Below are 121,896 nucleotides of genomic sequence, written 5' to 3'. Positions count from 1 at the left end.
TGATTGCACTGTGAAAAGTGCTGTTAATCCAATGAGTTCATGGCTTACGCAAACAAATAATTGATCCTGATCCTGCCAATTTTAATCTTGCATCATGTTATGTGATTAATAAAAAAATGGATCAATACAGGACATGAAACAGCAACCAGTTACTGATGTTCTGTTGCAGCATGGTTGCAGATCATTTTAAAAGTACAATTTTAATAAATATTTAAAGGTTTTAATCACCTAATGGTCTTTAATTTACAGAGTTCATCCTGTAGTAAATCATTGAGCTGCTTCACTCCTGATTGTCCAGGATCATTTCCTGTGAGATCCAGCTCTATCAGGTGTGAAGGGTTTGATCTCAGAGCTGAAGCCAGAGCTTTATAACCTTCTTCAGTGATACTGCAGTCTGAAAGTCTAGAACAGAAACAAAAATAAATTACAGTTATTCTAAAAATTACCTGAATAATAGAAATTATATTTAATTCTTTGTACAAATGTATTGAAAGTTAGTTGCAAAAACTGATCAGTGACTACACTGTGTGCAGAATTATTAGAATAATTATTTGAAGAATTTGTCTTCCAGAATCTGGTAGTAAGTTTTAGGAGCTCATTTTTATTCCATATCCTATCCTAAAAAGTCTGTCTTGCAGAGATTGACTAAAATTAGCTCCTAAAAGATTCTGGAAGATAAATTCTTCAAACAGTGGTACAAGAGGATGTGATGCTGGTCCTTCAAGAGTCACTCTCAACTTATCCGTCCATAAAGCCTATACAAAAATCAGTCTTCATGTATTTCACAACACTTCAGCATGTTATTCTTATTAAGTGAGGGTTATTTTTTTAGCATTTTTTACCCAAGCAAGGTCTCTGAGAACCTGACACATTGCACTTCTGGAGAGTCCAGGAAGGTTGCAGTTCTGGAAAATGGTGGCGCTGGAGACTAAATGATTCCTGATGGTTTCACACCTAATTCTTCACCTTAATTCTTTTGCAGTTAACGTGTCTTTTCTTCTCCACCTGTTTTTTCTGACCCTGCTGATCCAATGAGCATTTCGCTGCCCAGTGGTCATGCCTTAACTTTGCTAATTGTATTATTGCATCCTTCTCATGGGCATTTAATTTTTTTTTTTTTTTACTTTTAGTCTGAGTTCAATCTCTTTTTTTTGGCTCATTTTATCTGTAAAAGAAAACCTGCCTAATAATTCAGCACACCTGAGTTTTTGACTTTCAGCCTTCATGGACAATTATATATAACTTAGAAATGATTAAATACAAAATCAATAGTAGTTATTAAGATTGATGTGGTTTGGAATTGGTAAAATGTTCTTGGCAAAAAAATATGACCAGAATATCAACTTGCCTAATAATTCTGCACACAGCGTATAGAAGCATAGACAACTTTAATTTAGACATCAACATCACTTTCAGGGTTTCAATCATCTAAAAGTCTTTGGTCTGTTTAATCTACAGAATACAAACAACATTAATATGGTTTAACATGGTTTAATATGGTTTAAGTTTTGGAACTAAATGGGACAAAACTGAAAAAATAAAATAAAATGAATAAATAAATAAATAATATATATGTGCATTAAATTACTACAAGCGTGAATTAATGGAGACCTTGAACAGCATTTGTTGGAGCCTCACATCTCTCCTTTACGCACTCCACTATTTACCGGATTGTGCTCGCACTCCGTTCGTAGCTCTTTTTAAGCAGCCAATGTGTGATCTCTCCTTAGTACTCGAGGCCAGTACTGCTAGAGTAAAGTAGTTTTACTTTTCTGTAGTTTTTCTGTGGCTCTCGTTAATACCATTGACATTACCCTGAGCAGCTGAAGGCTGCGCATTTATTGCATGGAGGGAGCCAAAACAATGTAAGTGTCTAAAAGCATATACTTCAGGTACACTTTAAATATCTTGCTTTTAACAATTTTTATTATTCAAAGATCATAAAACCCTCTTCATTAGTGACATTAAAACACATTTTAGGCTTAATGTTAAGTAACTCCATATAAAGATTAATTCAAATTTTTTATATCAGCACATCTCAAGCAATGCAGTAAATATGTTAATAGATTAGTTTGAAATAAATGTTGGCAATTGTGAATATATTACTTTTTACTAGAGCGAATTTATTCATATGCCATTTGTCATGCCATAGCATCGTTAAACTAACATCTAACAATGGACAAGTGTTTTTTTTTTTTTTTGGCCCTCGCTCTCTTACTCCATAAAGGCTTCATCATTTGCCCTCTTACTAAGCATTTAAGGAATTTAGGAGAAGCATTTAAATAATCCTGTGAATGCACTTGAAGAATGCAGAATCAAATTGTTAATCGAATCGTAACTAATTTAATTGTGAATCATCTTGTAATCGAATCATTCTGAGTTCTTGAATCAAAACCTTATGAATCGTGAATTGAATAGATTCACTGTTTACCCAAAGATTCACAGCCCTAGTATCAACACTTTGTTATAATTTGTGAGCGTTCTGCGTTTTGAGCGGTGTGTGGAGAATTGTGTTCAAGAAATCAACAGATATGTATGTGATTGGCTACACTGCTCAGTGCTGCAAAAACACGTTGAAAACAGAAACCTTTGACCCTTTCCAGACTGTAAACACAGATAAGCAATGGATCATCTGACAAATCTGTTTCGACCATATGGTATTATCACAGCGTCAGCTGAGGGTGCTCTTGCTTTCATATAAACAAAACATTAGTAACCCTTTTATTCAGAGGTTTAATTTACTTCCCATAGATCATAGGTCCAACCTAAACATCTTCCAGCAACTCTGGTGTATATTATATATTTAATTTATATTTTAAAAGCATGTATTTAGCCCATATATAACAGCTATCATTAGCCCATATAATGGAAAAAAAAAAATTGTCATTGAATGCCACATGACATTCATGACATATTTGTTTTGGCTGGATTTGAAATATCATTATCATCAGTTTCCCAAGGGAAAAACAAACAAACAAAAAACGTGAATATAAATTATATTTATGAGTGTTAAATAAACTCTTTAGAAATTTGACATTCAAACCAACCACAGGCGATCAGCAAAAAATGAGCATTCTTATACATTTTTCCAAAAAAGAACAAGAAAAAACAGTTTTCACAGGAAGTTTGGTAGTTGCACTACAGAGAGCAGGGCGAACAATGAAGTAAAGGGTCCTTGCTAAGAAAACAATACACCGTCTAGTCTTGTAGCATCGGTGTAAATTAGCAGGTAACATCACTACACTGGATGAGAACAGCACGACACTTGGCGTCAAAGCCCATAGAACCCATTATAAACAATGATTCTGTCACTAAACGCGTGCTAAGTCGCCAACAGCAAATACTGTAGATGCCTCATTCTATTTCTGATGCAGCCCATGTTCTTGTGCTACTGACAACTAGGCAAAAACAAATGGAAAGTTCACTTTTATGCATGCAAGATGATTAGTTAAAACATCAAAATGCACATGCAGACTATTTTTGCAGTCATGTATTTCATCATTAAGGTTTTCTCATAAACACTGATCAGATTGGGTTCTCTGAAAAATTTCACTCATTGCCCATTTCATACATGTATCTCTGTTGAAATATTGTATCCATTCAAGATCAAGCCTGTTCTAGTGCCATTCTCAGCATTATACTTCTGATCATTATCCAAGTCAGGTTTGTAATACGTGGCCTGGTTTTAAGACTTTTCAATCATTATTAGTTAGTTGCTGTTAGCTTAAATTTAGAAATTATGCTTTTTAACACCTTGATAATGAAAGTTAGACAATATCAGGCAAATATAGAAGATATAAATCCACAACTTGTACACTGTACATATTTTTGAAAAAGAAGATTATTTTTTATGTGTATTTAGTTACATTCAAATAATACATTTTTAAAGAGTAAAAAATATCTAAATCATTTGTTGCCACACAACTTACAAGTTCTGGTTGAGCTCAATGTCTGTTGTCATACAACTTACCTCAGTATCTCCAATTTACACTGTATGTTCTTCAGTCCAGTGCAGAGCAGCTTCACTCCTGAATCCTGTAGAGTATTATTGTTCAGGTTCAGCTCTTTCAGACTGGTATCTGATTCAAGAACTGCAGCCAGTGCTGAACAGCTTTTGTCTGATAAGGTACAATCATTTAACCTACAGGGGAAATAAATCACATCACAGAATTAGGTGGAACATATACAATATTTTTTATATTATAATTAATATATTTATATTATTTTACATGAACAGGGTGAGCCACACTAACATATCTTTTCAAAAACTAGTAATTTCTGTATATTAGTATTTTTGATTCAATGGAATTTAGATAAAATTAGTGTTTCAGCTACATTCACTCTGCCGTGGCGTGCCGTCACACCAAAAATCATCCCCGCTACGGCTGGAGCTTCTCAGTAACATCATAGTGATGCCGCTCACATCATTCACAGTTGAGGAATTACCGGAGGAGACAGAGCAGGGCTTAAATTGCGGGTTTTGCAGATAATTCTACTCATTCCCGCAGGTGTTGAGTAGATGACAAGGTTATTTTCGTAAACGAAAACTGAAACTAAGACTAAAACTATTGGTCAAAAAACATTTTCGTAAACTGAAATAAAATAAAAAATTTTAAATAAATGAAAAACTAAAACTAAACGAAACTAACAACAGTAACTGAAAAACTAACTAAACTAAAATAATAATTAGCAAAAATAAATAATCGTGTTCATGATTTAATAAGCTGTCATTCTGTGCCAGAAAATCGGACCTGTGGTTGTTTAGGGAAATAGATGGCGCTTCATGCACGTGAGCTGCGTCTTAAGCGGCTATTCACAGAGAATGCGTTTTTGCATTTAAAAAACAATGGGGCTATGAAATGGGAAATAATTATAAAATATGAAATGGGAAATAATAATAATGCACACTTTACAGCGCGTGAACGTTTAAAAGCGTGCTTGACGTGCGAGAACAACATGAGAGTGAGTTAGACACAGAATTAAAAGTTTTGCATGAGCTGACTTTAGTGAATAGTCATTTTGTCACGCTTTGCGATTACTATGGTAAGGTCCGCCTCGAATCCATGACACGAGCACCGTCTTGACTTTATAAAACGCATCCAAAATGAGAGAAAGCGATTGCCGCGCTGTGTTTTCACCGCTGGCCGTGTTGTGTAAAAGAGGCTTTAGTACTGGGATTGATTGCATTGCTCATCTGAAGCTGCGCGCTGGAGCGGCTCGTCAAAGTAAAGTGCAAACATAATTTAAATCACCATCGCATTTATTTTTGAGTAGTATGAGGTTTCAAAGCATTTTAGATTGTTTCTTCTTATTGTGTACGTTCGTTGAGGGAGACGGGACATACAGTGTGCACCGGTGGCTCGTATGTGCAAAAAATCCAACAAATTATTGCATTGAAAACACAGATGGACAAAAATAAAGTTTACAGAGTTTCAATGATAATTGCAAACAACAAGCCTGCGTCCCAATGTGCACACTGTCCATGCTAAAATCTATGTGAAATAAATCATTTTTAATACTATTTAGGGCATGTTTCCTCAAATCCAGCACTGGAGGGCCATTGTCTTGCAGAATTTAGCTTCAACCCTGATAAAAACTCAACTGCCTGATGCTGTCTAGTAACTCTGAAAACCTTGATTAGCTTGTTGTTTGTAAACTATTGGCATATTAAACAAGATTACATCTTTAATATGAATGAATATGAACATGAATATGAATTAATAAATTGTATACATATAAGCTGCATATTTTTGGTTTTTGTTGAATTGTAAAGAATTATTTTATTGTCATTATTAAGAGGTTTGCACAAGAGTTAACTGTAAACTGCAAACATTCAACTTTGCTAAAATTAAATGTCTTGGTTTGGTCTACACTGGAAGTGTTCCATTAACTCTGTTAAACTATAATTACTAAAACTGAAACTAAAATATATAAAAACTAAATAGAAATGTGTTCACAAAATAAAAACTAAACTAAAACTAACAAAACCATTAATGAAACTAACTAAAACTAAACTGAATTATAGGAAATTTGAAAACGATATTAAAATAAAAACTAATTTAAAAATGTAAAACTATAATATCCTTGGTAGATGACAGATGATGGAATGTATCATTTGCACATGGTTTTGAGTCTTGACAATTTAAAGTGAAAAAGAACTTAATACAGTACTGTGCGCTCTCTTATAGACCATTTTCTGTGCGCCCACACCCAAAGTGCGCACACATAAAGCCGCCTCTGAATTTCTTGAATATTATGAAATTCAAGAGGGCCGCCCCCTGATGACATCATAATATGCAAATTAGATGAGTATATTTACACCCCACATAAATTTTAGGTCATGCCCAATATTTTTCTAATTTACAGTAGATTTCCAGTAGACAGCCCTTTCAAGCCACAAGCTTTTGAAATCTTGATGTCAAAATCCAGCATTTTTCCCAAAAAAACCCTGGCGCCTAAAGGGTTAAGTGAATGTAAACATTAGCAGTATATTAAATCCATGCATGAGGTCTTAAAAAGACAACAGCCTAAATAAACCTGCTGCAGTCTGTCATTACTGTTTATTTGTACAGTGAAGACTATCCAGTGTTATTTTACAACTGAATAGATTATTTAGTTTCTGTAGTAATTCTGTACCTACACATTATAGTTAGACCTACCTGAAAAAATTAAAGTACTATTAATTTCATTTGTATCTTGTTATTGTTTTTGTTTGTGATATTGCTTGCCATTTATTTATTTGTTCTTATTTTATTACTTACTAGTTGCTTGTGTTTTTTAGTTAAAATAAATTAAATTCTGAGTTTGAGTACACGTGATTCTTGGGTGGGGAGGGGGCATGGTCCATGGGCCACCTCAGCTGGAAAAAGTCCTAGAGGAAATACTGGAATTACATCATTTTTCTTTAGTTTAGGCATTTGAATAAAACTGATGTGTTTTTTCTTTCTCAAATATGACAATGAGCTAATATGTTATATTATATGGGTCACAGAAGCCTGATATCTCAAAACAAAATACCTTTTTTACACCCCTTTTATATTTTGTCTAAAAGTTAAATGAAATGTTTGAAAACATTTGAAAACAATAATACATTTTTACATAGATGTAAAGATGGCACCACTAAAAAAAATGTATAAATAATTAGCTTTGCACTTTAATTCCCCTTTACTCATAAAAAACAAGCCAAAAAATAGATATAAGAAAAAATATAGCATGAAACATGTTTACATATTTTATGTTTTAAAATAGTATGATCACTAGATGTATGATCACTAAAATATGTAATATATGATCACTAAAGAATCACTATAGAGCAATGTGGATAATTGCATATTCCAAATTAAACCATAACATAAAAAAAAAAACATTTTAAATGACTTACAGAGCTCTTTTGGAAGTTTTGATGACTGCTGATAATCTAATGAGACACTCGTCTGATTTCTTGAATTTCTGAAGCTCAAACTCCTCCAGCTCCTTCTCTGATGTCAACAAAACAAAGGCCAAAGCAGACCACTGGCCAGGTGAAAGGTCACCAGATGAAAGACTTCCTTTGCTAAGGTGGGTCTGAATCTCTTTCACTAGAGTTTGGTCGTTCAGTTCATTCAGACAGTAGAACAGATTGATGGATCTCTCTGGAGATAGATTATCTTAAAATTTCTGCTTGATGTACTCAACTATTTCCTTTTTGCTCTGGTCATTGTCGTTTTGCTGTGTCAACAGACCTCGTAAGAGTCGCCGATTGGATTGGAGTGACAAACCGAGAAGGAAGCGAAGGAAAAGATCCAGGTGTCCATTGTCACTCTCGAGTGCCTTGTCCACTGCAGTCTTGAGCAAATCAATCATGGTTTCATTTTTTTCCTGTTCTATAGAGTCTTGAACAAACACACTTTGCTTTTTGATGTCTAGAAATAAATGTGCATAAAGTGCTGCAATGAACTCTTGAATGCTCAAGTGAACAAAGCAGTATGTGGTACCAAGAATGATCCCTGTTTCCTCCTTAAAGATCTGGGTGCACATGCCTGAATACACTGATGCTTTAGAGACATCAATACCACAGGCTTCCAGGTCTGTGTCATAAAAGATCAGGTTATTTCGTTCTAGCTGATGAAATCCCAGGTTTCCCAGTGAAAAGATGGCTTGTTTATCCCATGAAACATTTGATGTGTATTCTCCATCATATTTTCGACGGCTCTGCTGGACCTGAAAGCGGAGAAAGTGTGTGTACATCTGTGTCAGAGTCTTGGGAGGGTCTTCCATGTTTGATTCCTTCAGTGTTTTAGAGGCATTATCAGATTGATTTCTCACATCATTACTTCTTTTCTCCTCTACAATGTTCTGGAGAACAGTGGCTGAAATCCAGCAGAAGACTGGGATGTGGCACATGATAAAGAGACTCTTTGATTGTTTAACATGATCAATGATTTCTTTGGCCTGATTCTTATCTATGAATCTTTTCATGAAGTATTCTTCCTTTTGTGCATCATTGAATCCTCGTATCTCTGTCACTCGGTCGATACAGTCAGGAGGAATCTTACTGGCAGCTGCTGGTCTGGTGGTGATCCAGATGAGAGCAGAAGGAAGCAGATTTCCCTTGATGAGGTTTGTGAGGAGAACATCCAGAGAGGCTGGTGATGATACATCAGACCATGTCTCATTACCCTCAAAGTTCAAAGGAAGACGACATTCATCCAAACCATCAAGGATGAACAGGATTTTGAAATTATTCCTTCTTGTAAGGTTTAGTCCTTTTGTCTCTGGGAAAAACTGATTTATAAAGTCCATCAAACTTTGTTTTTCATTCTCCTTTAATTTCATCTCTCTGAATGGAAGAGGAAATATGAAGCTGATATCCTGATTTTCTTTTCCTTCAGCCCAATCCAGAACAAACTTTTGCACAGAGACTGATTTTCCAATGCCAGCAACTCCTTTTGTTAGTACAGTTCTGATCTCATTGTCTTGTTCAGGAGCTTGAAACATCTTTGTGCAATCAACTGGTATCTCTTGTGATTCATGACGCCTGGAAGTAACTTCAATCTGTCTTACCTCATGTTCAGTATTGACTTGTTCACTACCACCCTGAGTGATATAGAGATCTGTGTAGATGTTATTCAGAAGTGTAGAGTCACCGTGCTTTGCAATTCCTTCAAACACACATTGATACTTCTTCTTCAGGCTACATTTTAGCTGATGAATGAAGATAAGGTCATCTAAAAACAGAAACAAAAAAAAGAAAACAGTTTCAGTCCACTTACTCTAATACATTCATAAGTCACAGATGGTCATGAGTCTCTTACCTTCTAGAGTATTAGCAGCTTCATTTTGCTTCATCTCTCTCAGGAAGTAGAGTGTGAGATCAAGAGCTGCTTCTTTGATGCTGCATCTGTTCTCATTAAAGTCTTTCACTAAAGACAGCAAGTTCTCCTTTTTTAATATTTTCCTAAACTTTTCGAGCTCATTCTTCAGGAATGTGATTATTTTGCTCTCAAGATCCTACAAAGACAGAAAAAAGAAATTGAAATAATTTTGTGTTCAATAACATTTACATTTACATTTACATTTAGTCATTTAGCAGACGCTTTTATCCAAAGCGACTTACAATTGGGGAATACATCGAGCGATTAATCTTGAAGAGGCAATCAGACATACGAAGTGCTTGCAACACCAAGTCTCAGACATTGTTCAAATAAATACAAACTACCAAAGGAAGGAATAAGTAAAGATAATTTTTTTTTTTTTTAAGTTTAGGATGAAGTCAAGTGCTGTCGAAAGAGATGAGTTTTCAGTTGTTGCTTGAAGATTGACAGGGATCCAGCATTCCGGATAGAGGTGGGAAGATCGTTCCACCAGCCAGGAATGGTGAATGAGAATGATCTAGAGAGTGATTTTGCGCCTCTCTGTGATGGTATCACGAGGCGTCGCTCACTAGCAGATCTCAGATTTCTGGAGGGGATGTAGTTTGTTAATAGAGAGTGCAAGTAAACGGGTGCTGAGCCAGTGGTTGTTCTATATGCAAGCATCAGTGTCTTGAACTTGATGCGAGCCGTGATTGGTAGCCAGTGCAGGAGATAAAGAGAGGTGTAACATGGGCTCTTTTGGGCTCGTTGAAGACCAGTCGTGCCGCTGCATTCTGAATCATTTGTAGAGGTTTGACTGTATTAGACGGAAGTCCAGCCAGAAGAGCATTGCAATAGTCCAGCCTAGAAATGACAAGGGCCTGGACAAGAAGTTGTGCAGCATGCTCTGTCAGAAAGGGCCTGATCTTTCTGATGTTATATAGTGCAAACCTGCAAGATCGAGCAGTTTTGTAATGTGGTCTTTGAAGGTCAGCTGATCATCAAAGATTACACCAAGATTTCTGACCGAAGTTGATGGGGTTATTGTTGATGAACCTAACTGGATCGTGAAGTCATGCTGTAGAGTCGGAGTGGCAGGGAGGACAAGAAGCTCAGTCTTTGCCAGGTTGAGCAGCAGGTGATGTTCTTTCATCCATGCCGAGATGTCCGCCAGGCAACCTGAGATCCTTGCAGTTACCGTTGGATCATCTGGTTGAAAAGAGAGGTAGAGCTGTGTGTCATCAGCGTAGCAATGGTATGAGAATCCATGTGCCTGTATGATGGGACCCAGTGATGTAGTGTATGTGGAGAAGAGGAGGGTCCAAGAACTGATCCCTGAGGAACCCCAGTGACCAGTGTATGTGCTTTGGATACCTCACCTCCCAGGCCACCCTGAAAGACCTACCAGTGAGATAGGATTCAAACCAGCGAAGTGGAATGCCAGAGATGCCCAGTGATGAGAGGGTGGACAGGAGTATCTGATGATTGACAGTGTCAAAAGCGGCAGATAGGTCCAGCAGAATGAGGACTGATGATTTGGAATGGGCTTTTGCAATTCGCAGGGCTTCAGTGACCGAGAGAAGCGCAGTCTCAGTTGAATGGCCCTCCTGAAACCTGACTGTTTAGCATCCAGTTTGTCGTTCTGTGAAAGAAACAGTGAGACTTGGTTGAAGACAACTCGTTCAAGTGTTTTCGCTATGAACGGAAGGAGAGAGACAGGTCTGTAGTTTTCTATAAGAGAAGTGTTTAATGTAGGTTTTTTGAGCAGTGGGGTTACCCGAGCCTGCTTGAACGCAATGGGGAAGTTACCTGTGAGTAGGGATGTGTTGATGATGTGTGAGTGCAGGTAAGAGTGTGGGTGAGATTGCTTGGAGAAGGTGTGAGGGGATTGGGTCAAGAGGACATGTTGTAGGATGGTTGGAGAGGAGAAGCTTGGATACTTCAGCTTCAGTGAGTGGACAGAAAGAAAAGATGGGAGTTTTAGCAGTGGATGTGGTAGGGTGAGGGTCCTGTGTGCGTGGAGGTGAAAATTGACCACTGATTGATCTAGTTTTGTCTGTAAAGAAAGTGGCAAAGTCATCAGCTGTAATAGAGGTGGAGGGAGGAGGTGGAGGGGGACAGAGGAGGGAATTAAATGTTCTGAAGAGATTACGCATGTCTGGAGCGCTGTCGATCTTGTTGCGGAAATGTGAGGATTTGGCAGTGTGGACTTTAGCAGAGAAGGATGTGAGCATAGACTGGTACCTACTGAGGTCCGACAGATCGTTTGATTTGCGCCATTTTCTCTCTGCCGCTCTGAGTGTAGTCCGATGTTCACGAAGAACCTCGGATAACCAGGGGTTGGAAGGAGCAGCCCGTGCGGGCCTAGAGGAGAGAGGACAAATGTCGTCTAGACAAGAGGTTAAGGTAGAGCATAAAGTCTCAGTAGCTGCGTTTACATCCAGAGATGAGAAATGGGTGGGTGAAGGAAGAGAGGAGGATACCACAGAGGAAAGATGGGAAGGAGAAAGGGAGCGCAGGTTTCGTCTAAAAGTAACTGGTAGGGGTTGGTGGCACAGGAGAAGCAAAGTGTAATGTAAATGTAATGAAGAAATGGTCCGAAGTATGTAGCGGTTGTACCAGAATGTTATCTGCAGTACAATTGCGTGTGTAAATTAAGTCAAGTTGGTTGCCTGATTTGTGCGTGCTAGTAGTGGTAAGGCGTTTGAGATCAAACGAAGCTAGGAGTGCATGGAAGTCTGTAGCATAAGGCTTGTCTAGGTGAATGTTGAAATCACCAAAGACTAGGAGTGGAGTGCCATCCTCCACGAAGAGGACAGCAGCCCATCCAGCTCCTCTAGGAAGGTGGCTAGAATTTGGCTAGGGGACGGTAAATGACCACGATCTGGAGTTTTATCGAGCTGATACAGTAATGGCATGAGATTCAAATGAGTTGTAATTGCATAGGGAAGAGCGGGTTGAGTATTTCCAATTGTTAGAAATGAGCAGACCAGTGCCTCCACCCGGCCAACTTGCCGGGGTGTGAGAGAAAGAGAGATTAGTAGAGAGAGCAGCTGGGGTTGCTGAGTCTTCTGGACGAATCCAGGTCTCAGTCAAGCCCAAGATGCTGAGCGTGGATTTTAAAGAAAAGCAGAAATGAAGTCAGCTTTGTTGACAGCTGACTGACAATTCCAGAGACCCACAGAGAAGGAAAGAGGTGTAGTGAAGGAGGTAGAGATAAGGCGCAGGTTAGCAGGATTACGTTGCCGTCTGCGTGGGACGTTAGAGCGTGGTTGAGAGAGAACCGGAATAGTTTGGAAACACATGATAGAGGTGGCAGGAAAGAGGATGGAAACGGAAAGTGTGTAAGAGAAGGGGAAAAAGAAAAGATACTTAAGTGTGTCGCCGGTGTCGTTGCTCGGTTAAAGTCGCGCAGGAAAAGTCGATGGTCTTTACCCTCGCCGGTCTTCACACGAGGAGGCTGAACGCTTCCGCTGATGCTTCCGCGTCAGCGCCGGACCTCTGATAAATACAGCCTTAACACACTACCGTGAAAACAGCTGTGGCCGGCTTCTGATTGGCCCAGCCAATAGCCTTGTGCAAATAACTCAAGACGAAACTAACACTTCGCTTGCAAGGAGCACTGAAAATGATCCAGGTTCCTTCTTAGCCGAGGTGCAAATTATTATAATTAACAGAAAGTGCAATCAAACAACGAAACCTCAACGAAAATGCAGAATAGAAATAGAAGGGAAATGAAAGTATTCCTTCCCAACAGCAAGTAAATAATTTAAACAACAGATCTATGACTAAGTATCGCAACACTTACGAGCTGCTGTCCGTCTCTTCTGGTGAATATTCGGCTTCTCGACGGCTTCTTTATAACATATTTATAAACATTAAACACTTATGTTTTCTTACCTGAAAAATCCCTAGAAGATTGTCTTTGAAATTATCATGGTTCCTATGAGTCTGGAAATCTGAATTTAATGTCTCACATTGAAGCCTGTTAACAAATAAATAAAATAAAATACTGTATTCACAGGCAAAATATTGTAGAAATCTTTAGAAATTAGAAATTATTAGCAATGAGAAAACAAAAGCAATAGCTTTAAAATAGGGATGCACCGAATTTTCCAACCAAAATTATTCGGCCAAAAATAGCAAAAAACAGAAAAACAAAAGCTCTTTCGGTGTTCGGCCGAATAAGCGAAAAGGCAGAATAAATTGTACCGAACAATGACGTGACACGATCAAATAGAGGCACGTGCTAATGCAGCAAACATGTCATCAGTGTGGAAGCATTTAAAACTGTCGGAGAAAGATGCAAAAATCATTACAAGCACCGACAGCGAGAGACTGTTTAGTACTGCACTGCATGTTTTCGATGAGAAGAGGAAGGGTGGTTGATGCTGGATACTGTATGTTGATTAAAATCGTGAAATGGCCTCAAACGATTAGTAAATAAACTCCAGAACATTATGTTTTCTAATACACGCACGGACTGCATGTATTCAAACACCGCTGCACGAGTTCGCGGCATATCTGCTTGTTAGCCAGGGTTCAAAGTCCACGAGGAAACTCTGTGCTGAAACTGTGTTACTCGTTAGCTGCTCAGTAACATTTTTATGCATTTTCAAAATAAATTAAGAAAAAGTAAGGCAATAATAATGATAATAATAATTACAACAGCTCTATTAATACATTTATTATAACACTCACAGTGTTCAAATTGGAATCTGTAATATTTTCTAATGTTTTAAAATAATTATCTTCTGCTCAGCAAGGCTGCATTTCTTTGTACAGTAAAAAATACATAACTGATTCAAGAAGGGGGTCTCAAAAATGGCCAAAAAATATTATTTGACAAACTTATTAATTTTAAGTTAAATTGTGCTTTGTTGGCATAGTGTCTGTTAGAATGTTAAAAAATGTTCAGTGTTAAGTAAATATTTTTAAATTGTTGTTTTGTAATTTATTTTTTTCTTTGAAAAGCTAGACAAAACAGTAAAAAGCACATTTTGACTATTTAATTTATTCAATGCTGAAAAAATTGGAAAAAATATATGGAGGAAAAAATGCGAAAAACCGTGTTCGGTTTCATTTTGGTGCATCCCTACTTTAAAAGATTAGTTCACTTCCAGAATAAAAAAATGTTATTCTGGGCACCATTGAAGTGCACTATATGGATAAAAATCCTGGAATGTTTTCCTCAAAAACCTTAAATTCTTGGCAACTGAAGAAAGAGAGACATGAAACTCTTGCATGACATGGAGGTGCGTAAATTATTGGTAAATGTTTATTCTGGTAGTGAACTAAACCTTTAACGCGTACGATCAGAACCTTTAACGTGTACACCAGTGTGATCAGAATGTTCAGCACATCATGTGATCAACTGCTACATTCAAATATGCTTTCGTGCTTTTCTTGGCGCTGAGCCAGAGACGGACACACTAAGCACTTGGCATATATCAAAACCATTCAGTGTTTTCAACCACATAATGCTTAATTTAAGTTTCAGACATTTAAATTCATATTAAATTCATTAAATTCAAGTATTAGCAAAATATAAATTTCTAGTTTGTAAAATACACACTGACAAATAGGTAAGCGGCAATAACGATCCTTACAAATATAATTTTACGACATGTTTTATTGATATCATATACACACAGTGTAGTTAACAATAATGTTTACTCTATTCTTCTCTCTGTTCACCAGAAACTTTAATGTCGGGAAGAAAGGATGAATTTATGTATTGTAATTCCTACAGCTCGGATTCAGCACAAACTAACTTGGTAGCACCCATCACCCGTTATAGATCAACTAACATGGTACGTTATCATAAAGGTGTTTAAACTACCAAATACATGTACTTACACGTATTTGAGAATTAGAATATCAGATATTTCATAATATAATTAACACGTTTGTGTATATTTTGAATAAAACAGGAAAAATTAAATAAAAGTGATACATCGCTCATTCACAGCTATTGTGGCTGGGCTGCGGTGTGTCACATGACAAGCATGGTGTGTCGCCATGGAAAAATGGTAATGGTAATATTTGGTAATATTTGGACTAACAAAAAATGTTCATATTAGATATTCACTGATAAACCTTCTATCACAGTCTAGGTGTAACCAAAATTAAGAAACATATGAAATACCTTTTGGCAGGTGGTGTTTTTCTCTCACTGAAGTTTGGCATGTTATCTTTTGACCGGTCACTCTTCATGGACACAGAGCTGGACACATGTGACCCTGATCTTACACTAATGACAAAAAGAACAGAAAGACAAAACACTATCACACAAGAGGTATTTCAGTATAATTAAAAATATTAATGCTGCAAATAATAATTAGATACAGTATAGCTGTGCATTTCATGCTACTATGACTATGGATGGATTGATGTATTCATGTTTGGCTGCGTGATCTTTATTTTCCATGCCGAATGTACATGTATGCCTCTTAGTGATTGCCTGTGTAGGTGTTTTACTGAAAGAAGTTCCAGAATAAGCTCAATAAAGGCCATTAATATTGTGGTCAATAATTTATTTCAAGTTTTTTCAGTCAAGTTCTATCACATACCCCTGCAGATTACTAATGCAATAACGCTATAATGTTAAACACATGAAATACCTTTTGGTAGATGACGGTTTTTCTCACTGAAGTTAGGCATGTTATCTTTTGACCGGTCACTCTTTACAGACACAGAGCTGAACACATGTGAACCTGGTCTCACACTAATTACACAGAGGAGACAAAGGCGGAAAAAGAACAACGCTGACTGTGGCATTTGACAACAATTTTCATAAATTTAGCCATTTTATACACTGTAATTTAAAAAGTGTACAATTATAACACTTAATAACACTACTGTTCTATTACCCCAGCCAAAAAAAAAAAAAAAAAAGCTGTGAGAGTGAATAAATTTGTACTTTTGCAAATATGTCAAAAATGATTTTTCTTTTCATATTTTAAATGTTTAGAATCTACTGGAATGTGAATGTTCAAAAATTGCACTGATAAAACTAATTCATACTGTAGTCCCAAAACACCTGCAGTCATGGTAGAAGCTCTGTATGTTAGTTAGTTACCATTAAGTTTGACTTCTCTATAAAGCCCTGTTTGCCATAGTTTAAAAGTATTAGCAAATTAAAAAAAAAAAAAAAAAACAGAAACTTCATTAGTGTTTAAAATGATTCTCTGAACATAGACTCAGTCTTACCTCTGTTTCTGTGAGAGACTCATCTCAGATGGAGAGTCTTTTCCTCGCTCCTCTGACATACTGCAGCTAAACTTCCAGTGCAAGCATCAGTAATGGTTTGTGAAAATAGTCATCTGACCAGAATGACCTGGATATGATAATATTTACTGAGGTCAATAACAAGGAAGTTATTCAAGAAAATAATGAGGGGAAAAAAACTACTATATACACTATATAAACTAAAGTGGTTTACAAACGAATATATTGCCATATGATATAGAATAACCTTTCAGCCTTAATGTTAATGATTTAACATCCACGCACTTCAAAATATTAGTTTACGTAAGTTCAGGCAGCTACATCAGTTTGGAGTAGCCTTAATTCTTCCGGACTAAGAAAGGGTCTCCTGCAACTTCATATTTAAATCAAGCTTACATATACAGTATGAAATAAATGTTTATTTTATTCCACCAATTGAGTGTAATCGGAAAAAAAATCTTACAACTTACTTACAGTCTTGTTCACTAAGTAACGTTAGATATTTAGAAGTAGGCCTATCTGTTATTTAGGCTTCTTGTTTGTTTCGCGGTCAAAGCAAAGTCCAATCTCTGGTAGAAGATTTCTTGTTGTTAGACTGCTGTGTTTGCAGACTTTGGTATCGATTAAGCGATGACTGGCCGTTCTGATGTTCTCATTTGTTATAATACGACCACACATGACCACTGAGGTGAGCGCTGATGGACAGTGGATTAAATATACACTTAAATATAAACTTGTGGCTGTGGTAACTTGAAATATTTAAAAAGGTTTTCCGGGACGGACATCAAATGGATCAAATCCAGCGAGTACCTCGTCCTCTTGCTATCCGTTTATGTGTTTTCGTATTTAGTAGAGTTGTGACCAGTGTTGCCAACTAATTTTCAGAGAAAGTTGCTAAAGGAAGGTCAATTTGTTGCTAGAAGTTGCTAAATGACGTTGTGATGTCATTGCGCGATGACGTCATTGCGTAATCACGGCGCAAAATTGTGTTACAACATTAAATCTCAGCAAAAATATATTTTATATATGTTAATTTAGATTTGTTTGTAAAATAATATGCATAATATAATATTAAAATATAAATAACTGTATTTTAAAAAACGTTGAATTATTGAACACTTATACATTTTTGAATGATTACAATTTAAGGTTTGCTTTTTTTTAATAGCTAGTAAACTAGTAATAAGACATTCTCAACGATTATGATTTAAGCAGTGTATTAGTAGTTAGTATGCTACACTCCAAGAAAAGGTTGTAAAAATAGGGCACAATCTACTATGTTAATATGAAAGAATTTTACGTATTGCTTTTTTACCTGCATTTTAAATTACGCATTGTGTTTTCGGGTTACAGGGTTACAGTGGATAATGGATAACGTCCTGGAAAATTACTAGCAGCCTATATTTTCCATTTTTCTTACAGCATACTAACTGATCAACAATCGCAAGTACAAGCTATAACAAAGTGTAGCCTATCATAAATGAACAATTATTCAGTTGTTATTATTATTATTATTATTATATTGAAGAAATGCAAATAGCAGCTAATTCAATTCACGTGATGTGTGTACTGCTAGGCATCTTTGGTTTTCTTTTTGTGTAATTAGGATGGAAAATGTGTGTCTTTTTATTGCCTGAGTCACTTATCAAAAGTTGCTAAAAGTTGCCAAATAAATTTTAAAAAATTGCTAAATTTGTTGCTAGGTGCTTTTGGAAGAAAAAGTTGCTAGGGTAGTCTGAAAAGTTGCTAAATTTAGCAACAAAATTGCTAAGTTGGCAACACTGGTTGTGACGTTCGCGAACGAACCGATTCTTTTGAACGGCTCATAAACATGAACGATGGGAGCCGAGTCGCGGCTGGGGGGGGAGCCGTTCTTTCTGTCGTTCTTTTTTTCCTATGCGTGTTTCACACAGATGCACACAAATTAGCTCCTCCGCGAGACAGAACAGTTATAGGGGGAGGGGCTACTGCCTAACAGCATGATGATAGTTGTGCACGCATCCTTCACTTGAGTACTCCAGTGGAAAAAAATCCTGCGTGCCTCTGTCATTGGGTAGGGGCGGAGTTTAAAAAATTAAAAAAAAAACACGTGCGAGTGCCTCTCTGTCTCAGTGCCAACGTCAGTAATAGCGGGTCGTTCGAAGGAAGAAGACACACACGTGACACGTCTGAAAATGAGCCAGAGGAAAAGGAGCAGCATTTGGTAAGGCTACATGCAGCATTTGTCAAAAAGTAATTTCATTTAAGTCTGGGTCAACAAATAATTTACACAGGCATTTGAAGACTCAACACCCAACACTGCAGGTCACAGGTTTGAGAGCAGAGCCAGACTCAGACAACAACAGTGACCAGGCCCGGAGTGGCCATCGGGAGAACCGGGAGATTTCCCGGTGGGCCGCTCTGCCCCGCTCATAAATTGGGCCGAGCTTTTTATTTTATTTTATTTTTTTACATACACAGAATAACGTCTATGTGTTTAGGTTACTGTGTGGCTGATAACTAAGCTAATATCACTATATTTGAATTTAACATTAAAATCTCTCTCTCTCTCTTCCTCTACACAAGCGCGTGTCCCAGGTCGTTGCCATGGAGACAAACCGAAACCATTAATGCTGTGGTGTGAGTTAGCGAGAGTGCGCTAATCGCGGGAAGAATAAAATGGATAGTAAAAAAAAAAAGCCAGCTTAAAAAAAAGAAAGGCATTGGAGGATGACGCCGCCAAATGTGCCAAACTGACAAATATTTTTTCAAGAAGACAAACGAGCACACCTGACCTGGCGACTCAAGATACACTAGCAACATTTACAGTTATGCATTTGGCAAACGCTTTTATCCAAACTTGAAGGAATTTTTTTTATTCGGTTTAGTATCAGTTTTATTCAGTTTTTTTCTATTGATTGTCTGTATCAATTAAATGTAAGTGATTTTAGCCTGTTCTTTCTTTCTTTCGAGATGCTTACTGATTTTCCATTTAGTTATTGATGACTGCTTGGCATCTTTCAATTTTGAATTGAACTTTTTTTTTTTTTTTTAATAATGTTACAGTTGTATGTGTTGCAGAAATGTTTCATATAATTTATTTCATTACTTTATTTATTACATTGACGTGTATATAAAAAAACAATAGTGCAAAAAGTATATTTCTTACTGCACTGTTACTTTATTTTCGTTCGAATGCAAACCATTTTTTCATAATGTAACAGTTGGACTACTTGTTGCAGAAAAGTCAGTATGTGATTTGTTATTGATATTTATGGTCATATTTACATTATTCATATTTTTCATTGAAACATGTCAAAAATAAATATAACAGGATAGTAAGAACAGATCTGTCACTTCATTTATCCAGATTCAGGTGGTGGGCTGGTCTTGAGCATTACACTCCCGGGCTGAAAACTGATCCCACTCCGGCCCTGACAGTGACACTGATGTGTCCATTGCCTCCTCTGCCTCCACATCAAGTGCAACTGCAGCCACAGCAGCCTCTGACCCCACTGGGCCCACCACATCGCCAGTAATAGTGGACTGTATGTAGACATTTCCATTTTATTTATTCTAATTTTATCTACAGTATATTTAAAACTTTAAATATTTTTTGTATTCTATCAAAATGTTCTTGTGTGACAACAATGTTCTTGTGTGGAAGTGTTTGTAGTAAAAGCTGTTTTGCTCAGAAATTTATTGCAGCCGGCTTTGTTTTTGATGTTTATTTGTGAATAGGTATTGTATGAATAACATAAGTCAACGTAGCTTTACACATACACACACTTTGTACTAAAGGTAAATCCAAAATAGTGATGTCACTGTCTAAGCAGAGGGATGTTATGCAACCCTATGGAATATAGTCCACACATGACAAATGAGGTAATAATCAATATTTCAGAATAATTCAAACTCAGATATTGGTGTGTGATATCTGAGTTTTAATTATTTGACTACAAATCTCACCTCATCATTCCTCCCAGTGATTATTTCCAGGATAAACTGCGATGCCCCCAAGTTGGCTTCTTAAAACTGACTAAATATTTAAAAAGAGCCGTTCTTTTGAACGGCTCTTTGAAAGGAACGGATCGCCAAGATCCGGATCCCCTCAAAGAGCCATAAATCCCATCACTAGTATTTAGCACTTTTCCTTTCGTTTTCTTCTTCTACTTCTTCGTAGGTTTTGCTGGCGCGTTGTTAACAGATCCATACCGCCACCTACTGAAAAGGAGCGTGGATATTCAGCTATATATTCCAAAACGTTCTTCATATTTCTATATATTTAACCCAATAACATTTCAACTGTGCATTTATTATTTTCCCTGGTTCTGGACTATTATCTAAGATGCTGGATATTGTAAATGCCTGACAAATTGTTTCGGTTCCATATATAGGCTACTATTAATGCATGTTCTACAGGTTCTGCTTCTTGACATTAATCCATGATGCATAAACCCGTTTTATTTTTCTCCATAATGTATAACATAGCATTAATTAGAGTGCTCTCAGATATGTGAAAATCAGTACTTTTATGTTGATGTTGATTGAGGTTAACAGGTCTTGCAGTTCTCCAAATGGAATTATATGCATTGCCTCCCTAACCTAATACACAAATATTCACTGCAAATTTAAACTTCGTATTCATCTGGATGTTTAAACATTTTATCTTTTTGAGGCCCAACACAAATAAATATTTACTAGTTTTTGATTGCCGCTGATGGTTATAAACACACTTCACATGGTGTGATGAACTCTATGGTGATCTTGAGAAACTGCAGATAAAATTTCCATTCCATCAGTAGACCGATGCAGTTTGAGGTGCTGCATTATATCCTAGATCATTAAAACTAATAATTTGACATTTGATTTCCTTATGCTAATGTTTAAGATTATTATGTTGCGTTCTTGCATTTTGCTTTCAGACAGTTGTTAAGGTCTTTAGTGGCAAAAATACACAAAACACAATTTAGTCTTTAGTTCAAACTTGTATTAAAGCTCATAAAACAATACCAAGTACAACTGAACCGAGATCAAATCATTTATCATGTCTCTGTTTACAGCAAACACATCTTTTGTCTCACATTAGAAAATTTAGCTTACATGATTTTGATACATTATGTACAACATATAAAAAATATATTGTGAAAAAATATATATCTGAGTGCTAAATTTGATAATTAGGATTACAATTCAATTATGATTGTAGCTTTATACTGAAGACCCAGAATCCTCTCTGTTCTGACCACTGACTCTATTCCTGTGAATAAAACAAAATCGTAATGTATATCAACACTAAACCAACAATAACCATTCAATATCAAATATCATTACTGCACATGCATGTTCCTAATAATGTAGCATTATTGATTTTGGTGCATGTGTGTATTTCCGTCATTAAATATACTAAGAGCTGCAGTTTTGTGCAAATTTGTGCATATAAGAAAAATATAAATATCCCCATTCTGACACAGTGCTATAAGGCTTTAAAACTGCTACAAGCATTGGTTTCATTTTTTTTTTTGTGATGATATTCTCATCACAAAAAAAAAAAAAAAAAAGAGTTCATGTTTGAATATGTAATGAACATGATAGATTCTGGGTACAGACGTCACATCACACATATTCATTTATCTTCATACAGTACTATAACAAGGCTCTTCTGAGGATCCTCACCTGATAATGACAGTCCTTTTCATTTCACAAGATTTTAAGATTTAGAGCAGGATGTAAACTTCGTACCAGTGTGCTTTGTAGCAGCTCTAAACAAAGTCTGTTCACGGTCTAGTCTGTAAGGAGAAATCAGGAGAGAAATTGCAAAGAATTGCAAATTAGTTATTATATTTCAATTTAAAAAGTAAAATGAAGTGTCACATTAAATTACTATTCTTAAAGTTAGCTGCTTAGTTAGTTGCACACATGTCTAAAACAATATTTGGGTTTTACATATAATCCATATAAACATGAATTATGTTCAAATGTTGTTATGACTGCAGAAGAGCCTGCGACTCCTATTGAGTCACTGTAAAGAGAAACACATGCTGATGACTTTATGGTTTATGTACTTGATGACAAAATGCAAACACAAATGATATTATGAATTAAAATCAAAAACTTTGAGTGAAACTTTCACTAGTTAAAGCTGTTTGTCCTCTAGTTTAAACATTGCTTGTATTGGTCTTAGTAAATAATGTAAAATAATGTAAATAATGTTGCTTGTCCAATGTATAAAATACTAATAAAAATTAAAGTTTTAAATGTCAGATTTGTTCTAATACAAACTCTTTCAATAAAGCTTAATATGCATATTTTTGAAAGCTGTCCCATGTATTAAATCTATATGAAGCTCTCTTTAATACCACAAAGAGATATTTGCTCACCTCAGTTCACAGTTTGAGTCTCGCAGCACATGAATCAGCTGCTGCAGTCTCCAATCATATTGTTTCTCAGATCAAGCTCTTTTATAAACTGCAGTGCGTTTGTGTTTGTCAAAGACTGAGTTAAAGAAGAAACGTCTGTAATGCCACAGAAATTTAGACTAAAAAAGACAAACAGAAAGACACAATCATAAAACAAATCATAATTAATAATTGTAAACAAACATTATATGAACTTATACGAATCTGATTTAAACTGTGATTTTAAGAATTGTGAAGTTCCTCACCTCAATCTCTCCAGTTTACAGTCTGAATCCTTCAGTACGTCACATAAGCTATTCACTCCTGTGTTTTTTATTTGATTCTCGCTGAGGTCCAGCACTCTCAGGTGTGATTTGTTTGATTTCAGAGCTGAAGTCAGGATGAGACCCTGCTCGTCTGTAATACTGCATTCACTCAAACTGAGGAAAGAAAAAGAAAATACAATGATTCAGATCCATGTTAAGCTCTTGTGAGTTAAATGCATCATGTTACATTATTTTAGTTGTGCCATTACTGTCTTCTTTCACAGAAAATTTGTCAGATTTCAGCACAATTTTATAGTATCAAATGCTTCAGAGTTTAATGTGCTTTATACTGACACACATACTAAACAATCAGTAGCTAATAGTAAATTTCAGTCTTTCTTTAGGTGAGGAAATGCCAGAAGATGTAGCTAATGATGTGACATGAGTCTGTTTTCTTAAAATAAAGTAACACCTTTAACTTTAACCACACCGTAACTGTTGTACAGTATAATGATACTAACTCTAGTATTTCCAGCTTGCATTGTGGGTTCATCAGTAGATCACTGAGGTTTTTCACTCCAGATTCTCCTAATTCATTCATACTCAGGTTCAGCTCTCTCAGGTGTGATGGGTTTGATTTCAGAGCTGAAGTCACAGCAGAACAACCTTCATCTGTCATTAAACAGTATTTTAATCTACATTGAGAGAAAGTAGAAAAATCACACTTCATTCTGTTTCATTTAAATAAAAAAATTTTTCTTGTATGTAAATAATCTTCACCTCAATCTCTCCAGTTTACAGTGTGAATCCTTCAGTACATCACATAAGCTATTCACTCCTGTGCTTTTTAGCTCATTCCTACTGAGGTTCAGTTCTCTCAGGTGTGATGGGTTTGATTTCAGAGCTGAAGTCAGGATGAAACACTGTTTCTCTGTAATACTGCATTCACACAAACTAAGGATCAAAAGAGAAAAGGCAATGAAACAAACACATGTTAAGTTCATGTGTGAGCTGAATTCATAACGAGTAAATACACAATGTAAACAGATAAAATCATTTATAATAAGCGCAATATTCCTTTAAAAATAAGGACTGTCTATTTTGATTTCATGATGACTTTAAGAAATCAAACGGTAAACATTAATAACACTGTAACACTGTAGAGTATAATGATACTAACTGTAATTTATCCAGTTTGAATTGTGGGTTCATCAGTAGATCACTGAGGTTTTTAACTCCAGAGTCTCCTAGTTTATTTCCACTCAGGTCCAGCTCTCTCAGGTGTGACGGGTTTGATTTCAGAGCTGAGGTAACAGCAGAACAACCTCCATCTGTCATATCACAGCAGCTTAACCTACATTAGAAAGAGAGCATGAAAAGATAGAAGAAAACTATTTATTTAGTAAAGTCACAAAATAACTAAATAATAAAAAAAAAAAAAAAAAAAAAACAGACAGAGGAAGAAAACAACAGAAAAACAAATAAACCGTTCATTCATCACATATTTTACACTTCTTTCTTCTGTGTAGGTGTTTGTTCTGATCTCATGCATCAAGATCAAAAAAGCTTTTTATCACCCATTAAAAGAAAGCAACGGTAAAACAGGTTCATAACCAGAGCTGCTGCCATCATTCTTGGGGTGGCGTGTCATATTATTAGGCCTGCACTACTTTATTATACAATATTTTTAATTTATCTTTTTCTTTTAGCATACATCACTAAGTGATGCTCCAGGACACATCATCATCAGTAATGTTTCTTGGGGCCATCAGGTGTTTTCGAGTCTTTCAACAACCATACACCCTTTACCAGATGACCCAGCCAGGACTGACTGCCTCCTGATCCACAACCACCATGCAGGAACCTCCGTTGCCTCCGTGGCTGACTTAATGCATCGTTGCCTGCAGGCCCCTCTGATGCCCAGCATGTCATAGACTCTGCAACCAACCTCAATTGGCTTGTACCTTGCAACAAGCCATTGCTCCGGCACTCTTCTACCAGTTCAGTAGACTTGGTTCTCTTCCTCTCATTGGTCTCCTCAATACGGTCCTCCCAGGGAACTGTGAGTTCTGAAAGGATGATCTGCTTGGAGGCTTCTGAGATCGGAACCTTGTCTGGCCTTAGCCATGGCAGCAGTTTCTGGGAACATCAGTTGCTTTCCCAGGTCAACTTTCAGCTCTGAGTCCTGTGCTGTTGAAAGCAGGCCAAAGGAAGTAGTCCTGTAGGTGGTGTTACCTTCTCCCCAGCCTTGACAAAAGTTACAGTCTTCTTCACTGGAGGTAGGCACTTGCAGTGAGTGATCCCACTGGAGATGGTATCTGCAATGGCTTTCTGGCCTTCTAAGTCCCTCTCATCAGGCACAGAGGGAAAGAACAAGTTGGAAGGGCTTGGTAGTACATCGTAGACAGCCTGTATTAGGAATTTTATTCAGTGGGGCTCGGATTTCAAAAGCCCAGCCCAAGTGACTTTGAACAACACCATTTGTTTCCACCTTGTCCAGGCTTCCTGCTGCTGCATCTCAACCATCCTGCTGGCTCTCACTTCCTTGAGCAATGCTCGTACCTAATTTTGGAGCTGCTACCTCCTCCTTGCCTTGCCATAGCAAAATGTCATGTTACTACCCAGGCCTGTTCTTCCTTGAGCCACTGTGCCCACCAACACCCTTTGCTCCAAACTTGATTCAGCAACATGTCCTGACCTCAATCATTGCCTGAGAGATTTTTGGGTCACATGACTCATGGTCCTGCAACTGTAGCACCTCCCCAAACAAATATGTAATGAATGCTTTATTCATTTTTTTTTTTTCATTTTAAAGACAAAATAAAAAAGTGATTTTAAGCATTTTGATTCTTGTGTGAATATTCCTCACCTCAATCTCTCCAGTTTACAGTGTGAATCCTTCAATATGTCACATAAGTGATTCACTCCTGTGTTTTTTATTGGATTTCCACTGAGCTCCAGCTCTCTCAGGTGTGATAGGTTTGATTTCAGAGCTGAAGTCAGGATGTCACACTGTTTCTCTGTAATACTGCAATCCCACAGACTGAGGACAGGAAGAGAAGAAAATGAGTCAGATCTACAATGATCATTTAAGGTTTTGGAGAATTTTTTCATCATGTCTGACAAAAATTTGTCATTGTAAACTGACAACTCAGAAATTACCACTATCTAGCATTAAAAAGATTAAAGGGGTCATAAACTGCCTCCATTTTTATTTTGTACTGTTCTCTACAATCCACTTATAATGTTGTCAAGATTTTTACATTAAAAAAATCATAATTTAGAAGTAATAGGCTACTTTCTGTTCTGTTTTTGACTTCCTCATCAGAACACTCTGTTTGAATAGGCGTGACGGACTGTAGACTCAGAAGTAAACGCCAACTGCTATGATTGGCTAATAGTTATATATGTATCATTCACTCTTTCCTAACGTTGGAATCAGAAGGAAGGCAATGCAAAGACCACAGCTTGGAACTGCACATCATCCTGTTGTCTTCAGAGCATCTTTATTGTTTGATTTTTGCATAGACCTGCATGTTTGCCTCTCTCGTAAACACTTCATGCACAAATCAGTGGGCAGGGCTAAACAGGCAGCGATGTAGAAGCAGGCGTTGATCTTCTTCTGCGGAGGTGGTGTTTGCATCCTAGAGTAGAACATTTCAAAAGCTATCATTTTGGCAGACTGCCTTCGATACAAGCTGTTTTTATAGTAATGACCAAGTTTTGAGTTCTGAAAATTACAGGATGTTTTTATAGTACAACGACCTCTTATGTGAAAATCAAGGAAATTTTCATGACCCCTTTAATGAATGCTCTAAAAAAATATATTGCTCATTGCTAGTTTGTTAGCTAATACATTAATGTTAATGAATGAGTTATGATTATGACTGTGTAGATAAAGCTTCACCAGTGAAGAAAAACAGTGGGCGAAAAGTGAAAGTGAATGACAGTGACCAAACACTACAAAGGATTGTGCCCAAACAACACACAACTACTGCAGCATTGTGAAAGCAAACCTCAAATATAAAATATTCACCTTACAGACCGTTTCCACAAAAAGCAACCACAAAGAACTTTACAAATCCTGCAACTGCCAAAACTTAAATCAGACAGTAGCGCTAAAATGTGAAAGAGATGGAGTCATGATTATAAAACATGGACATTTGGAGCACCAAGATAAACTTCAACACTTTCCCTCACCAGAAAAATCACTTGACCTGAATATTATCAAACCACTGTGGACAGTTTTGGAGTGAAGCATGAGAAACTGATTCCCTCTGTATCTGAAGCAACTGGCAGATGTTTTTATCCACAACCTTCAACTCAATACTATTCAAAAGTTGCATGAATTCATTCTAAGAAAGTCGGTGTCAAACTGGAGAACAGACAACAGCATGAGTGATTCTGAATCTTTATTGAAGTGAAATTCACCAACCGACAACACAGGAATTTAAGGCACTGTAAGGAATTCAGGCAGGGTACTTAGATTATCATGGCACAGAAGAACAGGAGGGTATACAGATAAGCAGTCAAGTACGCAGCAGTATTAGACAAGACCAGATGACAAAATGAGGGTGAGTGCTGTCTTTATAGTAGTCCATGATGTTTGATGATAGGTGCATATGGTTAATATTCTGGTGATGGTGAATGAGGGAGAGGAGTTGCAGGATCTGGGGCCGGTTGCACCAGCTGTACTTAAGTTACAAATTAGCCTAGCTTTGATGTAAATGGGCACTAAGTTACAACTTACGCACTACTAAATATGTGTTCGTTGTACCATTACACTTAGTTGAAGTGTAACTCTACCAGAGGTGGAAAGAGTACGAAAATATTCTACTCAAATAAAAGTAAAAAGAAGCTCATTTAAAATTTACTCAGAGTAAAAATTACTTAGTTACATTTTAACAGTGGGAAGGATGCAAAAATGGGATAGGTCAAGGGTGTCAAACTCAGTTCCTGGAGGGCCACAGCCCTGCACAGTTTAGATATAACCCCAATTAGACACATCTGATCCATCTAATTTAATCATTTAGGCTTATTTGAAAACTACATGGTATGTGTGTTGGAGCAGGGTTGGAACTAAACTTTGCAGGGCTGCGCCCTCCTGGAACTGAGTTTGACACCCGTGGAATAGACCTATAAATCTCAAACTAGTTGTTTTTAATTAAAGGGATCAGTTATTTAGAATAATAAGACATTTGGGCCGTTACCAGGCAAATTAAATCAGTATCAACAAAATTCATCTTTGCAATGCAGAGGAAACATAAGCTTCATCTGAAGTGGCATTTAGATGTATTTACACGCTGTTTAATGCAGAACATGAATGCATTTAGCCTGCAGTCACAAATGCAGAAATAATGTTTTGATAAGACATAAAATGTTGAATACTCGTTTGAAATTATAAAAATAATAATAAAAAAAAAAAAGTGTGGAAGAAAAAGATGCACAACCAACCGAGAGAACCGCAGCCTTATGAGGATTGTCAAGCAAAATCGATTCAAGAATTTGGGTGAACTTCACAAGGAATGGATTGAGGCTGGGGTCAAGGCATCAAGAGCCACCACACACAGATGTGTCAAGGAATTTGGTTACAGTTGTCGTATTCCTCTTGTTAAGCCATAATTCCTCCTGAACCACAGACAACGTCAGAGGCGTCTTACCTGGGCTAAGGAGAAGACGAACTGGACTGTTGCCCAGTGGTCCAAAGTCCTCTTTTCAGAGGAGAGCAAGTTTTGTATTTCATTTGGAAACCAAGGTCCTAGAGTCTGGAGGAAGGGTGGAGAAGCTCATAGCCCAAGTTGCTTGAAGTCCAGTGTTAAGTTTCCACAGTCTGTGATGATTTGGGGTGCAATGTCATCTGCTGGTGTTGGTCCATTGTGTTATTTGAAAACCAAAGTCACTGCACCGGTTTACCAAGAAATTTTGGAGCACTTCATGCTTCCTTCTGCTGACCAGCTTTTTGAAGATGCTGATTTCATTTTCCAGCAGGATTTGGTACCTGCCCACACTGCCAAAAGCACCAAAAGTTGGTTAAATGACCATGGTGTTGGTGTGCTTGACTGGCCAGCAAACTCACCAGACCTGAACCCCATAGAGAATCTATGGGGTATTGTCAAGAGGAAAATGAGAAACAAGAGACCAAAAAATGCAGATGAGATGAAGGCCACTGTCAAAGAAACCTGGGCTTCCATACCACCTCAGCAGTGCCACAAACTGATCACCTCCATGCCATGCCGAATTGAGGCAGTAATTAAAGCAAAAGGAGCCCCAACCAAGTATTGAGTACATATACTGATGAACATACTTTCCAGAAGGCCAACAATTCACTAAAAATGTTTTTTTTAATTTTTTTTTTATTGGTCTTCTAATTTTTTTATTGGTCTTCTAAGTATTCTAATTTTTTGAGATTGGTGGGTTTTTGTTAAATGTGAGCCAAAATCATCACAATTAAAAGAACCAAAGACTTAAACTACTTCAGTCTGTGCGCAATTAATTTATTTAATACACGAGTTTCGCAATTTGAGTTGAATTACTGAAATGAATGAACTTTTACACGACATTCTAATTTATTGAGATGCACCTGTATATACGTTTTCGGCCCCTATATCTTCAAATCTGTGATTCATTCTAAATGCATTTCAACAGACTGAATCAAGCAGTGAAAGAACAAACTCTAAATGCACACATGCACTATAATCTACTAGACTTCACGGCACTCTGTTTGGTTTTTGGCAAAATACTGATAATGTTAAATTGCACATCGTTAAAACAACAATTATGATATTATCGCAGTCAATATATATCGCACACCCTGCACCACTGTCTTTTTGGCTAATTTGTGCTTTTGCTAAACTATCAAAGCTTCATTTTAATCACCAATGCAATGATGCATGTATTTACCTTACCTCTACATGCTTGCGAAGGGTTGATGTCGAAATTTTATAAGCTGCTAGTTTGGTCTCCCTAGGCAAACACAGTTTACACTGCATAATAGAGCATAAATACGGCCAGGGGTTCACTTCATTTCCTTCGAATTCAACTTCAGCCGATTACGATGGGGTTTCGTTTTCAGCTGGGTCTGCGCCATTAACGCTTGTTTGGTTCGTCTGCATCTTTCTTGTGATTTTAGCGCCAGTTTGTTCTCCTGCCCATTATTTACTGCAGTAGTTTCCAGGGAGCGATTTTTTTTTTACTCAGTAATTAATGTGTTTTAAAATGTAGTGAAGTACAATACTTCAAACTATACTTAAGTAAAAGTAAAATTACAGATTTTAAAAATTACTTTAAAAAGTAGAAGTACACAAAAAAGCTACTCAATTACAGTAACACGAGTAAATGTAATTTGTTACTTTCCACCTCTGAATTCTACGTATAAAATAAATATTTACGGAAGCGTCTGATCAGGAGTAACGGTTGCAATAAAATAGAAGACTGAGTGAACTGCATCAATATGCTCTTCTTTTATAATAATAATAATAATAATAATAATAATAATAATAATTCCTTACATTTATATAGCGCTTTTCTAGGCACTCAAAGCGCTTTTTACATTGCGGTGGGGGGTCTCCTCATCCACCACCAGTGTGCAGCAATCACCTGGATGATGCGACGGCAGACATAGTGCGCCAGAACGCCCACCACGCACCAGCTTATTGGTGGAGAGGAGACAGAGTGATGAAGCCAATCAGCAGATATGGGGATTGTTAGGAGGCCATGATGGTCAGAGGCCAATGGGCGAATTTGGCCAGGATGCCGAGGTCACACCTCTACTCTTTTCGAAAGACATCCTGGGATTTTTAATGACCACAGAGAGTCAGGACCTTGGTTTAACGTCTCATCCATCTCATCACCCACACAAGCCACAAGGTGAGCACCCCCTACTGGTCTCACTAGCACCTCTTCCAGCAGCAACCTAGTTTTCCCAGGATGTCTCCCATCCAGGTACTGACCAGGCTCAACCCTGCTTAGCTTCAGTGAGTAACCAGTCTTGGGCTACAGGGTGACATGGCTGCCGACAATGTAATTTTACCTGACAACCTTCAATCCTTTAGGCATATATGATGCTGCTGACATTTACACTCACGTACATATTAATAGAGAGAACAATATGTGAATAAACATGCGCTAAAAAAGAAAAAGTATTTACCCCATCTACAGCGAGCCTCTGTGCGCTTCGGTCCGTGTTGCGCATGTCAGATGAAATAATAAACAAATGGCATTTCTTATGTTTTTTTCTTTCAGTATTTATTGATCCTTATTTATTTCAATTACAGTTTCTGAATGTTATTTACATATAAAATAGCTTACATATAGACTAATGTTATTAAAGGGGTGGTTTACTGTTTTTTTTCTAGGCTTGATTGTGTTTATGGGGTGCAATCTAACATGGGTTCATGCTTGTTTTTTTAAAAAACGCATTATTTTTCATATAATTTACCTTTATTCCACACCGCTCTGTCCCTTCTCTGACAAACGCCTCGATTATTTCCTGTTTTTATGAAGCCCCTCCCTCAGAAATACATGATGGGCTCTGATTGGTTAGCTGGCTCAGTGTGTTGTGATTCGCTAAACCGCCGAGCGTGCATCTAAATGTCCCGCCCCTCAGCTCAGCGGCATGTGCTCCGGTTGTATTGTAAACAAAGGTGTAGTCTATATTGCTTATCAATTTGAGCCCGATTGAGACGCAGAGGATATTAGTGAAGAGGATCGCGCAGAACCTGTGCACGCACGGCTCTTAATGGTATGTTTGTTGTCTCATACTTTTAGATATGCTGTTATTATGCTACTGCTTATGTTAGCTTTTAATATACGGTTTTATTCTGATTAAAGCTTTAATACAGTATGGCAACCACACACGCGTCCATGTATAATGCTTCTCATTGCTATGTGAAAATGTATAATTGGAACAGTTTGTTGGAGCTGATCTGAATGAGAGAGCGAGAGAGAGAGAGAGAGATGCAGAGCAGGGCAACGTGAGGAACAGTATTAAGAAAGGCTGTTTTAGAACATTAATTTTGAAACTTGTGAATCCATTAGAATCGTTAGAAGACAGAATCGCGATTCATATACGAATAGATTTTTACGTGCACCCCTAGTTTTATCTTCCTCTTCTCTAAAGCAGCACAGCATGGCCTCACCCCCTTCCTTACATGTTCCCGAGGGCGGGGTTTATCTGGGTCCGTGACGTATCAGACCTGGGAAGTAGTTCGTTGTAGTCCCTTACCAGGCATTTTTGAAGGAATTAAACTTCCAGAATTTTAAAAGACCCTCTGTTTGCATTGAACTTTCAGCGCTGCAACTTTGCAGATATTGTTTATGCTCAAACAGCAACATTACACACTAACTAACGTTAAAAAAGTGAAATTGCAATCAACCACCCCTTTAATGTATCGTTTTTAATGGAAACTTGTTTTTACCATTAGTATGCACGAGGCAAAATAAGTTAGAACGAACGATAAATTAAAATTCATACCATTTAATCAAGTTCTGCTGGCGTATTTGAAGGTTTCTATTGGATGATTTAGGGTAAACGTCATATGTGACTATGCATTACTTTACGGAGAGCTTACAAACTACGAGCTACGTCCTGCCTTACGAACAACTGGTGCAACCAAATAATGTATTGATTTAGTTACAAACTAGCTAGTAGTTACTAAGCCTCTAGTGTGGACTTAACGTTCTAATTTAAGTAAAAACTTACTAATGGCTGGTGCAACCATACCCAGGTGCTGATAGTACAGCTGAGTCAGTATTAAAGGTAAATGGTGGTAAAACACCTTAATATAATATCGCCTATTTCCTATGTGTCCACAAAGCATTATCAAGGAACACAAAATTAATACCTGAGGCTCCTGACAATATATATGTGACCCTGGACCACAAAACCAGTCTTAAGTTGCTGGGGTATATTTGTAGCAATAGCCAAAAATACATTGTATGGGTCAAAATTATCCATTTTTCTTTTATGCCAAAAATCATTAGGATATTAAGTAAAGATCATGTTCCATGAAGATATTTTGTACATTTATTACCGTAAATGTATAAAAACTTCATTTTTGATTAGTAATATGCATTGCTACTAACTTCATTTGGACAAATTTAAAGGCAATTTACTCAATATTTAGATTTAGACCATACAGCAATGGAAATCTTATTTATTCAGCTTTCAGATGATGTATAAATCTCAATTTTGTAAAATTGACACTTAAGACTGGTTTTGTGGTCCAGGGTCACATATAGGTCTTATAAAGTGAAATGATCAGTCTCTGAAAGACACTCAGGGTTCCCACTCTTTCATGAACACCAGATTCAAGGACTTTTATAAGCACCATTTATTTTATATCAAGCACCTATCAAATTCACACACCAGCATATGTAGTGTCATGAAAGACCTTACAGTACTAAACATTTTACTTACACTTAACATTTACATAAAAAATTTCAGAGTAATAATGTTTTGAATGTGTAGGTTTCATAAATTTGGAATGCAGGTGCTCAAACATGCAGCTGCTCAAAATTTCAATATTTTTTAAAAATATGTCATGAACATTTTAAACCTTGTACATGTGCAAATCTGCAAAAAAATATATAAAGAAAAGAAATAAAAAAATAGCACTTTCTATTTGCTTTTAAACTGTACTAAGCTGCTTTTCTTATTTTTCAAGTTCTACATTTTCTCCTTAGCTCCACGTCGCAGTAAGTTTTGGGACTAAAAATTAGCTCCTAAAACTTACTGCTATTCTGGAAGATAAATTCTTCAAACAGTGGTACACGAGGATGTGGTGCTGATCCTTCAAGAGTCACTCTCAACTTATCCGTCTATAAAAATTAGTCTTCATGTATTTCACAACACTTCAGCAAGTTATTCTTATTAAGTGCATGTTCTCCTTTTTAGGATTTTTTACCCAGCAAAATCTCTGAGAACCTGACACCTTGTAATTCTGGGGACTCCAGGAAGGTTGCAGTTCTGGAAAATGGCACTGGAGACTAAAGTTTTGATGGTTTACACCTAATTCTTGACATTAATTCTTAATTATTTTACCTTTTACCTTAATTAAGTTAACTTGTGTTTTTTCTTCTCCACCTGTTTTTGTCTAACCCCGCTGACCCAATGAGCATGTCGCTGACCAATGGTCATGTCTTAACTTTACAATTTCTGTATTGCATTGGTTTTGAATATTTCTCACTGGGGATTTAATCATTTTTGACTTTTCAGTTAAATCTTTTTTGGCTCATTTTATCTGTAAAAGAAAACGTGCATAATAATTCTGCACATGAATATAAGGAGTTTTTTCACTTCCAGCCTTCATGGACAATTATATATCACTTATAAATGATTAAATACAAAATTAATAGTAGTTAATAAGATCGATGTGGTTTGGAATTGGTCAAATGTTATTGGAAAAAAATATGATCAGAATATCAACGTGCCTAATAATTATTCACGCACTGTAAAGATGTGCTCACTTTACACAGAGTGCGCGTGATCGCGAAATCGAAAGTGAAAGTGAACTGCGAGCGCTCATTCAAATGTGATTTCAATACCCCACATATTAATAGCGCGAAAATTATATACAATATAGAATGTTTGCGGGAGCGGGACACTCGTTGCGGGAGCGGGCGGTAATAGTCAGAAACTCAGCGGGAGCCACTTAAGAAAACTAGGCTGCACATCAACACACGCTAAGATACTTTTTTTGCGCTACCCCATCTTTGACAGCACATATAGGACAATTTTTGAAATAGCGCCATAAACTAAATTTATTTCAAATTTAATTCAAGCACTTTCAAGGACCCATTTTTGTTTTCAAGCACTTTCCAGGCCTTCCATATGTCTGAAATTCAAGTACTTTCAAGAAGTGTGGGAACCCTGGACACTGAACATTATTCACAACATTATGGCTACTGTAATCCATAGCCTCATTCAAACAGGAAGTCTGATTCTTTTCTGCAAACCGGTTCTTTTGTACAGTTCGTTTCTGGTTCAATTAACTGATTCTCCAGTTCGTTTCCATAATTGCGCAATGACATAACATGCATGCAATTACAATATTACAGCTCCTAATAATGATCTAAAACATATATGTTTTACATGTCTAAAGCATTTTTAATTGCCTGTTTAATTGTTCCTTCCATGTGCCTTGTTGATTTTGTGAAGTTGCACCAGGACAACTGCAAAACACCTCTGTTTACATTACTAGTAATCATGTAACATGTTAAATAATGTAAAATACTTACGTCAGTATGTTAAGTTTACAGTGTTTGTCCTTCAGTAGAGCAGTGATCTGATTCACTCGTGTGTCTCCTAGTTCATGTAAACTCAGATTCAGTTCTCTCAGAAGTAATGGGTTTTCACCCTGAACTCCAGTTGCATATATACCGGCTTCATCTGCAGCAGGACCCAAAAACCTGTAGAAGGGAATTTAAAGCAGGATTCAAGTCAATGTGCATTATATTAAAAAAACATGCTAAGATTATCAAACATTGTTTAGTTTTACTTTGAACATTTAATGACACAAATATTGTTTTGAAAAGAAAGTCAAAAAGTCACAATTATTCAAGTGCAAATCAGTTTTACTACAAACATAGGAAGACTGAAACATCCCACAAAGGAAAACTTCACTATCTCAAGATCCTTCTGGCTTTGAAGCAGATAAGAAAAGGTAGCAAAGGGATAATTAGCTTGTGACGACACAATTATATGTGATGTCACATAAAATTTTTCCATGAGAAATTTCTGCAGTAATATTTTTTCACGTCTCACCTCAGTGTCTTCAATTTACAGTTTGGATCCTGTAGTAAATCACTGAGCTGCTTCACTCCTGATTGTCCAGGATCATTTCCTGTGAGATCCAGCTCTATCAGGTGTGAAGGGTTTGATCTCAGAGCTGAAGCCAGAGCTTTATAACCTTTTTCTGTGATACTGCAGTCTGAAAGTCTAGAGAAAAGAAGTTTGAAATGACCAAATCTATTATCTAATAAGATCTATTATCTAAAATTAATATAAGTTAAAGAGTTTTATAATGTGAACCCTCAAATCTACTTCATTTATTTCCCCTTCTTGTAAGAGAAGGTCTATGTAGTTTACTACAGTATCGTTAACTTTGAACAAGAGAAAATAACATTATTAAAACCAAACAAAGGGTTCATTAAACTCACCTGAGTTTCTGCAGTGTGCAGTTTGTATTTTCTAATCCGAGTTTCTTCACTCCTGAATCCTGCAAATTATTGTTGCTCATGTCAAGCTCTTTCAGACTGGAGTTTGATCTCAGGACTGTAGCGAGAGCTGAACAGCTTTCCTCTGTTAGACCACAATCACACAGCCTAAAATGAACGTGAGAGGGACAATTTACAAATACAAAGTACTTGATGCCACAATTAAGTGATTCCTGAAAAGTCATTTTGGTGACCTCATTTAAGATATTTTAAATGTGTAATAAAACTGAAACTAAAAATGCTCACATCAGTGTGTTGAGTGTACAGTGTTTATCCTGCAGTAGAGCAGTGATCTGATTCACTCGTGTGTCTCCTAGTTCATGTTCACTCAGATTCAGCTCTCTCAGGAGTAACGAGTTTTTACCCACAATTCCAGTCACATACTGACAGGCTTCATCTGCAGCAGAACCCAAAAACCTGTAGAAAGAGGAAATATATTGGCATACTGTATATTGACAATATTTTTTTCACAAGCTTGTGAAAGGGCTTTTAATAATTTCCAAGCTTTTATAAACATCTTTTTTTCAATTCTCTTTCAGCTAAATTGGGTTTAAGACATTAATATTGAATGTTAATATTTTAAAATACATTTTGTGAAAGGGCCTTAAGTCAATTAAAGCTTTTATGAATTTCTTTTGAGTTATATTCTCTTTCAGCTACAACGGTTTTAAAACTATTAATTATTTTAATATCACTCACCTCAGTGTCTTCAGTTGACAGTTTGGATCCTGTAGTAAATCATCGAGCTGCTTCACTCCTGATTGTCCAGGATCATTTCCTGTGAGATCCAGCTCTATCAGGTGTGAAGGGTTTGATCTCAGAGCTGAAGCCAGAGCTTTATAACCTTCTTCAGTGATGCTGCAGTCTGAAAGTCTACCAACAATACAAATTAAAATTTGAATTAATATTGTGCTTCAAATTCATGACTGTTTTATATAATATCTTATTTATTTATTTTTTTATGACTTTAGGGCTACAGATTACATATCAACAGATTATGAAATATGTTTCAGGCACTACATTTTTCTTTTCTTTTTTTTTTTCATTCTACAAATTTGTCTATGTAATTGATTTCCTTGTTATTTAGATGTGGATCACTATATACAGCTTAATATTGTATAAAACCTACTTTTGTATCTTTACATTTGTATTGCATTAAACACACTTTTGTATATTCTTCAAAGTTATTTGAGTTTATTTCAGTTATTCAGTTGTGTTTGCTTTAATTTAAGTACAGTTAACAAATTTTTATTTTAGTTTTAGTTAGAAAACTGGTAATCTCTCCTAATTCTGGAGACGAACAGATTAAAAAATATATAATATTTCCATAATCTGCCAATGTGCAATATTGATCTCACTGCTGTGGTGTTGAATGTAGCTGACGGTGAAATGTACTCACTTGAGTATCTTCAGCTCACACACAGGATTCTTCAGTCCCTCACAGATCTCTTTGACTCCTGAGTCCAGCAGACGGCTGTTGTTCAGGTTCATCTCTTTCAGGATGGTTTTGGAGGAGAGAACAATAGCTAGAACTGAACAGCTTTTCTCTGTCAGCTCACAATTATTCAGCCTGAACAGAAAAACAGCAGTATTTATTATTCAACACACATAAGATCAACAGGTATTTATATCTGATCACACATGGTCACTGACAGTCCTTAATAATGATAAACAAAAATGTTATAAATGTATAACACTCACTTACTTGATTTTCTCCAGTTTGCTATGAGAGTCCATCAAAAGAGCAGAGAGCTTCTCCCAGTCCAAATCTCCAATTTTATCTTCACTCAGATCCAGTTCTGTCAGAAGTAATGGACTTTTACCCAAAACTTCAGTGAGATAGTCACATGCTTCCTGTGCAGCAAGACTTTTCAGAAACCTACAGGAAGAAGATAAGAATTTAGATCATTTGTGTTTTTACATACTGTCATCACAAATTCTGCTGTGTGTCTGTTGAATTTCTCTGAATTGCAATTTAATTCAATTCACATCATTCCTACTCCAAACTGGTCTATTTGACCACTCTATTTTCATACAGCTGATTTCACATCTGCGGTTCAGTTTTAATATTTCATGGTTTATCACCTGATGATCTTTAATTTACAGGAATCATCCTGTAGTAAATCACTGAGCTGCTTCACTCCTGATTGTCCAGGATAATTTCCTGTGAGATCCAGCTCTATCAGGTGTGAAGGGTTTGATCTCAGAGCTGAAGCCAGAGCTTTATAACCTTCTTCAGTGATACTGCAGTCTGAAAGCCTAAAAAATATGTCATTATATTATATTCTACATTATTTTAGGCAATAAATACAATGATTGTTTTCTGTCAAACAAACCGCAAACCACAGTTCACTATATTTACAACAAAATAACAGATACTAATAGAGTGTAGGCCTGCTAATACTGTGATGTATTATTAGCCATATACTACTATAATGAAATAAAGATATTAGAAAACAGCATGTAAATAGTTTAAGCTTGTCCGTAAATTGTGAATATAAATCTTAAGACATCAAACAGCTATATTTTTGCCTGTGTAGAAAACTGTTTTACTATAGAGTGTTTAAATGACTAAGTATTTCTTGTATGTGAATGTTACTGACCTCAGTCTCTCCAGTTTACAGTGTAAATCCTTCAATACGTCACATAAGTGATTCACTCCTGTGTTTTTTATTTCATTCTCACTGAGGTTCAGTTCTCTCAGGTGTGATGGGTTTAATTTCAGAGCTGAAGTCAGGATGAAACACTGTTTCTCTGTAATACTGCATCTACACAGACTGAAGACAGAAAGAAAAAGAAAATAGGTAAATTTGAATGATAATCATTCAAGGCTTTGGATGATTTGCTTGCCATGTCTGACAGTAATTTATCATTTTAAACTGACTCAGAAATTACCACTACAAGTGCATTACAAATACCACAAAGTTACAAGTTACAAATACTATATGAAATACAAAGATACGTTAATTCAAGATGAATCCAGTCTCACCCTTGGTTTATGTCATGTCTGTTGTTAATTTTTGACTCTACGATAAGGTATCATTTGAAAAAAAAAAAAACTAGATAACATGAACTTACATTGGCCAATGGCATCTTAATGTTAAATTCAACACTTACTAATACTTTTTTTAAATCAAAATTTGTATCTGTTAGAAGTTAGAAAAACGAGAACTAACATGAACAAACAACTGTACTTATTATATAACATTAAAAAGATTAATGAATGCTATAAAAATATATTGCTCATTTTGAGAAGGTTGGAAGATGTATTATAGGCAAATGGCGGCAAAACACCTGAATAAAATATTTCCCATGTGTTCACAATATTTTGTCCAACCCCTGAATGTGCACTTAAATTTAACTTGAATTAACAACTGAAAACTGTTTTTGTAACTCAGCTAGGAAACACATCTGTGTATTTATAGTGAAGCTGTATTTCTGTGATTTTTTTTGTGATGCTGAGAACAATTGCACTGACTCGAATGAGAATTATCAACCATTGTAACATTACTAGTAGTTATTAGTAGTGATGTGAAATGTTGTAAGATACTCACGTCAGTGTGTTTAGTTTACAGTGTTTATCCTGCAGTAGAGCAGCGATCTGATTCACTTGTGTGTCTCCTAGTTCACGTTCACTCAGATTCAGCTCTCTCAGGAGTAACAGGTTTTTACCCACAACTCCAGTCAGATATTGACAGGCTTTATCTGCATCAGTACTCAAAAACCTGAAAAGGGAGGATGAATCAGGATTCAATTCAATGTGCATTCTATTACAAAGTGCATTCTATTACAAATGTGCATTCTATTACACAATGTTAAGATTATCAAACTTTTTTTTTTTTTTTGTAATGAAAGCTCTTGTTAATCTTAACAGTTTTACTTTTAACATTTCAATAAACATCTCATGGCCTGAACCAGTTTGTGAGGCAAGGGGCTGAGGAGCTTGGTAGCACCACAAAGAAGTGGTCCCTGCTATCACCCAGAGGCAACTGGGAGCTTAGAGCTGATCTTGACCACCAGTTGAAGTTCCCTCAGCAGATCGCCGTAACTCTCTGGCCAGACATCTTGCTCTGGTCTACTATCACAAGAACAGTCATCATAGTTCAACTGACTGTGCCATGGGAACACGGCCTGGAGGCTGCTTTTGAGAGGAAGTAGTAGTACACAGATCTCTCAGTCGCATGCAAAGAGGTAGGTTAGAGTTCTTTCACCTAACCAGTGGAAGCTGGCTGTCGAGGCTTCACTGGTACCTCCACTCAACATCTCCTGAAGTCTCTCGGTATCAGAGGCACCAAGTTCAGTATCAGAATGAACTTTATTGGCCAGGTATGTTTACACATACGAGGAATTTGTTATAGTGACAGAAGCTCCACAGTGCAACAGAAAGACAGCAACAGGACAGGACACATATAATAAAAGAATAATATACAAATAGGCAAATGTACAAAACAGCAAAAACACAATATATAATATAGACAATTGTGTGTGACAATATACAATATATAATATAGACAATTGTGTGTGTACAGGTCTGATATGTGCAAATTTGAAATGAAAAAAAAAAGTTAAATAAAAATAAGTATGTGTGGTGAATAAATAATGTATAATAGTGTTGTGTGTTCCGCGTTTATTGTCAAGTGTTCATGAGATGGATTGCCTGAGGGAAGAAACTGTTCCTATGTCTGGTCGTTCTGGTTCTCAGAGCTCTGTAGCGTCGACCAGACGGCAACAGTTCAAAGAGCGAGTCCAGAGTGAGGGGTCCAGAGTGATTTTGCCAGCCCTTTTGCTCACTCTGGATGAGTACAGTTCTTGGAGAGTGGGGAGGGTTGTACCAATGATTCGCTCAGCAGTCCGGACTACCCTCCGTAGTCTTCTGAGGTCAGATTTGGTAGCTGAGCTGAACCAGACAGTTATTGAAGTGCAGAGGATGGATTCAATGATGGCAGAGTAGAACTGTTTCAGCAGCTCCTGTGGCAGGTTGAACTTCCTCAGCTGGCGAAGGAAGTACAACCTCTGCTGGGCCTTTTTCACAATGGACTCAATGTGATTGTCCCACTTCAGGTCCTGAGAAATTGTGGTGCCCAGGAATCTGAATGACTCCACTGCAGTCACAGTGCTGTTCATGATGGTGAGTGGGGGGAGTGCAGGGGGGTTTCTCCTGAAGTCCACGATCATCTCCACTGTTTTGAGCGTGTTGAGCTCCAGGTTGTTACGACTGCACCAGACAGCCAGCTCCTTAACCTCCTGTCTGTAAGCAGACTCGTCACCGTCCTGGATGAGGCCGATCAGTGTGGTGTCGTCTGCAAACTTCAGGAGCTTGACAGAGGGGTCTTTGGAGATGCAGTCATTGGTGTAGAGGGAGAAGAGCAGTGGGGAGAGAACACAGCCCTGAGGAGCTCCAGTGCTGATTGTACAGGTGTTGGATGTGTATTTTCCCAGCCTCACTAGCTACTGCCTGTCTGTCAGGAAGCTGGTGATCCACTGGCAGACGGAGGTGGGGACGGAGAGCTGTGTCAGTTAATTCTGAAAAGTGTCCGGGATGATGGTGTTAAAAGCGGAGCTGAAGTCTACAAACAGGATCCTCACATAAGTCCCTGGTCTGTCTAGATGCTGCAGGATGTAGTGCAGTCCCATATCGACTGCATCATCCACAGACCTGTTTGCTTTCTAGGCAAACTGCAGAGGGTCCAGTAAGGGTCCAGTGGAGGCCTTCAGATAAGCCAAAACCAGTCTTTCAAATGATTGCATGGCCACAGACGTTAGAGCCACAGGTCTGTAGTCATTAAGTCCAGTAATTTTGGGTTTCTTTGGGATGGGGATGTTGGTGGAGCGTTTGAAGCATGAAGGGACTTCGCACAGCTCCAGTGATCTGTTGAAGATCTGTGTGAAGATGGGGGCCAGCTGGTCAGCACAGGTTTTCAGACAGGCTGGTGACACACCGTCTGGGCCTGGTGCTTTCCTTCTTTTGTTTTTTCTGAAGACCTGGCACACATCATCCTCGCTGATACGAATTGTAGGTGTGGGGGAGAGGGGGGTTGCTGGAGGTGTTAATGGTTGTGTGGAGAGGTTATCAGGGCGGGTGTGGGGTGTTTTTTCAAATCTGCAGTAGAACTCATTTAGGTCGTCTGCCAGATGTTGATACTCCACAGTACTGGGGGATGGTGTCTTGTAATTGGTGATGTCTTTCAGACCTTTCCACACTGAAGCAGAATCACTGGAAGAATTTGTTACTTAGCTTGCCACAATAGTTCCTCTTTGCCACTCTGATCTCCTTTTCCAGTGTGTATTTGGCCTGTTTATACAAGACTTTATCCTCCTTTCTGTAAGCATCTTCTTTGGCCTGATGGAGCTATCTGAGTTTTGCAGTGAACCATGGTTTGTCGTTGTTATAGGTTAGATGAGTCATAGTAGGAATGCACAAATCCTCACAGAAACTGATGTATGAAGTGACAGTCTCTGTGAGCTCATCCAGATTGGTGGAAGCAGCTTCAAAAACAGTCCAATCAGTGAGAGAGAAACAAGCTTGTAAAACCTGCTCTGTTTCATTAGTCCATCTTTTAACAATTCTTAATACAGGTCTTGCAGATTTAAGTTTCTGCCTGTAGGTCGGTATAAGATCAACCAAACAATGATCAGAGAGTCCTAAAGCTGCTCGTGGGACAGAGTGATATGCATCTTTTATTGCTGTGTAACAGTGATCCAATATATTACTGTCTCTGGTGGGGCAAGTGATGTGCTGTCTGTATTTTGGCAGTTCGCGGGAGAGATTTGCTTTATTAAAGTCCCCGAGAAGGATTAAAACAGAGTCCGGGTGTTGTTGCTCAGTCTCTGTGATCAGATCAGCGAGTTTCTGTAAAGCTGAGCTCACGTGCTCTTGCAGAGGAATGTAGACACTCACGAGAATGAACGAACAAATTGTCAAAGGCACTAAAAGATCTGTCAGAGGAGGCAGAGGAAGAGAGCTACTGGCTCTGGCTTCAGAGAAAGGACAAGATGTTGGGGAAAGAAGGATCATAGAACTGACTGCAGGGAACAGTAGGGAGACGTCCCTGCCACTGTTCCACCACCCAGAGATGTTCTGGGATGAAAGGAGCTAAATATCAATAATGGGTGGCTCCCGGCTGAAGACTCTACAGACAGCCTAAATGGCACCGTCTGATCTTTCATGTTTGATGATTTTGAACAATTTTATGAAACAAACTGTGTACCTTACTGTATTAGGGAAATAATATATCTATAAATAATTCACATGCATATAATTTATTTTGTATTATTTCATCATCTCTCACCTCAGTGTCTTCAGTTTAAAGTTTGGATCCTGTAGTAATTCATTGAGCTGCTTCACTCCTGATTGTCCAGGATCATTTCCTGTGAGATCCAGCTCTATCAGGTGTGAAGGGTTTGATCTCAGAGCTGAAGCCAGAGCTTTATAACCTTCTTCAGAAATACAGCAGTTTGAAAGTCTAGAGAAAAGAAGTTTGAAATGACCAAATCTATTATCTAATCAGATATAATGTAAAACCTCAAATGCACTTCATGTATTTCCTCTTCTGGACAGAGAAGGTCTATGTAGTTTACAACAGTAATGTTAACTTTTAACAAAATATAATAACATTATTAAAACCAAACACAGGGTTCAGTAAACTTACCTGAGTTTCTCCAGTGTGCAGTTTGCATCTTCTAAACCATTCTGGAGTTTCTTCACTCCTGAATCCTGCAGATTATTGTTGCTCATGTCAAGTTCTTTCAGACTGAAGTTTGATCTCAGGACTGTAGCGAGAGCTGAACAGCTTTCCTCTGTTAGACCACAATCACACAGCCTAAAATATTAAACAGAAGAGGGAGAATTACAAATACAGCGTGCTTGAGTATTTGATGCCAGTATTAAGTGATTCCTGAGAACTGATTTTGGTCACTTGATTTAAGATATTTTATATGAGCAAAAAAATAAAAATCTGAACTAAAAATACTCACATCAGTGTGTTGATTTTACAGTGTTTATCCTGCAGTAGAGCAGCGATCTGATTCACTCGTGTGTCTCCAAGTTTATGTAAACTCAGATTCAGAACTCTCAGGAGTAACGGGTTTTTACCCACAATTCCAGTCACATACTGACAAGCTTCATCAGCAGCAGGACCCAAAAACCTGATGAATGGAAATATATTGACATTGCCTGCCATATATTTTATTTTCACAAACTTGTGAAATGGCTTTTAATCAATCCAAAGCTTTTATAAATGTCTTTTTTGGCAGTTTTATTGCCTTTCAGCTAAAATGGGTTTAAGCCTATTGAATGTCATTATTTTTATAACATTCACCTCAGTGTCTTCAGTTGATAGTTTGGATCCTGTAGTAAATCACTGAGGTCCTTCACTCCTGATTGTCCAGGATCATTTCCTGTGAGATCCAGCTCTATCAGGTGTGAAGGGTTTGATCTCAGAGCTGAAGCCAGAGCTATATAACCTTCGTCAGTGATACTGCAGTCTGAAAGTCTACAAACAATAAAAACAAGAATTTAAATTAACATTGTAGTTCCCTTTCAGTTGGTCACTTTCGATGTCACATTGATGACCGATGAATTGGGGATTTCGCTAGAGAGACCAATCTACTTCGAGTGTGAACTAAACGAGCCAATGCACACTGGTATGCGATGACTGCATCCAGCTGCCGCTGATCGCAGAGCGAGTATAAATAGGCAGCAGGTGCAACGCATACTCATCACAATTGAGCCAAGCGGTTTCAATTGCTCTGCTCTTACCAAGCTTTGTTTGTGAATTAGATGAGTTCAGCACGCTCTAAGGGGGCTTCTTCTTGTTGGTGGAATGGCACTACAGCGGTGGTCGTTTTCCCATGTCGAGTGGGTTGCACACATCAGGCTGAACTACCCCCTGTTTGTGGTGCAGGCAGCCATCTCACCTGTGCGTTTTTTCCTTAAAAGAGCATTCACAATAAAAGGGCATGTCTTTTTAAAGACGACGTTGCGTCTGTACCAACTCGACGCTGTGTCTTTGTAAAGACGACGTTGCATCTTGGTATAGATGTTGTTCCACCCATGTGTTTCTGGATGCAGTTTTTACCTGGCGCTGGGTGATGGTCACGATCGCTGCCTCACATGCCTGAGCATTAAGCGCATTGAGGGTACGTTGCGGACCAGCCTCCATTTCCTCAAAAGGGGCAGAGTTTCAGTGCCTCTGCCTAGATATAGTTCTCTACCTGGCAGAAGTCAGGGGAGGACTACTTCAGGCAGTAGCTCGGGCCGTCTGAGGATCACAGTGACGGCTACCCCTCAGAGGAACCAACCTCAGAGGGGCCGTCACTCCTTTAGCACTCTGCAGCCAGTTGAGCTGCCCGAAGAATGTGCTGGGCCCTCTAAAATGAGCGTACCAGCCATATTCTTTTGGGGCTCCTCCCGACAATCGGATGTCAATTGCTGCATCGGAGGGCCTCTGGGACAATAATTATTTGATCCCCTGCTGATTTTGTACGTTTGCCCACTGACAAAGAAATTATCAATTTTATAATGGTATAATTTTATCATTTTAATGGTAGGTTTATTTCAACAGTGAGAGACAGAATAACAACAAAAAAATCCAGAAAAAACTTTATTTGCATTTTAATGAGTCAAATAAGTATTTGACCCCTTCACAAAACATGACTTAGTACTTGGTGGCACATAGTACTTGGTGGCAAAACCCTTGTTGGCAATCACAGAAGTCAAACGTTTCTTGTTAATTTTTTTTCAGTTGTGTTTACTTTTATTTTTGTGCATTTAACAAATGCTCTTCTTTCATTTTAGTTTTAGTTACAAAACATTGTCACCGAACGGGAGAGACAAAGACCAAAATGCAGGCAGAAGGGGTCTTTTATTTATAAATCACAAAAATAAACAGAAACACAACTGAAACCACCCCAAATGGGAAAAAAAACTGAATAACATAAATGCTGAAAACGGCCATGAACTGGGCACAGGGCAGACAGAAATCACAGGCATAACCAGGCACATACGTGAGACAAAAGAGCCCCGAACAGAAAACACAGGGAGCCTAAGTAGGGAAGGCAATCAGGAAAACAGCTGGGGCAAATGAATCAATAATGAGGTGAGTGGAGTTTGGGGAATTGAATCTGGGAGATAGTGACCTCTGGTGGTGAGAGGGAGAAACGCAGGGCCTGGACTCCTGACAAATATAGTTACCAATAGCAGCTCGCATAAAATTCAAGGCATTAAGGTTTGCCTACAAAACCACCTCTGGTTCTGCACCCCTTTACCTAAATTCAGTTCTTCAGGCCTATGTGCCCTCTAGAAGCTTGCGTTCTGCAAGTCAATGACACATTATTGTGCCATCCCAAAGAGGCACAAAATCACTTTCATTGACTTTATCATTAACTGTTCCCACCTGGTGGAATGACCTGCCCAACTCAATCCGAGCAGCTGAATTCAAGCATCTTCAAGAAACCGCTAAAAACACATCTCTTCCATCTTTATTTGACACTCTAACTCTACCACTCTCTATTCTAATTCTATTTTATCTATGTCTTCTTTTTATTTATAAAAAAACACACACACTTGACCCTACAGTATACCAATTGTATCTTTATTCTCTAACTGCTAGCTTTTTTTGAAAAACTAATACTAGCTTTCTTTTTTCTATTCTATCTACTTAAAATTAAAAAAATAATAAATAAAAAACCTTGCTACATGTACTGCATTAGGCTAACCGAGACTTGTCATAAAACTTGCATGTTGTTGCTCTTTTGTTGGTTTTGATTGCTTCCATTGTCCTCATTTGTAAGTCGCTTTGGATAAAAGTGTCTGCTAAATGACTAAATGTAAAACTGGTAATCTCACATTCTTCCAACATCTGGAGGAAATTAAAAAAAATGTATCCCCATAATCAGCCAATGTGCAACATTTAATCTCTTTGCTGTGGCATTTGATGTAGCTGTTGATGAAATGTACTTACTTGAGTATCTTCAGCTCACACACAGGATTCTTCAGTCCCTCACAGATCTCTTTGACTCCTGAGTCCAGCAAACGGCTGTTGTTCAGGTTCATCTCTTTCAGGATGGTTTTGGAGGAGAGAAGAGTAGCTAGAACTGAACAGCTTTTTTCTGTTAGCCTACAATTATTCACCCTGAACAGAATAAAACAGCATTAGTTAATATTCAGCATGTATTTAACACACATCAGATCAACAGCTCTTCATATCTGCTCACACATGTGACTGACAGTCTTTTAAAATGATAAACAAGCATTTTAAATGCATAACATCACCCACTTAATTTTCTCCAGTTTGCTATGAGAGTCCATCAAAAGAGCAGAGAGTTTCTCCCCATCCAGGTCTCCTAATTTAACTTCACTCAGATCCAGTTCTTTCAGTAATAATGGACTTGTACCTAGAACTTCAGTGAGATAATCACATGCTTTCTGTGCGGCAGGACTTTTCAGAAACCTACAGGAAGTAGATGAGAATTTTAGATAATTTATGATTTTTCCATTAATTTTGCCACAAAATCTGTCGTCTGTTGAATTTCTCAGAAATTTGACTGCTCTATCTGTTGATATACAGCTGATTTCACATCTGTGGTTCAGTTTTAAATATTTCAAGGTTTATTACCTGATGGCTTTTAATTTACAGGAATCATCCCGTAGTAAATCATTGAGCTGCTTCACTCCTGATTGTCCGGGATCATTTCCTCTGAGATCCAGCTCTATCAGATATGAAGGGTTTGATCTCAGAGCCGAAGCTAGAGATTTATAACCTTCTTCAGTGATACTGCAGTCTGAAAGTCTAAAAAAATATGTTATTCTTGCTTATAACATTAATTATAGTTCGAATACACAAAAAAAAACAAAAAACAAACAAAAAAACAAGATATATACAGTCAGTGATGTAACCACGCAAAGACAAATGATGCCAAATTGGCATTTACTGCGAAATTAAACCTGACAGCTCAATTTCTAAATCATTATTAGAAGACTAATGTTGTGGATCGAGGTAAGACAAGGGGCCAGTTCACGTACTTGCTGACATATTTACATACTTGCTCAATAACTTTTGTCATTACTTAAAATGTACCTTTACAAATGAATATTAACATGTGTATATTCAGTTATCTACATTTCTACACTTCAGTTTTTCCAATCTGCATTGTGAATTTTCCAACAGAAAACAGATCTTCCCTATTCCCGTCCTGTCCTATCTACAATCTACCAATGCAGTCAAATACTCACATCAGTGTGTTGAGTGTACAGTGTTTATCCCGCAGTAGAGGAACAAGCTGTTTCAAGTCTCCTAATTCACACGCACTCAGATTCAGCTCTCTCAGGAATAATGGGTTTTTACCCACAATTCCAGTCACATACTGACAGGCTTCATCTGCAGCAGGAACCAAAAACCTGCAGAAGGGAAGATCAAGTGGAATTCAACATAGTTCTTAACCAAACTTGGTGATTCTCAAACTATGTTAAAGTTCTTGAATTTACTTTAATGCAACAGTGAAATAATATTTCCAGAATCAATTCAACTGCATATAACTTATTTTGAATTGTCACACCTCAGTGTCTTCAGTTGACAGTTTGGATCCTGTAGTAAATCATCGAGCTGCTTCACTCCTGATTGTCCAGGATCATTTCCTGTGAGATCCAGCTCTATCAGGTGTGAAGGGTTTGATCTCAGAGCTGAAGCCAGAGCTTTATAACCTTCTTCAGTGATACTGCAGTTTGAAAGTCTAGAACAGGAATGAAAGAGTCAACTGATTATTCTTAAAATGACCTCTTCATTATTTGCCCATAAAGTGAATTATATTTTGTTCTTTGTACAGTAATTTGAAAAGCAAACTGACAACTGAATACAAAAGGCCCAGTAACCTTTAATATTTTAAACATCAACACACATGAGAATACATTTACAAGGGTTAATTTATCAAAAACTCTACATGGGTGAAAGTCTTTCACCTGAATGATCCAAAGCATACAAGTGACCACAAAATGGTGAAAAACAAGAATATGAAAGTTTTGAAATGACCTAATAAATGTCCACACTTAAACCCCATTGAAATGCTGTGGTAGGACCTGGAATATACAGTTCATGTTAGAAAGTCTACAAATTCCACTGAGCTAAAGCAGTTCTGCCCTCCTTTCTATGCCAGACTAACCAGCTCCAATTTAACAGATGGATCTGTTAAACAACACGGGATTGTCACAGAAGTTACCTCAGTATCTCTAATTTGCAATTTACACTCTTTAGTCCAGTGCAGAGATGCTTTACTCCTGAATCCTGCAGATTGTTATTGTTCATATTCAGTTCTTTCAGACTGGTATCTGATCCAAGAACTGTAGCTAGAGCTGGACAGCTTTTGTCTGTAAGGTTACAATCATTTAGCCTACAAGAAAAATAAAACACTCCACATAATTAGATACATGTAATATATTTGTTAAATACAAACATTAAATTTATACCGATTATTTTTATATGAACAGTAAATATTCTGTGAGTGATGTGAGCTACAATGATATTATTCTTCAAAAAACTAATACTTTTGGTATATTAGAATTTCATTGATATAGAGACACATTTCATAAATAATAGCATTCTTGATTAAAACAATACAATTTAAGGTTTATAGCATTAATAATCAATCATACATTTTAAGTGCTATCTCTTTCATCTTAATAAGTGTCTTGATGATTAAACTTTAGGATTAGATACATTTTGGGATTAAAAAAATATATAATTCACCCATAAAAATATCATTAATTTATACATGGTATATGGCTAAGAATCAGTATAGATCAGTGGTGTTCAAACCTGCTGTAGAAAAATGCATTTTTAAATGAGAGCAAAACATGACAAAATGTAAATAAATGACTTACAAAGCTCTTTTGGTTGTTTTGATGACTGCTGATAATCTAATGAGACACTCGTCTGATTTCTTGAATTTCTGAAGCTCAAACTCCTCCAGCTCCTCCTCTGATGTCAACAACACAAAGGCCAAAGCAGACCACTGGGCAGGTGAAAGATCAGAAGATGACAGACTTCCTTTGCTGAGGTGAGTCTGAATCTCTTTCACCAGAGTTTGGTCGTTCAGTTCATTCAGACAGTAGAACAGATTGATAGATCTCTCTGGAGACAAATTATCCTCTAATTTCTGCTTGATGTACTGAACTACTTCCTTTTTGCTCTGGTCAATGCCATCTTGCTGTGTAAACAGACCTTGTAAAAGAAGTCGATTGGATTGGAGTGACAGACCAAGAAGGAAACGAAGAAAAAGATCCAGGTGTCCACTGTCACTCTCGAGTGCTTTGTCCACTGCAGTCTTGAGCAAATCAATCATGGCTTTATTTTTGTGTTCCTGTTCTGTAGATTCTTGAAAAAAAACACTTTTCTTGTTGATGTCTAGAAACAGATGTGCATAAAGGGCTGCAATGAACTCTTGAATGCTCAAGTGAACAAAGCAGTACATGGTACCAAGAATGATCCCTGTTTCCTCCTTAAAGATCTGGGTACACATGCCTGAATACACTGATGCCTTATAGATGTCAATACCACATGCTTCCAGGTCTGTGTCATAGAAGATCAGGTTATTTCTTTCCAGCTGATGAAATGCAAGTTTCCCCAGTGAAAGGATGGCATCTTTATCCCAGGAAACATCTGGTCTGTATTCTCCATCATACTTTCGTCTGCTCTGCAGGATCTGAAAGCGGAGAAAGTGTGTGTACATTTGTGTCAGAGTTTTAGGAATGTCTTCGGTATTTGATTCCTGCAGTGTGTTGGAGGCATTATCAGCCTGATTGTTTTTCAGATCATTATTTCTTTTCTCCTCCAAAATATTCTGGAGAACAGTGGCTGAAATCCAGCAGAAGACTGGGATGTGGCACATGATAAAGAGACTCTTTGATTTTTTTACATGATCAATGATTTCACTGGCCAGATTCTGATCAGTGAATCTTTTTTTGAAGTATACTTCTTTTTGTGCATCATTGAACCCTCTGACCTCTGTCACCCGGTTGATACAATCAGGAGGAATCTTACTGGCAGCTGCTGGTCTGGTGGTGATCCAGATGAGAGCAGAAGGAAGCAGATTTCCCTTGATGAGGTTTGTCAGGAGAACATCCAGAGATGCTGGTGATGATATATCAGACCATGTCTCATTACCATCAAAGTTCAGAGGAAGACGACATTCATCCAAACCATCAAGGATGAACAGGACTTTGAACCGATTCCTTCTTTTAAAGTTCAGTGTTTTTGTTTCTGGGAAAAACTGACTAATAATACTTGTTAAGCTTTGTGTTTCTTTCTCCTTTAAGTTCATCTCTCTAAATGGAAGAGGAAATATGAAGCTGATATCCTGATTTTCTTTTCCTTCAGCCCAATCCAGAACAAACTTTTGCACAGAGACTGATTTTCCAATGCCAGCAACTCCTTTTGTCAGTACAGTTCTGATCTCCTTGTCTTGTTCAGGAGCTTGAAACATCTTTGTGCATTCAACCTGTATCTCTTGTGATTCATGATGCCTGGAAGTAACTTCAATCTGTCTTACCTCATGTTCAATATTTATGTGTTCACTACCACCATGGGTGATATAGAGATCTGTGTAGATGTTATTCAGAAGTGTAGAGTCACCTTGTTTTGCAATTCCTTCAAACACACATTGATATTTCTTCTTTAGGTTACATTTTAGTTGATGAATGAAAACCAGCTCATCTAAACACCAGAAGAAAAATACAGATATTTGTATCAGAATTTTCTCTCCTACGTTTATAAGAGGCAATATGACAGATGGTCATGAGTCTCTTACCTTCTAGAGTATCAGCAGCTTCATCTTGATTCATGTCTCTCAAGAAGTAGAGTGTGAGATCAAGAGCTATTTCCTTGATACTGCATCTATTCTTATTAAAATCCTCCACAAAGTATTGCATGTTCTCTTTTTGTAATATTTTCTTAAACTTCTCCAACTCATTTTTCAGAAATTGGATTATTTCGCTCTCAAGACCCTACAAAGCATGAAAAAGGAGAAGTGCTCAATCAGTGGAGACTGCAAGTGCTGAAGAGCGCAAAAGTGTTTGCTTAATAGCTTGTTTCTTTTTTAAGGTTGTTTAGAATATTTGTTGCTAGGAAGGATTCATTCATTTACTGCTTATTTATATTTTGTACTCTCATTTTCATACTCATAAATTTGTATTTTGGCTAAAATTATTTGAAATTAGAGAAATAGCCATTAGCTAAAAATATTTTTTGTTGTTGTCGTATTGCTCGTTACTGAACTTAAAGGGTTAGTTCACCAAAAAATGAAAATTCTGTCATTAATTACTCACCCTCATGTCGTTCCAAACCCGTAAGACCTTTGTTTATCTTCGGAACACAAATTAAGATATTTTTGATGGAATCTGAGAGCTCTCTGACCCTCCCATAGACAGCAATGTAATTACCACGATCAAAGCACAGAAACGTAGCAAGGACTTCAGAATACTTATTGTGAGCAAAGAAAACAATAATAGCATAATTTATTCAACAATTATTCTCCCCGAGTTACCGTCTTCCGCCATTTTGGAGAGTACCCCAGAACGTAATGAACGTAATGAGTGTTTTTTACATTCAGCATGTGCATGCTTTTGCTGATCGTAATCAGCGTTGTTTGTGTTCAGTAGACAGCCCGTGCATGCTGAACATAAATAATGCTCATTACTTTCATTACGTTCTGGGGTACTCTCCAAAATGGCTGATGTCACATGGACTATTTTACCAATGTCCTTTCTACGTTTCTGTGCTTTGATCGTGGTAATTACATTGCGGTCTATGGGAGGGTCAAAGAGCTCTCAGATTCCATCAAAAATATCTTAATTTGGGTGAACTATCCCTTTAAATGGTGAACTGTTCTGCAAGAGTTTCAATTTCAGTCCACTTTCTTTCCATCCTCTCTTTTCCCACATTTAACAAGTGCTTCAAGTACATTATTGTTGTCTGTAACATCAAACATCCTATCTGCACCTCTGTGCTGATTTCATTCTGGCCTTTGCTGCTTTGTCAGCTCTTAGTATCTTGGGCTTGACTGAGTCCTGGATTTGTCCAGAGGACACAGCAACCACTATTGTTCTCTCTAACAACTTCTCCTTCTCTCACACCCCCCATTAGGTTGGGAGCAGTGGGGGTACTGCTATTTTCATTTCTAATAACAGGGAATATTCAATTTACTCGTATGCAATAGTCTTTGGAATGCAATGCTGTTACTGTAACAACTCCTGTAAAACTCCATATTGTGGTAATGTATCCCCCACTCCCAGGTCAATTGGGCACCTTCATAGAGGAGCTGGATGGGTTGCTGTCCTCATTCCCTGATGATGGCAGCCCACTTGAAGCCTTCAGCAACTTCAACATTCATCTAGAGAAGTCTTACGCTGCAGACTTCCATTCTCTCATAGACTCATTTGATATTCAGCAACTTACCATAACAGGTACTCACAAATCAGGCAAACAGCTAGATTTTATCTACAGAAAACATTCTGATAATTCATCTTTACATTTCTGACCACTACTTTTTAACTTTTAATCTACAACTTACTTCTGGTGGTGCATGCTCTGCTGTGACAGCACAGTCTATACTCTGTTTGACACTGTTTTGACTCTGTTTAACTCATTTAACTTGTTTATGAGTGTTAAGTGTACGTTCTTGTGTTTCTAAGTGTTTTTATGTTAATTTATACTTGGCTGAATGAACAATGATTCATCGTTACAAGGCGATTATTACTGTCCTAATCTTAACGGCATGGCTGATCTGCAGGAACCTCGCACACTCGACAGACCTCGGCAGCAGGTTACTCATCTATAGCCGTGATGTGTTTTTACTACCTCATTGCTGTGTAACATTAATTCTGATGTGGTTTTACCACCGGCGCTTTCGGCCGAGGAAAAGAAAGAAGACGTGAGGTATTCACAGCAGAATTAGGAAACATCCATTTAAACCTCATCTCCCCTTCATCATACTATCAAGCGTATGTTCACTCCTCAAAATAGATTTGTTACATGCCAGGTGTCGACTGGAAAGGGCCTTCAGGGATATTTGTATCGTAGCCCGCCCTGTCGGAAACATGGCTAGACCAGTCAGTCTCTGATACTGAAGTCAGCCTGGACAACTTCATAATAAGAGAAAAAAAGGGAAAGACAGAACAGAGCAATCGGGGAAGACACGTGGTGGTGGGGTGTGCTTTGTACATCAACAACAGGTGGTGTAACATCATCAAAGTACACCACAAGTAGTGTACAGCCGATCTGGAGATATCCGTGTTCTTTCGCCCCTACTATTTGCCACAGGAATTCCCTGTTGTTGCGGTCAGCTAGGTTGCCCCAAGCGCAAACATCAATACAGTAGCTGAGCTCATAGCTGGGGATGCTAACGACAAGCAGGGCCGGACTGACCATCTGTACGTTCTGGAGAAGTCCAGAAAGGCCGTCCATCCGATGACCATCAGCCTGGCTGGTTCATCATCAAAGAAAAAGTGTAAGATTAAGTGACGTTGACGGCCAACAAAAGGGGGCGATAATGCAATCTATTTTTGCTTACGTGAAGGAGAGCGGGCTCGTGATGGAAAGCAAAAGCAGTGAAGATAAAGGCGTTTGGGAGAAGCTAAAAGGAAAAAAGCGAACAGATACATCAGGTTACCTTTGCCCGCCTCTCTCACTATACACAACATATAGCCTATAGCACAACAGTAAAATCCGAGCGTCCACTGCTATTTATCATTCTGCATTGTCTGACATGAATATTCCATTCATTCATAAAGAGACAGCAGTGATTCTACAACGGGTTACATTTGAGAGCTATTGAGTTAGAAAATAGAGTAAATAAAGTAGCCTATAAGATGATTAGTTTGATTAACATGACACACACACAGAGAGAGACATATGAATACTCAAATTGAAGGATTCTGTTGTTTCAGGTTTCTTGATTCTAGGTTTATGTTTATCATTGTCATATACATTTTGCATTCAGCTCTTTTTATGTAGATTTCAAGTATGTTAGTCCATACAATACTACATTTATTTCAATCCTCTGTTGAAAAAAAAATTAGAAACCATCACATAATTTGTAATGGTTTTAATGGTTAGAATGAAAATTGTATTGGTTTTAATGCAAACTGTTATGGCGCCTGTTGGCCTCAACTGGTAATTGGTTACCTTCTATTCATGGCTTTTGTTAAAGCCACTAAATTCTAATGTAATATGTCTCAAAACAAACTACAAGAAACCATTAATGGTTAAAAGTTGATGGTTTGTAATGTTTGTAATGGTACTTGAAGTGGAAATCATTTGATTTTCTGTGGGTTCAATTGTTTTTGTCAGCAGGGTCACCATGGGTTTTGTGATTTTATTTGCCATAAATGTGGCAGGATTGCTGTAATATTGTGAGATAGTAGCGACTGTTTGCAGTTGTGTTGGGCCTATTTGGGAGAAAATCCAGGGCCGTTTTACTTTACGTTTTACTCCCAGTCCATTCCTCATGACAAGCTAGCTAGGTATCCCGGCGATCCGCTGTTCATTCTGGGGGACTTTAACAACTGCAAGCTGGACTGTGTATTGCCATTATTCCAACAATATGTGGACATCCCCACTAGGCGGGCAAACACCACGTGTTATGGCAATGTGGCCGATGCATTTTGTGCCCATTCCTATCCACTGCTGGGAGCTGCTGATCATAACAGCATCTCCCTACTCCCGCTGTTCAAACAACAACTGAAATGACATAGACCACAACACTACAGTGCCCCACAGTGGTCAGGGGATGCCATCACCCGCTTACAGGGTTCCCTGGCATGCACTGATTGGGAAATTTTAGATGGAAATCTGAATGACAAAGTTTCTGTTATTACTGATTATATAAACTTTTGTATTAGCATGTGCATCCCTGTCAAAACAGTAAGGAAATATCCCCACCCCAAGCCATGGATTACCCCCCAAATAAAACATTGCCGTAAAGAAAAACAAAGCCTTCAGAGAGAAGAATTGGGTTATCCTGAAACTGGCAAACCGCAATATCAAAAATGAGGTACTCTGGGCAAAACTGAAATACAAGGACAGACTGGAAAATGAATTTTCCAATATGAACACAATCCAAGTGTTTCAGAAAGTATGGACATTAACAGGATGTGAATTCAGAACCACTTCATGTGCAAATAGTGCAATAGATCCAGCACTATTTGTAAAAGAACCCAATGCATTCTATGCCCATTTTGACAATCAGGATTTTTCAACTGAATGTGAAAAACATTTGACAGCCCTCCCTCCTCCAGACCCTGATAATCCACCCCCCTTCAATGTGGAAGATGTGAGGTGTCAGCTCAGCAGATGTAAGCTGGGCAAGGCCCCGGGTCCCGACGGCATCTCAGAACAGGTGCTGAAGAACTGTGCTCAAGAACTCTCACCTATCTTTCACTTAATCTTCAGCGAGGCTTATTTCACTGCCACCATACCTTCCATCTGGAAAATGTCCATCATAATCCCTGTCCCCAAGAAGCCGTGGCCCATGGAGCTCAACCACTACCGACCTGTTGCCCTCACATTTATAATTATGAAATGTCTGGAGAAGCTGTTGCTGAATACCATCTTGCCAGCTGTCAATTTACAACTGCACCTCCTCCAATTTGCCTATGAGGCTAAAAGTGGTACAGAGGATGCTGTAGCCTGTCTGCTGCATTCCTCCTTCAACACCTGTATTCTCCTGGCAATTTTTCTCGGATACTCTTTGTGGACTTCAGCTCTGCTTTTAATTCCATTCAGAGCCATCAGATGATTCAGAAGCTGCATCACCTCAACATCCCCACCCAGCTGATTCATCTTATACACAATTTCCTAAGCAACAGGCAGCAAGTAGTTTGACTGCGCTCAACTACATATTCTGCTATCACCATCAACACTGGAGCACCGCAGTGCTGTGTGCTAAGTCCTTTCCTGTACACACTTTACACAAACAACAATATCAGCCCATCACCCGGCATAAAATACTTTAAATATTCTGATGACACAGCCATTCTTGCCCTGCTCAAAGACAATAACTCTGTTATGGATTATCACACCACTGCCACGCACTTTGCCCAGTGGTGTGAAGATAACCACCTGAATCTCAATGTCTGCAAGACAAAAGACCTGATATTCAGTCCCCCTTCAGCCCAGCACCCTATTGTCATTCATAATCAAACAGTTGAAATAGTGGACAGTTTCAAATACCTTGGAGTAACATTGGACAACAAACTTACCTTTGATCAGCACATTATGGACATTCAGAAAAGTCACAAAAGACTGTCGGTCATTCATAAACTCAAAGGACTTAATGTTCCTCCTCGATTATAATTGCTACTTTATCAAAGCATCATTCAGCCAGTTCTATCGTATTGTTCTATCTGTTTTTTTTCAACATGCTCTCTGTTAAAAACCGGACCAAACTCACAAAGGTGTCCAATATTGCTGCAAAAGTTATAGGTCTTCCAACAACCAACCTCACAGAACTCAATAACAGAGGTATTACACGCATTGCAATTTCAATAGAACAGGACTCCACACATCCATGTCATTCTTTCATTCAAATTCTAATGGGTTATTTTAAACATTTATGAAAATGTGTTTTTCCTACCTCGAAGATCGACAGGAGATTGTCTTTGAAATTCTTTTGGTTCCTGTGAGTCTGAATGTCTGCACTGCAAAAAATAAGTGTAATTTTAACTAAAATTTTGTAAAAACTCTACTGAAAAAAACCTGTTAACAGTAAGTTCCCCTACTATATACAGGGAAAAACTATAAAAGATCTAAACAGACATATCATGTAATTTTACAGTAAAATGCTGTTAATTGTACAGTTTTTAGAAGTAAAAAATTACAAATCAATGTATAATTTACAATCAAAAACTGTAAACTGATATTCCCAGAATTCCCTGCGTGACACTCCACATTTGAAAGTATTTTGATTAAATAATCATGTTTTTTAATAGTTTTTGTAATCAGTTATGTACATTTGGGCTTTATGTTACATCTTCTGTTGTTTAATGAAAGTTTATTGCATTATTTAAGTATCATGTGTGTTACCGTGATAGTGATTTGTGTTTGCATGGTGTAGGCCTAGTATATACTTCTGCTTGTGGCGAAGCTACTTGTGATGAGCTTTGATTCTTCGTGTGGCTTTCTCTTTTACCACATGCATTATTACGGTGGTTGTCAGTATATTAAAGGTACAAAATATACTGTTGTTGAATTTAGTGGTTTACATTCAAATTTCCTGGTTTGTAAATTACAGTTTTATACTGTAAAACATTAGAGATATCTCCAGCATCAAAGAAAAAAAAAAGGCATTTGGTGTACAAGCTGAAAACGTCTCTAGGTTACGTATGTAACCCTAGTTCCTCGAGGGAACGAGACGCTGCGTCCGAAAACGCTAGGGGAACGCCTTCAGCGTGACCGGCTCTGAATACAAGTGTAATCTGTCCAATGGATGGGCAAGACGTCACAGGCGAGGTGACGTAATGACCAGCTGGTATAAAAGCACGTGCAGTGAAACCGGCATCAGCTTCTAGGAATGAAGCAAGCGCGGGCAGGGATGCCGGAAGTGTGGCCTCGAGACGCAGCATCTCGTTCCCTCGAGGAACTAGGTTTACATACGTAACCTAGAGACGTTCCTCTTCAGGAACTCGAGCTGCGTCCGAAAACGCTAGGGGAACGAGATGCCCACGCCGCCAGGCTTCCAAGTCCCTGCCCAGTGTGTATCCCTGCGGAGCACATCTAGGGCGAGAGGAGGGAAGAGCCTGGAGTGGCCCGCATGTCAAGGCCATAAAACCTGACAAAGGTCAGGGGCGTAGACCATCCTGCAGCGTTGCAGATGTCCTGTAATGGGACACCTGCGAGAAAGGCCTTGGAGGCTGCCACACTTCGTGTGGAGTGAGCTCTGACTCCCATCGGCGAGGGGAGATCAGAGGACTCATAGGCCATGACAATGGCCTCCACAATCCACCGACTGAGGGTCTGTTTGGAAGCAGAAAGACCTCTCTTAGGGGGCCCATAGCAAATCAGCAGTTGGTCCACCCTTCTCCACAGGGCAGTTCTGTGGACGTATGCATCCAGCGCTCGCACTGGACACATACAGTTATGCTTCTGCTGGTCTGGCTCCCTGAAGGGAGGAGGACTGAAGGCCTGCAGTACAACAGGCTGTGGCGTGACAGAAGGAACTTTGGGGACGTACCCTGCACGAGGGTACAAAAAGGCTTTGGCCATACCAGGCGCAAAGTCCAAATGAGTAGGGGCCACTGAGAGGGCCTACAGATCCCCAACTCTCTTAACCCTCTGGGGTCCGAGGTCATTTTGGGGCCCTTGAGATGTTTTGACATGCCCTGATATTTGTGCTTATTTCAGCAACTTAAAACATACTATTGACCAACATGTATTTTTTTTTGTATTCAGCACAAACTGTGCTACAATAATATGTGACCAAGATGGATGTACATGTTTGCATTTTTTAGAAAAAAAATATTATGCGTGGTTAGTAAGTTTTGGGGAAAAAAAATGTAGCTGAAATAAGGCCTTAAAACCCATACTAAATAGTCCTGACCAAGACTTTTGAGTAATCAGTCTTGTAGCCTAGAATATTCAAAATTATGTGAAAATCATTCTGCTTACTCATTCACAGAAAACAATATATTGATTTAAAATTTTCAAGACATGTTTTGAGATCGAGGGTCTATATGCGAGGGAGTGGCAATGGCCATGAATATTAAGTGATTTTCACCTGAGAGACAAAGGGCCCTCCCCTATGGGCCCCTAATGGCCCATCAGTGTGACTGTGACTTTGAGGCAGGTAAGAGAGAATGTGAGGAGATTGAAAAAGGTTTTTAATTATTTGTATTTTATTTACAACACAGTATAATCAAAACATACATAATGAAGGTCAAAGACACATTATTGTGCACACTGATCTAACCACAGAGATGTGAACAGACTTTGAGTCATTCCTGCAACAGATTCTGTTCAACAAGTGAAACAAGGAAATCATACCTGATATTTACGTGTGTTATTTAAGTGTTTCTACTTCTTTCCATGGATTCAAGAAGAAAAAAACATAATCAGTAGAGAAGGAGCTTGTTTTGACATAGAATATCAGTGTAGTTGAACATCTGATGTTGGTACAGCGCTCTCAGAGGAAAACAGTTTGAAGAGACATCAGGATACATCTGGTGCTGGTATCTGATTCAATAAAATACAAACAAAAAAACATTTGTGAGCATGTTAATATCAGGAACATCTGTATATATATCATAAATATCATATATATCACTATCATAAAAAAGAGAAAGAAATCTTATATCTGAGAAACTAATTATTATTGTTTAGCACGTTATTAAAATCTATTTCTGAACAGAGTAGGCTATTAATAATAAACATGTACTAAACATACTTAGACTCGTAGCATTCATCATGTTACAGTGTACACTCATATTACTTTTATTGTTTTATATAGAGCATGAAAACATCATAGCGCTGTAAGAAATTTAAATACAATGAATTGCCTATCATATTCAAAATGTTTTACACGATTTCAAACATTGTAGTCAGGAATTATAGTTTGGGAAAAACCCAACTATGATTTTGTAGTCATATAGTCTAGTATGTATGATTTTATAGTAGCCTATGATATGATTCTGTAGCCACAGACTCAAGCATGCTTTGTACAATAAAAGGATGTACTTTGTACTATAAAAAAATGATATTTTATATCTGAGAAACTAATTATTATTGTTTAGCACGCTATTAAAATCTATTTGTGAACAGAGTATTAATAATAAACATGGTCTAAACATTCTTAGACGCGTAGCATTCATCATGTTGTCGTTTGGGGGAAAACCCAGCTAACTGTTAAATCTGTTCAGGTTTATGTCACAATAAAACGTTAACTAATGTAAAAAAGAAACATTACTTACTCATCTCCTCTGCTGGGTGAAATCGTGTTCTTCTTCGAGGAAATCCTGCTTTTACTCAGCGCGTCTTCCAGAAACCGAACAGCCGCGATGAAGGACCTCCTCTTTGTTTGTGTTGTTGGGCGTTTGCACGCCGCACTTACCACGTGGCTATTTACATATGAACAGCGCGAGCAGCGGGCGGGATCACATTAGCGATAATGAGTCAGACGGAAAGATTGAACATCGTGTTGGTTTCATACGGATTACTTCATCACAGAATGTTTGTTTTCGATAAGACTTGCTTCATTTCAAAGTAGACACTTCAAGCTTTCTATAGATATATTTCTCATGTCTCTGTGTTGAGTATTTGCTGAGTTACAGTTCATTTTAGTGACGCGTTTCTAAAAACAGTTCGCGGAGACGGAGAAGACAGAGTGCACACCCTGTTTGTTTTCTTTATTCTTCAGAAGCACAAAGTTTAGTTGTTATTATGAGTGTATACAAATAAAAGTAGACCCTTTACAGATTCGAATGGTGTATTGCTTTTATCTGTACGATCAAAAATGGCAGAGTAATTCAAGCTCATTTCGGCCTTATCAGGAAAATCTGCCTCAAAGCAGCGTGTCTGCTTGTCGACCCCAGAGGGTTAAGAGAAGAAATCGCCAGAAGAAATACAGTCTTCAGAGTGAGATGGCGATCAGAGATCTCCTCAATAGGCTCGAAAGGAGGCCTACAGAGAGCATCCAACACCACAGCCAGGTCCCATGGAGGAACACAGGAACATACTGGAGGCCTTAGCCTCAGCGCACCGCGGAGGAAACGTGTAACCAGGGGGTGTCTGCCCACTGACTGTCCACCAAGAGAGGTGTGGTAGGCCGAAATCGCTGCCACGTAAACCTTCAAGGTGGAGTGGGTTAACCCTGTGGAGAGTCGAGCCTGCAGGAACTCCAGCACTGTACCAACCGGGCAGTTAACTGGGTCGAGCTGGCGGTCTCCGCACCATGAAGTGAAAAGTTTCCACTTCAAGGCGTACAGTTTCCTCGTTGAGGGAGCTCTGGATTGGAGGATGGTCTCAACAACCTCTGTCGAGAGACCGGAAGCTATGAGCTGTGCCCCTTCAGAGGCCATACCCACAGCTTCCACAACTCCGGGCGGGGGTGCACAAGGGTGCCCCCTGCCTGTGAGAGGAGATCCCTCCTGACGGGAATCTCCCATGGAGAGCCGTCGAGGAGAGAAATCAGGTCCGAGAACCATACTCGGCCCGGCCAGAACGGGGCTACTAACAGCAGCCGGACCCCGTCCCGGCGCACTCTCTCCAGAACTCCGGGGAGCAGAGCAATCGGGGGAAAGGCGTACAGACGAAGCCTCAGCCAAATCTGTACCATGGCATCCAGCCCCAGTGGAGCTGGATGAGTCAGAGAGTACCAGAGGGGACATTGCGATGTCTTCCAAGTCGCAAAAAGGTCCACCTGAGCCTGGCCAAACACTCTCCAAATCTGCTTCACCACCTCTGGGTGAAGCATCCATTCCCCGGGCCTCGGCCCCTGTCTCGACAGGATGTCTGGATGTCCACATTGAGATGCCCAGGGATGTACACTGCTCTCAACGAGAGGAGTTTGCCTTGGGACCACACAAGGATCTGGTGCGCCAGCCTGTACAGGGGGCGTGACCGCAGACCTTCTTGGTGGTTGATGTAAGAGACCACTGCCGTGTTGTCGGTGCGCACCAACACATGGTGATCTCTTAGGTCTGGGAGAAAGTGTTTCAGAGCCTGAAACACAGCCAGCATCTCCAGCCAATTGATGTGCCACGCGAGATGGCGACCACTCCACAGACCGCGGGCAGGCTGGCCACTCATGACCGCTCCCCAGCCAGTGAGGGATGCATCCGTCGCTAGTGATACGCGGCGACACGGAGCTCCCAGCACTGGGCCCTGAGAAAAGAACCAAGGTTGTCTCCACATGTCTAAGGCACGTAGGCACCGCCGCGTGACCTTGGTCATGCGAAGTAGGTTCCCTCTCGGGGAGAACCCCTTGGTCTTGAGCCACCACTGTAGGGGTCTCATGTACAGCAGGCCAATAGGTATCACGTTGGACGCAGCTGCCATCAGACCCAGCAGTCTCTGAAACTGCTTGATAGTGAGTGACTGGCCTTCTTTCACTCTCCTGACTGCCGTGAGGATCGACTCGATGCGAGCAGGCGACATACGTGCCTGCATCGTGGTCGAATCCCACACCACACCAAGATAAGTGGTCCTCTGTAATGGAGAAAGCACACTCTTCTTGGCGTTCAGTCTTAACCCCAACACCTTCATGTGAGCGAGAACAACATCTCGATGTTGAGCCGCCATCTGCTCTGAATGAGCGAGAATCAACCAATCGTCAATGTAATTGAGTATGCGGATGCCTTGTAGCCGCAACGGAGCTAACGTGGCATCCACACACTTTGTAAAAGTGCGGGGTGAGAGTGCTAGGCCGAAGGGAAGAACCCGATACTGGTAAGCTTCGCCCCCGAACGCAAACCTCAGGAACTTCCTGTGAGTAGGAAGGATGGAGACATGGAAGTATGCGTCTTTTAGATCGATTGTAACAAACCAGTCCTGGGACCTGATCTGAGACACAACCTGTTTGAGCGTGAGCATCTTGAACCTCAGTCTGCTGACTGAGCGGTTCAACTGACGCAGATCTAAAATGGGACGCAACCCTCCATCCTTCTTTGGAACTATAAAGTACCGGCTGTAGAACCCGGACTCTCTCTCGTGAGGAGGGACCACCTCGATGGCTTCCTTTCTTAAGAGAGTAATTACTTCTCGTTCCATTACCAAGGCCTGCTCGGGACCCACCAGAGTGGGATTCACCCCGTTGAATCGAGGCGGAGGAGAACCGAACTGGATTCTGTAACCTCTCTCTACAGTGTGCAGGACCCACTGAGACACATTTGGCAGTAGTTTCCACGCTGCAAAATAGTCTACTAAGGGAACCAGTCTCTCGAGACTGGCCTCTGGTGTAATCAGAGCGGCTAGTTCGGTGTCCTGGAACGGCACACCGGCAGGAGACAACCGAACTAGCTGCTCTAGAGATCCCCGAAGGGGTGGCGAGCATCTCAGCTCCGCTACGTTTCCGGGCGGAGAGAACTGAGATATGTGCTCGCTGGAGATCGCTGCGCCCTGGAACACCGTACGTGGCAGGGTTAGCAGAACGATCTCCTGAGGGCACTGAGGAGAGACGGGCACCATGTAATGTGGTGAACGCCGCTCTCCCCCAGCGGGGGCTACCCTCATAAGCCCTGGGCCATAAGCATCAGGGCTTCTTGGCCGAAGACCTCTTTGCCTGGAGGACGGTCCATAGATCCGGCTTAGGCATCGTGGCCCCCGACCGAGAGCCTTTCTTACCGCCCCGAGAGCCTTTCTTACCGCCCCGGCTCCGCCGCGGGGGAGCACGGCCGGCGACACTCTCTTTCTGCGCCTCTCTATGTGAGGAGCCAGCACTGCTCTCACCCAGCAGCCCCATGAGCTAGAGAGCGGCGAGGGAGAAACCGCTGGAACGCCGCCGCCTGCTTCCTGGCCTCCTGGTGCCTGTCGACGACGGAACCAACAGCGTCGCCGAACAGGCCAGAAGGCGAAAGCGGGGCGTCCAGGAGGAAGACCCTGTCACGGTCTTTGATATCTGACAGGGTCAACCAGAGATGCCTCTCCGCCGCCACCAGGGCTGCCATAGACCGCCCAATAGCACGGGCGGTCTCCTTGGTGGCGTGGAGAGACAAATCAGCGGTTTTGCGGAGCTCGCTGATATCGTCCGCATTGATTCCCTCACCCTCATCTAGATCTTTGAGCAGGTCAGCCTGGTACGCCTGCAGCACCGCCATGGTGTGCAGACACGAACCAGCCTGACCTGCTGCCGCGTACCCCTTGCCCACCAGCGCTGACGATGTGTGCAGTGGCTTGGTGGGCAAGGTCGGAGCCTTCAGAGACGACGCAGCGTCAGGGGACAGATAGCTCACGAGCGTCTGTTCCACCCGAGGCATCGCTCTGCAACCACGCTCACTCGTCCCCGCCACATTACCGTAGTAATCGGACGAGGGGACGAAGAGGCGGGCTGAGAATGGTTTTCCCCACGACCTCGACACCTCAGTGTGGAGGTCGGAAAAAACGGCAGGCTCCGATGTGGAGGTGGAATCTTAAACCGCAGAAAGCGTTCGTCCAACTTGCTTCTCTGCGGTTCAACACGACACTCGGCCGGCCAATCGATGTTTAATCTGGCCACAGCACGAGTGACCACCTCCACAAGCTCCTCATATTGGGGCGAAAGAGAGGGCGAAACATACTCGGCGCTCTCCACGTCAACCTCCTCGGAGGAAGACAGAAGAAGTGCCGAGCCCACTGCCCGAGGAGAAGTAACCGCATGGCGGGCTTCCGATCTCGGGGAGCGGTCACCGGATCTAATGGGTGAGGATGGAGATAGAGACTCGCTCGCCTCCATCAGATCCCGCTGGGAAAAAAGGGAGCCGACTCTGCGTGCCTCGCTCCCAAACAAACCACACACAAGCTGTGTGTATCACCTGCAGACAAATAGCGTTTGCAGGGAGGAACACACAGCTTGTATTGTGATCTGCTCTCGCCCTTCATATGCTTAGCCTTATACTGGCTCTTTGACATGATAATATTCAAAGGACAGACAACACCAAATAAGACACACAGTTTAGACACAGAGCGCTAGCTGAATGACAGAAAGCTGATGCCGGTTTCACTGCACGTGCTTTTATACCAGCTGGTCATTACGTCACCTCGCCTGTGACGTCTCGCCCATCCATTGGACAGATTACACTTGTATTCAGAGCCGGTCATGCTGAAGGCGTTCCCCTAGCGTTTTCGGACGCAGCTCGAGTTCCTGAAGAGGAACATTGTTTAAGTAAGTTCATCTGGGACTTCTGGGTGACTATTTTTTCTTTAGCTCATGGCAAAGCATTGTGCTACTAACTGAGGCTGCATTATTAATTAAAATTAAATTGTAATCACTGTATGGCTTAGTGCAATAATCAAATTGCAAAAGACTATGATCTAATTGAATAAATATACAGTCTTATGCACTGTATGTTTCAGAGTGGACCACAGTAATGTGATAATTTACATGTGCACGGCTTAATTGTGTCAGTGTCTCAGAGCAGCTTAGTTCACAGTAAAATATGGTTTCTCACAAACTCCAGCTCTGCATGTTTTTTGAGTTTAATGTGCATTTGAGAACACAAGAAGCACAAGGTGACATTTTTCTCATTCACATAATTTCCATTATGGACAGATACTAAACTAACTAAACTAAATTTGCAATCATTTATGATGATAACATTTATCATTAATCATTTTGCAAGTATTTATAAACCTGTTGTCAACTAAACAAAGGAATTTAAAGGGCTCCCAGTAGTTTTCCAAAAAAAATAAAAGCCTATGGGTTTGACACTTAGAAGTAAAGAAATTAATAATGAAGTATTATAATTTCACTACCGTGGAAATCATTAAAATAATTTTAATTATTATTATTATTATTATTTTTTAAAGTTCATTGAGCTCAGCACATTCACAAATTATTTCATTACAAAAATTTTTTATCAGATTAAGAGATTCATTGTGCAGTGTTGTTGGCTTCATCGATTATAACGGGAGTTTTCACTCCGTCAGTAAAGTTGCAGCGCTTAGCTTCATTTATTATAATGGGAGCGCTCTTTGCTTGCTTTTGTATTTAATATAAATGTGTGTCATGCTGCTAACTGCACATTTCAAGTTTTCTGAATTGACAAACTTATTTAAATATGGGATTGAATCCAAAACTGCAATGATTGACAATAACCAGGTTTCCATCCAAGGATTTGTTTGCGAAAAACTATTTAGCGCTTTAAAATATTTACGATATAGCCGATGGAAATGCCAATTATCGATTAAATTTCTCATGTGTCGACACAATCTTTTTCCGTTTAACTTTAGCTGATTAGACAGCATGATTATTGCACAGGTGTGCCTTAGGCTGGCCACAATAAAAGGCCACTCTAAAATGTGCAGTTTTATCACACAGCACAATGCCACAGATGTCATGCTGACTGCAGGAATGTCCACCAGATCTGTTGCCTGTGAATTGAATGTTCATTTCTCTAACATAAGCGGTCTCCAAAGGCGTTTCAGAGAATTTGGCAGTACATCCAACCCGGCCTCACAACCGCAGACCATGTGTAACCACACCAGCCCAGGACCTTCGCATCCAGCATCTTCACCTCCGAGATCGTCTGAGACCAGCCACCCAAACAGCTGCTGCAACAATCGGTTTGCATAACCAAAGAATTTCTGCACAAACTGTCAGAAACCATCTCAGGGTAGCTCGTCTGCATGCTCGTCGTCCTCATCGGGGTCTCGACCTGACTGCAGTTCGTCGTCATAACCGACTTGAGTGGGCAAATGCTCACATTCGATGGCATCTGGCACTTTGGAGAGGTGTTCTCTTCACGGATGAATCCCGGTTTTCACTGTACAGGGCAGATGGCAGACAGCGTGTATGGCGTCGTGTGGGTGAGCGGTTTGCTGATGTCAACATTGTGGATCGAGTGGCGGTGGGGTTATGGTATGGGCAGGCGTATGTTATGGACAACAAACGCAGGGGCATTTTATTGATGGCATTTTGAATGCACAGAGATACCGTGACGAGATCCTGAGGCCCATTGTTGTGCCATTCATCCACGACCATCACCTCATGTTGCAGCATGATAATGCATGGCCCCATGGTGCAAGGATCTGTACACAATTCCTGGAAGCTGAAAACATCCCAGTTCTTGCATGGCCAGCATACTCACCAGACATGTCACCCATTGAGCATGTTTGGGATGCTCTGGATCGCCGTATATGACAGCGTGTTCCAGTTCCTGCCAATATCCAGCAACATCGCACAGCCATTGAAGAGGAGTGGACCAACATTTCACAGGCCAAAATCAACAACCTGATCAACTCTATGCGAAGGAGATGTGTTGCACTGCGTGAGGCAAATGGTGGTCACACCGGATACTGACTGGTTTTCGGAAACCCCCGGACCAACCCAATACAGTGAAACTGCACATTTTAGAGTGGCCTTTTATTGTGGCCAGCCTAAGGCACACCTGTGCAATAATCATGCTGTCTAATCAGTATCTTGATATGCCACACCTGTGAGGTGGATGGATTATCTCGGCAAAGGAGAAGTGCTCACTAACACAGATTTAGAGAGAAATAGGCCTTTTGTGTACATAGAAAAAGTCTTAGATCTTTGAGTTCAGCTCATGAAAAATGGGGGCAAAAACAAAAGTGTTGTGTTTATAATTTTGTTCAGTGTATTTTGCATATGGGCCTATTTCTTTTATATAAAATAGCTTATGTTTTGCTCTGTTCGCAGAAGCGCTGCAGGTGCGTGCATGTGAATCCTCACGTTCATGTTATTTATGCTGCTTTTTGCGTGTATAAAATGAATCCCTGGAAAACAAATTTAGGTATTTTTAATGGGTCACAGCCACCTATCAATTTAAATTTAATTTAATTGTAATTTAACATAATCCTGTCGGCTAACGGTATGGCTTAACGACCGTCGGTTAGGAGAAATAAAATAATCGAAATGAACATTCCTATTTCCTATAAACGTTAATCAGAAAAAAAACAATAATAATACAACTGCACCTGTTTATGATTATTGCTTGATTAAGTAGCCTATCTATCTAATAGTCTATTACAAAGTACAAAAAAAACAAAAAACAAACTCATGACACTTGTTAATAAAATAATTTTATGTAGGCCTGTACAATTGAATAATAGGCTGTTTTGTTTCAAATGGATGAAGAACAGGCTACTAGCCTATAATTTACGCAATAGGAGAAATTATGCATGGAAACAGCTCAAGGGCAATTTTTTTTTGCGACAAACCAAAACTTATGCGACAATTAGTTTTTTTAGGGATGACGTCATCACGCACACCATTTTATTGGTAAAAGGCCAGTTGGATGGAAACAGGCTGTAGACAGCAAATTTCGCAACGTTTTTTTAACGCATATTCTCTTTGTCGATAACAAAACAGAGCAAAAACTGGATGGAAACTTGACAGTGATAATCACAGCAATGGACAGGACAAAAACCTGATATTGTATAGATCTGTGAATTACATCTTGGAATGTAAATGCAAACTAATATATCTACCACTTGTTCTATGTAATGTGTTACTTATAGTAATATTGCACTTCTTGTATATAGTACAATGATAGTAATTGAATAATAGTTCAATAATAAAACATGTAATTTTAATTGTATCGCATTATATAAGTATGCAGCACTGAGAAATGCTGTTTATGTTGTTTATATATTTATGCTTGAAAACAAGCAACACATTTGTTACTGCAGAATGTCATTATGTGTTCATTAATTCAGTCATCTGCTTATTTGTCACCTAATGTATCAATTTTATATTTATAATGACATATTAGATTCTGGGATCATAATGAAGCCACAATTTTGGTATTGTGCCAACCATAATCAGCAGAATATAAGGGTTGAAACCAAGTTTCCAATGCAGCAACAACAGAATATCAATAAAACACAGTACATCTCAAGCGTTTATTTTCATGAACATTACATTAGATTTGATTTGAACAAATTGTTAATGAATTGTTATTCTCAACTTTAAAATCGCTATTCAAAGTCTACATTTAATGTATTGTTCAATGTACACTTTAAATCCATTTGTGAAAGTGCTTGTGTTTTGATTTTCTCCTTTATTAAAATATTTGTTTAACATGTTTCAGCACATTGTTTATTTCCAAACTTGAATTTGAGTTTGAATTCCAGATTTTGATTTTGAATTGTCAAGCTATTTTTGTCAATGTTTTTGGAGAAACACATGAAATATATTCTAGTACATGCAGTTCTTCATTATTGAAGCTGCAAATCCAGTACAACAAACACAATAAACACACTAACTACTGTTCATTCTGACAGAGAAAATGCTCATAGGCCCCCTAGTGGCTTCCTGCGTAAGTATATTATCGGAAAGGAGCTTCCATCACATAACAATAATTGAGAAATTAGCTAACAGAGCAATATAGTGTAAAACACATGAAATACCTTATGGTAGATGATGATGTTTCCTCACTTAAGTTTGGTGGAGGATCATGTGACTGATCACTCTTAACAGACATAGAGCTGGAAAAAGATGAGCCTGATCTTTCACTAACACAAACCAGAGGGGGGAAAAAAAAATACTTCAGTCTCATTTGAGAAATTTAATTTAATAAAATTCAGTATAGCGGTAGATTTCACTTTCTCACTACTATAGATAGTTCTATTTATGTTTGGTTGCCTGTTCTGTCTTTCCATGATGAATTTATGCCCCCTAGTGGCTTCCTGTGTAATTGTATTGTTGAAAAGACTGATCTCACTGAATAGTTCATTCTGTGATTTCCTGTTTTATCCAGTCAAGTTATCACATAAACCTTAGTGGAGAAATTAGCTAACAGAGCAATGTAATGTAAGACGAACAGTCACTCTTCAAAGACACAGAGTTGACACATGCGAGTCTAATCTTACACTAATGACACAAAGAACAGAAAGAAAGAAAGAAAAAAAATTACAGGAGACATGTAAGTTTTATTAGAAAAGATTGCATGTGATTAAATCCAGTATATCCGTGATTTTGTCTTTCTCATAACTATAGATAGATGAATGTATTTATGTTTGTTTTTTCAATGGTGAAGTTGTATCCCTTATTGTCTACCTATGTAGCTCCAGACTAAGTTCACTAAAGGTTAACAGACATTTCTGTGATCTATTGTTTTGGAATTTGGAATACATGGCAGTGAAATGCAGACTGTTCTACAAGCCAAGAAAGTGTTCTGCCTTTCTGATTAAAGCTGTTTACATACCACAACTGGCTGTGACTAACTTCAGGCCAGCACTGGAGAAGTTGCACAGCACTATTAATAGCCAGCTAAATGCACATCCGGAGGGATTTGTGATCATAGCAGGAGACTTCAATCATGTAGAACTGAAAGCAGTATTTCCCAAGTTTTTCATGTGCATCAATTTCCTGACCAGGGACAATAATATTCTAGATCAGGTCTATATGAACATCCCAGGGACATATAAAGCTGCAGCATCTCCACATCTTGGCATGCCAGACTACATCTCACTGGAAATGACACCGGCATAAAGACCTCTTATCTGCCGATCAAGCCCAACTGTTAAAACCATACAGGTCTGGGCCCGTATTTATCAAGCTTCTCAAAGTGCCATTTTAGCCTTAGGTGCTGAGAATTCATGAAATTTACTCCTACTTTGACGACAGCAAGACGATTATTATTATTATTAACATCGAACAAAAATATGCGCCTATCTTTAGCGATGCAGCGTGGAGAGTCGCTTCAGAAACTAGTGGCCACGATCAGATCCGGTGGCCGTGTCAGAGCCGCAGACGTGTGCAGTGTAAATAAGGGGTAAGGGATTTATTCATCATACAGTGTAGATAGCTCTACTGATTATAAAGGGAGTGCTTTTTTAAAGAGCATGTAATACTCGCGCTAGACTGAAGTCAGTTATGATGTTCTTTGGTAATGTAAATGTTCTTTGCTCGTTTTGAATAACTGAGGAAATGTAACCGTTTGATTAACTGCTTGTCGTCAAACATTTCAAGAACATTCTTCCTCCCCTGAAAGATTTGTGCACCTACATCTCTGTCTCCTCAGCGCCATCACAAGCCCCTACTGGCAACTCCTAACCACTTGAGAAAGACCTCTCGAGCTGGGAGAGTAAGAGTGATTCTTAGCTTTAAGAAATTTGATAACCTTGTCTGTCTTGGCCTATTTGTATTTCTGCACGAACTCTGTCTTGCCCACTAAATACATCAGAGTGTTTCCTAACCAGAAACCGTGGCTGGACCGTAAGGTGCGGTCTTTGCTTAAAGCCCAAGATGTTGCCTATAGGTCAGGTGACCTGCTGGCTTACAGAAGAGCCCGGAGGGATCTGAAGAAAGGTATACAGGCTAGAAACATTGCTGGAGATTCCACACACCCGGGTCATAGACTCCCTGACCCCCTGCCCTCAGGGCGGAGGTACTGTACAAGACCATGAAAACACCCACAAACAGACTGAGACTTCTTTCCAAGAGCTGTGTCATCCATTACACCCTTGTACTTACACCCTCCACCTAATGACATAATTTGCACTTTTTGTTGCAACTGTTGCTGTCTGTTATTTATTGTTGGTTGCTATTCATTGTAGTTGTTGTTTTTTTTGTGACAAAGCCTCACTCAGAATTTCGTTGTACTATGTACACTGACAATAAAGTAAATTGATTTGAATTTATTCAATCAAGTTCTATCACATTTACCACAGTGATGCTCTAATGTAAAATACCTTTTAGTAGATGATGGGGTTTCCTCAGTGAATTTTGGTGGTACACCTTTTGAACAGTCACTCTTCACAGCCACAGAGCTGGGCACATGTGTGCCTGTTCTTACACTAATGACACAAAAAACAGAGAGAGAGAGAGAGAAAAAAAAAAACCTTTACTACAGAAGGTTCCTCTGTCTCAGTTGAAGAGATTTAATGTGTCAAATGGTTTGTGTAGTTCAATTAAGTTTAGTTTAATTCAAATTATGTCTTGGTCTGAGATTTCATCCCAAAAACTGATCAGGTCAGCTACAATGGAATCTAAACTGGTAAACAGTCAAGTGAAGAGCTGGTTCCTCACCCACTTCACCATGAAATATATGCATCAGACGTTCAGCCAGCAGTCCGTGGGCATGACATCTGAGGCTGAGATTGTTTTCCAACTGTCATTTTTTTGTAGAATGTTACTTAATTATGTTACTTAATACTTAAGTATGTTGTTAAAATGATTTATTTGTAGTCCCAAAACATCTACAGTCATGATGGAAGCACTTTACATGCGCCATTGTCAAGCCCTGTTTGCCAGGCATATTCTACGTAATAAAATTCCACATTATTTAAGTTTACTATGCACTAAATGTGCAAACTAACGTACATCCAGCCGGTTGTATCATTTTCAATACAACTGAGATGCAAGATGTCACGAGAGACAAGATCTGAAATGAGAGAGCGAGTCTTTGCTGTAATACGAGAGACACAAAAAAGCATCAGCTTGAAATACAATACGAGACATGAAAGAAGCGTTGGCTTGAAATACCCGGATCGATCTGTTATTTTCTGTTGCTATTGATGATGCAAATAGCTTTATAAGAAAATATCAGACTTAGGAATGTGGCGACTGACCAATCAGAATCTAATATTTTAGAGAACCACATAATTAACATATTTATTTGTGATAAATTTTCCTGTAAATTAAATATTAGACCAGTTTTAAGCTATTTTTAACCTGCAATGATCTAAAAACAAAAACAAAAAAAATACAGCGAAGAAGACAATAAGTGGGAAAATCATTACTGTTAAAAGGTTGTTCGTTACAATAAATAAATTAATGAATTAAACTTAAATAGTGTTTAAAATGATTCTCTGAAAACAGATTCAGTCTTACCTCGGTTTCTCTGAGAGACTCATCTCAGACGGAGAGTCCTTTTCTCGCTTCTCTGGCATACAGCAGCTAAACTGGCAATGCAAACACCAGCACTGGTGTCAGTGAAGATAATCAGCTGCGCAGTATGACCTGCAGACGATGATATCTTACCGAGATGAATAACACGATAGTTGATGATGAAAAAATTTGAATGTTGAATTAGCAAAAAACAGGCTATTTAAATAAATAAATAAATAAATAGGCAAAAACCTTAACAGAACAAATATATTGAGATTTTGCAATGTGTTCACTATATTTCAACAGATTAATAGACACACTTCCATCTCCTCACAACATAAAGATATGAATACAACTGTAGGAACAAACATGACAGCACTGCATTCAGGACTTTTTAAAATTTACTTTCAGTATTGCAGTTTTCATATAATTTACACACATATTTACTTTTTTCATTAATTTGTTGAATTTTAATTCTGTTTCAACTGTCTTTACTTGTGTTTACATTCATGCCCACAGCCACAGTCCACAATTGCATTAATCTATTATAAATAAATAAATTAAGTTTCTGTCTAAATTGCAGTCCTTTTTTCATTTGTCATTTGATCATTATACTTCACAATCGGTTTTATTATTGTCAAATGCTTCTAGCCTTCTAATTGTGAATTATTATGGTTATATAGAATATATAATGAGGCTATATGTAGAGGCTTATGTGAACCAAAATATTCTAGTCACAGCTGATTTTTGTCACATGCTTCTTTGACAAAAAAACGAAATAACATGAGAGCACATTTATAATCATCATCTGTCTAATATAACGATCTGATTAAAAAAAAAATACTTTCGATTTCGCATAATCACAAAGCAACAGCCTAAAATGAATGGCCTATTCGTTTGCAGTAACGCTTTTCAATAAACTCAATAATGCACTTTTTAAATAATTTTTCAATAATGTTTATATATCCGTGATCTTCAAAAGTTAATCAACGCTCTGGAATAAAAACAGGCCTACTCTAATTCGCTTCACATTTGCCAAATGACTGTAATCGAGGAGGTATTAAAACTTACGTGCAGTGTTGTGCTCTAAGAAGATAATTTAGAAGTATTTGAAACGCTCGATGTTCTTGTCTTTTGCGCGTTGTTGCTCGTCACGTGGTACGATTCCAAAACAAATTCCAGTCTCTGGTAAAAGGTTCCGCTAATCAGCTGCTTGTGTTTCTAAACTTTGAGAACGATTAACAGCAACAGCAATCTTACGTCTTCATTTTCCATAGTAAGCCTTATAGTAGGTCATCGGTGCTAAGCGCACGTTTCAAAACATATACCTTAAAGCCTGGTTTAACGGTGCGCGTCCTCTGCAGTGACAAAGCCCCCCTCTGTGCTGCCCAGAACGTCAGAACTCATCCGCTTTACGGTGTTTCTGTCGCGTTTGCATGGATGTTATGAAGTACAATAGCCTATAATGTAAACAAAACGATTGGCTGCCTTCTAGTGTTTATCGCCTGTCATTTGCATAAAGTTGAGCATTTCTCAAGTTCTGGACGCTCTTTCTCCTTCCAAACGCCCAACTTTCTGCAAATGCCGCGCTGATCACTCTGCCTGACCAATAAAAAGAATTAGTTATTAGCACGAAAAAAAAAAAAAACATGCGAAAGCATTGACATATTTTTCCATCAGCATGTCTCTTTAAGAGCTCCGTAGCTTGCTCCAGCTGCTCTCTTTCCGCAGATTGTAATCTTGTGGCAGTAATCTTATCCAAGTAGTTTAATGTTGTTTAAAGTACAAAACAGTAGCATAATTGTTGTGCTGGTATGCGATCGGCCAAGGACAAAAAGAAAGGAAGGAAGGAAGGAAGGACCTCCCCAACTTCAAGGACACTGTTATACTGTAATATAATAAAAAAAAATATATACCTTTATCATACATCAGTCTAATGAAAGAGTCAAAATATAGTCTTTAATGTTAACAATCCTATAATATAAATCCCATTTGCAACTTTTCCTGAAATAAACACTTGGCAAACCATTATATTTAATCAGTTCTCATTGACAATTTTAGTTTTATCAGTAAGATTTTAGTAGTTTAACCTAAACAATTATATTTTGTGCAATGTTAAATATGAATAAAAGTGGCATTCCTTCACTACTTAACATCAATAATAATCAGGGGCAGGAGTAAAAACTGGCCCTGGACTTTCTTTCCCATTTTTTATGGGTAAACTATCCCTTTAAATACACATACATATGCACATGTACATGTATGTATATGTATATGTATATGTGTATATATATATATATATATATATATATATATATATATATATATATATATATATATATATATTTACCATTTACAGATTTCTGTCTTGATTGTATATATCAGCCAGATCAGCATGGTTTCCTCTCAAACAGTAATCTCAAGATTGCTGATACAGTTTTATGTTTCACCTCTACAAATTTAAAAACAACAGCATCAACAATAATAATAATAATAATAATAATGATAGTGTTTCATTTATATAGCACCTTTCCCAAACTCAAGGATGCTTCACAGTGACAATAGCAAATAAACAATCAATTCATTCATAATCACTTAGGTGGACAATAGACATTTGCCCAAGTCCAAGACATAGTGCAAACAATCAAATACAAATAGAGAACCATAGCAGTTTAAGAAGAAAAAACGTTATGACTGGTAGTATTGGTTTAACAAAAAGTGAACTTTTCAAACAAAAAATAATTGTTCTTAACTGTATACTGTAAAAACAAACAAACAAATAAAAAAAGTACTGGTGATTTTCTGCAAGAACATTAACCGGCAATTTTACAGACAATACTGTTAACGGTAAAACATAATACAATGAAGAGCAAAATTTCTAAAACGGGTGGTGATAAAGATGATTATAATTGTTAAACAAAATGCATTAGTCTATTTAGAGTGGAACGAGTGAAAAGTACATGCTGTTAATGCTTTTAACTGGTATGCTTGAAGTTTAGTTAATCTGGACTGATGAAGGAGAGGCTCCATCCACAGAAAATTACTGTGATTATTAAAATTACTGTGAAAATGAAAGACAATATACTGGATATTTGTGCGTTAACAAACGTTAAGAAGTGTAACAAAAATAAAGAGAGATTCCCTGCCTCCATAACTAGCAATAAACAAGAGGAAATAGAAAATAAAATAGAACCCAACCCCTACAGCCTCTGTGAAAGTAAGCAGTATATAAACTATTTACAGTATTACACTTTCACAATGTTCTCTAAAAAAATTATTTTACTAATACACAACGCAAACTAACATAAACTAACTCAATAATCACTGTAAATTGCTTTTTTCAAGCACTACATCCCACACCATCAATTCCCCTTCTGGGCTTTTTAAATGATGCTCTTCCCATCATCAGTCCACTGGTCCATGTGAGGGGCAGAGACCTGGTAATAGTAAAGCGAGGAAACAAGTAGAGAAGAGGAATGAGAAATACATTAGAAAACTTACAGTAGACAACACATATATCTTCTGACTTAACACCAACACCCAGGCAAAATCTTAATATTGACAAAACTCATATAAATTCAATACTCTTGATAAGGCATTAGCTAATATGTTTTCTGTCACCTTCTTATGGTGGATGTCAAAATTGAAGCTTTGTTTTATGAGTGACCAACGCATCAGTCTTTGGTTTGTGTTGAGTATATATGGTGAAAGGAACTTCCACCTACATAAACCTCAAAATGCTGAAGTGCCATTATTAAAGCTAAGGTCTCCTTTTCAATTGAGCTGTAATGAGTCTGGGCTTCAGATAACTGTTTTTAAGATCTTTTAAGAGTTCAAGTTTCTAAGAGACATATAGCATACTCGTGATGATCTACGTTTTCATCATCAGATTCACCGCTAAGGGGCAGCGAGAACGACCTTGGGCTGGGTAAATGCACTTTTACTGTCTGTTCAGGTTGCAGTTGCATATGGGTTTAGCATGTTAATGTGGCAAACTCTGCTTTAGAATCTGTATCATTCAATTTTTTTTCCACTTTATAAGGTCTAGCTTGGAGAACAGATTCTGAGATGGGCAGAAGAACTAAGAGGAATCAAATGCAACTGGGCTGGAGGAATGACCCGATTTGGCATATCAGCCTGCTGGCATATGTGGAATGACAGGCAGTAAGCAGAAACATCACTCTTTAGACCAGGCCAGAATAAGTAAAGGTTTTGTAAATTCCTAAACAACCAGATAAAACATGATCAAGTGCCAGACTCAATATCTTTGATCAATATCCTTGAGGTACAACAATTTTGGTAATGCTGTTGATATTTTCCCATTTACACATCAAGACATCATTGTTCCAACAATAGTAATTCTCATTCAACTAGTGGCTCCTGACCATAAATTTAGGTAGGGCAGATGCAGATTCTGGGTCTTATCACTAGTTTATGATAAACATTTTGTAGGCTTCACAGTATTCTCTAAATCCTAAAAACATGCAGAACACGTTTGGAAAAGGTTGCATTATTCAGCCTGAGGGTGGACAATAGGAGATATTAAAGTCAGGTCCATCCTTTTATCAACCACTGGCAGATCTATCATACCTGGGCATGGAAAAACTTTGCTCCCAGCTGAATGGTTCCCTGGAATAATATAAATTCTGTCTACAGAGAGTTGCTCACAAACTCTGATGCAAACTATTCTGGTCACTTTCCATGGTCAAGGTAGATATTGTGTAAAGGGACTCATGATGTTTCATGAGGTAAATGTAAGGTTTAGGCATCAATTTGGAGATACAGGCTGAAGAAACCCTACTCCTTTTGATTTACTGGATACATCAAGAAAGTAGAAACAAGCCAAACTGCACCTGATCTGGCTTTGTTCAACAGTTTGAAGACGTCTGGGCATCGAGGTTATGAGTTTCTGGAGTTTTGGTGTTGGAATTTGGTCCCATTCTTGCCTGATATAGGTTTCCAGCTGCTGAAGAGTTTGTGGTCGTCTTTGACGTTTTTTTTTTTTCTTTTAATGACTCTATAGGTGAAAGATCTGGACTGCAGGCAGGCCAATTCAGCACCCGGACTCTTCTACTACGAAGCCATGCTGTTGTAATAGCTGCAGTATGTGATTTTCCATTGTCCTGCTGAAATAGACATCGTCTGGAGGTTAGCACATGTTGCTCTAAAACCTTTATATACCTTTCAGCATTCATAGTGCCTTCCAAAACATGCAAGCTGTCCATACCATATGCACTTATGCACCCCCATACAATCAGAGATGCTGGCTTTTGAACTGAACGCTGATGAGACGCTGGAAGGTCTTTCTCCTCTTTAGCCTGGAGGACACGGCGTCCGTGATTTCCAACAAGAATGTCAAATTTGGACTCGTCTGACCATAGAACACTTTTCCACTTTGAAACAGTCCATGAGCCTTGGCCCGCAGGACACGACGGCACTTCTGGACCATGTTCACATATGGCTTCATTTTTGCATGATAGAGCTTTAGTTGGCATATGCAGATGGCACGGCGGATTGTGTTTACCGACAGTGGTTTCTGGAAGTATTCCTGGGCCCATTTAATAATGTCAATGACAGAATCATGCCGATGAGTGATGCAGTGTCGTCTGAGGGCCTTGTCCCTTACGCACAGAGATTTCTCCAGTTTCTCTGAATCTTTTGATGATGTTATGCACTGTAGATGAGATTTGCAAAGCCTTTGCAATTTGACATTGAGGACCGTTGTTTTTAAAGTATTCCACAATCTTTTTATGCACTCTTTCACAGATTGGAGAGTCTCTGCCCATCTTTACTTCTGAGAGACTCTGCCTCTCTAAGACATGCCTTTTATGTTACAGAACTGATGTCAATTAACTTAATTAGTTGCTAGATGTTCTCCCAGCTGAATCTTTTCAAAAGTTCTTGCTTTTTCAGCCCTTTGTTGCCCCCGTGCCAACTTTTTTGAGACCGGTAGCAGGCATCAAATTTGAAATGAGCTCATTTAGTGGATAAAAGTGTAAAATTTCTCAGTTTAAACATTTGTTATGTTCTCTACGTTCTATTGTGAATAAAATATTGGCTCATGTGATTTGAAAGTCTTTTAAGTTTTTATTTTATTCAAATTTAAAAAATGTCCCAACATTTCCGGAATTCGGGTTGTACTAAAATTGCTACAAAGATAGATTTTCATTGACGTGCAGATACTCTCAGTTGAGAATATTTGAATATATAACACTCATTCTATATTCGGAAATACAGACATCACATCACACATTTATTAATCTTCATAGACACAGCAGTGAGACTCTTCTGTGGATCCTCACCTGATCATTACTGGTCTTCGTTACTGGTCCTGGTCGATCATCCACCTGGGAAACGAGCAATCTCTCTCTAATCTGTCAGATGAAACCAGAAGAAAAAAATAGTAAGTTTTCAGCAGAAAAAAAGTGCAAATTAGTTACTATATTAGACTATTTGTTTAGCATAAAAATAAGTTAAATTCCTGTAATCAGATTAATTACTGATTTTTACATGATCTTGCATAGATATATAAAAAAAAAACAATATTTAGATTTTTAAACATAATTTAAAACATGAATTACGTTCATATGTTAGTGTGACTGCAGAAGAGCCTGTAACTCGTGAAGGAGAAACACATGCTGATGAGAGTATGGTTTATGTGACTGATGAAAAGGAGCAAACACATTCTGGATTACAACGAAAACTTTGAGTGAAATTTTCACGAGTTAAAGCTGTTGTTCTCTACATGTTTGTAGTGGTCTAAGTAAAACTGAAATTAAAGTAAGTGTGAAGAAATGTGACGTGTTGCCTGTCAAATTCAAAACAGGACAGATGAGTCAGAGACACTGATCATGTAGTGCTGGACGGCTGTGAGATGAAGCTGGAATTTGCACTGATTTTACCAGCTTTTTCCTACAATCTGACCAAGAGTATATGTAAATAAAGCTTTCTTTAATACCACAGAAAGACATTTGCTCACCTCAGTTTACAGTTTGAGTGTCGCAGCACATCAATGAGCTGCTTCTCTGAGTCTTGTATGTTATTGTTTTTCAGATCAAGCTCTTTTAAAAACTGCAGTGTTTTTGTGTTTGTCAAAGACTGAGTTAAAGAAGAAACATCTGTAATGGCACAGTCATTTAGACTAGAAAGAGAAACAGAATAACAGGAAAACATTTTTTTTCCAAACAAATCATTTAGGTTAAGAATTAAATATTTTCTCAGACTCTTCAAGACAGTGTATAAAGTGTCTTGACTGTTGAAGTGATTTTAAGCATTTTGATTCTTGTATGTGAATGTTACTGACCTCAATCTCTCCAGTTTACAATGTGAATCCTTCAGAATGTCACTTAAGTGATTCACTCCTGTGTTTTTTATTTTATTCATACTCAGGTCCAGCTCTATCAGGTGTGATGGGTTTGATTTCAGAGCTGAAGTCAGGATGAGACACTGTTCCTCTGTAATGCTGCATCCGCGCAGACTGAAGACAGAAAGAGAAAAGACAATGAATCATATTCATTTAAAATTTCTGAGTGAGTGTGAATTAAATACATCATGAGTAAATGCCATAAAGTCACTAATAGACCAGCAAATACATGGAAAATTAATTGCATGATCACAAACCAAAAAATAAACACTTGAGGTACTAGTTACAAACCGAGTATAGAGTATCTTCAGTTGGACAAATACGTCAATTTTTCATTGTAGATTAAAATAATGGATTAATCTACAAACATCTAATAATCTGTTCCAAAGTCTAATGCTCTTTCTACAGATACACATACATTATCTAATAGTATTTATAAATATTTCTTCAGATGGGGAAGATGAGGTGCTATAAAGTATGTGCCTTGAGTCTGTTTTCTTAAATAAACAAAACACTAAACTTTAATCAAACTGCAACTGCTGTACAGTATAATGATACTAACTATAGTTTCTCCAGCTTGCATTGTGCGTTCATCAGTAGATCACAGATGTTTTCAACTCCATAGCCTCCTAATTTATTCATACTCAGGTCCAGCTCTTTCAGGTGTGATGGGTTTGATTTCAGAGCTGAAGTCAGAGCAGAACAACCTTCATCTGTCACATCACAGCATCTCAGCCTACAATGAGTTAAGAGATGAAATATTCATTCTGTACCATTCAAATACCAAAACACTTTTCTCTTTCTTGTATGTGAATTTTCCTCACCTCAGTCTCTCCAGTTTACATTGTGAATCCTTCAGTATATCACGTAATTGATTTACTCCTGTGTTGTACATTTTATTCTCACTGATGTCCAGCTCTCTCAGGTGTGATGAGTTGGATTTCAGAGCTGAAGTCAGGATGAAACTCTGATCTTCAGTAAAACTGCATCTACTCAGACTTAAGACAGAAAGAGAAAAGAATGAATCGGATCCATGATGACTTTGAAGAGCCTGAAGAGCTACAGTAGTCATTTAGTCTGTAGGGTTTTTTTTTGTTTGTTTTTAACCATGTCACACTACTTCTGTGTTCTGGAAACTATTGTTTCTTCTTTAATTTTTAAACCATTACTTTCTTTATTATTATTACAGCAAAGCATGCACAATCAGTAAATTTTATCAAATACTTCAAATGCAGTTATTTACTAGTTAGCAGTACTGGGTAGATTACTTACAAGTTGTAGTCCATTACTGATTACAAAATACATTTCATTTTCATTTATCCATTTATAAAACACAACAATAGTTGTCCACAGTGTTGTACTCAAGTCGGAAATATAAAAAGATAAATAAATAAATAATTTCATAATCAATTTATGAAGATGAACGGAGGTCTTACGGGTTTGGAACAACATGAGGGTGAGTAATTATAACAGAATTTTCATTTTTGGGTGAACTATCCCTTTAAGTACCGAGTTAATATTAAAGTGCCCCTATTATGGATTTTTGAAAATGATCTTTCATGCAGTGTGTAACATAGCTCTAAGTGAATGAAAACTTCCTGCAAATTTTAAATCTGAAACTGCACCATGTGTAAAGTTATTGTCTCTCAAAAGAAAGAGTCGACTCTGAATCATTGAAATGAGTCATTTTTAATGAGTCATGTTTTTCCATGTTGACGTCAAAATGAAACATTAACATATTGCCCACCCACTTGTTGCTCATGCAGACCTGGGAAAACTTGGATTTTCGCATTGGTCTGAATGAAAATGCAAATTCATTCTTTGCCACTAGGTGTTGCTTTTGGAGCATTAAAAGCTCACAAACACTGTTTTAAATGAAACTGACCAATCACCGCAGATTAGCGTCACGCAAAGGAGGGGTTTAGAAAAATGAATCGTTAAACGAATCGTTTGGGAGTCGTTGAGCAAATAAGGTAAAAATAAATGCATAAATGCATGCATGTCAACCTGTTGTTGTGGACTCCCAAAACCAAAATATGAACCTTTCATAACCCATAATAGGAGCACTTTAACTACATATACTTACTATATGGTTAGGGTTAGAATTAGGGTTTGGTTTAGGGTACATTGCATGTAATTATGCATAATTAATTGTTATTATAATAGTAAGCACATGTAACGTGTAACAACGACACCTTAAAATTGTTACCGCCTATTTTAATCGCAATACAGAGGCATGTAAACACCTCAATCACATTGTTATAACTCTCACCAAAGTATGCATGTGCTCATATGTACATGGATGCCATGTGTTGTTCTCACAACTTCTTGACTGAACTCCATGACATTATTCTAAAGCAGTCCTGACTATATGGGAATGATATAAGCACCCTCAAACAAAAACAAAAGCACTCTCAGTTGAGGCTGTAATAACAGGATATTGGCAAAACAGTTTTGACAAAAGCTCCAAAGTGAATTCGTGTTTGTGCTTAGCTTCAAAGTTTTCTATTTACAATATGTTTTTGCAGCGGTGAGCAATGCAACCAATCACAGACATATCTGTACTTTTTATGAACACAATGGCCAATCAGAAATGTTTAAGTTCAAGCCTCTCCTTACCACTCAAAACGCTGGAATTTTGTGTGTTGTGGGGTTTGTGAATAATGATGGTAACTACACTTCTTGGTGAATAATCAGAATAATGATAATTGCATGTAAACTGGAGTGATGAGGTTTGCTTTTGTCATGTAAACATCTTACTGTGATTAAGTTTATTCTGATTATTGGTCAGAATAATCAAAATGTGGCAGCTAGACTCCTGGACTGGTGCTCAAAAACAGAACCATATCACTCCTGTTTTATGTTCCCTGCACTCGTTGCCAGTGTGCTACAGAGTAGATTCTTCTAGTCATCTGACTATTTGGCTGGTATGTGCAGTTCCATAAAACAAAGACATTCCTATATATAAGCAGTAGAATTTTTTAGAAAGGAAAATTTAAGAAAGAAAATAGTAGAAATAGGGCAAATCAATACATTATGAATAATTTACTGCCAGTGTGTGAATAGCACTGTATGTGATCATGCAGTCTATAAAAACGTAATATAAAAATGATATAGTCTATGAACACTGTAATCTGATTATGAGCATTTTTTAAATAATTTTTGGAATCTGATTGTGTATTCCAGATTAAATGTAATCAGTTACTATCCAGCACTGCTAGTCAGACTCCTAATTTGAATAGTGTGTTAGTACAGTTAGCACAGTATAATCATACTAACAGTAGTTTTGTCAACTTGCATTGTGGGTTCATCAGCAGATCACTGAGGTTTTCAAATCCAGAGTCCCCTAATTCATTCAGACTTAGGTCCAGCGCTCTCAAATGTGATGGGTTTGATTTCAGAGCTGAAGTCAGATCAAAACAGTCTCCGTCTGTCATATCACAGTATCTTAACCTACAATGAGAGAAAAGGAGATATGAAAAAAAAGAAAATGAATAGAAGAAACCTTTTATTTTGCTCTTTGATCTTTTTCACCATATCACAAAATACTAGAGTATGTATGTACGTATAAATAATGTGAATTTAGCATTTTCACAAGATGCTGAATATAAGGTGTCTTGGTTTAACTGTTAAAGTGACTTTAATCATTTTGATTCATGTGTGTGAATTGACCTCAATCCCTCCAGTTTACAGTGTGAATCCTTCAGTATTTGACATAAGTGATTCACTCCTGTGCTTCTCATTTGATTCTCAGTCAGGTCCAGCTCTCTCAGGTGTGATGGGTTTGATTTCAGAGCGGAAATCAGGATAAGAAACTGTTCTTCTGTAATTCCACATCTCCACAGACTGATTACATAAAGTGAAAGAACAATGACTCAAATTAATAATGTACATTTTAGTGAAGAGCTTCTATCATTTAGTCTGTACTTCTCATAGTCTTTGTTAGGTTCAAATGTGTCACACTAGTTCAGTGTGCTTGAAGCTGTTGTTTCTTTTTCATTTTTTTTTTTTTTTTTTATAAATATGACTTTTTTTTTAAACTGCTGTACAGTATAATGATACTAACTCTAGTTTTTCCAGTTTGCATTGTGGGTTCATCAGTAGGTCACTGAGGATTTCAAATCCAGAGTCTCCTATTTCATTCATACTCAGGTCCAGCTCTCTTAGGTGTGATGGGTTTGATTTCAGAGCTGAAGTAACAGCAGAACAACCTTCATCTGTTATGTAACAGAATCTTAACCTACATTGGGAGAAAGACAGAAAATGAAAGAAAACAATAAACAAAACAAAAAACTGACAAAGGAAGAAATATCATCATATTTAATTCACAAGATCACAAAATACTACAGTGAAGGTTTTTTAAAAAAAAAATTTATTACTAATAATGTGAATTTAGACTCTTTACAAGATACTGAGTATAAGGTGTTTTGGTTTAAACTGCTGAGGTGATTTTAAGCATTTGTATGTGAATGTTACTGACCTCAGTCTCTCCAGTTTACTGTGTAAATCCTTCAGTATGTCACATAAGTGATTTACTCCTGTGTCTTCCAGTTCATTCCCACTGAGGTCCAATTCTCTCAGGTGTGATGGGTTTGATTTCAGAGCTGAAGTCAGGATGAGACACTGTTCTTCTGTAATACTGCAAATACACAGACTGAATACAAAAGAGAGACATATAGGTCTCAGATCTATGATGATCATTTGCATTAAAAGTGCATTTCAAATACCACTAAGTACCACAAAATATTCTTTATATTAAAAATGAAATCAGTTCACATCAGTTTCAAGACTGGCTCTTCTGTGTCAGTCACCTTTGGTTTGTTCAAATGAGTTTAGATCTGTTGTTAACTTTCTCAGTAACACAGGTTTCGTTTGATGAGCAATGTCTACAGCATTTATCAATAATGTTAATGAATGAATTTATTAATAAACATTTTTAGAAAGATTAATGAATACTACAAAACATGTACAGCTCATTATTAGTTTGTTAGCTAATACATTATTTTTAATGAATGAGACCTTATTGTAAAATGCTACTGTCTTCTCAATGTTGTCATAACTCATTTTAGTCTCACAAATCAACATTCAAACATGCCACAAACGAAACAATTACAAGTTAAAAAGAAAGTTTGCTCTTAAAAAGATTGTGTGTGATTCTAAAACAAGATTCTGCTTTGCACTGGAAATGTGTTCACATGAGAAATTAAATCCTTACGCAGAAGACGTTCAAACAAGTTTTTGAAAAGGTAGATTTAAGGAAATAACAATCCATACTGGTCACACATGCTCTTACCACACTTTTATGGTATAAGCTGCACCAAAATTAGACATCTTGCAGTTATGAATAGTTTTGTGGGAAAAAAAAAAAAGACAGTTCGTGGGTGTGACATATCGCTCCCCTCCCAGAAGGCGTGTCCTCACGCCACATACAATCGAGGGGTGGGAGGGTGGGAGCCTTGGAGGCCCCTCAGGACAGGCTTGTGTGGGACAGGAAGCCTCCAAGGCAGTACCGGACCCGGGCACCATGGCGGAGCAGACAGGCACTCAACCCAGCCACTACATCCGGAGATGTATAGCCCCCCCCAAAAAAATGTATTGGGGGAGACTCCGGATCCCCTGGCTGGAACCGGCTCACAGAAGCCCTCTCCGGACTGCTCTCTGGATCTGAAGCCCTCCCTGGGCCAGATGTGGGAACAACAGCCCTCCCTGGGCTTGACTCGGGATCTGTGGCCCTCCCTAGACCAGACGTAGGAACAGACCACATCTCTGTTATGCTAATCCCAGCATACAGACCACTTCTCAAACTTGCCAAACCGGTTCAAAAGCAGATCACGGTATGGCCAGACAATGCCACCTCAGCACTGTAGGACTGCTTCCAGGACACAGACTGGAACATGTTTAAAGAGGCGGCCACCTACAACAACCACACAGACCTGCAGGAGTACACTAAAACTGTGACTGCTTACATCAAAAAGTGCATAGGTGATGTGACAGTCACCAAGACCATCACCACACGTGCCAACCAGAAGCCATGGATGACAGCAGAGGTTCGTGGGCTGCTAAAGACCAGAGATGAAGCATTCAGATCAGGAGATAAAGCAGCCCTCAAAACAGCAAGAGCCAATCTGTCTCATGGCATCAAGAAGGCAAAACATCAGTATGCTAAAAAAAAAAAAAAAAATCAACAACAACTTCAGCAACAGTAAAGACACTCGGACCCTGTGGCAAGCCATTCAGACCATCACTGACTGCAAGGCCCCGCCTCAGGCCAATGACAATGACACATCCCTACCAGAGGCACTCAACCACTTCTACTCACGATTTGAGATACAGAACGACACACCTGCACAGAAACTACCCACATCTCCAAACGACCAGGTACTCTGTCTCTCCCCAGCCGATGTAAGGAAGACCCTATCCAGGATTAACCCACGAAAGGCTGCGGGCCCTGACAACATACCTGGACGTGTACTGAGAGACTGTGCTGCACAGCTGACGGATGTCCTAACAGACATCTTCAACACATCGCTGAGCCAGGCAGTCGTCCCTACGTGTCTCAAATCCACCTCCATAACCCCAGTACCAAAGAAGTCACATGTGTCCTGTCTGAATGACTATCGTCCCATAGCACTGACCCCAATCATGATGAAGTGCTTTGAGAGGTTAGTCATGCATCATATCAAGTCCAGTCTCCCAAACACGCTGGACCCATTCCAGTTTGCATACAGTCCAAACCGCTCCACGGACGATGCAATATCCACACTTTGCCCACTCAAGTCGGTTACGACGACGAACTGCAGTCAGGTCGAGACCCCGATGAGGACGGCGAGCATGCAGATGAGCTTCCCTGAGACGGTTTCTGGAAGTTTGTGCAGAAATTCTTTGGTTATGCAAACCGATTATTGCAGCAGCTGTCCGGGTGGCTGGTCTCAGACGATCTTGGAGGTGAAGATGCTGGATGTGGAGGTCCTGGGCTGGTGTGGTTACACATGGTCTGCAGTTGTGAGGCCGGTTAGATGTACTGCCAAATTCTCTGAAACGCCTTTGGAGACGGCTTGTGGTAGAGAAATGAACATTCAATTCACGGGCAACAGCTCTGGTGGACATTTCCTGCAGTCAGCATACCAATTGCACACTCCCTCAAAACTTGCGACATCTGTGGCATTGTGCTGTGTGATAAAACTGCACAATTTAGAGTGGCCTTTTGTTGTGGCCAGCCTAAGGCACACCTGTGCAATAATCATGCTGTCTCCCAGCATCTTGATATGCCACACCTGTGAGGTGGATGGAGTATCTCGGCAAAGGAGAAGTGCTCACTAACACAGATTTAGACAGATTTGTGAACAATATTTGAGAGAAATAGGCCTTCTGTGTACATAGAAAAAGTCTTAGATCTTTGAGTTCAGCTCATGAAAAATGGGGGCAAAAACAAAAGTGTTGCGTTTATAATTTTGTTCAGTGTATGTTTACTTTAACATTGCACTACAAAATAATATGTTTACTTGAGCATTGCACTACTAAATCTTTTGCACTATGCGCTGCTTCCCACAAAATCTCTCTTCTGAACAATTTAATGTACAAAATATATATTTTCTGCACAATTTCATGCACAAATATCCCTTTAGCACAATTTCATGTACAGTATTTATGTAAAATTCTTGTACAGTAAGTTTGTGTATGTGTAGTCAACTAGGTATAGTAGTTATAGTATTTATAGTATATGTATAGTCAGATGGTTAAACTGTTGTATAACTCTATAGTTTTTCCTATATTTGCATCTTATGTTTAACTAGTATGTAGCACCGTGGTCCTGCGAGACACGACATTTCGTTCCACTATATGTCCACACATGTAGCAGAATGACAATAAAGCTCAACTTGAACTTGAGAAGCCCTCCCTGGGCTTGACTCGGGATCTGTGGCCTTCCCTGGGCCAAACGTAGGAACAGCAGCCCTCTCTGGGCTTGACGTGGCGACAGGAGCCCTCTCTGGGCCAGACGTGGGGACAGAAGCCCTCTCTGGGCTGGACGCAGGAGCTACAGCCATCTCTCGACTCTGGTCAGGGGCTGGAGCCCGCAGTCTCTTCCTCCTCATTCTCCTCTTCTGGGCTGAGGTGAAGGAGATAGCTGCTGTCAGCTGAGGGCGTGGGAGTGAATCGGCCGGCGGGCCTGAGGCTTTACGGTGGAGCGGCCGGGGTTTTTGGGCTGAGGATTGGGAAGGAGCTCGGAACTGGAGGCAGGAAAAGGGATGTGGATTTGAGCACTGACCGGCCAGACTGGTATGTGGGGTCTGCCCTGTTTGAAGTCTGTCTTCGAGCTCGGGATACATGGGAGGTGAAAGGTGGTCGGAACTATTTGTCAGGCATGTGGAGGGTCCTGGCGTGGGGTGAGCTGGAGAGGCACGGTGTGTCTCAAAGGGGGCTGGATGAGGATGATTCAAATTTTCCTTTATTTCTTCTACCTCAAAATTAGAACCATTTAAATAAAGGATAAGATGAATCAACTCGACCAAGGGAAAAATCACACGTAGGAAGATCACAACGGATCGTATCCTCATCCAAACCCATCTGAAAACAGACACCAAGAACAGCGTCGTGCCAGCTCACCCGATAAGACAACTCAAGGAATTCCTCCACATACCTCTCCAGTGACCGACCAATCATCTTGGTTGGTCTGTTGTTCTGTCAGGGTTATGCTGCTGCATGGAGAGAAGAACTAGTTGTCGTGGGATAAACTCAAACAAAAGTCTTTAATAATAATAATCCCAGGGGTAACACAGGGCAGGCAGAAACAACACACAAAGCACAACGTTGACGTTTAACACTGGACAGGAAACAATGGGCAGAACACAATTTAAATACTGAACTAAACAAGGTAATTAAGGAGACACACCTGAATCACATGAAATCAAACAAGGGAGAAACTAGGTCACGCGGAGCACATGGGAAGAAAAACAAGACAGGAACACAAGGACAGTCCATGGGTGTGACAGACATCTTGTCAATCTTTACATCTCTTTAATTCTGAGAAAAAACTGCCCTGACTCAAATCAGGAATTAATATTGACTATGTAACATTACTAGTAGTCATGTAACAGGCTAAATTATATAATATACTCACATAAGTGTGTGGAGTTTACAGTGTTTATCCTGCAGTAGAGCAGCGATCTGATTCACTCGTGCATCTCCTAGTTTATGTCCACTCAGATTCAACTCTCTCAGAAATAATGGGTGTTTACCCACAACTCTAGTCACATACTGACAGGCTTCATCTGCATCAGGACCCAAAAATCTGAAGAAGGGAAGATGAAGCAGGATTCAGTTCAATGTCTGCATTACGAAACATGTTCTTGTTTGTAATGAAAAGCTCTAGCTACTTTTAACCAGGGGCACAGCTACATCGTTGGCCACCCCAGATGCCCTCCAACCAGCCTTGCAATTGGCTTGTTTTTATGCTATTAACCCTCAAAGACCAAGACAGCCGCTCAGAGGCTCCGTAGTGTACGTAATTACATCACATTTTGACAACATTGATTCGTCAGAAGAAACCAATGCATTTCTTTCCTCTGAGAACACAACACAAATCCAAAATATCTCAAATATTTAAAAAAATTCATTTGAATATGTTTTAAAGTCCAGATTAAATAAAATATTTAAAGTCCAGATGATATAAATAAAGTGTTATGAAATGATTTTTTGCTGATCATTTTCCACTCTTGCCTGATTTAGGGTTAATGTTTAATAAACGTTAAATTGACAACATACGGATGCAATTTATTTACTCATTTATTAATTCATTCATTCACTCACTTTGATTTCATATGATTGTTGTAACTAACAACTTATAGCATTATACACCTTTGTGATGTGCTGCAGCCTTTATAGGTCTGAGGCAAAACAAGCATATCTACGGACATAAAGATAAAGAAATATGTTCATTTGAGTAAGCGCTGGATTTTTCATCCACTAATAGGGAACATGATCTAGGTTTAGTGAATTAATATTTCTACAAATAATATGCCTGCATACCATTCATTTTGTATACTTTCATCATGTCTCCTCACCTCAGTGTCTTCAGTTGACAGTTTGTATCCTGTAGTAAATCACTGAGATGCTCCACTCCTGATTGTCCATGATCATTTCCCGTGAGATCCAGCTCTATCAGGTGTGAAGGGTTTGATCTCAGAGCTGAAGCCAGAGCTTTATAACTTTCTTCAGTGATATGGCAGTTTGAGAGTCTAGAACAGGAATGAAAATGTAACATTCAGCTGATTAATCTAGTTATTCTTGAAATGTATGATTTTTATCGTATTACTTAGTTAAACAAATATAATAAATATAAATAAAACTTATTGTCAAAGCAAAACTGAATTTGATGGGAAACAAAAAAGTCTAGAGATCTTTCACCATTTGTTAATGTTGGGTCATTAATGAGCTTCTGTTAGCCTGGTTTTTGTGCATGCTCTGCATTGACACTGGCCAGACCCCATTGGAAACTTTTAGGCTGATTACCATGTAGAATCATGTCGTTGCAGTCAGTGAAAGATATACTCTGATTAACTATTCAGCTTAGCGAACCAGTGACGAAAGCAACCAAACCAATTATGTCAAGAGGGGACACAGAAGGCTCTTCTCATTTTTCATATTTAAAGAAGCTCTATTACCACTCTGTCTGTGGTGAGTGAGTGGTTTGGACATCTATAGTCTTAGCTCTTCCACAGGTTTTGTTTTTGAATGACAATGGACAAATACAGATTAGTGTCACATTTGCTACAACATACAGTGCCTTGCAAAAGTATTCATACCCCATTTTTTTTTTTTTTTTTTTTTACATTTTGTTGTTGCTGCCTTATGTTAAACTGCTTTAAAATACTTATTTTTTTCCACATCAATCTACACTCCATACACCATAATAGTAAAGCAAAAAACAGGTTTTTAACATCTTTGCCAGTTTATTAAAAATAAAAAAACTTAAATAATTCCATTGCATAAGTATTCATACCCTTATCTGGGATAATTGAAATTTAGCTCATGCACATTCATATTGTTTGTAGATATTACTACACTTTGAGTGAAGTTAACCTGTGGTAAATTCAACTGAATGGGTATGATTTGGAAAGGCACACGTCTTAATAAAAGGTCTAATAGCTGATAATGCATATCAGAGCAAAAACAAACCCTGAGGTCAAAAGAACTGCCTGTACACACATCTGGGGAAGAGTTCAGAAAAAAATTCTGCTTCATTGAAGGGTCACAAATGCATGTAGTCTCTGTTACCCTCAATAGAAGGAGTTTGAAACAACCAGGATTCTTCCTAGAGCTGGCCTCTTGGCCAAACTGAGCAATTGATGGAGAAGGGCTTTGGTTAGTGTGGTGACCAAGAACCTGATGGTCACTCTAGTTGAGCTCCATGATCATATATGCAGATCGGAGAAACTCACAGAACGACAAACATCAATGCAACACTCCACCGATCTGGGCTTTACGGCGGTGTGGCCAAACTCAATCCTATCCTCAGTGAAGTCACATGAAAACACACTTGGAATTTGCAGAAAAGCAACTAAAGAACCCTCAGACTGTGAGAAACAAGATTCTCTGGTCTGATGAACCTCAATTCTAAGCATCATGTTTGAAAGAAACCAGCTCTGCTCATCACCTGCAGAGTACCAACCCAAAAGTAAAGTGTGCTGGTAGCAGCCTCATGCTGTAGGGCTGTTTTTCAGCAGCAGGGAAAAAAAACTAATATAAAGCGGTTTAACATAAGGCAGCAACATAAAACATGAAAAAAATTATGGGGTATGAATACTTTCGCAAGGCACTGTACATGCAAGTTGGTCATTAGACTAACAAGCATGTATTTATTTTGTGTTTGAGCACAGCTTTTGCCCTGATACAGGTGACGTGACGCCACGGACGTCCATAGATTTTTGATGTCGGTTTTGTGTGTAACTAGCTTTAAACATCAGCTCACCTGAGTTTCTCCAGTTTACAGTTCTCTTTCAGTCCATCAGAGAGTAGCTTCACTCCTGAATCATGCAGGATATTATTGCTCAGGTCAAGCTCCTTCAGACTGCTGGAGTCCGAACTGAGAACTGAAGTGAGAGCTGAACAGCTTTCCTCTGTTAGCTTACAGTTACTGAGCCTGAAAATAATAATAATAATAATAATAATAATAATAATTAAGAGTGAGGATAGTCAACAGTTCCATTATAGTTGTAATAAGTAAGTAAGTGCAAATAGCAATAGATTCTATTTACACTAAGTGAAAATAGCAGTATTTCTTGACAATATGCTATTTACACTAAATATAGATTCTATTTACACTGTTAAAAAAGCAGGATTTTCTGCTATTTATACTTATTGTAAATAGTGGCAATTATCTGCACCTCAGTACATTATACATTATAAAACAATATGCAATAATAGAGTATTGAGTGTAAATTATAATTTTAATTCAAATTATTAAATGGATGCCACCTTATTGGGACAATAAAGCCCTCCCTACACCTACCCTTACCCTACCCAATACTTTATTTTCAACTTTTTGATTATTTCCTTCATTTTTATTGAGAATAAATGCCTTTCCGATGCGATATGACATTTAAAAAGGGAGAAAAAAAGTTAGGCAAAAGGCAGATTAGAACTCGGGTCGATCGCGTCAAAAAGCACGCGCCTTATGATCTGCGCCACTAAAACTGATGTGTAATGAGCGTCTTTTTTCAATGTTGACTATCCCAATCACACTTTGGTGGGCAGAGTTAGTGTAAATAGCCTCTGCCAACAAGGCGGGCTATTTGCACTTAGTGTAAATAGACACTCCGGTCCTTTAATGTACAATTATAATCAAAGAGTGCATTATATAGATAAATTACCTAAAGAATTTCTAAACAAATTACGCCTTACCTAAGTATCTCCAATTTACACTGTATATTCTTCAGTCCAGTGCAGAGCAGCTTCACTCCTGAATCTTGCAGATTATTATTGTTCATGTTCAGCATTTTCAGACTGGTATTTGATCCAAGAACTGTAGCCAGAGTTGAACAGCTTTTGTCTGTTAAGTCACAATCATTTAGCCTACAATGGAAATATATCACATCACAGAAGAAGATGGAACAAAGGAAGACATTTAACAAAAAATTCCATTATTTTTACAGGAACAGTAAATATAGGTGAGCTACATGACATTAATCTTCATCTAGCATTTTCTGTATATGAGTATTTTTTATTCAGTGAAAAATTTACTAGAATCAAATAAGCATGCTTGAAGAGGTTAATGATTTGAGCACTGAGGTTTGGAAAAAGTATATGTCCTTCACAGCAAAATTTGAAGAGAATTTTGGAAATAACTATGAACTGATGTGTTATGTCTTGCTAACAATAGGGTGTATATGATTAAGATTCACTGTAGTTTAATGTAGATAAACACATTTTTCAGATGAGACCAAAAAATGATAAAAAGTATTAAGTGACTTACAGAGCTCTTTTGGAGGTTTTGATGACTGCTGATAATCTAATGAGACTCTCGTCTGATTTCTTGAATTTCTGAAGCTCAAACTCCTCCTGCTCTTCCTCTGATGTCAACAACACAAAGGCCAAAGCAGACCACTGGGCAGGAGAAATTTCAGCAGATGAGAGACTTCCTTTGCTGAGGTGGGTCTGAATCTCTTTCACCAGAGTTTGATCATTCAGTTCATTCAGACAGTAGAACAGATTGATGGATCTCTCTGGAGACAGATTAGCTGCTAATTTCTGTTTGATGTACTGAACTATTTCCTTTTTGCTCTGGTCATTGTCGTCTTCTTGTGTCAACAGACCTCGAAAGAGCAGCTGATTAGACTGTAGTGACAGACCAAGAAGGAAGCGAAGGAAAAGGTCCAGGTGTCCATTGTCACTTTTGAGTGCCTTGTCCACTGCAGTCTTGAGCAAATCAATCATGGTTTCATTTTTGTTCTCCTGTTCTGTAGACTCATGAACAAACACACTTTTCTTGTTGATGTCTAGAAACAGATGTACATAAAGGGCTGCAATGAACTCTTGAATGCTCAAGTGAACAAAGCAGTACATGGTACCAAGAACAATCCCTTTTTCCTCCTTAAATATCTGTGTGCACATGCCTGAATACACTGACGCCTTATAGACTTCAATACCACAGGCTTCCAGATCTGTATCATAGAAGATCACATTGTTCTTTTCCAACTGTTGAAATGCCAGTTTCCCCAGGGAAAGGATAGCCTCTTTATCCCAGGAAACATCTGCTGCGTATTTTCCATCATACTTTTGTCTGCTCTGCAGGATCTGAAATTGGAGAAAATGTGTGTACATTTGTGTCAGAGTCTGGGGAGTGTCTTCAGAATTTGATTCCTGTGGTGTATTGGAGGCATCATCAGCCTGATTGTTTTTTAGATTATTTATTTTCTGTTCCAAAATGTTCTGGAGAACAGTGGCTGAAATCCAGCAGAAGACTGGGATGTGGCACATGATGAAGAGACTCTTTGATTGTTTAATATGACCAATGATTTCTTTGGCCTGATTCTCATCTGTGAATCTTTTTTTGAAGTACTCTTCCTTTTGAGAATCATTGAATCCTTGTATCTCTGTCACCCGGTCGATACAGTCAGGAGGAATCTTACTGGAAGCTGCTGGTCTGGTGGTGATCCAGATGAGAGCAGAAGGAAGCAGATTTCCCTTGATGAGGTTTGTCAGGAGAACATCCAGAGAGGCTGGTGATGATAGATCACACCATGTCTCAGAGTTAAAGTTTAGAGGAAGACGAAATTCATCTAATCCATCAAGGATGAACAAGACTTTGAATTGATTCCTTCTTTTAAGGTTCAATCCTTTTGTCTCTGGGAAAAACTGGGTTATAAGGTCTATCAAACTTTGCGGCTCTTTCTCCTTTAAGTTCATCTCTCTGAATGGAAGAGGAAATATGAAGCCAATGTCTTGATTTTCTTTTCCTTCAGCCCAATCCAGAACAAACTTTTGCACAGAGACTGATTTTCCGATGCCAGCAACTCCTTTTGTCAGTACAGTTCTGATCTTCTTGTCTTGTTCAGGTGTTTCAAACAAATTTTTGCATTCAACCTGTATCTCCTGTGATTTATGTCGCCTAGAAGCAATTTCAATCTGTCTTACCTCATGTTCAGTATTGACCTGTTCACTACCACCCTGGGTGATATAGAGATCTGTGTAGATGTTATTCAAAAGTGTAGAGTCACCTTGTTTTGCAATTCCTTCAAACACACACTGATACTTCTTCTTCAGGTTAGTTTTTTGCTGATGAATGAAGAACAGCTCATCTAAACAGAAAAAAAAAGTTAATTTTTAACTTAATTTTAGTCCTAATTTTCTCTCCTACATTCATAATCTGACAGATGGTCATGAATCTCTTGCCTTCTAGACTATTGGCAGCTTCATCTTGCTTCATATCTCTCAAGAAGTAGAGTGTGAGATCAAGAGCTGCTTCTTTGATACTGCATCTATTCTCATTAAAGTCCTTCACAAAGCATTGCGTTTTCTCTTTTTGCAATATTTTCATAAACTTTTTGAGCTCCTCCTTCAGAAATGTGATTATTTTGCTCTCAAGATCCTATAAACAAAGCAAGAAAAAAACAGAACAGCAATTTAGCAGAATTATAAATCCATATTCTTTCAAAGCTACTCAGTGTCAGTCAATAATGTACAGGTAATATACACCGATCAGGCATAACATTATGACCATCTTCCTAATACTGTTTTGGTCCCCCTTTTGCAGCCCTGACCCGTGGAGGCATGGACTAGGTGTGCTGTGGTATCTGGCACCAAGACGTTAGAAGCATATCATTTAAGTCCTGTAAGTTGCGAGGTGGGGCCTCCATGGATCGGACTTAATTGTTCAGCACATCCCACAGATGCTTGACTGGGTTGAGATCTGGGGAATTTGCAGGCCAAGTCAACACCTCAAACTTGTGCTCCTCAAACCTTTCCTGAACCATATTTGCTTTCTGGCAGGGTGCATTATCCTGCTGAAAGAGGCCACAGCCACCAGGGAAAACCGTTTCCATGAAAGGGTGTACATGGTCTGCAACAACGCTTAGGTAGGTAGTATGTGTCAGAGTAACATCCACATGGATGGCAGGACCCAAGGTTTCCCTGCAGGACATTGCCCAAAGCATCACACTGCCTCCGCCGGCTTGCCTTCTTCCCATAGTGCATCCTGGTGCGATGTGTTCCCCAGGTAACCGATGCACACGCTCTTGGCCATCCACGTGATGTAAAAGAAAACATGATTCATAAGACCAGGCCACCTTCTTCCACTGCTCTGTGGTCCAGTTCTGATGCTCACATACCCACTGTTAGCACTTTTGGCTGTGGACTGGTCAGCATGGACACCCTGACTGGTCTGGGGCTATGCAGCCCCATACGCAACAAACTGTGATGCACTGTGTATTCTGACACCATTCCATCAGAACCAGTATTAACTTCTTGAGAAATTTGAGCTGCAGTAACTCGTCTGTTGGATCGGACCACATGGGCCAGCCTTCGCTCCCCACGTGCATCAATGAGCCTTGGCCGCCTACGACCCTGTTGCTGGTTCACCACTGTTCCTTACTTGGACCACTTTTGACAGATATTGACCACTGCAGACCGGGAACACCTCACAAGAGCTGCAGTTTTGGAAATGCTCTGACCCAGTCGTCTAGCCATCACAATTCGACCCTTGTCAAACTCGTTCAAATCCTTACGCTTGTCCATTTTTCCTGCTTCTAACACATACACTTTTCAATTGAAAATGTTCAATTGCTGCCTAATATATCCCACCTACTAACAGGTGATAAAGAGATGATCTGTGTTATTCACTTAGCCTGTCAGTGGTCATGATGTTATGCCATACACATATACACACACACACATATATATATATATATATATATATATATATATATATATATATATATATATATAGGAAGAATTCAGATGCAAAAGTCTTTAAGTGCCGCCTGAAATTTTCATCTAAAATTAGCATTTTCCTCAAGCTCCTGTGTTTAGGTTCAGTAATTTCACTTTAATGACAATGTATATGTCCTTTTCTATGCAATTAAAGTGAAATAACTGAACATAAATATAGAAGCCTGATAAAAATGCTCATTTTAGAAGAAAATTTTAGGTGGCACTAAGGCTTAGTTCACACTGCAGGTCTTAATGCTCAGATCGGATTTTTTTGTGTGAACTGTATGCGGCCCTGAAGTGACCCGCACGAGCAGAAGACGACGTGACGTCAGACTGTGTTTGCGGAAATAAAAATGGATGCTGCTCATGTTAGCGTGTGTTTAGCAATTTTTAAGTTAATGTGCAATCGGAGCCTAAATAACGAAGTGACGTCTGACGCATTACAATGCCGTAAAAATCGCATGAAATGCGACATGGCCGTTCAGACTGAAGTCACATTGTAAAACATCGGAAATGTATCCACATATGAAAGTGGCCTGGGCCTGATTTGAAAAAATCGGATTTGTGCTGTTCAGACTGTCATAAGAAAATCAGATATGGGTCACATTTGGGCAAAAAGTCAGATTTGGGCCACTTTAGCCTGCAGTGTGAACCTAGTCTTAGAGGCTTTTGCATCTGAACTCTTCATATATATACACACACACACACACACACAATATATATACTGTATATATATTAAAAGACAAACAGGTTAATTAGCTGTCATGTTAAAATGAATAAATAAATGATTTTCACATTTTTATTTCATGGGTTTAAGACAAAGTATTATATTATTATCAAACATTTAAAATTAGTTTTCTTACATGGAAGACCCTGAGGAGATTGTCTTTGAAATTATTTTGGTTCCCGAGAGTCTTAAACCTGTTAACAAATACAATGAAACAAAATATGGCATTTCCAAGGAAAAAAATCAAATGACAAATCCCTTGTAAAGATTTTTAGCAAAGAAAAAAATATATATATTTGATTTATAAAGTTTTATAATAAACATTCAATGAAATCCTCTCGAACACTGTGTGACACACACACACACACAAAAGAAAAAAAACACATGAAAAACCTTTTGATAGTTTCCTCACTGAAGTTCGGCACATCACCTTTTGACCAATCACTCTTCACAGACACAGAGCTGAACACATGTGAGCCTGATCTTTTCCTAATGACGGAAAAAAAATTACTAGTCTCATTTGAAAAGGATTTTGTGCAAATGGTAATTAAATACAGTATAGTTGTGCATTTGTCCATCTATGACTGAGCATATAAGGAAGCATATAAGGTTTGGTTGAATGATCTGTTTTCAATTATGAATTTATGCCCCCTAGTGGCTACCTGTGTAATTGTATAACTGTTACAGAGTTCAACAAAATATTTCAAACATCATGTTTTATGATTTATTTATTAGTCAAGTTCTTTCATACTCCATTGCGAAGAAATTAGCTAACACAATAATAATATAATGCAACACATACCTTTTAATAGATGTTTTTTTCTCACGGAAGTTTGGCATGCCACCTTTTGAACAGTCACTCTTCACAGACACAGAGCTGGACACATGTGAGCCTGATCTTACACTAATGACACACAGAGAAGAGAGAAACTACATGTATCTGATATTGGCAAGCATGCTCTCTAGCCATTCAAAGAAACACATTAATGGTTTAAAAGACAACATCATTCTTGTTTACTAGCTCACATTCGTTTACCAGTTTCTTTAAGATGTCAAAGAAGAAAAAGGATCTGTACACAACAAGTAGAGCAAAGGCTCTCCAGGTCTCTACTGAAGCAAAAACATCTGGAGAGCCTTTGCCCTACTTGTGTGCAGATTTGAAAATTTGAAAATGTAAAATAATAATAATATTTTAATTTGAGAAATTAATGTACATTTTTAACACTACTTTGGAGAGACTGTAAATCTGATTCAGACTGTAAATTATTGCCTTAATGATTTTACATTTTTATTATCCATTACCTTTTTTAATGTGTTTTTTAGTCATTCATAGTAGGCTATATATTACCTCAATCAATCAACTACAATCGTTAATTGATAGTCCCAAAACAGCTACAGTCATGATAGAAGCACTGTATATTGTTTACATTTTAACCATGACATTGTCTATAAAACCCTGTTTGCCATAAAAAAAAATTGTTCTGAGAAAGAGGTTTATTTTTTACCTGTATCTATATAAAACATGTAGTAAATACAAAACAGGAGAAAAAAAAAACTTCAGTCTTACCTCTGTTTCTCTAAGAGATTCATCTCAAGACAGAGAGTCCTTTCCTCACTCCTCTGATACAGCAGCTAAACAAACTGGTTTGTGAAAACAATCAATCGTTTAGCATGACCTGAAGATAACAATATGTTACGGAGATAAATAAGATGGCAATTATTCAAGAAAATTCAAGCGTAAAAAAAACCCCACTGTATTAAATAATGTAGGTTACAACCAAATATATTCTCATGTAGAATAAGTAAACTTTAATAAGTTCATATAATTTAATGAGTTTAAATGGCATGTTCATTTGGAATTACAAACACTGTGATTAAACCTTTGATTGGAAACATTTAACCCAGTTTGTTATTGTTTGTATTGCAGTTTAACATCATTTTACAATCTTGTTTACTCTAGTTTATTAATTTGTTGAATCAGTTCTTCTTTTGCCATTGATTTGATCATGACTTTAAGTTCACAATATATCTCATTTTCAAATGAGATATATTGAGAAACCCTTTCTCAAATTAACTTCATGTTTTAAAATATGGGCCATTCAAAAACAATTAAGTAATTTCTAGCAGCTTCTTCGTTCTAATGAAGTTTTAGCCTATAAAATACACAGGTGTATATCACCGAATTCTCTGACTGTAGTAGGTGCTGTAGTGACTTAGGGTTAGGATTAGGATAAAGTGTCTACTACAGGCACAGAATTCAGTGTAACATTCCTGGCTCCAAAGAGGACTCTCCTCGCCACAGCGGAGGGTGTTTCTAGATTTACCTGCCCTGCTCTTTCTTTGCATAGACAAATAAATTGGTGTAGTGGATGACAGAATGCTTTTTGATGAAAACACAAGATATAGTACATTTAAAAAATCTGTTGTCATAAACAGCATTGAACTCTGAGGTCTACATTTTCTAGACTGTTCTTTTTTCCAGTCCTTTTCTCTGGAATAGAAAGATTCAGTAAATATTTCATAAAGATAGAATTACTGTCTCTTCTGTAATATTGTATTGGGTTAATTAATGATATATAAAGGAAAATTGTATGGTCCTCCCTTGCTCTACGAATTTTTAATCACTAATAAGGTTATTGTATCCACATAGCTACTTCTTGGAGGAAACCCCTGGCCCAGTGTTTGGTTTACTATGTTTAATTTCCAGGTTCTTTGTCTGCTCATATTTTTTGTTGTCGTTAATGTTTGTTGTGAGTTACAGAGTTGTGTATATGCTGGTTAGGTATGTTTTGAAGCTGGGATGCTGGTTTATGCTGGTCCTGTGCTGGTCCTAAACTGGTACGACCATCTTAAGACCAGCACATGACCAGCTAAGGAACAGCATAAACCAGCTCAAACCAGCATCCCAGCTTCAAAACATACCTAACCAGCATATGCTGGTTTTTTCAACAGGGATACTATTATATATTTTTGTTCTTAAAAAAAAAAAAAAAAAAAACTCCAGAATTTGCAACTTAAAATTTAAAATACGTATGAAATCCCTTTTTATCCACACAAATATCTGTAATCGAGATCAAATTTACTTAATCGTGTGCACTAATAAAGAATGTAGAAGTATTTAAAACTGTACTTTACGCTTGTTGCTTGTCGTGTAGTCCGACTCCCGTGCAAATTTAAGTCTCTGGTAAAACATGCCGTGTAGTTAAATTGCTGAATGTTTGTAGATTTTAGTGACGGCTAACAGGCTGGACATTTTGATATCCTCATTTGCCAAAGTATTCTTGACCGCTCGTCGTGTCCACTGACGTATTGAGCGCGCGCGTTGTTGAGTCTTCTTTGAGGTTTAACGACGGTTTGCATTCAAAAAATTTAAATTACCGCCACCTCCTGGATTATTTTCCTGCAATGTTACTCCGGTTTATTTCCTCCGATTAATTCCTTCATCATATTCTCCTCACCAGACGCGTTCTAATTAAGAAATTAATTTTTTTTTTTAATTTTTTTTTTCTGTCTTGTCCATTCACACCACTTTGCAGTATGTGCCGAGCTCTCGCTGATGTGTGATCCTCTTCTGTTGATTGTATAAGTTTGTGGATGCAGTGAAATGTAGAAAGTAATGATTTCAGTTTAGTTTGTGAACATTGTGAGCTGCTTAATATTTTTGTCATTGGTTTGACTTGATGCCATGTGCAGGGGCGATTCTAGGATTTAAAAAAAAAAAAATGGGGTGGCACAGGGGGACCAAGAACCAGCCAGGGGGGTCCATGGGAAAAGACATGTGCCCCAACACAAGTGGGATGACATAAAAATGGACAACTCATCTCTCTTTTTTATAAATAAAAACAACTGAACAGCCATTCTCCACTTCTTTTATTGTCCAAACAAGACGGTGTGTGGGTGTGTCTAATGAATGTTTTGTAAAAATTGTTCATGTTCTGACTTTCACCTGTTGCTGCAGATAGATGGCTGCTGGTGTAGTCCTCACTGGCCCTCTCTGGTTGGCTCTGACCTGTGCTGCCAGGTTCAGGGAGCCAATTTCCTGGCCAACTTGGCCCTGCCTGGTGGATTGGCTCTGACCTGCAATGCACTGTACTGGATCTACCTGTCTTTGACATGGTTTCTTCTTGAAGAAACCTTCAATGTATTGCTGCTGTTGTCCCCTTTTCAATTTTTTATTTTTTTTTTACACAAAATTCTGTCTAAAAATAATAATAAAAAAACAACAACTCAATCATCAATATCACACAAATAGTAGGTTATATTTAATAGCCATATTCTCATCTGATTAAAGACAAAATCATTTAAACGTGAAGCTGTTCTTGGACATTGCAAACGAAAATAACAGAATATATATATATATATAAGACTACCATGCAAAAACGTTTGTTTATTCAATATAAACAGGTGTTTTTACTATTCTGCATCTTAAAATTCCAAGTGTCAGAACGCTAACATTATTAAAACCCCACATTTTAGCGTTTACCACGTTACTGCAGACTATTTGGGGAAGTGTTTTTGCCTTTAATTTTTGAAACAACAGGAAGAAACGTAACATAACGATTTATATTTTGAGCCGTGCTGGTGCACGCAACACAAATAAGCACAAACTCTAAGGAGCGTATAGCCTATAATTGTAATTTAATACTTTAAATGAACAGAGAGTGGTCTGCAGTCTGCGAAATCGCGCTTCTCCTGTTTGAGCTGTGAGATTGACAGCACCCCCCTAGACACGCCCCTGGCCGTACGCCTGTGTGAATATCAACTGTTGAGATGTCTCATGATTAAATTTACTTATGTCCGCGAATGTTAAGTTTTGGTTTGACACGGTCTGAGCTAAATGTATGAAGAAATCCAATGAGCTTTCTCTTGTTAGCTCTACATGTACAGCCCGCTGTTATACTTACTTTCGTTTTCGCCCTTCATGGGTTTTACTGGCGAGTAGCAAACAGATGAACAGGTTCATTCCGTCACCTGCTGGACTGGATTATTATGAGTAATTACTATACTCACTGATTTCATGCATAGCACATGACAAACAAACAAACAAATAAATGCTGTTTAAAGTAATTTTAAGGATAATAAGGCCTTCAGATAACTGGACACAAGTTCCCCTCCCATTGCGTTAGTAGAAATAATAGTAGCCACCTTTCAACCACAAATTAATGTTTCCTATGTAGCTACATGCACATAGCACACACAAGTTTGCTGATCACACACATGTGTATTTTGTAAGAGTCTAGTTTGACATCTAGTTTTGAAGAGGTACTATTATCTGTATATGGTTTAAAGGAAAAACATCTACATTTAAGGTAAACTGGAATATAGGAGGTCTTATGATGATAAACTTCATTACTCAAAATCACTTTTGGAAGTCTTATGAAAAATGAATATGCATAACAAGAACAGTACATAAACTCTGTATCTGGCCAATAAACTTGAAAGAAGAGAGAGCTGTGAAGCAAATTGTGTGTAACATTGCACATGGGCCCACATGAAAAGGATCAGAAGGTGAACAGATGGAACAACAGAGCAACGTTTGTGTGAGAAGATTAACTGCCAGCGGAAGATTGGCAAGGATTTTCCAAAAACCAGACACTTAAGAAAAGTGCTTATATTTTTATTGCAGGCATTATATTGAAGACTCATAATCCACCTCATTTAAGCTCTGACCAAACTCTTTTCACTCTTTCACCTGTAAATAATACAAAATCATAATGTGTTTGAATACTAAAGCAAAACTAACCATTCGATATCACGTTTCAATTAATACATTATTTAATGCTTTAATTTACATTAATGAATAGTAATACTGTACATAAACGCTAACATTTATATCTGTTGAAGCATGTTTGAAGTTGTTTAAATTTGCATAAAAAATAAATGCATGTGTATAAACACATTCAGTTCATAGCAGGAAGTTTTTAATAGTGTTTGGATTTTTGAATTGCTGTTCAGCAACATTTCTCCAAAAATACCTGTTCTGACACAGTGCTGTTCTCAAAGATTTAGAGCTCTGAGTCTGAACCAATGCTCTCTCTCTTTAGTCTGAAAGGACAAATCAGAAGAGGAAATAAACAGTTCTGGGTTAGGTTGCAAATTAGTTTTAGTTGTGTGTTGTCAAAGGTAAATGAAGCTTTCTTTAATATCACAAAGTGATGTTTACTCACCTCAGTTTACAGTTTGAGTCTCGTAACACATCAATGAGCTGCTGTTTTGAGTCTCCAATCATATTGTTTATCAGATCAAGATCTTTTAGAAACTGCAGTGTGTTTGTGTGTTTGTTAGTTAAAGAAGAAACATCTGTAATGTCACAGTACTTCACACTAGAAAATGAAAAGATCATCTTGATTTTACAAACCGATCGTTAAGGTGAAGTATTTTACACAAATATGTTCTCAGGATCTTCACAAGACATGTTTTTGTTTAAACTGTCAAAGTGATTTAAAGCATTTTGATTCTTGTATATGAATGTTACTGACCTCAATCTCTCCAGTTTACAGCATGAATCCTTCAGTACGTCACATAAGTGATTCACACCTGTGTTTTTTATTTGATTTCCACTGAGGTTCAGTTCTCTCAGGTGTGATGGGTTTGATTTCAGAGCTGAAGTCACAACAGAACAACCTTTATCTGTCATATCAAAGTCTTTTAATCTATACATTTGGAGAAAGAGAGCATAAAAGATAGTAGAAAAGGTGATGATTCTGAGTGGCTTTTCTCATCTGAAGATATTTAATGTTTAACAGTGTTGGCCATTTGACACCATTTTGATTCATTAATCAAGCTGAATTGGCATCTTTTGGATTTAATTTAAATCCAAATTAAATCCCAAATTACATGCTACACACTATGCATATATATATTTTGCACAGACACACAGAAACACAAACTTTGGACTTTACAGAGTATCCAGCAGCAGCACAGAGACAACACTCAACATATTTAATATACAGTTTCAAATATACAAATCTTATACATTAATTAGATAGTAACAGCCGCACATCGTCTCTTGGCAGTAACGTATGTAGAAAAGTTATAGCAATAAATCCCAGTTTAATAAATTTGAGTTGAAAGCTTCCCCACTTCAGAAATTTGTGTTTTGCCATCATTATCATTTACTATAGGCAACTTTTTACAGAGCAACATAAAGAGCAAACTTACAGTACTACCTTTGTTCATGAAGTTTGTTGAGTTTAATCAGCAACACACAGATTAAAGTCAAAAACTATGAACATAATTTTACAAAAAAAAAAAAAAAAAAAGTGAAATTTTATTTAGTACTGTCTGATATTGCAGTAAGTAGCACAGGGTTGTGTAAGCTCACAATTTTTGTCCACTCTTTAAACAAATGAATGTTTCACTCTGCAATAAAATCAATTTTTGATAAAACAGTTCTCAACTCTGGCCCTCAAGGTTCACGTTCCTGCAAAGTTTAGCTTGTTTAGGGTTGAAGCTTAACTCTGCAGGAAAGTGGATCTTGAGGGCCAGAGTTGAGAAACCCTGGAGTAAATGATACTCCATCCATAATAGAGTCTGTTTTACATTATGGTATTATTACCTGGTTTGGGAAGCAAATGGTGAAGCTCAAGTAACTTTTGTTTTCAACATACTTTGTTCTAATGAAACAAATGAAAATATTAAAAAGCTAAAATGGATAATCAGCTTGAATATTCGTTATTCAAATGTGGGCAGGAATGAAATGCCCCTTTCAGCTGACTGGTCAACAAGAGATCAAACCATGCTGTCTTCAGTTCCACACAGTTGTTATGTTCCCATTTTATAATTAATCTAGGGGAATTGAGGAATACGTAACAAAATGAAAGGAAAGTCCACATGGAGCCTCTCATCCCAGTCCTAAAGAACACTACCAACCACTAAAAGACCCACTACAAATTTGATTTATTACATAAAGGAACCACAGAAACAAATCAAATTGGCTTCAGGAGGGGGAAAGACCAAAATAACAAACAAAACAGAATCTTACTCAGTTTTAAATCTAACTTGCCTAACACAGGGTAAAAGAATTGACAAAAGAAAATGGTACCCTACTCCTTACAAATTATAAAATAAGCAATTTAACAAGTATTAAATAAAGAACTATCAAATAGTCAGCTTTATTTGGAGCTAAATTTAACAATCTAGGCGGGAGAACAGCAATGGTATACTAACTGAAACTTTAGCACAGATTGAAAAAGCATCAATTAACAAACAACTACCAACACTTGTCTGGGGCTGCAGAGAAGGTCCATGCAGGGAGAGAGAGAAGGTCCATGCAGGGAGAGAGAGAAGGTCCATGCAGGGAGAGAGAAGGACGTAGGACGTGTCACAGGACGTAACACAGTAGAATAATATTCATCAACTGTTTCAACAGATTCATAAAGTATTTATTGTAACTACATTTCATCTTTTCTCATCAAACAACCAGACAGCATATTTACATGACATATGCAAGTTTTCTTATTACAATCACAATACATCCTACTCAACTATGCTATAACTACATAAGGTCCTAGAAATTTGGCTTGTAACGGAGAACCAGGGATTTGTAATAAAATAAAAACTTTGCTGGACACTCCAATTTAAGTCATTAAGTTTTTCTTAGTAGTTTCGCAGGATCAGTGTAATTGCTCTCAAACCTAGTGGTGAACAATTTTCCTTAAGGGTCTGGTAAAACCATTCCAGCACACCTTGGGACTCAAGCTGGTAGGCGCTAAATAGCTGATGTTTAACTTCAAGCTCGAAGAACCTGTGAAAAAAAAAAGTGGAGATCAAATTAGAACCTGGTCTGTCTGAATGACTTTTGGCAAGCCAAATATTGAATAAGTTCCAAATTCCAAACCAAACTCCAGCGTTATTTGGCCCTAAAAAGAACCACCAAACTGGCAAATTACTTTTCAATTAAACAATTAAAAGAAAGACAAATTCTAAAATATCAACTCAGTGACCATGACTAAGAGAAAGGAAGACAGAACAACTCCTGGATACAGAGAGAACAGTGATTATGCAGACACTGTGATTTGAATCAAATAGAGGATGAGAAACACTTTCTTCTCATCTGTTCCATGTACACCACTACAAGGGAAATATTCTGTTCTACAATTTGCAGCACTGAATTTTCCATTCTTTACTCAGAGAAACTCCACTATATTACTTAGAGAGGATGACATGGCATCCAAACTAGTTGCAAAATATGTACACACACCATATGAAATCAGAGAGAGAGAGATACTTAGTAAAAATGTTAAATACATTAAAATTTCAATATTTTTTGTGCAGATACTCTGAGTCGAGAATACTTGAATATATAATGTTCATATTATATTCTGACATACAGATATCATATCACACATTTATTAATCTTCATAGACACAGTATTGAAGCTCTTCTAGATCCTTACCTGATCGTTACTGCTCCTCTTCCACCCATTTATACCATTTACCCGGAAAACCCAATCCTCACTCTCTATAGTCTGTAAGGAGGAATCAGAAGAAAAAAATAATCAGTTTTCGAAAGAAACAAAATAGCAAATTAGTTACTACATATATTTCAGTTTCTTTCTTTCTTTCTTTATTTTCTTTTTCTGAGTAAAGAGTATCACTCACTCACTCACTCACTCACTCAGATTAATTACTGAATTTACATGACCTTGCATAGATATTTCTAAAAATGATATCTGAATTTAAATATAACAGATTTAAAACATGAATTATGTAAGTTGTCTGTGTTAGTGTGACTGTAGAAAAGCCTGTGTATCCTATAAAGTAATTGTAACACAGAAACACATGCTGATGAGAGTATGGCGTATGTGATTAATTACAAGAAGCAAATATAAATGTTATTTTGAATAACAAAAAAACTTTCAGTTAAATCACTAGTTTAAACATGAATTGGTTTTAGTAAATAACAGAAAGCAAAGTAAGTGTAAAGTAATGTTATGTCTTATGTGTTGTTTGTCAAAGTAAAAACACACAAGAGACATTGATCATGTGATGCTGGATGACTGTGAGCTGAAGCTGGAAGCTGCACTGATTTTAACAACGTTTTCCAACAATCTGACAAAATCTATTTAATACTACAGATATAATTAATAAAGCAGCTGCTGATCGATCAAGTTGATGGATTTGTGGTTTTGTTCTCTTGCCTCCTTTGTGTTAAACATTATGTTAATTAACTTTAAGTTTATGAAAATGAGAAAGTTTATGAGAAAGTTAATGAGAATTTCTTTCAACACAAATTTATAATATGTCTTATGTATCAAATATAAATGACGATCTCTGTAATACCACAAAGAAACTTTAACTCACCTCAGTTTACAGTTTGAGTCTCGCAGCACATCAATGAGCTGCTGCTTTGAGTCTCCAATCATATTGTTTCTCAGATCAAGCGCTTTTAGAAACTGCAGTGCTTTTGTGTTTGTCAAAGACCGAGTTAATGAAGAAACATCTATTTTTTTTATTATTTATTTATTTATTTTTATTATGCAAACAAACATACTATTTACAGGTAACAAATCAAATACAAAATAACCAAGGTCAACAAAACATACATGACAGCCAACATGATTTGTGTGAGTGAGTGTGTGTGTGTGTGTGTGTGTGTGTGTGTGTGTGTGTTTGTATGTGTGTGTTTGTGTAAGTGTGACTGGGTGTTGGGGGTGGAAGTATATAAATAAAAGAAAGTACAACAGACATGACAATAGTAAAAAAAAAAAACATCATAGTAACAGACCTTTTTACAGTGGCCGATTGAACTGGAGTGACAGGCCGAGACGGAAGCGAAGGAAAAGGTCCAGGTGTCCATTGTCACTCTCAAGTGCCTTGTCCACTGCAGTCTTGAGCAAATCAATCATGGCTTCATTTTTGTTTTCCTGTTCTTTAGACTCACGAACAAATACACTTTTGTTGTTTATATCTGTGCATAAAGGGCTGCAATAAACTCTTGAATGCTCAAGTGAACAAAACAGTATGGACTTCTGCTTCAAATACACGCAATAAAGCTTGCCGTAAAGCCCCAGCAAAAGTAATTACCATGAATGTGTCCGCAGGAAATACTAATAAACTAGTGTTTTCTGTGTCAGTGTTGCAAAGATGACGAGCCATATCTGCATTAGACGCGCCTTAGAGAGAAGTGCATCTTCACGGATTATGATTATGATGAATTAGTTTTTGTTTTCGATTTGATTTATTTCGTTAAGTAGTAATTTAAAGCTTTCTATAGATATATTTATCATGTATGTGAGGCATGTATTCGCTGACTTTTGGCTCATTTTTGTGAAGCGCTCCTGTTCAAGACGAGACGGCAGAAAGTGCATCGTTTGCTTTATTTTATAAAAAGAACGTTTTGTTGATTTGTGAGTGCACACAAATAAAAGTAGACCCTTTACAGTTCCGAATTATGTATTACTCTTACCTTTATGACCAAAAATTACGGCCTATTTTAAGTTGTTTCCATTGAAAAAAATGCAATTGATTGCTGGGGCTTTACGGCAAGCTTTATTGCGTGTATTTGAAGCAGAAGTCTTCTTCTGCGCTGACGGCGCGCTCGCTGCTGGACTCTAAACACCGTCGAGCCGCTCTTCACAGTCGCGGCACGGTCTCGTGTTGTTTCCACCAGCGAGGCAATTTCTTTTCATCACTAATTGATGGATGTCTAAAATATAAAAATAAGGAGAAAACTAAAACAGGCCCGAGGCCCGGCCCGCGTCTGAACTATGATGTGAAAATTGGCCCGAAGCCCGGCCCTAGGGACGTAAAAAATGTCTCATTATCCTTAAAGTTTAGAGGAAGACGGCATTCGTCCAATCCATCAAGAATGAACAAGACTTTGAATTAATTGTTTCTTGCAAGGTTCACCCTTACGGAAAGAAAATATATTTTATTATATATGAACGGTCAATATATTAAAGAAATTTCAGTATATTGGTAATTATATAGAATAATACATTGTGGTCATATATTACAATACACTGAATAATACATAGGGAATTGCCACTTTCCATATATTGGGGAATATATGTCCAGGGCCGCTGCTGGCCAAATGGGTGCCCTAAGCAAAATTGTATTGTTGTGCCCCTTCCCCCAAATATTATGGATGTAAAAAACAAAACAAAACTAAATAGGGGTCAAAATAGAACTTTAACACTAGAACCGCCAGAGGTCGCTGTATACCTAAAAGCGTCAGCGGGTAAATTTTACCCACACACATGGCAACTGTTTTTATAAGACTAAAGAACATATTATTTCACTGTATTATGCCACTGACTTCACAAAGAAGTGTCTAGAGTAATGAAATGATTATGTCTAGTCGTCAACTATATTTTTTACCCTGTTGTTTTATGTTCAAGACATTTTAATGCAGCCTACACTAATCCATAATGGTCAGTAAGCTAAAAAAAAAAATTAGAGGGTAGTAAATATTTGGGTGGTGTAATATTATAATACAATGTCACTACATTAGGATAACCCATGTTATTTAAATTACTAAAATAGCCAATAGACAATAATGAGCAATAATAATTCACCACACTGCATAGGATGATGCTATGACAAATTCAAGCGCACAGCTTCACCTAGGCCCAGTTATTAATTTGTTTAGTTATATCATTTATAATTTGAATAAGAGAACACCACCAATAAACTTTGGGTAATCAAGAAAAAAAATTAAAATAAAATGTTTTATTCATTACATCATAGATCTGATTTTTAAAATTTTTGTTCTTCAGGAAACGGCCAGACTATAAATAGCAACACAGTAGCGAACAATAAACGATATGGCAAGACAAAAATTAAATAATAAAACCAAAGTTTGACCAATTATGAGTAACATTAGGCTAAAACATCTAAATATGATGTCTGGATCACTGTCAGATGCTGAGCCGACCCAGGACGCATTACCATCAGACTCTCCAACACTCACGGCATTTAGTGTTTCTAATACCGACCTTCCATAAATCGCCTTCTTTTAGTCATTTTGACTTTATTTATGAAACTGATAACCGCTAAATCAGTGAGTGAAAGGCATTGCCTAGAAATGTACAATGTTAAAACACAAGCGGCAAGAAAATGACAGCGCGAAAATACATGCATATAGCGGGTAAATTTGACCCGCGCTGCACTTATAGGTATAAATGCTCCGTTTTTTGATCTGGTTTTATCTAAGTAATTTTTTAACAACATTGGATTGTAAATTATATAATTTTAGTAAAAACCAATGACTGGGAGACTTGAATGTTTTGTTGAAAATCTGTTATGTGCATTTGAAAAACAGCCACGGGTAAAATTTACCCCGTGGCGGTTCTAGTATTAAAACTTAAAATCTTATTTGCATTCTTGAAAACTGTTCACCAAAGACTAAATTTCAGTCCGGCAGAATTTTCTGCACACTTCACCACCAAGATCAAAATGAGCGTTGTGAATGTAAAAGCTTCACATTACATTTATAACAATCATTGTTAATGTTTGAATTGTATTTCAGGGCTGTTCGTGAAGACAAGTAATCAAGAGATGTTGTGACAACCTGGACAGAATTCAGCTCCAGATCCAGCCTAAACACCAGACTTCTCACTCACAAGAATTGCTGTCTACTAGCATATTATGTGTTCTCTTCAGAGTTAGGTGCATGCAGATATTACCTGATTTTTATATATAATGAAAACTATATCATATATATATATATATAGCCTACAGTATATACACTATATTGCCAAAAGCATTGGGTCACCCCCTTCTAATGAACAGATGTGACTACTTTAGTAATTTCCATGAGTACAAATCTTAATGTTTAAGCATATAATGATATTCTAGGAAATGTGTGCTTCTAATTTTAAAGCAACAGTTTGGACAGGACCCTTTTCTATTCTAACATGACAATACCTCTGTGTATAAGGCAAGGTTCAAAAAGAAATGATTGATTTAGTCAGTGTGGAAGAACTTGACTCGTCTGCAGAAAGCCAAGTCCTAATCCAAGTTGAACACCTCTGGTGTGACTTTAAATGCAGATCTTGAGCCAAAAACTCTTTACCAAACACCAATTTGATTGGTTGAATAGAGGGGCATGTGATTAGTTGAGAAATTGTACATAGTTAATGATGGCTCTTAAATATTTAAATACAGTGTGTTGTATGCCTACTAAGACTTGCATATTTGTGCATAATATTTTGACCCTGGATGCTTACAGAAGGATAATCTTTCATTTATGTGCCAGAAACATCATAAGCATTCATAATTTTGTTAGTTCATGCTGAACTGGTGTTGATAAATGTACTCTTTATATTAATAAGTCAATTTATATTGTCACTGTTTTTAAGTTACATTGTCTGGAGAGTTTTCCAAATGGGAGTAAATGGGAATATATACTATGAAACATGTTTTAGTTTATTTAATTGAATATTTTAATGTTTTAAAATATATTTGCATTTATAGAAATCTAATATATTTACATGTACAGAAACGTAATATGTTAACAAATATTAGAAATTCATATATAGACAAATACTGCATATTAATATATTTACATAGTCTGATATCTAAATGTAGGCTATTTACATATAAAGGAAATTAATATATGTAAATATTTCCAATAAAAATATATTTACATGTATTTAATATATGTCAAAAATATTAAAAAGCGGCCAAAATCAAATATTTAAATATATTTTTAATATATATTTCAAAATATATTTACATATATTGTATAAAATATATTTTCTTCTATTTGAATTTAAGATATTTAAATATATCAAAATATATTTATTAAAAATATATTTCAATCTATGTGACTTCTGTATGGGTGCATTTTTTATTGTGTGATGAACTCCAGTGGTGATCTTGAGAAAATGCAGACAAATTCTATCAGTAAACTGATTAGATATTCTATTAGTAGACTGCATGGTTCTCTCTCAATTGTCAATGTCTTCAGTGATGTTGGATTACAAATTTATAAATTGTTAAATCTAGGTTCCAATGTAATAGTGTACAAACTGAAGAAGTTATATACATTGTATTTAGCATTTATGGTGAAGATGATGACATCAGATGAACGACTGTGATATACAAAGTTTGTAGCAAGAGGTTGTCAGTTCCTGTTCTCTTATTGTAAGTCAAATGAGCCAGACGACGGAGACTCTTACCTTTTGTTTGTAATGGCTCTAGGTGCCTCTGCCCCAATCTTAGGGCAGTTAGGCTGATTGGATTAGGACTGGTTGAATGGGGCAGGTTACTATACCTGAATACTTCATTTGCATGCTTTGTTTAAGGTCATTACCCAGGTGCTTTGTTTCCATTCCTAAGCACTGCCCCCTAAATGTATATAAACTACAATGTATCACTGCTTTAGTTAGACTTGGATGACTACAGCGGCCTTTGTGAGTTCTCAATAAAGAGTAACTTCTGTATGAAAGATATCCCAACGTCTCCTGGTCTCTGCTTCGACAAGAGGGAAAAAGTTTCCAACAGTGACACACAATTTAGTCTTTAATTCAAACTTGTATTGAAGCTCTCAAATGAATACCAAACACAACTGACCTGATCAAAACATATCAAGTCTCTGTTAACAGCAAAATATTTATTAGCTGGCATTTGACATTTCTGCTTAATATTTAATTAAAATATTTTAATACATTATGTACAAAATATATAAGTGTAGGTTGGGAGTAAAAGTGTTTGAGTCAATGACAAATAAGGATGACAGAGAGGACAAAAGCAGAAATCCTTTAAAAATCTAGTTTTAAACAAATGTGCATTCAGGACATGGAAGAGCTGTTGACTCACTGGGACACAGGTTCAACTTAGATTCACTTAACTTAAACTTTGATCTACTTTCCTAGAAAATACAAACAGAGAGCACAAACAATAGTTACATAAATTAATCATGTCAAACATTTATTTTTTATTTTTTCAACAAAACGTGCCTGTTCTTAAAAAGGTTGACAGTCTTAATGGTTTACAGGGATCCTCTCTGTGATGTCATTTCCAATTTCATTTTTTTTAACCATCAAATGAGAGAATGGATTCCTTAATATTAATAACAACACTGGCTCTGATTTGGATGACAACATTGAAACATCAGTGATTCATTTTACTTTTATATTAGATTTTCATTTTTATGGGACAAATACATCTTTTTTATTTTGAGTTGTGAAGGAAGAGAACATCATCGACAGCTGATGGTTTCAGTGCAATGCTCCTAAACTACAGGTCAGTTTTGACAGTACTGGGAAAATGCTGCTGTTATTTTTAGGCCAATTTTCTTCTATATTGCATCTTTCCCTGCATCACTGCACTGTAATGAGTTTCCTCTTAGTAAGTTTTAGCTTTATCACAATCAACTTGCTGCTAGCAAAGGTGTGCATGTAGTCTGTCGTTTTATGGTACACAAGAGCAGGAGTATGTGCAAATATTTAAAGATAAAAATATTTATAGTTAAAGGGATAGTTCACCCAAAAAGGAAAATTCTGTCATTAATTATTCACTTTCATGTCGTTACAAACCAGTAAGACAGTAAGCTCTCTGACCTTCCCATAGACAGCAATATAACTGCAATGTTCCCAGGTCCAGAAAGGTAGAAAGGACATCGGTAAAACAGTCCATATGACATCAGTGGTTCAACCATAATTTTACGAAGCTTTAACAAATACATTTTGTGCGCAAAGAAAACAATAATAAAGACTTTATTCAACAATTCTTCTCCTTCGAATCACATCCTCAACCTTTACTGAGAGTACCACGATGCATGCGTGTGCGTTCCTCTGAATGTTCCTCTGTGTTCCTCTGCAACGCATGCGCTGTGGCCTTGTTTACGTTCAGAGGAACGCACACACGTGTCGTGGTACTCTCGGATCATTTCAGTTACGTTGTTGTCTATGGAGGGTCAGGAAACTCTCAAATTCTCAAACTCAAAAGCTCATCAAACATATCTTGATTTATGTTCCGAAGATGAACAAAGGTCTTCCTTTCCAATCACCCCACTACTTGTCCACTAGATCCTATCCCCACTCACCTCCTTCAGGCCATTTCTTCTTCAGACATACCTGCGCTTACTCACATTATCAACACCTCTCTTCACACTGGTACATTTCCCACAGCATTTAAGCAGGCTCGGGTAACACCACTGCTTAAAAAACCCTCTCTAAATCCAGCACTTTTAGAACACTACAGACCGGTATCCCTTCTTCCATTCATTGCAAAGACACTTGAGCGAGTTGTGTTCAACCAACTCTCTTTGTTTCTTGCACAGAACAATCTTCTGGACAACCACCAATCTGGCTTCAGAAGCGGCCACTCTACTGAGAGCCCTACTCTCGGTTACAGAGGCCCTGAGACTGGCAAGAGCGGCTTCCAAATCCTCTGTACTCATCTTACTGGACCTGTCTGCTGCTTTTGACACAGTTAACTGTCAGATCCTCCTGTCCACTCTCAGAAAGATGGGCATCTCAGGAACCGCGCTCCTGTGGTTTGAGTCTTACCTCTCAGATAGGTCCTTCAGGGTGTCTTGGAGGGGTGAGGTTTCAAAGTCATAACTTCTTGCTACTGGGGTTCCTCAAGGCTCAGTGCTTGGACCACTTCTCTTCTCCATCTACATGTTGTCATTAGGATCGGTCATTCAGAAACATGGTTTTTCTTATCACTGCTATGCTGATGACACTCAACTCTACTTCTCATTCCAACCAGATGATCCAACGGTAGCTGCTCGCATTGCAGCCTGTCTGAGTGACATTTCTAGCTGGATGAAAGACCATCACCTTCAGCTCAACCTTGCCAAGACAGAACTGCTCGTGGTCTCAGCCAATCCATCACTTCACCACGACTTCTCTATACAGCTGGGTTCGTCAACCATAACTCTTTCCAGGACAGCCAGGAACCTTGGAGTTGTGATCGATGATCAGTTAAGCTTCACAGACCGTATTGCTACAACGGCCCGGTCCTGCAGATTTGCCTTATACAACATTAGGAAGATTAGACCCTTCCTGTCAGAGCAAGCCACACAACTCCTTGTCCAAGCTCTTGTTCTCTCCAGACTGGACTATTGTAATGCGCTCTTAGCAGGCCTTCCCGCAAGTACTATCAAGCCTCTGCAACTGATCCAGAATGCAGCAGCCAGAGTGGTCTTTAATGAACCGAAGAAAGCTCACGTTACCCCTCTCTTCATCAGGTTACACTGGCTACCAATAGCCGCTCGCATCAAATTCAAGGTACTAATGTTTACCTACAAGACAACAACTAGCGCTGCACCAATATATCTAAACTCACTAGTTCAAACTTATGCACCCTCCAGAAGCAAGTGAACAATGCCTTGTGGTGCCATCACAAAGAGATACCAAATCTCTCTCACGGACCTTTTCCTGGACTGTGCCCAGCTGGTGGAATGACCTCCCGATCTCAGTCTTTAGCCATTTTCAAAAATCATCTAAAGACATCTTTTTCGCAAGCACCTGACCAACTAATACTAACACTTACCTATTCTATCTATTTAAAAAAAAAAAAAAAAAAAAAAAAAAATCTAGCTACATGTACTATGCTGGACTAACTGAGACTTTTCACAACATCATATTTATTATCTTCATAGATACAGTACTATTGTGAGGCTCTTATGAAGATCCTTCATCTGATAATGACGAGTCATGATATCCAAGAATTGAACCAGGATGCAAACCATCCACCAGTGGGGTTTGGAGTCTGCTCATGGTCTAGTCTGTAAGGAGGAAAACAAGAGAAAACAATCAGTGTTGTCTGTAACAAATCACAAATGAGTTACTATATTTCAATTCAAAAAGTAAAATGAAGTGTAACACAATAATTTAATATGAAATTCCTGTAATTATTATTTAGTTTCTGACATTATTTTCCATGAACACATTTCTATAAAAAAAAAAAAAAAAAATTCTATCTATCTATCTATATATGTGTGTATATCAAGTCAAGTTCAAGTCAAGTTGAGCTTTATTGTCATTCCGCTACATGCGGGGGCATACAGTGGAACGAAATGTCTTGCCTCACAGGACCACAGCGCTACATAAATACAGGCATACAGCAATGAAGTAAAACAATATAAACCTATATACAACTATCCTACTGATAGATTTTGACTATAAATATACTATATATAAAAAAAAATTACCTATACATAAACTAAAAAATACAAACTATAAAATCTGTACGAATGCTTCAGATAAATACTGTACATCTGCGAAGAGAAACATTGTAAGTCAGCAGCTGGCTGGGGAACAGTGCAGGATGATTTGTAGTGCATGAGCATGTAAACATACATATATTACTGAGTCTTTTTGTGGGATTTGTATACACACAGCAGTGTGTGTGAAAAGTGACTAGTGCGCATAGAAGAGGAGAGTGTGCTACTACAGGTGGTTTGTACAGGCCCACTCACCTGTGTGTAGCACACTTCGATTGCACAAAAAAAAGTTCCATAAGTTTCAGATGGTCCATGTTTCAGGAGGTAGGGGGTTTGTATGGGGTTTCAGAGAGGGGAGGGGTGATTTGAGTTCAGGGCTCTCACAGCCTGGGGGAAAAAGCTGTTGAGCAGTCTGGCAGAGCGGGCTCTGATGCTTCGGTACCATCTTCCTGATGGTAGGAGCTGGAAGAGACTGTGGGAGGGGTGTGTGGAGTCCTTCACGATACTGTTGGCTTTGCTGGAGCATCGTGTGAGGAAAATGTCCAGGATGGAGGGGAGAGGGGAACCGATGATCCTTGCAGCTGTGTTCATTGTCCACTGGAGGGTCTTGCGGTCTGCTGCAGTAGTTCCCGTACCAGACAGTGATGCAGCTGGTCAGCACACTCTCAATGGTGCCCCTGTAGAAAGTGGTGAGGATGGGTGGAGGGAGACTTGCTCTTTTCAGCTGGCGGAGAAAGTGTAGGCACTGTTGTGCCTTCTTGGAGAGTGACATGGTGTTGGTGGTCCAGGTGTGATCCTCTGTGATGTGCACCCCCAGGAATTTAGTGCTGCTGACTCTCTCCACAGGCGAGTTGTCGATGGTCAGTGGGGGGTGGTCAGCGGAGTTTCTCCTGAAGTCCATCACAACCTCCTTTGTTTTACTCACATTGAGGGACAGGTTGTTAGTGCCACACCATTTCGCCAGCTGAACCACTTCCTCTCTGTAGTGCGTTTCATCATTGTTGCTGATGAGACCTACCACTGTTGTGTCATCAGCGAACTTGATGATGTGGTTGGAGCTGGACTTGGCAGTGCAGTCATGGGTCAGCAGCGTGAAGAGCAGCGGGCTGAGCACACAGCCTTGTGGGGCACCTGTGCTCAGAGTGGTAGTGCTCGAGGTGTTGTGGCCGACACGGACTGATTGAGGTCTTCCGGTAAGAAAGTCCAGAATCCAATTACAGAGGGAGTTGTTAAGGCCCAGCAGGTTTAGTTTATTTATGAGCTGTTGTGGGATTATTGTGTTGAATGCTGAGCTGAAGTCAATGAACAACATTCTAACATAAGAGTCTTTGTTTTCTAGGTGGGTAAGAGCCAGGTGGAGGGTGGAGGAAATTGCATCGTCCGTAGAGTGGTTTGGACGTTATGCAAACTGGAGCGGATCGAGTGTGTTGGGGAGGCTGGTTTTGATGTTGTGCATGACTAACATCTCAAAGCACTTCATCATGATTGGAGTCAGTGCTATGGGACGGTAGTCATTTAGACAGGACACAGGTGATTTCTTTGGTACCGGTATGATTGTTGTGGATTTGAGACATGTGGGGACGACTGCCTGGCTCAGCGAGGTGTTGAAGATATCTGTTAGGACATCTGTCAGCTGTACAGCACAGTCTTTCAGTACACGGCCAGGTATGTTGTCAGGACCTGCAGCCTTGCGTGGGTTGATCCTAAATAGGGTCTTCCTTACGTCAGTTTGAGACAGACAGAGCGCCTGGTCGTTGGGAGGTGTGGGCAGTTTTTGAGCAGGTGTGTCATTCTGCATTTCAAACCGTGAATAAAAATGGTTGAGTGTATCTGGGAGGGATGTGTTATCATCACAGGCCTGTGGCGGGGGCTTGTAGTCTGTGATGGTCTGTGATGGATTGTTGATTTTTTGAGCATATGACCGTTTTGCATTTTTGATGCTGCGGGACAGATTGGCTCTTGCTGTTTTGAGGGCTGATTTATCTCCTGATCTGAAAGCTTGATCTCTGGTCTTTAGCAGCCCACGAACCTCTGCTGTCATCCATGGCTTCTGGTTCGCGCGTGTGGTGATGGTCTTGGTGACTGTCACATCATCAGTGCACTTTTGGATGCAAGCAGTCACAGTTTCAGTGTACTCCTGCAGGTCTGTGTGGTTGTTGTAGGTGGCCGCCTCTTTAAACATGTTCCAGTCCTGGAAGCAGTCCTGCAGTGCTGAGGTAGCATTTTCTGGCCATACCGTGATCTGCTTTAGAACTGATCTGGCAAGTTTGAGAAGTGGTCTGTATGCTGGGATTAGCATAACAGAGATGTGGTCCGAGTACCCGAGGTGGGGGCGGGGTTCGGCTTTGTATGCGTTCTTTTCTGTTGTGTAAACAAAGTCCAGTGTGTTATTTCCCCTTGTTGCAAAGTTCACATGTTGGTAGAACTTTGGAAAAACTGTCTTTAAGTTTGCGTGGTTGAAGTCACCGGCTATGATGTAAAAGCCGTCTGGGTTATTTGTTTGTTGTTCGCTGATGGCGCTGTACAGTTCACGAAGCGCGTCCTTAGCGTTTGCACACGGGGGTATGTAGACCGCAACAATAACAATGGCCGTGAACTCCCGCGGCAGGTAGAACGGTCGACACTTCACAACCATAAACTCCACCAGTGATGAACAGTGTTTTGTCACTACCACAGCATTGTTACACCATTTTTTGTTGACGTACACACACAAGCCACCCCTGCGAGTTTTACCAGACAGTGATGAATCTCTGTCCGCTCGGTAGCAGGTTAGCCCATGCAGCTGAATGACAGAGTCCGGGATGAGAGCATGAGTGTTGGAAGAGCCGGTCTTGTGGGGTTAGCCCTTAGCCTAGCTCGTATACCTTATACATACTACCCACATAGCAAGCACACTCGGGCCGATTCTGGCTGAAATGCGGCACTGTCGGCTCAGTCACGACGTCGGTGAGAAGATAATGGGCCAGAGCCGCGCCGACTCTACAAAACACTTCTGGCTGACAGACGGCTTTTTCTCTCTGGGCCGATCTCGGCTGAAAGCTGTTGTACGTGCGGCAGGTCCACACTCGGTGTAGTTGTGTGTCTCTACCTTCGGCCCGAGCTGGTTTTGTCTCCGGCGGCCGCTGCTGGAATGAAGATAAGCCGCTGAGAGAGAGATTTGGCGGTTAATCCTGAGGAGATTTCGGCGGACACAGTTCTCAAGAGGAATACTTCAGCTGCAAAAAGGTAAGTTAAGTTATTTAATGATCAATCTAGTGTTGTTTGATATTTAAATGCCACGAAGAGTATAGTTTTTAGATGGTTTCTGTTAGGTTTGCGATGATAATAGCGTCAGAAAAACCGTTCGGTCCTGGATATATTGAGTGTTGATGAGTAACGTTAGGCCTAACTGTCAGGCGCGGTCTCTTTAGGAAAACAATATGCAATTTTTTTAATATGAAAAACCGATGAGCTGTATCCAGTGCACGATAATGTAAGGTAATTAAGTTTTAATGAGTTAAATTCTATTTTGTTTGCTAGAATTCATTCGATTCGTCTTTTTCAACGAGTGATTGCTATTGAATCATAGGAGTCGAGCTGCGCTGGAGGCGCCATAAACATCATCTGAGTGACTCTCTGATTCGATTCACTTAACCATTCAAATGAGTCATTTGTTTGTGAATCAAACTGAGCACGCTGTTGTAGCATTACACCTGCTAAGATAATTCAATATGTGCAATCTGAATTTAATAATAATATTTATTTTGTGGTAACACTGCCGTTTGGGCAGCTCTGACAGAGATAAACACTATAGATACGTAAGAGAAAGCTGTATAATGTAAGTGCATCATCATTTGTTCTTGAATGGAGGCCTAATCTGTCTGCTGCA

General features: G+C 38.4%; 3 protein-coding genes, 1 long non-coding RNA gene and 1 pseudogene across 14 annotated transcripts in view; 1 reads left to right on the top strand and 4 right to left on the bottom strand.

The window, feature by feature from the left end:
* Nucleotides 1–466: 466 nt before the first annotated feature.
* Nucleotides 467–17,495, bottom strand: LOC131530064 (NLR family CARD domain-containing protein 3-like; annotated as a pseudogene).
* A 174-nt stretch (nt 17,496–17,669) lies between these two features.
* Nucleotides 17,670–25,894, top strand: LOC131530065 (uncharacterized). Its single transcript, XR_009268311.1, has 3 exons — nt 17,670–18,765; nt 19,912–20,089; nt 24,915–25,894. It is a non-coding gene; the product is annotated as an uncharacterized LOC131530065 (long non-coding RNA).
* LOC131530061 (uncharacterized) lies at nt 22,098–75,833 on the bottom strand. The gene is given in 35 exon segments (XM_058760135.1): nt 22,098–22,330; nt 22,922–22,967; nt 22,970–23,079; nt 23,206–23,379; nt 23,727–23,900; nt 23,986–24,159; nt 24,386–24,559; nt 26,075–26,248; nt 35,443–35,613; nt 35,969–36,142; nt 36,364–36,528; nt 36,667–36,837; nt 37,120–37,293; nt 37,820–37,990; nt 38,126–38,299; nt 38,506–38,679; nt 39,024–39,197; nt 39,975–40,145; nt 43,710–43,883; nt 44,070–44,240; nt 44,395–44,565; nt 44,739–44,912; nt 47,382–47,552; nt 47,697–47,870; nt 48,036–48,209; nt 48,653–48,817; nt 48,976–49,149; nt 49,633–49,803; nt 50,294–52,124; nt 52,219–52,414; nt 58,042–58,105; nt 70,464–70,568; nt 72,750–72,854; nt 73,891–74,019; nt 75,216–75,833. Coding segments are annotated over 34 exon segments (6,903 nt in total). The 5' UTR covers nt 73,950–74,019; nt 75,216–75,833; the 3' UTR covers nt 22,098–22,251.
* Nucleotides 75,834–76,197: 364 nt separating this feature from the next.
* LOC131530062 (NACHT, LRR and PYD domains-containing protein 3-like) lies at nt 76,198–102,269 on the bottom strand. Of its 11 annotated transcripts, XR_009268308.1 has the most exons (23): nt 102,034–102,269; nt 100,471–100,544; nt 99,706–99,807; nt 99,297–99,392; nt 99,040–99,097; nt 96,641–96,836; nt 94,722–96,546; nt 94,151–94,321; nt 93,219–93,389; nt 91,312–91,485; nt 90,369–90,539; nt 85,731–85,904; nt 85,317–85,490; nt 84,923–85,096; nt 84,530–84,703; nt 82,075–82,248; nt 81,813–81,986; nt 81,191–81,364; nt 80,867–81,028; nt 80,190–80,261; nt 79,115–79,561; nt 78,741–79,013; nt 76,198–77,324 (listed from the first exon to the last, which is right to left on the bottom strand). XR_009268308.1 is itself a non-coding variant. In XM_058760137.1 (21 exons), exons 2-20 carry the CDS (start codon nt 100,491–100,493, stop codon nt 80,210–80,212), a joined length of 4,419 nt encoding a protein of 1,472 aa, XP_058616120.1. In that variant the 5' UTR covers nt 100,494–100,579; nt 102,034–102,269; the 3' UTR covers nt 76,200–77,324; nt 80,190–80,209. The 11 variants fall into 11 exon arrangements, 7 of the variants coding, with proteins under 7 accessions (XP_058616120.1, XP_058616119.1, XP_058616122.1 ...); XR_009268310.1 differs by lacking the exon at nt 80,867–81,028; XR_009268307.1 differs by lacking the exon at nt 79,115–79,561 and having other exon boundaries at nt 76,199–77,324.
* A 12,098-nt stretch (nt 102,270–114,367) lies between these two features.
* Nucleotides 114,368–121,896, bottom strand: part of LOC131530618 (NACHT, LRR and PYD domains-containing protein 3-like) — a 79,119-nt gene continuing 71,590 nt past the window's right edge. Inside the window, 1 exon segment of the mRNA XM_058760981.1 lies at nt 114,368–117,590. Coding sequence (XP_058616964.1) covers nt 117,518–117,590 — 73 coding nt within the window. The 3' untranslated portion in view covers nt 114,368–117,517.

Source organism: Onychostoma macrolepis, chromosome 22 (genome assembly GCF_012432095.1).
Source record: "Onychostoma macrolepis isolate SWU-2019 chromosome 22, ASM1243209v1, whole genome shotgun sequence".
In the NCBI taxonomy this organism is placed as follows: domain Eukaryota; kingdom Metazoa; phylum Chordata; class Actinopteri; order Cypriniformes; family Cyprinidae; genus Onychostoma; species Onychostoma macrolepis.
This window is presented reverse-complemented; position numbering and strand designations above follow the sequence as displayed.

Excerpts from the sequence above, each read along its gene's own strand:
- LOC131530062 (XM_058760137.1), bottom strand. The coding sequence starts at position 100,493 with ATGAATCTCTTAGAGAAACAGAG. Across the intron at positions 90,540-91,311 it reads TGTCAACTGAAGACACTGAG|ATTTTTGGGTCCTGATGCAG; the intron begins GTGAGGAGACAT and ends TCCCTTCTTCAG. Across the intron at positions 85,097-85,316 it reads TGCAAACTGGAAAAACTAGA|TCTGTGGAGATGTGGAATTA; the intron begins GTTAGTATCATT and ends TTATGTAATCAG.